The sequence below is a fragment of the Mobula hypostoma genome, chromosome X2 (assembly GCF_963921235.1).
Source record: "Mobula hypostoma chromosome X2, sMobHyp1.1, whole genome shotgun sequence".
Lineage (NCBI taxonomy): Eukaryota > Metazoa > Chordata > Chondrichthyes > Myliobatiformes > Myliobatidae > Mobula > Mobula hypostoma.
In genome coordinates this window covers 43,779,511-43,923,689 of record NC_086129.1, presented here as the reverse complement: position 1 = coordinate 43,923,689, position 144,179 = coordinate 43,779,511, and the positions used below count along the sequence as shown (strand labels likewise).

Genomic DNA, 144,179 nt, shown 5'->3' with positions numbered 1-144,179 from the left:
TTAGTGGATCGCACAACAGTGCAGGTGGCCCAGGTTCAATTCCCGCCACTGGCTGTAAGGAGTTTGTATGTTCTCCCTGTACCGTGCAGTTTCCTCCAGGTGCTTTGGTTTCCTCTCACAGTCCAAACACCTACTAGGTCATTCTAAATTGTCTGCTGTTTAGGCTAGGGTTAAATTGGGGGATGGCTGGGCGGTGTGTCTTGAAAGTCTAGAAGGGCCTATTCTGCGCAGTATCGCGATAACACAGCCCATCATCTGCTATTGTGCACATTAAATCCCATATCCCAACAGTGACTAGAATTCCAAAATATTGGATATAAAATATATTGGCTCTTCCTATGAGGGATCCTACTTATTCCTTCATCTCCACACAAGCTGGAATGAAGGATTATACATCAAAGTTTAAAGTCCAAAGTACATTTATTATCAATGTATATTATATACAACCTTGAGATTTGTCTCCTTATGAGCTGCCACAAAACAAAGAAACCCGATAGAACCCATTGAAAAAGAAGACCATTAAACACCCAATGTGCAGAGCGATAAAAGGCAAATTATGCAAACAGCAAAAGTAAGCAAGTAACATTCATAACTGAAGTTTACGAAATTGAGTCCACAGCCATGAAGCCAGTCACAGCCGATTCAGGAGCCCGTTAGATGCAGACCACAGTCCCAGTTCAGCGCAGAGGCAAGTAAATGTCATGGAGTAGAGAGCTGAATACTAGCCCATCCCTTGCCTCCAGCCTCAATACCCTGACCTTTTCAATTGGACCTAGTGCTAAAATTAACGGAACCTTGGGTCTTTCCTTGCTCTTGGGCCGAGTCTCTGCCACTTCAATACGCTCCTGGGCCCTGCCGTTTCAATACACTCTTGGGCCCTGGCCCCACATTGGCTTTCTGTCTTCCAGCATCTTCCACACTTGAGGAAGATCATTCTGATCGTGGTCAGTAACGGAGAATGTGCATTGCTGATTTAACTGCACTTAAAACCTAAAACACATGGCTGAATCAATACTCAAACAACAAAGTTCAAAGTAAAACTTATTATCAGATACATACAAACCTGAGATTCTCTTTCTGTGTGCATACTTAGCTGATATTCTTGTATGCCAATTCATCACCACATTTGATACAGCCCACAACAGTGGAGTCATCAGCAATCTTGTACGTGGTGTTGGATGTGTACTTAGCCCCACAGTCATGGGTGTAAAGTGAGTAGAGCAGGGGCTAAGTACACATCCCTGCGGAGCTACTGCGCTGATGGAGATTGTGGGGGAGATGTTTTTGCCAACCCGGACTGACTGGAGTTTACAAGTGAGGAAATTCAGGATCCAATTGCACAAGGGGTTATTGAGGGTCAGGTCTTAGAGTTCATATGTTTACTTCATATTAGTAATCAGAGCTAACATAGTCCACAACCGTTGTCGCCATCTAGCAGGCAAACAGCTGAACCATGAGGCAATTTCCTCTCTCTGATCCAAACACTTGCTCGAGCTGCAGTCAAAGCACTGGATACCATAAGACCATAAGATATAGGAGCAGAAGTAGGCCATTTGGCCCATCAAGTCTGCTCTGCCATTCAATCATAGGCTGATCCAATTCTTCCAGTCATCCCCACTCCCCAGCCTTCTCCCCATACCCTTTGATGCCCTGGCTAATCAAGAAAAAAAAATTTCAGAAAAAAAGCAATGATTTAATTAAAATGTTATATACAGGTCATGGAATATATCTTGACTTTGATGTATATCATCATTTCAAAATCCTGGAGCTCCCTGTTTAGCCATATTATGGGATTATCTTCACTATATGGTCTACACCAGTTCACCAACTGAAGTTCAAAGTTCAAAGTAGATTGATTATCAAAGTACATATATGACCTGAAGATCATTTTCTTGCGGGCATTTACAGCAGCTGTGGTGGGGTGGAGATATGTCACTACCGGAGGAAGTGTAAAGTATTCCTTCCCACCGCGAGCCTGCAGGTCACCCTTAGGTAAGGTGTAGCATCTGCTTAGTCCTACTGATCAGGGTCACGTGAATCCATGGGAGCAGGTGGTGGATGGTCGTATGAGCAGCTGGTGCATATCACAAATCCTGAATATGCGACCACTGACGCCAGGCAGACAATCTCTGAAGAGTATTGATAATAACTGATAATAACGTCTTGTAAAAGCACTGCCCAGAAGAAGGCAAATGTAAGCCACTTCTGTAGAAAAATTTGCCAAGAACAATCATGGCCATAGAAAGAACATGATCTGGGTGACATCATATGACATGGCACATAACGAACAAACAAACAATTCACAGTAGAACAAAGAAATACAATAGAATCAATGAAAAACTACACACAAACAAAGACTGGTAAACAACCAATGTGCAAAAGAAGGCAAACAGTGCAAATAGAGGCTTTGAGAGTTTGTTTATAGGTTGTGGAATCAGTTCAGTGTTGAGATCAGGTGATTCAGGAGTCTAATGGTTGAAGGATAATAACTGTTCCTGAACCTGGTAGTGTAAAATCTAATTACCTTTCCCTCTCCTACCAACACTGTAGTCACAGGGTGATACCTCAATCATCAATAAAAAAATTAAAACAAGTTTAGGAAGTATACCTAATAAGACATCAAATACCTAAAGCTTTCAATGGGATGAAGGACTGGAGTGTACTTAATGAGTTATTGATGATCTAAGCAGATCTTTTAAGTTAAAAACTACTCATTGTTGTTAATGGATGCAAAGGTATAACGTCCTGGTCCCTGTGTGTGACAGGCACTTCAATCCAATTATGTACTTCTGTTTACAGATGTTAATCTAGTTACTTCCAGCAGTTACACAGATTGATGATCCCAAGTGCATAGTGCAAATATTTCTACAACAAGTGATGATTGAACAAAGTTCAAATATCACTGATACATTTTAGCTTTATTAACTTTTATCACTTTCAAAAATCTTTCTGCAAAAATAATATTCCTTGAAGTAGCTCATTTTCTCAGTACATTCTCAGGAACATACCATTTATCTGCTTAACTAAGGAAACATTAAGTAGTCACGGTAATGCTGAACCATAGTTATTGTTTGAATGTACAAAATGCAATGACAAACTTATGCACAACAACTTTGCACAAATAGTGATTAAAAAATAACCCAGTGATCTATTTTGTGCTTTTGTTTAGGGATATACACTTGCCAGAATACAGAAGGGACATTTGTGCTCCTTTTTAAAATAGTCTTTCATGTCTGCTTGAAAGAACAGACTACGCCCCATTGACAAGGCTGTAGTTGCTACTATTAGGTTTTGAAAGAAAAACACAGGAGCTGGGATTAAGCTCGTGTATGTTTAGTTTTACTTTAGTGAGGTGCACACATTTGACGCTGTGGCATAATGACATATGCCATTCACATACCCTTACTCAAAATTAATTAATTAGACAATAAAGAATGCTTAATCAAACAATATATTTACAATATTACTCAAATATTAAATTCACTACACCCCTTCCTGTTTAACTATAAACTCCAAATCAATATAGAATGCATCTCAATGAATATACATTATCCCAACATATCGATGTAGTTATAAAGAAGGCAAGACAGCGGTTATACTTCATTAGGAGTTTGAAGAGATTTGGTATGTCAAGAAATACACTCAAAAACTTCTATAGCTGTACCATGGAAAGCATTCTGACAGGCTGCATCACTGTCTGGTATGGAGGGGCTACTGCACAGAACCGAAAGAAGCTGCAGAAGATTGTAAATTTAGTCTGCTCTATCTTGGGTACTAGCCTACAAAGTACCCAGGACATCTTTAGGGAGCGGTGTCTCAGAAAGGTAGCGTCCATTATTAAGGACCTCCAGCACCCAGGGCATGTCCTTTTCTCACTGTTACCATCAGGTAGGAGATACAGAAGCCTGAAGACACACACTCAGTGATTCAGGAACAGCTTCTTCCCCTCTGCCATCCGACTCCTGAATGGACATTGAATCTTTGGACACTACCTCACTTTTTAAAAAATATACAATATTTCTGTTTTTGCATTTTAAAAAAATCTATTCAATATATGTAATTGGTTTACTTGTTTATTTATTATTATTTATTTTATTTTTTTTTCTCTCTGCTAGATCATGTATTGCATTGAACTGCTGCTGCTAAGTTATCAAATTTCACGTCACATGCCAGTGATAATAAACCTGATTCTGATTCTGATACATATAGTGTGCTGTATAATAGGACTAATACATACATAGATCTCCACAGATTAGTAAGGACTTCTCATCGTTTTTTTCCAGTCCTGATAATATGTCTCGGCCCAAAACGTTGACTCTTTATTCATTTCCATAGATGCTGCCTGACCTGCTGAGTTCCTCCAGCATTTTGTGTGTGTTGCCTTGAACTTCCAGCATCTGCAGATTTTCTCGTATTATCAAATTTTTAAATTATCTCTTTTAGGCCCAAAGATTTAATCACTGTGGAGGATTTCTTACTCTTGTGGGATGATATCTTTCCTGATAAGGGTTGGGGTGGTCACTCTAACTGACAGGAGAAACCTGTGGCTGTGAAACAATCTCAGGTTCAGGGGCCTCCTCCATTGTGATTGTAAAGTTGACTCTGGGACTGCAGGAAGTGGTCCTGACAGCTTTGGACACCTTTCTTCTCTGACAATTGACTCTGAACTCCTCGACTGATCGTTGCGTTGAATCCAGATAACATCAGACACAATCTCCGCTGTGTAGGAGAGTGGTCCAGTTCTGTCCTGAATCTTTCCAAGTACCAGCTTCACCAGGACTGTGTGTCCAGGAGTGAAATCTCCTTGTTTGAGGAGCCTCAGTCTGTCTCAGCTGTTTGTCCTGCATACTCCTTTTGAGATTGGGTTTGAGGAGATCCAGATGTGGCACAAGGGACGACGCAGGAACAGTATACCTGGTGAGTTGTTGGTTGAGGAGTGTGCTGCATTGCAATAGGCAAAGGAAAATTTGCAAGCTTCTAACTCAATGTCAGTGTAGTGTCTCCTGCTGACATTGTTTGCAGTGCATTTTCTAGAACTTGGACAAACCTTTCCACCAAGCCATTTGTAGCTGGGTGGTACGGTGCAGTTGTAATATGTCTTAAGGATAAGGATAAGGATAAGGATGCCCCTCATGTCAGCTACCCCGCAGAGTGTTAAATGGCCAGCTACATCATGGTCGACGCTCAGCTGGAGGGCCGAAGAAGCACTATAAGGATCAGATAAAGAATGTTTTAAGGAAGTGCAAGATCAGACCCGAGGACCTGGAGGATGTTGCTGCTGACCGTACCACTTGGCGACAGCTGTGTAGGGATGGGGTTCGTATTCTGGAGATGGAAAGAACAACCAGAAGACAGCAGAAGAGAGCCAGGAGAAATGCAGCCATGGTTGCCACCACTACCACCACCATTACTACATATACATCATGTCCCACCTGTAACAGAGCTTGTGGGTCCAGGATAGGACTGTATAGTCATCAAAGATCTCACCGTTAAAGGAGTGGACGTCGTCATTGGATTTCGATGGACAACCGAAGAAGAAGAATATGTCTTATTCCATTCATTTTCAGGAATGACTGAAACTGTTCCATAACAAACTGTGGTCCATTGTCACTGACTAAGTGTTCTGGAGCACCAGTCGTTGAGAAGAGGCTTCTTCACACATCAACAGTGTGTGAGGCTCTTGGGAACACTTCTAGCCATGTTGTAGCTATACTCACCACTACAAAGATATTCGTGCCCACAAGTGGTCCAGCAAAATCCTCATGAATCCTCTGCCTGGGCAATGCAGGTCATTCCCAGAGAAGGAGAGCCACTGCTCTTGGCATCTTCTGGACATGTTGGCATCCCAAACAGTGCATGGTGAGCTGCTCCATCTGCTGATCTATCCCAGGCCAGCAGAAAAAGCCAACACTTTAATTTTGACCATGTGTAGTTGACTGACATGTAGCTCCTCCAACACTTTAGCTGTCAGCTCAGATGGTACAACAACTCTTAATCCCCATATAAGGCAACCTCTGTCAAGGGCAAGTTCATCCCGGCGCTGATAAAAATGGGGGAACTGGAATTTTTGCTGCACACTCCAGCCATTTTGGGTTGCCATGTAGACCTGAGACAGTGTGGGGTCTTTTCTGATTTCTTTTTGGACCATCTCTGGCAAGCTTCACTGAACAATGTGGATGGTAATGTGTGAGTACAGTGTTTGATATCAACATTTCCTTTGCCCTTTGGAAAGCCACCTCACTCTGCTTTGTCTATTGCCATTTCTTCCCAAACCTGTTATAGTAATTGACAAAACCCAAAAAGAACTGGATCTGTGACACATTCTTTGGCCTAGGTGCATCTGCCGCTGCTTGAACTTTCTTGGCACACTTGTGAAAATCTTATGCGTCAATGGTGTGACTACAGTAAGTGATGCTTGGTTTAAAGAAATCACATTTGTTGCATCATGCTCTGAGCCCATAATCTTCTAATCTTTTTAACACTGTCTTGAGATTTTGGAGATGTTCCTAGTCATCCTTACCAGGAACAATAATGTCATCTTGGTAACCCTGCGTTCCTGGACAGCCTTGCAGCAGCTGGTTCATAGCTTAGTGCCAGAGTGCAGGTGCAGATGTTACTCCAAAAATAAGCCTATTGTAGCGATAAAGCCCTCTATGGGTGTTTATAGTGAGAAAAACTTTGCATTTTTTTTTCCATCTCCATTGATAGGTAGGTCTTAGTTAAGTCCACTTTGCTGCAGTGTTTCGCTCCAGAAAAGTTTGCAGATATATCCTTTATCCTGGGCAGAGGGTATTGATCTACTTTCGGTACTGGGTGATGGTGACCTTAAAAGCACCACAAATCCTGACAGACCCATTCTTCTTGGCTACTGGGACCATTGACATTGTGCATGGGCTCCACTCAACCCTGAAAAGAATTCTTTCAGCCTCCATGCGATCTAGCTCACTGGCTCCTTTCACAGATGCTATAAGAGCCGGATGGTCTTTGTAAACCTGGGGTGTGGCATTTTCATTTAACACTATTTTACCCTTGCTATGTTTGAGATTTCCAAAGCTATCCTTGAACACTGCTGTGGCATCATCCAGCACCTTTCTTAATTCACTTTCAGTTGACTCTACTACTGAGCATGTGGCTTGTAAATGGTGGATGGATCTCCAATCAAGTTGTGGTTGTCTCAGCCACTCATGGCCCCACAATGCTGGCCCTTGTGTTTTTACTATATACATTCCCAATGTGGTTTGATGGTTGTTGTATTTCACTGTTACGAATGTCATTCCTACAGGAGTGATCATTTCTCCAAAGTTCTCAGTTGGATATCTGCAGGTTTCAGTTCAGTATGATCGAGATGCTGTTCAAACTCATTTTGTGCAATGACCAAAACAGCCAAGCCAGTGTCCAATTCCATTTTAATTAATTTGCTGTTCACTTGCCCCTTGTTCGTTTTCATATTGTAGATCTCATCATTATCAGATCTTTCATGAACAATATGCAGATTGGTGCTCTTTTTGAAACTGCAACTTGACTTTTTATCTTTTTCTCTTCCCTGTGCAGTCCATTTATTTTTGTCTGCCTAGAATTCTCTTTGTATATGTCCTGCTTTGTTACATTTTCTGCAACTTTTGCTTTTAAACCTGTATCGGTCTGGTGTTGTGGAGCCTCTGCCACAATGGCAACTTAGTTTATCGACCAGGCAGGTTTCTCTTTAGATATTGCAATTTTGTTCACGCTCACTTTCATTCCTGACTGCAAATCAATTGTGTCTCCGTCTACTCCTACTGTTTCTATTGATACAGCTATTTCAACCACTCTTTTAAATGTGAGTTGTGCTTCAGTTAGGTTTCTTTTTTGAATGCTTTCTTGCTAGATTCCACAAACTAAATGATCTTTCAGTGCATTATTATGCCCATCATTGAGCTGACAATGCTCAGACAATCTCTTTATTCAGCCACATAAACTGAATTGGTGGCAATTCTTTGGAGGCAGAATATGTATTACCAGCCTTGCCATTCATTACAAAGTTAGTATAGATTAGGTACTGCATTTCAGCCGGTGCCCATCAGCCGTACCGAACTCCTGGCCAATGTTTCTCCCTTAAAAACCGATGATGCTGTTGTTATTTATTGCTGTTTGTTGGCACTGGTTGAAATCCACTTTCCTCTCTGCTGATGTTGCATGCACATCTCAAGAACATGAGGTTAGCCCACTGTTCTACCTCTCTGTATACTCATGACTATATGACTAGGCACAGCTCAAATGCCTTCTATAAATTTGTTGATGTCACCACTGTTGTTAGCAGAATCTGAGATGGTAATGAAGAGGCACATGGGAGTGAGGTAGATCAGCTGGTTGAGTGGTGTCATAACAACAAACGTACTCAAATTCAGCAAGACCAAGGAATTGATTGTGGACTCCAGGAATAGGAAGTTGGAAGAACACAAACCACTCCTTATTGAGGAAATCTTTAGTGGTGGAAAGTGTGAGCAGCTTCATGTACTTGGATCCAACACATTGATGCATTCATGAAGGAGGCACTTCAGTGGCTTTACTTCTGAGGAAATCTGGTAGGTCACCAAGGACAAATTACAATTTTTTCTAGCGGTACGGTGAAGAGCATTTTGACTGGTTGCATTACAGTCTGGTATAGGGTCTCCTGTGTACAGGATTGCAAAAGGCTTTGGGGGGTTGTAGACTCAGCCATCTCCACCACAGCACAACCCTTCCCGCTGTGGACATCTTCAAGAGCTGATGCCTCAAGAAGATGGCATCTATTCCCATAAACCTTTGCAAGTCGGGACATGCTATTTTCTCATTATTACCATCAGGGTGGATGTATAGGAGCCCGATGATATAACTACTCAATCTTTCAGGAACAGCTCCTTCCCTTCTGGCATCAGATCTCTGAACAGTCATGATTCCATGGACACTATCTTGTCATTTCTTATTGCGCTATTTATTTGTGTAATTTATTGTAGTGCTATGGCTCTGCACTGTATTGCTGCCACAAAAAGTAAATTTCACATTCTGTAAGTCACTAATAACAAATTGCTTTCTGAATTTCATTTGGTTGCTGTATGATAATAGCAGCTTTATAAGTGTATCAGTGATTGAACAATGCTTTGGGTGATCTGAATGTCATGCATAATAGGCATTCTTAATAAATACAAAATCCCGGTTCTTTTAGGAATCAGGATGCTCAGGATGAGAGAGAATGACATAGTGATGGAACTGCAAAAATAATGTAATAAATTAGCCTGAATATATGAGCAGCATTACTACTATTGTGCTAAAAGTCACAATAATAACTCAGGCATGATCATATTCCCGTATGTACACTGTAATATCTCAAATGCCAGTTATTCTCTCTTATAAATTAGTATTTGTATGTTCACCAAATTGTTAATTTTATTGAGAATTGTTTCAATATATGTTTAGACTATACTGTGTATCTAGCTTTTCATTCCTCTGTACAGCTTTGTGAATAAAATTTAAGAATATTTGGGAAATTATTTGAATTACAAATTAGTCCAAATCAGGTTGGCTACAGTGGCATTTGATACATCTCTTTCAATTATGAACAAATCAGTACAATGATAAAATTGGTTTGTCTGCTTCAAATGATACGATTTTCACATGCTTTAAAGTAATTAACTGAGTTTGGGTAAAAATAAAATCTCTCTGAATAAAATTGGTCTTGACAGCAATAGAAAATGCCCTCAAAACCATGAAAGCTGCTCATGTTTTTGCAAAATATTTTATTGTGTTATTGATGGATAAGAGCCCATGTTATTTCTGTTTATTTATGGTTTACCATATAATAATTGATCCAGAGGTTGAGTTAAGCAATTGGATTATCACCACCAATTGATATAATAGCCTAAAATTAAAGATTAATTGAAATTAATTGCTCTTTGGTACTAACTTATTCCACAAACTACAGCCTCAGTTTTGAGGACTCTACAACTTATGTTTTCATTGTTATTTGTTTAGTTTTATTTTTTCTCAGCTCAAACTGGTAAAACCTGAAGTCAGGCATTGTGAAGCACACACGCTTCTCAATTAGTAGGAGCTTTTAAACTATTCTAGTGGTGTTTAGTATTGTGGCTTTCTGAACATTTGCTTAACTATTGCTGTATAGGCCTAACTGTTTAATGCCGTTGTGTAGTGACTTTGGGATGACACCAGTTGTAGATATTATTATTGGGACAATATACACCCTGTTCATGTTCCATAGTGCTTCAATTTCTGGCATATTTCTGGTGTTTTTCACTTATTGATTTTTGTATGTTATATGTGTTTGGAATGATTATACCTATTAAGTAAGTTGTTCTTTCTTGTTTATCCTGTAATATTATGGTTAATATGGATCACCCTATCTGTTAGAATGGATTGGTCACAATATAATTTGTGCGACTCTGACTCTAGAACTGAAACAGACTTGTACTTATAGTAAAACATGGTGTCCTTTATGAGTTTGTATTTTAAAGCAAGATTTTGGTGACTGATGTTTGCCACCTGATTGTGCCCATGTAAGTAATCAGATTGAGTTAAACTGCTGCAGGATCCTGTAATGTATTGGATTGTTTCTGGTTTTTCTTGGCATTTTCTGCATTTATCATCTTGAATTTGTTGGTCTTTTATTATGTACTTTGATATCATTTGTGTTAACCACCTGGTCCTGTGTGCTACAAGGAACTAATCTGTTTCTGTGAAGAGGTCTCCATCCCTGAAACAGGCGTTCAATGCTTCCTTGTCAACATCTAGTCTGCCCAGATTGTGGGGATGTCTTCCATGGAGGGTCATACTCCTCCATTGGTTAACTTTTTCTTCTATAGTGATAATTTCTTCAGTTTTCTGTTATGTGTTTTCATTTAAGTTTAGTGGTGCGTACTTCTTGTCAGAATTGCGTATGCTCACGTAGAGTGCTGAATCCTGTTTTTGTTAATGAAAGTATATCCTTAGAAGTTTTATCTGACTGTTGTGTAAATTTTATGTCTGTTATTCTTCGTCCTCCTTCTGCCCTAGGTAGTGTTAATCTGAGCGTTATTTAAAAATTGTCATTTCAGTTCTTATTTTTCTTTGTAAATTCTCGAGATCAAGACCAAGATATTATGCCAAAAGAATATGTTACTATTTAGGAAAGTATTTATTGCATTTGTTATATTTTTACGATTGAGCTTTGTTTAGCAGATCTTCTTAAGCCTTGAAGTAAATTCTGTTGAAAATTTTCCCTTTATTGCAGTATGATCTATTTTCTTTGCTCGTTGATATCCCAAGTACTTGTAGGTTTCATATTCATCCATCAGTTACATTGTATCCTGTTGCTCTGTTTTATATTTCACTAGCTCTATTGTACCTTTCTTTATGTTTTATGTTTGATTATTATCTATTGCTTATTTATTTTTAGACCACAAGACCATAAGATATAGGGGCAGAAGTAGATCATTCGACCCATCGAGACTGATCCGCCATTCAGTCATGGGCTGATCCAATTCTTCCAGTCATCCTCACTCCCCTGCCTTCTCCCCATACCCTTTGATGCCCCGGCTAATCAAGAACCTATCTATATCTGCCTTAAATGCACCCAATTTCTTGGCCTCCACAGCTGCTTGTGGCAAAAAAAATTCCATAGATTTACCACCCTCTAACTAAAATAATTTCTCCGCATCTCATTTTGTATTTGCATAGTTTGTCTGTCTCGTTTGGACCATGATATAGGCACCAGGCCAGATTGAAAAGGTCAGGGTGTTGTGGCCCAAGGTGAGGGATGGGCCAGTTCAGCTCGCTGCTCTACTCTGCGCTGAACTAAAGGTCTGTGGAGAGACTCTCTTTGTGCATTCAGTTCAGAACGCTATTTGCTTGTGTTCATTATTTGCATGACTTGTTTCTTTCCTCTCTGCACATAGGTTTTTGACAGTTTTCTTTTTTAAAAAAAAAATCGGTTCTTTTGGGATTCTTTGTTTTGTGACTGCCTGTAAGGAGACAAGCCTCAAGGCTGTATTATGTATACACACTTTGATAATAAATGTCCTTTGGAACTTTGAATCACCTGTAGATGCACAGTGGAGAGTATCCTGACTGGTTGCATGATGGCCTTGTCTGGAAACACCAATGCCCAGGAATGAAAACGATTACAGAAGGTGGTGGTTACACCCGAGTCCATCATGGGTAAAGCACTCCCCACCATTCAGCACATCTACACGGAGCACTGTCACAAGAAAGGAGCATCCATCATCAGGGACACCCACCGTCCAGACCATGCTCTCTTTCACTGCTGACATTAGGAAGGAGGCACAGGAGCCTTAGGTCCCACACCACCAGGACAGGAGTAATTATTACCCTTCAACAATCAGGCTCCTAAACCAACATGGATAACTTCACTCACTTCAAAACTGAACTGATTCCACAACCTACGGACTCACTTTCAAGAACTCTACACCTCATGTTCTCAGTATTATTTATTTACTTATCATCGTTATTACACAGTTTGTCTTCTTTAGTGCATTGTCAGTTTTTGTGTGTAGATTTTCATTGATTCTATTGTATTTCTTTGTTCTCTTATGAATGCCTGCAAGTAAATGAATCCCAGTAGTATAAGGTGAGATATATATACTTTGATAATGAAGTTACTTTGAACATCAAACTTTCAACTCATGTCTTTAGCTTTGGATAACTAGGGCAGGTTTTGCTGTATGAACCCATTAATATGAGCACTATTGCAACACTAATCCACTGAGCATGAATAGAGAATTTGTGCCTGTGTATGTGTGTGTGTGTATGTATATATACATATATACATTTAACTTTATAATGTATTATAAGTAGTGCAAAATCTGCACTACTTGATGCTGGAGAGGCTAGTGCCCATGATGAAGCTGGCTGAGCTTTAAATATATAGAAATGAATCAGTGAACATGACCATGAAACTGTTGGATCATCATGAAAAATCCATATGGTGCCTATAGAGAATGTAAAATGTGGCTCTTATCCACTATAGATTATGAGTGGCTTCTCATATCAAATATAGTTGACACATACCTTCCTTCTGAACAAGTCGCATAGTTATAACTGTGACACAAAATTCAAGACAAAAGCCCGTCAACACCTTCTCAAGGTAAGTTAAATTAAAATTGCAAGCCAGGGATTGGTGAGGGTTGGTTCATCTAGACCAAGTGAATAATGCCTGTGGATTGTAGCAAATCAGGGTTCATACAGAGACCTTGATTAAATTATATAGGGTCTCAATATCCTTTCTGAATTAAAGGTAGTGTCACGATGTACACAGACAATGTCAAAACCCAAGAGCAGAGGAAAGATAACCTCTGATGTAGAGGCAGATGACCAGAGTTTATTCATAAGAATTCCAACAGAACATTGGTGGCTCAGCCAATCAACACCGTAAGACGTAACATTCCCAAAACTAGGACCCCGGAAATAGCACTAATCTGGCGTCTGCTTAAACAATACAGTAACACAGAATCCTGATCCCATCAAAATAAACTTTACAAGTTCAAACAGAAAGCACAAGGAGACTACATTACAAAGAGCAAGTTGTTTGAGAAAAAGCATAAGCAACTCAAAACAATTAATGACTGGAGTTAAAAACACAACTAACCAATTCAGGTGCTCTAAAAATCTTGAAGCCCAATGCTGCCTGTCTCCCTGCAGAAGCCTGAAGATGTCATTAGAAGTAGTCACTTAGAATTTCTTTTATATTGTGTAATTGAGGTTTGGTTCATCAGTCTGATTGGGATGGAGCTTCTGAAGTGAATGGTTTTATTTTTGTTCCATGCTTTCTTGATTCATTTGCTTTTTCAGTTGTTAAATCCAGACATTCTGACCTCTTTTATCGTGTTCTGACAATGGCAGAGTCATTTCAAGTAGAGATGTCCTCAGAGGCATAACTAAAATGTCATCATGTACTTCTGACAAGAGATCTAATCAGAAAAAAGGCTTAAAGAGACAAAGAGGCCAACAGTTAAGAAGTATTTATTAATAACTCTATTTCTCATTGAATTCCCCACTGCTAATTATTTTTTTGCATTATCCAGAAAGCATTAAAATTTTGTATGGAGTATTATTTTAATGGTGGAATGGGGCTAACTCAGGCAGATTTTCGTAAAATGCAACAATCTTTAATCACTGGTTAGATTTATACATACTACTTATGTGCTCCAATAATTATTCACACTGCTAAATATAAACTGTTTTGCCGTATTCTGTGACTAATACCAAGCCTGCTAATTTTTTGTGTTAGGTAAGTTAATGCGTGTTCATGTGATTATAGAGGCACAGAACATCCCCCTTGAAGCCACCCGCTCACCTTCAATGCATGCCCTCTGGTATTAGATATTTCAACCCCGGGACACAGATATTCCCTGTCTACTCTGACTATGGCTCTCATAACCTTATGAACCTCTATCAGATCACCCCGTGGTTTCTGCCATTGCAGAGAAAACAACTGAAGTTTATCCAACCCCTCTAAACCAGGCAGCATCCTGGTAAACCTCTTCTGCATCCTCTCCAAAGTCTCAATACCCTTCTTGTAATGGGGTGACCAGAACTGTACACAATGCTCCAGATGTGGCCAAATGAGAGTTTTATAAAGTTGCAACATAACCCCTTGACTTTTAAACTCATTGCCTTGACTAATAAGAGCAAGCATTCCATAAGCCTTCTTGACTGCCTTATCAACCTGTGTAGCCACTTTCAAGGAGCTATGAACTTGATCCCAAGATCTCTCTGCTCAGCAACACTATTAAGGATGTTGCCCTACAGGGTACTGCCTCCTTACGCTTGCCCTGCCAAGGTGCAATACCCCACATTTATCTGGGTTAAGCAAAGGATAAAAGCACACCCAAGGGAAGTTTTGATGTCTTTCCTGTTTGGTGCCCAATTTCATTAATTGAACATGTTTAACAAAGTGAGGGACAAACTCAACTCAAGGGAATTTTGTAATTATTTTCTGTATATAAGGGTTTAATAGCAGGGGCATATTAAAACAATGTAGTTGGGAAGATGAATGGAATTTGAGGAGCATGTTTGTGAAATTCACAAGGTATTAAAGACAAATACCTGCATTCTCCAAAACAAATGAAGAGTGCTTCAGTATGTGCAGAGTGCAACTGATCTATATTGTGCTGTATTCTTTGCCAGTCTTTGACGCTATCCACAGCTCCATCAATCTTGTTATCATTCACAAACTTGCTAACCACCCGTCTACATTATCATCCAAGTCATTCATATACATCACAAACAGCAGAGGTCCCAGCACTGATCCCTGAGGAACTCCACTAATTACAGACCTCCAGCTTGAATAAGTCCCTTCAACCACTACCCTCTATTTCTGAAGTTCTGAATCCAAATAGCCAATTTGCCATAGATCCCGTGAATCTTAATCTTCTGGATTAGACTCCCGTGAGTGAAATACCTTACTAAAATCCATGTAGACAACATCAACTGCTCTACCCTCATCAATCTCTCTCATCACCTTGTCAAAAAACTCAGTCAAGTTGGTAAGACACAACTTGCCCCTCACAAAGCCATGTTGATTCTCCTTAATTAGGCCAGAGGTTTCCAAATGCTTATAAATGCTATCTGTAAGAATTTTCTCCAGCAATTTCCCTACAATTGACATGAAACTCCCCAGTCTATAGTTCCCAGGATTTTCCCTCGTTCCCCTCTTAAATAGAGGAGCAACATTAGCCACTCGTCAGTCCTCCGGGACCTCCCCTGTGGCTAGGGAGGACACAAAGATAGTGCCAGGTTAACTGCTATGCACGCGCCTATTTGTCTGATGTAAAGGAGACTAACTTTATAATTCATCCCATTTTAAGAGCTAGTTATTAAACAACTGCTCCAGCAGCCTTATCCACAGAAAAAAATGATATCTAAACAACAAGGATGAAGAGAAATCTTGAACCTTTTCCACTCCGTGATATAGTCATTTAGATTTATTAAATAATTTGAGTATGTTCAGACAAAATGTTTTTGTAACTAATTCAAAATGAACATTATACTCTTTTAACATCTTTCATGTCTAATTTCTGTGTTTTAAATCATCTATCATAGTATAATTTGTAAAAATATTAACCACAGTTGTTACAACAAGCCTAGTTTTATTTGCAGTTTTATTACTTGGATCTCTTGCATTTAGAGAACAGATCATCCATATTATAAAGTGCAGCATGTCTTTCTTTCCAGTGCTTCTGTCTGTAATAACAACCTGGGCCTTAATAATGCTTCTACTTTGCTGGTGACTTATTGTTCTTCCACGCTTCTCTGTCACTGAGAGGCACTCAACACCTCTCTCAAATGGGGCAAAAAATAATCCACAAGAGGAGCTCAGTGCATCAAGCAAACTCTGTTGGAGGAAAGGAATTGTCAATGTTCCAGGTCGAGATTTATTTATTCAGAGGTACAGCATGGAACAGGCCTTTCCAGCCCACCAAGCCATGTTGCCCAGCAACCCACCAGTTTAACAACACACACAAAATTACTGGAGGAACTCAGCAGGTCAGGCAGCATCTATGGAAATGAATGAACAGTCGGGCCGAGTCCCTTCTTCAGGACTGGAAAGGAAGGGGGGAAGATGCTTGAATAAAAAGGTGGGTGGGGGGGAGGAAAGAGGCTAGCTAGAAGGTGATAGGTGATAGCAGAGGAAGAGTTGGGGAGCATTACTGCGGAAGGCTTGGAACATGGACTGTTCTACATAGCCAATGAAGACGCAGGCATAGCTGAGGCCCATGCAGGTGCCCATGGCAACCCCTTGAGTCAGGAGAAAGTGTGAGGAGCTGAAGGAGAAATAGTTGAGGGTGAGGACCAGTTCTGGAAGATGGAGGAGGGTAACTTGTTGGTTCTTTTATTGAGGAAAATATGGAGAGCTTCAAAGGTTCAGTGGGGCAGGAACAGGCAGAGACAATGGACCTACCTGGACAGTCAGGTTTGTGGATCTTGGGTCGGAGGTAGGAGTGAGCAGTGCGGGGTAAGGGAACGATGGCAGTGTTTGGGATTTCTTCAGATTTGATGAAATCAGTGCTGATGTTGGAGCTAGGTGGAGTGGGCTCCTCTTCGAGGCATAGGTATGAGAATGTGCCTGAGAGATGCCGCCTGGCCTCAGTAAGGTAGAGGTCAGTCTTCCCACAGCAACAGCACCTCCTTTGTCTGTGGGTTTGATGGTAAGGTTGGGATTGATGCAGAGAAATTAGAGGGCACTGCATTCAGAGGGGGTGAGGTTCAAGGAGGAGGGAAGAGTGCTTAAATTGAGCCAGTTTATGTCTCACCAGCAATTAGAGATGAAAAGATTCAGGGCAGGCAGAGAATCAGTGCAGGGTGTCCAAGGAGAGGAGGAGGGTCATCGGTACGGGATGGGGAATTCTTGCCAAGGAAATGGGCTCAAAGATGGAGGCAATGATAAAAGAGCTCGACATCGTAGCAGGCAGAGAACTCACTGAGGTGTGAGTGAAAGGGGACAAAGGTAAGAAGGCCTTTGCTGAGGACAGGACCTTCCACCTCAGAGAGGAGAAGGTTCGTGGGAATGGTTAAGACATGGCAGGGATTAGAGCTGGGATCGGAGGGAGGAGGAGTGCTGGTGGCACCAGAGGAGAGCGGAGGGTTGGGGTGTTCAGGGAAGGTGGGGTGGGAGGAAGACGGAGGCTCTGAGGACCCTAGAGTTGACGGTGGATCCTGAGAGATACAGGGTTGGAGAGTGGTGGTGGGGGAAGGGGATCCTGCGGGGCCCAGAGGCAGCGAGAAAAGTCTCGGCCTGAAGGTGCTGCCGGCCAAAGTCCAGGCTGGATCTGGAGCTAGAAGCTGCACAACTTTCAGTCTGAAGGTGCCTGGAGTCATAGGAACCAGTGGAACCTGCTTTCTGGTTCTGCTCGGGGTTGTTGGAAACGTGCTTGGCGACAGTTGTATCACCAGTTTGGCAGTGTCCAGGGCTATTAGAACTGGGCTTGGTGTTGGTGAGATCCATAGTCTGGGGGCATGGGATTGAATTGAGGTCCAAGTGGGAAGCAGCAGTATGGGGGTTTCCAGGGCCATTGGAACCAGAGTTGGAGATGGCAGGAGTCACCAATTTAACCCTAGCATAATCACAGAACAGTTTACAATGACTAATTAACCTACTAACTGGTACCTATTTGGACTGTGGGAGGAAACTGGAGCACCTGGAGGAAACCCAAGCAGTCACGGGGAGAACGTACAAACTTTCCTACAGAGGATGCCAGAATTGAGCTCCGAATTCCAACATCCTGAGCTGTAATAGTGTTGCACTAACCGCTACGCTATCGTCAGATCCCACAGTCCTGATGCGGGGTTTTGACCTGAAGCTCTGACAGTTCCTTTCCTCTCACAAATAAGACAATAAGATTTGCCTTTGCAGATGAGCTTCAAAAATGCTGCTTGACCAGTTGAGTTCCTCTGCCAGATTCATGGAGGTTCATGATAAAATGGTTCTCCGTTCAAGGCATTTTAAACAAAGGTCAAAGCTTGTTTTCATGCAGCAAACAACTCAATATAAATTAATGGGTGTAACTTTCTTGGTCAGCAGACTTGAGTGCCTCTGATCTGGCCCTCAGCAGATTGAGGATCTCATGGTTCATCCAGGGCTTCTGACTGGGGAAGACTCTGAATGGTTTTGTGGGGACACGCTCATCTACAACTGTAAAGTCCGTGACAAGTCCGTGACAAGCATGATGTATACAGAGGTTATAATGACCACCAAGTTCAATATACTCCAGAATAAAGCAATCTGCTTGAATGGCTATCTGACTTACAACGTAAATATTCACTTTCCACCACTCTGCCATTATTGATTAACTGGACTCTGACAATTTACACTCATTCCTCAATCACACTTTACTTACGTATGCACAAGGAGAACACACTGTTCCGAAGTTTGAACAAAGAAATGCATTTTTAATGCAGAATTGAATCAGAGTTACAGATAATGACCATCTCGGAATCTGAGTATTTGCAAAATCAATTGTCACTTACAATACAGGTGTTAAAAGTCAATAGAAACTGCAAGCTAGCAACCGATGATACATACTTTGAAGTTGGTAAAGTAACTCTCCCCTAGCTGGTGTGTGCCTTGCATCCTTTGATTACATCCTTATCTTGTCTCTGTAAACCCGGTATAGAAACATCAATGCCCTTGAATGGAAAATCCTACAAAAAGTAATGGATACAGCCCAGTACATCATGGGTAAAATCCTTCCCTACGCCTACACAGAGTGCTGTTGCAGGAAAGTAACATCCATCATCAAGGACCCCCACCACTCAGAACATGCTCCTTCTCACTGGTACCATCAAGAGGAAATTACGGGGGTCTTGCGACTCACATCACCAGGTTCAGGAAAAGTTACTACTCCTCAACCATCAGGCTTCTGAACCAAAGGGGTTAATCTCACTCAGCTTCACTTGCCCCATCATTAAAATGTTCCCACAGCCTATGGGCTCACTTTCAAGTTCTCTTCATCTCTTATTCTCATTATTCATTTATTTATTTTTCTTTTGTATTTGCAGTTTGGTGTCTTTTACACATTGGTTGTTTTTCTGCCCTGTTGAGTGCAGTCTCTTATTGATTCTGTTATGGTTCTTGGACTTACTGAGTATGCCTACAAAAAAACAAATCTCAGGGTTGTATATGGTGACATATGTACTTGGATAATAAATTTACTTTGAGTCTTGTACTTTGAACTTTGAAATGGCTCCACTCTCCTGCTGTGCAAAGGGAAGCTATGATCTTCAAGGTCCTTTCTTGCCTGAGCTGACTGCACATTATCCTTGCCTGGACATTGTCCTAAACTTCACCTTGCTGCAACTTTTATAACTGTAGCTGCAATGTGTACCATTCACAAAATGAACTGTAATAACTTCCCAACTTTTCAGCAACACCTCCCAGACCTGTAACAACTACCACCTGCAACAACATAGGAATACCATTACTCACAAGCTCCTCTCCAGATCACACACCATCCTGGCCTGGAAACATGTTGCCGCTGGCTGTAAATAGTGGAATCACTGCACCTTCACCTTCACCAGCAATATTGGGGAGTGCTATCATCTCTTCAAATGTAGTTAAGAATGCCAGCATTGCGCACATCTCACAAATGATTGAAAGCAAAATAATGCTTGCATAAATCTCTGATATCATCAGATAATTATGACTGTAAGGCATTGTTTAAGAAATGCTCTAAAAGTAAACCAGGAAATTATAGGCTGGTGAGCCTGACATCAGTACGGAAAAACTATTGGAAGGTCTTGTGATGGAGAGAATACACAGTATGTATTTGGATAGACAGTGTGGCTTTGTGCATGGTAGGTCATGTTTAACTAATCTTATGGAGCTTTTTGAGGAAGTTACCAGGAAAGTTGATGAAGGCAAGACAGTGGATGTTGTCTACATGGACTTTAAGGTATTTGACAAGGTCCCGCATGGGAGGTTGGTCAGGAGGGTTGAGTTGCTTGACATTCAAGATGAAGTTGTAAACTGGATTAGACATTGGCTTAGCGGGAGAAGCCAGAGAGTGGTAGTAGATGGTTGCCTCTCTGACTGGAGGCCTGTGACTAGTGGAGTGTCACAGGGATCGGTGCTGGGTCCATTGTTGTTTGTCATCTGTATCAATTATCTGGATGATCATGTGGTTAACTGGATCAGCAAATGTGCAAATGACACCAAGATTGTGGGGTGCAGTGGACAGCAAGTAAGGCAGTGAACTTGCAGTGGGATCTGGACCAGCTGGAAAAATGGCAGATGGAATTTAACACAGGCAAGTGCAAGGTGTTGAACTTCAGTAGGACCAATCAGGCTAGGTCTCACACAATGAATGGTAAGGCTAAGGAGTCATGTTGAACAAAGGGATCTGAGAATACAAGTCCATAAATCATTTAAAGTGGTGTCACAGCTAGATAGGGTCATAAAGTTTTTGACGCATTGGCCTTCATAAATCAAAAGTACTGAGTACAGGAGATGTGATGTTATGTTGAAGTTATATAAGACATTAGTGAGGCCTGATTTGGAGTATTGTGTGAAGTTTTGGTCACCTACCTACAGGCAAGATATAAACAAGGTTGAAAGAGTACAGAGAAAATTTACAAGTATGTTGCTGGGTCCGGAGGACCTGAGTTATAAGGAAAGATAGAATAGGTTAGGACTTTGTTCCTTGAAGAGTAGAAGATTGAGGGGAGATTTGATATAGGTATACAAAATTGAGGGCTATAGATAGAATAAATGCGAGCAGGCTTTTTCCACTGAGGTTGGGTGGGACTACGACCAGAGGTCATGGGTTAAGGTGAAAAGTTTAAGGGGAATATGAGGGGAAACTTCTTCATACAGAGGGTTGTGAGAGCGTGGAACGAGCTGGCAGCATAAGTGGTGTATCTGAGCACAATTTCAATGTTTAAGAGAAGTTTGGATAGGTACATGTATGGTAAGGATAAGGTCCGGATGGAGGTCGATAGGACTAGGCAGTTTAAAAGGTTCAACATGAACTAGATGGGCTGAAGGGCCTGTTTTTGTGCTGTACTTTCTATGACTCTATGGGTCATTTTAAATTATACTTGATTAGGCTGGGGTTAAATAGGTGGGTTGCTGGCTGGTGCAACTCATCGGGCCGAGGGGTCTGTTCTACATTGTGTCTCTAAGTATAAATAAATAAATATTGATGGTGAGTCAAGCTTTTACTGACCATTTCGAAATGCCTTTACAGATAGAAATATTGCTCAGTTACATATCAACCACACCATGATGCCATAGTAGATTTTCTTTCCTGAAGAATATCAGACAACCAGTAGAATTTTTATGAAGATCCCTTAGTTTTATGCCTACCGCTGTGGTTATTGTCATTTTTTTGACTGTTATCATTTATTTAATTACTTGAACCTAAATCTCTAAACTCATGTGCTGGGATCAAATCCAGTAATGTTATACTATCAAAAACAATCCTTTCCATTCTACAAATCATAACACATTTACTATATCAATAAACTAAAACAAATCTATTTTTTTCATGTTTAAGGATTCACAGAAAGTCCATTTCTCGAGGCTATACCCCACATTATAGTGGCAACTATATTGTGCATTATGCAGTATACACAAGATTCCTCAATGTTATTATAGCCAGGGAGGGATAGTGAGGATATGTTCCCACTACCTATTAAATGCTGCCAATGGCATGCGTCTCAAATAGTCTCTGACAACCTAGACCAGCTCCTAGCCTTCGCATGTGGCTTAGCTGCTAAGCCCAGTGGAACTAACTCTACTGACAGGAGAAGGGGCAAAGGCAGGTTAGTCGTTCCTTAAAATGAGGCTCTCTGGACAGATGGGGCTCCTCAGCCATGGTTGGCAGCTCATCTAGGAGAAGGAAAACTCTCATCTCAAACTTCCACTGACACGGCTATACCCAGTCATGTGGAAGGCTTTGGGAGTAAAGCCTGGGCGGAAAAATCCAGAGCTGGAGTCCCTAAGGCAGATCAACACTGACTGGCAACTCTTGTGACACAGCTGGTGCCAAACTGTATTGGTCTCTGCCATTCATCAGCTGCATGGAGAGGGGGAACCTGCTACACGGACAATATTCTACTCTCCATATCATACTGTCCTGGCTTGTGTATCGCATATACTTTATACTTTATTGTTGCCAAACAGTTGATACTAGAATGTACAATCATCACAGCGATATTTGATTCTGCTCTTCGTGCTCCCTGGAGTACAAATCGATAGTAAATATTAAAAATTTAAATTATAAATCATAAATAGAAAATAGAAAAGGGAAAGTAAGGTAGTGCAAAAAAACTGAGAGGCAGGTCCAGATATCTGGAGGGTGCGGCCCAGATCCAGGTCAGGATCCGTTCAGCAGTCTTATCACAGTTGGAAAGAAGCTGTTCCCAAATCTGGCTGGGATGCAATATCCATGGTCGACCAATGAAGGCCTCCAATGGTACACACAACAAATCTGCCAGGCATTAACGCATCATCAATGTATCTTGTTGAAGTGATCGTCAGAAATTGACACAGTAAACTACTGTCCATGGAGGAGGTGAATTTCTGTTCCATCTGAGGGAGGTGTGTTGTAATTATATTAATGCTGCTTGAAGTCGAAGGACAACAAGCAGCAAAACAAACCAGAGCAGCCAATACTCTGAAGGTTTTGAACCTACACATGAAATTGGATTTTAAACATTTAAGGATTGAATAAATCTAATACACGAGTCAATTCATTGCATGCATTTTAGTTGTGTATTTTCAAACTAAGTTGTCCTTCAAGTAAATAAAATAAATTTTCTGTTGCCATGCCATACCTACATCATAGAGTCCTACATCATATTTCCAATAATTTGCTGTGATTCGTTTTACCAAACTTTTTTTTTCTTTGGCATTGTACAAGGTACCAGCTGTCAAACCCTGGGAGGATCTGCCATACGAAAGATCCTCCAAGGAACGTTCTGGATTGTGTCACCACAGCAACAGGACTTCAGACAATCTACAAATCCAGGAACAAAGTACACCACTGGATAATATCTTGCAGCCTAAATCTGGTCACACACCATGGATAGATTGAAGAAATAGCTGATTCTGGACTAGTAATGGGAGATATTTTTTCAATACCTTTATCATTTAAATCTCTACAGGTCTGAGGAACAACCAATCACTGGCTAGGCACCTTCCTACTATTCTATAATCCACAATATTTAGCTGGAAAGTGGTTAATCTGTGGAATTCTTTGCCACAGGCAGCCGTGGAGGTCAAGTCTTTATGTATGTTTAAGGCAGGAGTTGATATATTCTTGATTATTAGTCAGGACATGAAAGGATATAGGGAGAAGGCAGGAGATTGGTGCTGAGAGGAAAACTGCACCAGCCATGATGAAAAGTTGAAGCAACACACATCAAAGTTGCTGGTGAACGCAGCAGGCCAGGCAGCATCTCTAGGAAGAGGTACAGTCGACGTTTCAGGCCGAGACCCTTCGTCAGGACTAACTGAAGGAAGAGTTAGTAAGAGATTTGAAAGTGGGAGGGGGAGGGGGAGATCCAAAATGATAGGAGAAGACAGGAGGTGGAGGGATGGAGCCAAGAGCTAGACAGGTGATTGGCAAAAGGGATACGAGAGGATCATGGGACAGGAGGTCCGGGAAGAAAGACAAGGTGCGGGGGGGGGAGAACCTAGAGGATGGGCAAGGGGTATAGTCAGAGGGACAGAGGGAGAAGAAGGAGAGTGAGAGAAAGAATGTGTGCATAAAAATGAGTAACAGATGGGGTACGAGGGGGAGGTGGGGCATTAGCAGAAGTTAGAGAAGTCGATGTTCATGCCATCGGGTTGGAGGCTACCCAGACGGAATATAAGGTGTTGTTCCTCCAACCTGAGTGTGACGGAATATAAGGTGTTATATTCAGGTTGGAGGAACAACACCTTATATTCCGTCTGGGTAGCCTCCAACTCGATGGCATGAACATCGACTTCTCTAACTTCTGCTAATGCCCCACCTCCCCCTCGTACCCCATCCGTAATTTATTTTTATACACATATTCTTTCTCTCACTCTCCTTTTTCTCCCTCTGTCCCTCTGAATATACCCCTTGCCCATCCTCTGGGTTCCCTCCGTCCCTTGTCTTTCTCCCTGGGCCTCCTGTCCCATGATCCTCTTGTATCCCTTTTGCCAATCACCTGTCCAGCTCTTGGCTCCATCCCTCCCCCTCCTGTCTTCTCCTACCATTTCAGATCTCCCCCTTCCCCCTCCCACTTTCAAATCTCTTACTAACTCTTCTTTCAGTTAGTCCTGATGAAGGGTCTCGGCCTGAAACGTCGACTGTACCTCTTCCTAGAGATGCTGCCTGGCCTGCTGCGTTCACCAGCAACTTTGATGTGAGTTGCTTGAATTTCCAGCATCTGCAGAATTCCTGTTGTTTGCGTATGAAAAGTTAGAGCAGACTCGAATGGCCATATGGTCTAATTCTGCTCCTATATCTTATGGTCTTGTAGTCTTGTGTTCTATGCCATGGTATTACCTGGTATGGGGTTGGTCCCTGTATTAGTTCTCCCCTGATGAGAGGGTTCATCTCTATGTGACATATAATAATTTCAATAGCTTGGCAATCGCCTCGGTGTTCAGCTCAGTAAATCTACAAACAAAAACCTGCCTTCTCTGTGTAGATGCACAATTTTCAATTAATTCCTTCACTTTGTAGCTACAGAGAAAAGGAGCTAATATGAATGGCAATCAGCTTCAGGGCAATTTATCAAATTAATCCAAAGGAGAGGGACATATTCATACAGCATATTTTTATGACATAGCAAATATATTAACATATAATAATATCTTGATTAGATTTTTACCAAACAGTTAAACAATTTAAATACATCTCTAACCAAGTCATTGGGATTTGTGGGAAAATGTTATCCTTCCTATTTATACCTATGAAATGTTTGCCATTCATGAAGCTTGGCTAACTAGCTCTGTTTTCATTCTTTTTGCTGCTTCATGATAATGTTTCTGTTTTAGTCAGCTTTTATCTGAACTTGTGATTCAGCAGTTCTTGCAGGGTTATCATTCACAGGCCATCTTAATTTTCTTTGATGAATTGTGAAAAGATATCTTCTTGAACTTTAGTCTATGAAGTGAATGTTATTCTACAATACTGTTAAGGAGTTATCCTATGAAAGATAAAGTAATGGCAATATATTTTTGAGTTAGGATGGTGTTCTTGCTCACCATCTGTCATTCAATATGTTTGAGTTTGTGTGTGTGTGTGGGAGATGTCAAAGGAGCCTTGGCAAATTAATCACGGCATCTTGTAAATGGTGCAAATTTAGTCACAGTGGCAAATTAAAAATCTAGGCAGGGGTTTCCAACCTATTTTATGCCATGAACCAATACCATTAAACAAGGGGTCTGTGGACCTCAGTTTGTGAACACCTGATTTAGGTAGGGTGATAGAGGGACCACAGATCAATCACGCACATTTGGCTGAAATGGTGATGGGATTTTGGAGTGCTGGAGATGCCAAAACATTCCATCATACTCTGGATGAGGTTTGGAGATGGTGGAAAGTACTGGTTTATTGAGATGTGCTCACAATGACATAATAAAATATTTTTCTATATATTCATTGCAATGCATGTAATGATTGGATGTGATCCATTGTCATTTTCTAATGCTGGTCTCATCTATTGGGGAGATGGACATTAATTTCAATATTGCTCAGATTGAGGAAATCAGCACCTTTTAGTCATCAGGTGCAACTGGAGACTTAGAAAAATCAGCGAGAACTATGGGGACAAGTAAAAGTGAATTGCAAGGATTTGGTAGCTGATTCTAGGTCTATTGTTGGCACTTCTCTAAATAATGTGTCCTAGTAGCTAAAGGTCTGCAAATGAACTGTTTCATCAGGATCACAGCCATGTGAAACTCTTATCACATAGGTGATCTTGATGACTGGGCCCTTAATTTTAAAGTCATAATACAAGCATTGAAATATTTTAAAGCTGAGGTGAGTGAAAGAATGTCAGATTATGGGTGGTGCCAGTGATGTATCTCCATCACCTGGGATGATTTACAAGAAATAAAGACAAAAATTCTTGCAACCGATGCAGATTTCATTAATGCCCTTTTACTCAATCAGAAAACATCATTGCCCTTTTCTGGAACTGCGTCAAGCATTTAGAAAGTGCCACACACCATCAAAAATGTCTAAAGTACATTATATCTTACAGTGCAGTGAAATGATGTAGCTTACATAGAGTATAATTCTAGGGATATGAGTCAGAATATCAGTGAATCTCTTGGTACTAATGTTCTTCCAAAATTGCTCAACCTTCGGTATCAGTATTTTCATTTATCTCTATGAATATTCTTTCCTCATCCCCTATCCTTTAGCATCTCCTCCGCAATGAATCTTTTTCAGGTATGATGTTTGCTACTGATTCATCAACGTTTCTTACCCAAGAATTTTTAACATTAGCTGTCATCATGTGAACTTCACCTTGAGAAGTTGGTGGGGAGTCACCTTCTTGAATCACTGTAGCTAATGTGGTTAAGTTATTTGAATTACACATTGAGTGTCCGCAAGCTATCTGATTTTAGAGAGCATCATGGCCTTCTCCCCTAGCTTTCCAGAAAGAAATCTCACATCAGGAACCAGAATTACATTTTCCTTGCTAGAATGAGGACATCAAAGAAAAAGGATTGATCAACTACCAACATCAAACTATTGCTTTGCATAACATTCCAGTTTTTCAATATCCCATAGGTGTGAAAAGGGGTAGGGTGAGACAAACACATTTTACCTAATGTAGCTGGAATTTGATCTCAGCATCATTTGACCTTGCCCAATATGGTCTGCGCATCTTAAGAAGAGCCTTGTGATTTTCCTATCTTTAGTATGCCTATTCTACATTAGGTATAAGCAAATACTGACTAGTCTTACAACCTTTGCGATTGATCTAAGGCAACTAATACTACAGAAGATTCCCTTTGGCATCCTGGTGCACTGTAGTGTTGGATCACCATATCTTGTTGTCATGCTATTGAACAGTTTCTTGTTGTTCCAAGCTTGTATTCAGAAGTAGGTGAGTAGAAGATGTCCTTCAACTTTGTCCTTTACTAATGAGAATCCATTTGCTTTTTAGTTACCATTACATAATTCCACTGACTCACCTAATACAGAGTTCAAAGACCACTGACCAACTTTGCATGGTCATGGGGTAATAATTACATGTAAATTTTGGCCATGCAATTGGACTTTTCACATTACAATGTTGACTATCGATGTTGAAAGGTCAGATCACATCACGCACAAAACCCCATCTCGTCCTTGATGAATAAGTTCCTCTTTCATCCTTTGTCCATTCATTTCTTAATCCATAACGACACACAAGACAGATTCGGTTTATGTGTAAAGAAGTGTGTCCACAGTGTGTCATTGACAAGCAAAAGCATCATTGTACACTTTCAAGGTAGAGCTTATAAAAAGGGAGTGTGATACATTATATCCTTTGGGTAAGTTCTTTAGCAGTGGAGGATTTTGATGAAAGCTTTTCTGAACTCTATATTGAAAGTGGTATAAATAATTGGGTTCACAGCACTGTTGACGTAACCCAGCCAGGTGAAGGCACTGTACAAGGCTTGAGGGATGTTGCATTTTTTACAGTGCTTGTTAAGAATATGGGTAATGAAGAATGGCAGCCAACATATAATGAAGACCCCTAGAAACAAGAAAAGCAGAGATTAATATCCAGCATTCGAAGTACACCTGAAATCTGATAAGGAAGTTGGTTGGATTCCTACCTTTTCCTGCCCACCTTCCCTTCTGCCTCTCTGAAAACTCTTCAAAGTGAGTGGGAAGTGGAATGATTGGGAAGATTTTAAAATCCAACCAAAGCCAACTAAAAAAGCCATAATGCAAACACGCGGAAATCTGCAGATGCTGGAAATTCAAGCAACACACACAAAATGCTGGTAGAATGCAGCAGGCCAGGCAGCATCCATAGGAAGAAGCACAGTCGACATTTCGGGCCGAGACCCTTCGTCAGGACTCCATCACCAACCTTATCAGCTCTGGGGATCTCCCATCCACTGAGTCTCGACGAAGGGTCTTGGCCCGAAATGTCGACTGTGCTTCTTCCTATATGCCTGCTGCATTCCACCAGCATTTTGTGTAAAAAAAAAAGCTATAAGATGGGAAAAGATGAAATATGAGGGCAAACTAGCCAATAATATAAAGCAGGATACCAAAAGTTTTTTTTTTCCAGTTATATAAAGAGTAAAAGGGAAGTGAGAGTTGATATTGGACCACTGGAAAATGGTGCTGATGAGATAGCAATGGGGGGAAAAGAAATGTTGAAGGGTGTGAGGAAAGAGAAGTGAGTGCAGTTACTATTACAAAGGAAAAAGTGCTCAAAAAGCTGAAAAACATAAAGGGTACATAAGTCATCCGGACCAGATGAACTGCACCCGGGGGGGGGGGGGGGTCTGAAAAAGGTAGCGAGAGATTGTAGCAGCATTCCACTATCTCTATCTGCGAATTAAATTTGCTGACGACCTTACATTGATTGGCCTAATCTCAAATAATGATGAGGCAGCCTACAGAGAAGAAGTCACCACCCTGACACAATAGTGTCAAGAAAACAACCTCTCCCGCAATGTCGCAAAAACAAAGGGCTACAGGAGGAATGGAGACAGGCTAACTCCTATTGACATCAATAGATCTGGAGTTGAGAGGGTGAACAGCTTTAAGTTCATTGGCATACACATCAGCGAGGGTCTCATGGGGTCTGTACATACTGGGTGTGTGGTGAAAAAAGCACAACAGCACTTCTTTCACCTCAGATGGTTGAAGAAATTTGGCATGAGTCCCCCAATCCTAAGGACTTTCTACAGGGGCACAATTGAGAGCATCCTGACTGGCTGCACCACTGCCTGGTATGGGAAGTGTACTTCCCTCAGTTGCAGGACTCTGCAGAGAGTGGTGTGGACAGCCCAGCGCATCTGTAGTTGTGAACTTCCTGCTGTTCAGGACATTTACAGAGACAGGTGCATAAAAAGGGCCCGAAAGATCATTGGGGACCTGAGTCACCCCAACCACAAACTGTTCCAGCTGCTACCATCCGGGAAATGGTACAGCCGCATTAAAACCAGGACCAACAGGCTCCAGGACAGCTTCTTTCATCAGGCCATCAGACTGATTAATTCATGCTGATACAATTGTATTTCTATGTTATATTGACTGTCCTGTCCTGTTGTACATACTATTTATTACAAATTACTATAAATTGCACATTGCACATTTAGACAGAGACATAACATAAAGATTTTTAGTCCTTATGTATGTGAAGGATGTAAGAAATAAAGTCAATTCAATTCAATTAGAGATGATCTTTCAAAAATCATTGGACTCTGGCATGGTTCCAGAGGACTGGAAAATTGCAAATGTCACTCCACTCTTTAAGAAAGGAGGAAGGCAGCAGAAAGGAAATTATAGACCAGCTAGCCTGACCTCCATGGTTGGGAAGATGTTGGAGTTAATTGTTAAGGATGAGCTTGTGGAGTACCTGGAGACACAGGACAAGATAGGACAAAAAACAGCATGGTTTCTTTAAGGGAAAGTCTTCCCTGACGAGCCTGTTGGAATTCTTTGAGGATATTACACGTAGGATAGGTAAAGGGGATGTAGTGGATGTTGTATATTTGGACTTTCAGAAGGCTTTTGACAAGGTGTCACACATGAGGCTGCTAACTAAGTTAAGAGCCCATGGTATTTTTAGGAAAGTTACTGGCATGGTTAGAGCATCAGCTGATTGGTAGGAGGTAGTGAGTGGGAATAAAAAGATTCTTTTCTGGTTGGCTGCCGGTGACTAGTAGTATTCAGCAGGGGTTGGTGTTGGGACCACTTCTATTTATGCTGTATATCAATGATTTAGATGATGGAATAGATTGCTTTGTTGCCAAGTCTGCAGATGATACGAAGAGTGGTAGTGTTGAGGAAACAGGCAGGCTGCAAAAGAACTTAGACAGATTAGGAGAATGGGCAGGAGAGTGGCAAAAGAAAAACAATGTTGGAAAATGCATAGTCATACACTTTGGTAGTTGAAATAAATATTCAGACTATTTTCTAAAAGGAGAGAAAATCCAAACATCTGAGATGCAAAGGGACTTTGGAATCCTTGTGCAGAACAACCTAAAGGTTAACTTGCAGGTAAAGTCAGTGGTGAGGAAGACAAATGCAATGTTAGCGTTCATTTCAAGAGGTCTAGAATACAAGAGCAGGGATGTGATGCTGAGGCTTTATAAGGCACTGGTGAGGCCTCACCTTGAGTATTGTGAACAGGTTTGGGCTCCTCATCTAAGAAAAGATATGCTGGCATTAGAGTGGGTTCAGAGGAGGTTCACAAAGAATGATTCCTGGAATGAAAGGGTTATCATACAAGGAATGTTTGATAACTCTGGGTCTGTACTCACTGGAATTCAAAAGGATGAGGAGGGATCTCATTGAAACCTTTCGAATGTTGAAAGGATGAGACGGAGTAGATGTGAAAAGGATGTTTCCCATGGTGGGGGAGTCTAGGTCAAGAGGGCACAGCCTCGGGATAGCAGGGCGTCCATTTAAAACTGAGATGCAGAGAAATTTCTTTAGCCAGAAGGTAGTGAATTTGTGGAACTTATTACCACAGGCAACTGTAGAGGTGAAGTTGTTGGGTATATTTACAGCAGAGCTTGGTAGGTTCTTGATTGGACATGGCATCAAAGGTTACATGGAGAAGGCTGGGGAGTGGGGCTGAGGAGGTGAAAAGAGGATCAGCCATGATTGACTGGCCTAATTCTGCTCCTATGTCTTATGGTCTTATCAAGTAAGTCAAAGTCAGCATGGTTTCTGTAAAGGAAAACCTTGCCTGACAAATGTGATGGAGTTCTTCAAGGAAGTAATAAGCAGGTTGACAAAGGAGTGGTTGTCATTTATGTGGATTTTAAGAAAGCACTTGGTAAGGTGCCACATATGAATGTGCTTAACAAGATAAAATCCTATGGCTTCACAGGAAAGATACTGACATTGATAGAAGAATGGCTGACAGGCAGAATGCAATGAGTGGGAATAAAAGGGGCATTTTCTGGTTCGCTGCCAGTGACTAGTGGCGTTCCTCAGGTCAGTATTGGGACCACTTCTTTTCAGTTTGTCAGTGATTTGGATGATGGAATTGATGACCTTGTGGCAAAGTTTGTGGATGATACAAAGATAGGTGGAGGGGTAGGTAGTGCTGAGGAAGCAATGCGATTGCAGCAGGACTTAGACAAAATGGAAGAATGGGGAAAAAGTGGCGGATGGAATACAGTGTTGGGAAATGTACGATAATGCATTTTGGTAGAAGGAACAATAGTGCAGACTATTATCTAAATGGGGAGAAGGTTCAAACATCAGAGGTGCAGAGGGACTTAGGAGTCCTCCTGCAAGACTCCCAGAAGGTTAATTTACAGGTTGAGTCTGTGGTAAAGAAAGCAAATGCAATGTTGGCATTTATTTCAAAAGAATAGAATATAAAAGCAAGGAGATAATGCTGAGGCTTTATAAGACACTGGTCAGGCCGCACTTGGAGTATTGACAATGGTTTTGGATCCTATGTCTCAGAAAGGATGTATTGTCATTGGAGAGAGTCCAGAGGTGGTTCATGAGGATGTTCCCGGGAATGAGGAGTATTTGGCAGCTTTGGGCCTGTACTCATTGGAATTTAGAAGAACGTGGGGGAATCTCATTGAAACCTACCAAATGTTGAAAGGACTAGATAGCGTAAATGTGAAGAGGATGTTTCCTGTGGTGGGGGTATTCAGAACCAAAGAGCACAGCCTCAGAATTGAAGGGTGACCTTTTAGAACAGAGGTAAAGAAGAATTTTTTTTAGACAGAGAGTAGTGACTCTGCCACAGACTGCGGTGGAGGCCAAGTCCGTCGGTATATTTAAGGCAGAAGTTGATAGTTTCCTGATTGGTCAGGTCACCAAAGGATATGGTGAGAAGGCAGGTGTATGGGGTTGAGTGGGATCCGGGATCAGCCATGATGAAACAGCAGAGCAGGCTTGATGGGCTGAATGACCTAATTCTGCTCCTATGTCTTATGGTTTTAAAACTCTGCCTACTCTAATGTTACATACACCATATCCCTTTCACCCATCAGTCCTGAGTCATTGCATAACATCTTTCAAGTTTCTTCTGAATCTGAGGTGAGGCAATATGTCCAAATTGAAATATACTGTCAAGGCTGAAGTCTGCATCCTAGAGGTGCAATGCTTAACCTTCACAACAGTGATGGGTAGGACCTGGAGTGGGGATCTAGTGGTGATGGTCAGACAGAACACCAGGTATAAACAGAAGTGATTCTACAGATGCTGGAAATCCAGAGTACTTATCTCCCTTGCTGGATGAACTCAGAAGGTCAGGCATCACCTATGGAGAGGAATAAATAGCTGATGTTTTGTGCCAAGATCCTTCATCAGGACTGGAAAGGAAGGGGAAGGAGGAAGGGTATCAGAGGGAGGTGATAAGCAGATGAGGAGAAGAGAGAGGGTTAAGAGAAATTACTGGAAGTTTGAGAAATCAATGTTCATTCTATCAGGTGGAGGCTACTCACACAGAATACAATGTGTTCCTTCTCCAACCTAAGAGTGACCTTACTGTGACCTCATTTTGGGCTCTTAATGAGTTTGGAACTCCTAGCCACACAGCTTCAAGATCAATGACAACAAAAGTGTGATATGGTACTGAGACATCCAAGGCCAGCGAGTACCAGTCAACCTGTTCACTAATACAAGCCTTATCTGAGGTGTTAAGGCATTAGTTAAGGGGCATCTGCCTTAGCTTGACTTTAGCAAGGGTATTGATCTTGAACTGGTATTTAGCTTGGTGATTCCTCTCACACTCCCCACCCTATCTGCTGATACTGCTCGAGCCCTCTATAGCATTTAGCCACTCCCCCCCGGATCTCAATCTCTGCCTTTTGCTTGCCATGTCTTCCCCCACCCAAACCCTTGATCATACCTTTGACCTCAGTCCCTTTTCCACAGCTATCCTTTTCTTTTAATCTTCAGATTAGATTAGCTTTATTTGTCAAACATATATCGAAATATACAGTGAAATGCATCATTTTGCGTCAAGAATGTGCTGGGGACAGTCCACAAGTGTTTTACGCTTCCAGTGCCAACATAGCATGCCCACAACTTACTAACCCTAACTCGTAGATCTTTGGAATGTGAGACGAAAGCAGAGCACCAGGAGAAAATCCACGCAGTCACAAGGAAAATGAACCAACTCCTTATAGACGGCGGCAGGAATTGAACCTTGATCCTACAGCTGGCACTGTGAAGCATTACACTAACTGCTATGCTACATGCCTTCATGGTCTAGGCCAAATCCTTCTTATGCCATCTCATGATGAATCCTCAGAGGAATGGCCTTTGTGTGTGATGGTGCTTAATATGCTTATTCTGTCATGCAGGGTTCCTTGGGCCTTGGATGTGATAGAATATTACTTCTGGAGGCTTCTTGCACAAAGCTGATAAGACCATCCCCACCACACCCCTCCTTCCAAACCCCATGACCTGCCATCCAGTTCGACACTGATCTAAGCACTACAACACTTCTAGGCAACTGTTGATAGAAATTCCTCAAGAAACATTAATAGTGTTGATACAGAAATATTAATCTATACAAACAAAGCACTCACCAAATAAGCAGGAAGAATATCAGAGGTTAGTCTAAAAAACTTTAATGACAATGGGGTGGGAAGGACAGTTTGTGCCAAATATTTCTTTTTATGCCATTATGTCTTTTAATTTCTTAGCAAATACAAGATACTTATGTGACTTGGTTTGAACTTTAAGGGTGGTAACCCCTTATTTTAGATTTCTCACCTCACTTTCCAATTTCATTGCAAATTCTCTTCTTTCTTTACCAATCAATCTCCAGAAAAAAAAAGACATCCTCCACCAATAGCAAGGGAATCATCAAAGATTAGAGTTGAAACATATGCTGGATCAGTTTTAGTAGGCCCATGTTATCACTTGAGGGAAAATTCTTCAGCCATACATAAACATGATCCCTTTTTGCTTCAGTCCTAGGATCTTGTTAATTAGCAAGTTTATTTACAAATAAGCTAGTTGCAATAGTAACTAGTCAATAAAGATCCCTCATAGTAACTAGTCAATAAAGATCCCTCAACTTCAACTTTCCACAAGAAAATGCAAGTCCCCATGACTCCCTTGCAGAGGTTAATTTTATCCCTTTCTTGTAATGGTCAAGATTGCAATGCTTCCCTTTGAGGTCTCCAATGAGGACCAAGTTTTAGGAAGCTTCCATATATTCTATCAGCAATTAGTTGAAACTTTCCAACCTCATTTCTTGTCAGATTCAATCAATAATGAGGAACAGGTGACTGTGACCATAAGATATAGGAGCAGAATTAGGCCATTTGGCCCATCATGTCTATCCACCATTCCATCATGGCCGATTTATTATCTTTCTCAACCCCATTCTCCAGCCTTCTCCCTGTAACCTCTGATGCTCTTATTAAACAGCAACCTACAGTGTCAACCTCCACTTTGAATATACCCAATGACTTGTCCTCTACAGCTGTCTGTGGCAATGAATTACACAGATTCACACCTTCTGGCTAAATAAATTCCTCTTCATCTCTGTTCTAAATGGATGCCCATCTATTCTGAGGCTGCGCGCTCTGGACCTAAACTTTCCCAGTACAGGAAACATTCTCTTCGCATCCACTCTATCTAGATCTTTCAATATCTAATAGGTTTTCAATGAAATTCCCCCCTCCTCCTTCCACACTCCAGTGAGTATAGGCCCAGAGCTATCAAACACTCTACTTACATTAACCCTTTCATTCCTGGGATGATTCTCATGAACCTTCTCTGGGCCCTCTCCAATGCTAGCCCAATCTTTCTTAGATAAAGAGCCAAAAAAATCCAAGTGTGGTCTGACCAATGCCTTATAAAGCCTTCATATTACATAGAAACATAGAAAATAGGTGCAGGAGTAGGCCATTCGGCCCTTCGAGCCTGCACTGCCATTCAGTATGATCATGGCTGATCATCCAACTCAGAACCCTGTACCTGCCTTCCCTCCATACCCCCTGATCCCTTTAGCCACAAGGGCCATATCTAACTCCCTCTTAAATATAGCCAATGAACTGGCCTCAACTGTTTCCTGTAGCAGAGAATTCCACAGATTCACCACTCTCTATGTGAAGAAGTTTTTCCTAATCTCGGTCCTAAAAGGCTTCCCCTTTATCCTCAAACCGTGACCCCTCGTTCTGGACTTCCTCAACATCGGGAACAATCTTCCTGCATCTAGTATGTCCAATCCCTTTAGGATTTTATACGTTTCAATCAGATCCCCCCTCAATCTTCTAAATTCCAATGAGTACAAGCCCAGTTCATCCAGTCTTTCTTCATATGAAAGTCCTGCATCCTTGCTTTTATATTCCAATCTTCTCAAAATGAAAGCTAACATTGCATTTGTTTTCCTTACCACCGACTCAACCTGCAAGTTAAATTTGAAGGAATCCAGCACTTGTAGTCCCAAGTCCCTATTCACTTCTGATTTTTGAATGTTCTCCCCTTTATTTCTTAAGTGCATGACCATAGACTTCCCCACACTATATTCCATCTGTTACTTCTTTACACATTCACCCTAATGACAGGATGTTGATTACTCTCCGCATTGTGCCTCCACAACCAACATATGCTTCCTAGGGTTATTAGATTCCTTCTTCCCATGGTTAGCCATTCCAATTCAAAGATATTTGATTTGCAACTAGCTAGAATCAGAAATGAGAAAATGAACAAAGTCAAGGCAGTACTAACCGAGGACAATGGCCAGCATCTGAGTGGCCTTTTTCTCCTTTTGCTGGGAAAGCTTCCGCTTGCTTATGCTCTTGAGCGATGTTCTTGTTTTACCATTTGGCATTGACTGGATCTCAAAAGCTTTGGCCGCTTTGCTTATATTTTTGGTGTGCCCATTCTTCTCCCCTTTCACGGGGCTGCCCACAGGGGTTGCTAGGCTAGAACTAGCACCCTGGTTGGAGGGAGTAGGCACAGCCAGCTGGCGGTTGGCGGCTGCCGTTTTGAGCTTGGGCTTCTCTAGTGGTGGGCTGGCAGAAGACATCATCTCCATCTCCAAGTCATCTTGGTGGTTGACAGCCTCCTGCACCAAGATCAAATGTCCCAAAACAAAACGAAATAAATACCCAAAGTGCATGCCAGGCCAGTGTAAACCAATAACTATTGAAATGGGCCCTGTAAGGGTACGAGTAATTTTGTCACCAGTTCCAGGAATATTACGACAGGAAGAGGCCATTCAGCCCCAGAGTTTGTTCTGTCATTAAATCCAATACCTCAGCTTTATTAACTGCTCTAGAATATCCCTTGATAACTTTGTCTATCGATTGACTACTTTCTGGTGGAACCAATTGTTTCAATGACCACAGCTAATAAGAAGAATATTCTGGATATACTTTGTTGAAGGTATCACATTTGATCTCCTTAAATGTCCAAGTTCCAATTTTAAGATTATATTCCGTTGTTCTTGATCTCACCATTAAAGCATGTTGTTTAACCAGTCCATCAAATCATTTTAGCATTTATAATTCCACAATTAAGTCTCCAATTAAGTCTATACAAACTTAGTTTGTGCGCTCTGTTCTGACTATTTAACCATTAAATTGTTTAGAGCATTGGTTCCAATTTGATCAACCTGCCTTGTGCCTCCACAACTAACATATACTTCCTAGGGTTATTAGCATCATCTCTCACTGGTTGTCCAGAAGCCTTCTGTGAAAGTGTTGCCCTACACTTCTGTTTGTCTTGGAGGAGAAAGGGAAAGCAGAGTGCTAAGACATGTCTTTCCTCTATTCATTTTCTAGTTTCCCCAATATAGCACGTCATGTTCCTAAACTGTTCTGATAAAAGATGAACATGAAACATTAAATTGGTTTCTGCCTTACTAAGTGTTTCCAGTATTTTCCATTTTTAATTCATATTTCCAGCAATTTTCTTCTTTTGTTTTCAATTGAAATGTTATATTTGAGTCGTTCTCAAATAAGTAAATCTGTTTAACTTTCAATTCCACCAGCATCTTTAGAGTTGCTGTCCTCTTAAAGGAAATCAAATTTATTCTACTTAGCAAAATGGTCAGCACAAAATCCTCACGTTCCAGAGTATGGCAGATAGAGCATAGAACAGCACAGCACAGCACTTCGCAGGCCCTTTGTTGTCCCAACCCTTTAATCCACTCCAAGATCAACCTAACCTTTCCCTCCCACATAGTCCTCAATGTTTCTTTCATCTATGTGCGTATCTAAGAGACTCTTAAATGTCCCTAATGTATCTGCCTGTAACAACACCCTGGACAGCGTGTTCCACACACTTGCCACTCTCGGTTTTTAAAAATATTCCTCTGACTTTCCCTCTATACTTTCTATACGTAAAGTTACGTCCCCCTGTATTAGTCATTTCAGCCTCGGGGAAAAATGTCTCTGACTGTCCACTTGATCTATGCTTCTTGTTATCTTGTACACCACTATATAGTCATCTCTCATCCTTCTCTCTCCAAAGAGGAAAGCCCTAGCTAGTTCATCCTATCTTCATAAGACATTCTTTTTATTCCAGATATCATCCTGGTAAATCTCCTCTGCATCTTCTCTAAAGCTATACTTCCTATAATGAGGTTACCAGAACAGAACACAATATCCCAAGTGAGGTCTAACCAGAGTTTTATAGAGCTGCAACATTAGCTCATGACTCTTGAACAAATTCCTCACCTGATGAAGGCCAATACACAATATGCCTTCTTAACCACCGTATCAACTAATGCTGCAACTTTTAGGGATCTATGGATGTGAAGCCCAATTTCCCTCTGTTCACCCACAATTTCTCAGGGAGGGACAGGATAGGATGAATTTGCTTCTCCTTAGAGAAGAGAGGGTGGAGAAAAGATTATGAGGACTTTTGCTGAGCTAACATTTTTCCATTGACATTAACCAGAAAATATGTTAAAATAGTTTTAGAGATGCTAGCAGTGAGAGAGAGACTTTTTTTTAATCCAACATACTATTTTGATCTGATTACATGGCTAAAGGACAGCAGAAGTTGATCCAACATTCTATTGTAAAGGGAATTGGATTTCCCATTAAAATGGCAAATTTTGCAGGGCCTCAAGCAAGAAGCAAGGTGGTAGGACTAAATAGATGGGTTCTTCTGAGGCACCACAGAACAATGGGAAAAAGGGACTCCAAAAGCATCTGATTCTATGCACATGTTTAACGAGGGAATCAACTGTGATATCAATGAGATGATCTGACAAGGCAACAGCACAATAGAAATAGGAAATTTTCCCAAAGTAAGTTCGTTTGACAGGAAGGAGAATACTGGTTCAGACCATGTTTACCTCAGATTAACTCTTAGCCACAGTGGAGCAGGAATGCTAAAATGAGCAGATAGTCCCAGGAGTTGGTCTCTAGTTCCCAATATCGCAACACAATTAGCAATATAGTTTCCAACTGTTAACTGCTCAGGCAGCTTGGCATAACTATACTAAGTCAATAAGATGATCATATTATAGATACTCACCACTTTCTTTTTATTGGTGGGGAAGCTCCCATTTGATTTCACAATCACGGTACACAGCTTCACATCTTCTGGGTGGGTACATTTATCCTAAGTGCAAAAATGAAATGTTTATTCCACTTGGAAAGCCTCCCCATTTTGAATAATTTTCCAAATTGCCCATTATTTGAGCTGTAAGCCGAGTGGAGGTAATAATGTATTAAAATAGAAAATTCTTGCCCAAGAGATAGGAAGTTATATATATTTATTATTTTGGACTATAAGCCATCAAAATGAGTTATTTAGAGCATAACTTGGTTGTAGCAACGGAGCAGAAGTTATTTTTGTGAAAATGTCTTAAAAATAGAATTAAAGTGAATCTCCAGATGATGCATTTTTATAAACTGTGGTTGTGGGAAGAATCCTGCCTGAGATATCTGAGGAAATCTCTCCTCTTCCAATTATTCAACAGGATTGATTTATTTGCAAATATATAATTGGAATATGAAGATGTCCTCTGTCTAAAATATGTTATCTCCAGCAGTGCAGCACTTCTTCAACATATTGTGTACAATTACATGGAGCAATGGTGCAGTTGGTGGATATGGAACCCCACAGCTCCATTGACTGGCTTTAATCTTGATCTGCATTGCTATCCATGTGGAGTTTGCATGTTCTCCCTGTGATCAGGTGGACTTCCTCTGGGTGCTTTGATTTCCTCCTACATCCCAAAAATGCATGGGATGGTCAAAGGACATGTATGAAGGGAGTTGAGAAAGCAGCAAGAATAAATTAGGTTAGGGAATGATGAGTGTAAAAACGGTGGTTGATGGTCAGCATTGATCTTGTGGGTTGAAGGGTCTGCTTCCTATAATTCTATAAGGCTCATACCTCCAAGCGGACCATAACTTTGTCATAAGGTTTGGAGGCTTGTGTGCCTCAATGACCTGGAGAACTATGTTGGCTGGAGTCAGGGACCTTGTGCTTTGATTCTTGGTAGGGTCACCCATGCCACACAATTCAAAGGGTAGAGGCCAGATTAGGAGTGGTCCACTGGTTCTCCAGGCTCGGAGGTTCAGCTAACGACCCTGACTGGTCAAAAAACAATTGTTATAGAAACAGCAATTAAGAATCTTTCTATACAGTGTGACGGGGTCCTGAAATACCCCTGTGAACTGTGTTTTTGAAAAGAGAGAGAGAGGTGCCCAACACAAACACCTTGTTAAAAAGAGAGAGTTATTTAACTCCGACTTCTTGTTTTTAAGAGAGAGAGAGAGAGAGACGAAGACTGCTCACAGTTTGTTTATACTTTCTCCAAGGACATTGCCTGCTTGTACATTCTTACACAGACAGAGAAGGGAGGAGTTATTTGAGAGACAGTTGGCACTCAGTACGGTGAGATAAACAGAAGGTCAGATGATAGACCTAAGACACATGATTTTGGACACTGAGTGAGCTTTGTTGTGCCCACCGAAAATGTGGGTTTTGGAGGATCGATCAGTGGCTCTTGCAGTGTGAACAGGGTGTGACCAGTGGGGAGTTGTTTGTGTGTCCAACCCTCGCCTGGATTGATAGCTCCACCACAGAAGAACGGTCCTCTTTTGTTGTGGTCACAGACAGTGACTTCTAAAGGATTTCGGAGGACAACGGGAAGATCGATGGTGTCAGCTCACCTGAAGACTCAAATCTCTCCCTCTCTCTCTCTCTCTCTCCATCACTACTCAACTCAATACCACGAAGTGAACTGAACTTTACTCATCATCGTAAGACTGTATCTGTTTACCCCTCGACTTGAAGAAGCTTGATTTTCATATATTTCCACACTTACTGATATACTTATTTATAATCATTGTTAACCTGTCTGATTTATCTGCATTTATTTTACTGTATTGCGTAGTTACTAATAAATATTGTTAGTTAATAGCAATACCGGACTCCAAAGTGTTTTCATTTCTGCTGGATCTTTAACCCGTCACGGGGTACGTGACAACAGACAGAGATGGGGAACCTTCATTGCTGCTCTAAACCCCAGTGGCATAACAGGCAGTAAATTTAAGTCTCCATTACAAGACTTGAAATCGAAACTGTCACACTTGTACCTCATATGCAAAAAAGAATTGTATAAATGTGCAAAGGATGCCTTGCTTCCAACAGCTTACCTTCAACGGTGCCTGGATCTCTGACTCAAACCGACTGCTTCTCTTGGTGTTCACTCGCTTCCTCCGTTTCCGTAGCACTATGTAAATCTGCACATACACCAGCAGTGTGACGATGAAGGGAATGAAGAATGAGAAAATGGACGAGTAGACCACAAATTCAGGGTGGTGGATAAGGCAGGTGGCATCATTCATGGTGTCTGAAATTTAGACAGGTTTCAAGGATTATTCCACATTCACTGTCTCAATCTAGACCAATCAGATATAGTTCATAATGTGGAATCTAATGGGATTCTTAACTTAAGAAGAACATCTTTTCGCGGCTGGGCGTTCCATTGGCCTTGAAAAATAAATAATCTTTTTCTCTTTATTTTCCTGAGTTGGCCTGTTTTCAAAGTTTATGTATTTTCATTTAACTCATCCATAAGTTAGGTACCATCTATTCCTCCTTGCCCATCTCTTTATTTGTTATAGTAGTCATATGCTCTTTATATACGTCACTGCTGTGATGTCGGAAGGTCATCACTGAATTGTACAGAGCAAGCTCCCATAAAATAATTATTAGTGAACAAGTAATTGATTTTGTTTTTCTTGAGGGGTGAATATTGACCAGGGCACCAGGCCCGTTCTTCCTGGAAACAAAAACATGTCTTATGAGGATAGGTTGAGCAAGCTTGGGCTTTTCTCAGCAGAGAAAAGGAGGATGAAAAGTGACTTGATAGATCGTAAGACATATGTAAGAGCAGAATTAAGCTATTCAGCCCATCGTGTCTGTTCAACCGTTCCATTATGGCTAATTTATTATGCCTCTCGCCGCCATTCACCGGCCTACTCTGTCACCTTTGACACCTTTACTAATCAAGAATCTATCAATTTCTGCTTTAAATATACTAAATGACTTGGCCTCCACAGCTGTCTGTGATAATGAATTCCATTGATTCACTACCCTCTGGCTAAAGAAATTTCTTCTCATCTCTGTACTGTGCTATAATGCTCTAGGCTCTATGTTTTATGATCTAAAACCAATTCACCTTTGCGGTAATGCACCATTGAGCTGGATGCCAACCGCCGTAAAACAAGACACAGACACAAACACAATTCACCTTCCACGTTCACCTAAGAGGACACTCATGAACATTTATATCAACTCAGGTTTAAGATGTGGACAAACATACAATATTTGTGACAGAGTAATTGCTCAGATACCTATTCCAGGCTAAATTTACATTAAGGTCTGTCCGGTGGGACACTTGATCCTATAAATGACACTGAGGCCCAAATGCAACCATTGAGCCACAACTTACGCAGAGTGCTGATTGGAAATAGCTTCATACTACTATGTAGCATGGTTAATTGATGCATCTTATGTCACTGGACTGGACCTCAGTGTCTATTCATAAAAGAAACAGCATAGAGGGAGGTTAGTGGAACTGTGCCAGCCCTGGAAGAGCTACTTAAGCGGATGCCACTCGTCTGCATCGAAGTCTGACTCACAGCTTTACAGTTTAAGACCACAAAACAATAAGATATAGGAGCAGAATTAGGCTGTTCATCCCTTTGAGTTTGCTCCACGATTCCATCATGGCAGATTTATTATCCTTCTCAAACCCATTTTTGTGCCATTTCCCCAAAATCTTTATTTAATGCCCTGATTAATCAAGAACATATCAATCTCCACCTTAAGTGCACCCAATGACCTGGCCTGCCCATCTATCAGTGGCAATGAATTCAACAGATTCACCACCCTCTGGGTAAAGAATTTTTTTGTCATCTCTGTTCTAAATGGATGTCCTTCTATTCTGAGGCTGTGCCTTCTGGTCCTAAACTACACCCCCCCCCCCCACTATAGGAAACATCCACTCTATCTAGGCTTTTCAGTATTGGATAGGTTTCAATGACATCCCTCATCATTCTTCTAAACTCCAGCAAGTACAGGCCCAGGGCCATTGAATGTTTCTCATATGTTAACCCTTTCATTCCTTAGATCATTCTCATGAACCTCCTCTGGATCTTCTCCAGTGCCAGCACAGCCTTTCTTAGATAAGGGACCAAATTTGCTCTCAATACTCCTAGTGCAGTCTGACCAATGCCTTATAAAGCCTTAACATTACATTCTTGCTTTTGTATTCTAAACCTCTTGAAATGAATGCTAACATTGCATTTGCCTTCCTTACTACCAATTCAATATGCAAGTTATCCTGTGCAAGGACTCCCAAGTCCCTTGGCACCTCTGATTTTTGAATTACTGTCCCATTTAGAAAATAGTCCATGGCTTTATTCCTTCTACCAAAGTGAATGATCATACACTTCAACTGCCACTTCTTTTTGCATATTCTCCCAACCTAAATCCTTCTGCAGACACCCTGCTTCCTCAACACTACCCACACCTTCTCCTATCTTCATATCATTCGCAAACTTGGCCACAAAGCCATCAATTCCTTCATCCAAATCATGTACTGTGAAAAGAAGCAGTCCCAACACCGACTGCTGCAGCACACCGCTAGTCACTGGCAGCCAACCAGAATAGGCCCTCTTTATTCCCGCTCTCTGCCTCCTGCCAGTCAGCCAATCTTTTATTCATGCTAGTATCTTTTCTGTAATACTATGGGCTCTTATCTTGTTCTGCAGTCACATGTGTGGCACCTTGTCAAAGGCTTTCTGAAAATCCAAGTAAACAGCATCTACTGATTCTCCTTTGTCTATCCTGCCTGTTTTTTCCTCAAAGAATCCCAACAGATATGTCAGGCAAATTACCCCTTAAGGAAACCATGCTGACATTGGCCTATTTTGTCATGTGCCTCCAAGTACCCCAAAACCTCATCCTTAATAAGAGACTCCAACATCTTTCCAACCACTAAGATCAGGCTAAATGGTATATAATTCCCTTCATTTTACCTTCCTCCCTCTCATCTTAAAGAACGGAGTGACATTTGCAATTTTCCAGTCCTCTGGAACCATTCCAGAATCTAGTGATTCTTGAAAGATCATTACCAATGCCTCCATAATCTCTTCAGCCACCTCTTTCAGAAGCCTGGAGTGTACACCATCTGGTCTAGACGACTTATTTACCTTCAGTCTTTTCAGCTTCCCATCACCTTCTCCTTAGTAATAGCAATGACGCTCACTTCTGCTCTCTGGCACTCTGCTAGTCTCTCCCACAGTGAAGACTGATGCAAGATACTTATTAAGTTCCTCCGCCATTTCCTTGTCCCCCGTTACTACCTCTCCAGCATCATTTTCCAGCAGTCGGATATATATCCTTGTCTCTCTTTTACCTTTTATACATAGTATCTGAAAAAACTTTTGGTATCCTCTTTTGTATTATTGGCTAGATTACTTTTAAACTTCATTGTTTCTCTCTTTATGGCTCATTTAGTTGCCTTCTGTTGGCTTTTAAAATCTTTCCACTAATGTTTGCTATATCATATGCCCTCTTTTTTGCTTTTATGCTGTCTTTCATTTCCCTTGTCAGCCATAGTTGCCTCATCTTCCCTTTAGGATACTTCTTCATCTTTGGGATGTATCTTTCCTGCGCCTTCTGAATTGCCCCTGGAAACTCTAGCCATTGCTGTCTTACTTTCATTCCTGTTCATGTCCCCTTTCAATCAACTTTAGCTAGTTCCTCTCTCAATTCTTTGTAATTCCCTTTACTCCACTGTAATACTGATGCAACCAATTTTACTGTTTCCTTCTCAAAATGCAGGGTGAACTCTATCATATTATGATCACTGTCTCCTAAGAGTTCCTTGGTCTTGAGCTCGTTAAACAAATCTGGGTCATTGCATAACACCCAATCCAGAATTGCTGCTCCCCTCGTGGGTTCAAACACAAGCTGCTCTAAAAAGCCATCTTGTAGGCATTTTACAAATTCCCTCTCTTTGGATCCAGCACCCACCTGATTTTCCCAATTTACCTGCATATTGAAATCCCCAATGACTATTGCAGCATTGCCCTTTTTAACATGCCTTTTCTATCTCTCATTTTAATTTGTCGCCCAGATCCCAGCTACTGTTTGGAGGCCTGTATATAACTGCCATCAGGGTCTTTTTACCCTTAACTTGACCCACAAGGGTTCTATATCTTCTGACCCTATGTCACCTCTTTCCAAGGATCCAATTTCATTTTTTTACCAACAAAGCCACCCCACCCTCTCTGCCTATCTGTCTGTTCTTTTGATACAATGTGTACCCTTGGATATTAAGCTCCCAACTATGATCTTCTATCAGCCATGACTCAGCAATACACCCATCATACCTGTCTATATCTAACTGCACAACATTATTGACCTTATTCTATATACTGTGTGCATTCAAATATAACACATTCAGTCCTGTAATTTAGCACCCTTTTCAAATCTAGCCCCTGTTATACTGATCCCATTGACTACAATTTTGACTTATCATCTGCCTGTCCTTCCTCAGTCTCATTACACACTACATTTAGTTGTATACCAACTGCCCCATCCTCAGCCCTATCACTATGGCTCCCATCCCCCTGTCAAACTAGTTTAAATTCTCCCCAACAGTTCTAACAAACCTGTCCACAAGGATATTGGTCCCTCTCAGGGTCAGGTGTAACCCATCCCTTTTGTACAGGTCATAGCTTTCCCAGAAGAGATCCCAATGATACAGAAAACTGAAACCTTCCCCCTTGCACTAATTCTTCAGTCAGGCGTTCATCTGCCAGATTATCCTATTCTTACCTTCACTGGCACAGGCGGCAATCCAGAGATTCCAACCTGGAGGTCCTGCTTTTCAGCTTTCTACCTAACTCCCTATATTCTCTCTTCAGGACCTCCTCTCTTTTCCTACCTCTGCCATTGATACCATTGCTTTCAGCTGTCTACTCTCCTCCTTTAGAATGGTGTGGAGCCGATCTGAGACTTCCCTGACCCTGGCACCTGGGAGGCAACATACTATCCGGGTGTCTCTATCACCTGGATAGTAGTGTTGAGGACATGGCAAAGGATATGAATCAGACAATGGAGATCATAATGGTGATCCTGTACTTGGAACTGTACTGGGTATTAGAGATTTATGGGACCAACTATTCATCATGAATGGAGCAAGTGAAAACTTCGGAATAAATACTGATTTATTGGGACCATATGTCTTTCTCTACTGATTTTTAAAACAAAACTTCATCTACCATTTACTATATTGCCTATCTGCCACAACTTTTGTCCAGTTTTGGTCGCCTCACTATTGGAAGGATGTGGAAGCATTGGAAAGGGTACAGAGGAGATTTACCAGGATGCTGCCTGGTTTAGAGAGTATGCATTATGATCAGAGATTAAGGGAGCTAGGGCTTTACTCTTTGGAGAGAAGGAGGATGAGAGGAGACATGATAGACGTGTACAAGATATTAAGAGGAATAGATAGAGTGGATAGCCAGCACCTCTTCCCCAGGGCACCACTGCTCAATACAAGAGGACATGGCTTTAAGGTAAGGGGTGGGAAGTTCAAGGGGGATATTAGAGGAAGGTTTTTTACTCAGAGAGTGGTTGGTGCGTGGAATGCACTGCCTGAGTCAGTGGTGGAGGCAGATACACTCGTGAAGTTTAATAGACTACTAGACAGGTATATGGAGGAATTTAAGGTGGGGGGTTATATGGGAGGCAGGGTTTGAGGGTCGGCACAACATTGTGGGCCAAAGGGCCTGTACTGTGCTGTACTATTCTATGTTCTATGTAAAATTGGAAAATTTGATATTTGATATTGTCTCTGGTATGCTGTGACATGCCCAGTTGGAAGATGAGGAGTTTATCCTAAAGCTTACATTAGGCCTCTGAATGGGAGTGCGTTGGAGAATTAAAAAGGCAGACAACAGGAAGCTCAAGGTCATCCTTGAACGCAGGTGCCCTGCAACATGGACAGATCAGTTTCTCCAATATAGTGGATATTATTCCATATTGTGAATGCCAAATGCAAAGCCTAATTAATGGGGTACCTATAAACATCTGGGTTTCCCTGCAGAAGTAAATACCAGTCAATTTCATGGGAAAACATAAGATTGGTACTCATGATAGAGCCTAACGTAGGGGAAGGCAGGTTTCAATAGCAGAAGTAGGTTGAATGCAGCTGCCTGATAAAATAACAACATCCAATAAGTAGGGGCCATTAAGAGTGAGGTAGTAAGAGTCCCAGTAAGGGTAAGACACAAACATGGTAAGTTTATGGAATTTTGGTCAATAAAGGGTATGAATGTTTGTCTCATCATCTTGTACATTTCTAATAAGTCACCTCACATCCTCCTTCACTCCAAAGAGAAGAGCCCTAGTTCGTTCAACCTTTCCACTTAAGACATGCTCTCTAATCCATGCAGCATCCTAGTAAATCTCCTCTGAAATTGAAAAGTTAAAATATGTTCCTCCTGTACTGTGAAACTCTTCTGCTTGCCTTGCAAGCAAAGTGGAAGAAAATCAGCACTGTGGTGCTGCAAGTAACATCTCAACTCCAGCAACTGGTTCATACCCAACTTCTGTTCCAATGTGGAATTTGCACACCCATGGGTTTCTTCCTGTTGGTCTGCTTTCCTCCCACACCCTAAAGACATCCTGGTTAGTCATTTAATTGACTGCATTTGCAATTGTTTTTCATATAAACAGAAAAGTAGAACTGGCAGCCTGTCATTGTGATTCCTAACATGAGGAAATCTGCAGATGCTGGAAATTCAAGCAACACACATCAAAGTTGCTGGTGAACACAGCAGGCCAGGCAGCATCTCTAGAAAGAGGTACAGTCGACGTTTTGGGCCGAGACTCTTCGTCAGGACTCCTATCTAGTTTTCTCGGCAAGCAATCAGAGATCCAGGCAAGTGAGAGAGAGTAGGTTCCAGGAAAATAAACATGGAATGAGGTTTGTGCTGTTGCTCTGAGAACTGGTATAGACTCAATGGGTTAGATGGATTCTTCCACCTAGTAAGAAAATCTGAGTTACAAAAGGGCCATTTTACATCACAAAAAGGCTGCTATTTCACCGACCCTGAGAATAATGGCCCATGAGATTTGCTTTCAGTGGTCAATGCCTCCTGAAATTTTTATCTGAATTGCTGATGTTCACTACTCTCAGGGACTTGTAAGTTAACCAGAGATGTGGCCAGACCCACAGGCAGCATGCAAGCAGCAGGGATGAAACCAGCAGTCAAAATATTGAACTTGAACTTAATACATTTAATTACACAGCCCCTTTTAAATTTGCCCATAGGACTCCAGAGGCAACCTGTCCTGGAGTTGGAAGCTTATCTGTGGGAGGGTGGGAAAGGGGCTTATTTTACTGTTGTTATAATTGCCTGTGTTCTGCTGAACGTTGCTATGTGGGGGTGGAATGTGTGGCGCCACTTGCAACCTGCCCCCAGCACATCCTTAGGTTGTGTTTGTTAGCACAAACATCACATTTCACATGTACACGTGATAAATAAATGAACGAAAAAATAGATCAAGACAGGGAACTGTGACTTGGAAGTGTCTGTCCAGCACCTATTGACCTGAGATTGATTTAGTACTCCTCCATCTTAACGTAGTGATTCCAGAATTAAAGTTATGTGAGAACTTGCACCTCCCCAGTTCCTGTGGGAGTTATTTAAATACTACACGGCTACAATGTGTATGTATTGTATCAATTGCATTATATTATGGATATCTTTTGTAGAATATAACCTCAGATCTTCATCTCCTGACACATACCAAGCTCATCCTTGTATCTGGAAGATTCAGGTACCATGAAGCTCTATTGCTCAAGGGTATAAAACAGACAAGCTATGCAATGCTTTGGAAAGTGTTCGAACTCAATTGTTCGGTTCGGAATTAGAAAGACGACTAATTTCAGCGTTCCCCAAGGCAAAAGTGTGACTCAAAGTATGCCTGACTTTATGCATATTTCATTAGATGTTGCCCCTTTGTGGAACATGTTCGCCTTCCTGACCCTAATTATCATGCCAGTTGAAATGTTAGCTTCAATGTGTGAAGAGCATGATTGGAGCTGGGAGAAAAATTGCTGAGTAGCAGACTTTTATTAATTAGGAATGAAAACAGAAAATACTGGAAACTCTAAGCAGGTCAGGAAGCATCTGAAGCAGGAGAAATGGAGTTAACATTTCAGGGAAAAGAAAGGAAAAACATTTCAGATGTTAGCAGAGAAGGTGAGGGGACAGATGGGTAAAGCAAGGGAAATATCTCTGGTGGGATGAGACCAAATAAATTAAAGTTTGGAAGAATTTGGAATTTGTATTAAATTAATACAAAAATAATATAAATTGTGTATAATAATAACATTTAGAAGCATATTATGCTGCTTTGAATTGTGTTATATGTTGCTAATAGCATGGCAGAGGGACATATCCAGCAGGTCTGATTATGCTAAAGGAGAGAGGAAAAAATGAACTAAAGTCATAGATGATTGGAAGCAAGTTACCTAAAATTGCAGACGACACAAAGGTTGGTGGTGTTGTGGATAGTGTAGAGGATTGTCGAAGATTGCAAAGAGACACTGATAGGATGCAGAAGTGGGCTGAGAAGTGGCAGATGGAGTTCAACCCAGAGAAGTGTGAGGTGGTACACTTTGGAAGGACAAACTCCAAGGCAGAGTACAAAGTAACTGGCAGGATACTTGGTAGTGTGGAGGAGCAGAGGGATCTAGGGGTACATGTCCACAGATCCCTGAAAGTTGCCTCACAGGTAGATAGGGTAGTTAAGAAAGCTTATGAGATGTTAACTTCCATAAGTCGAGGGATAGAGTTTAAGAGTCGCGGGGTAATGATGCAGCTCTATAAAACTCTGGTTAGGCCACACTTGGAGTACTGTGTCCAGTTTTGGTCGCCTCACTATAGGAAGGATGTGGAAGCATTGGAAAGGGTACAGAGGAGATTTACCAGGGTGCTGCCTGGTTTAGAGAGTATGCATTATGATCAGAGATTAAGGGAGCTAGGGCTTTACTCTTTGGAGAGAAGGAGGATGAGAGGAGACATGATAGACGTGTACAAGATATTAAGAGGAATAGATAGAGTGGATAGCCAGTGCCTCTTCCGCAGGGCACCACTGCTCAATACAAGAGGACATGGCTTTAAGGTAAGGGGTGGGAAGTTCAAGGGGGATATTAGAGGAAGGTTTTTTACTCAGAGAGTGGTTGGTGCGTGGAATGCACTGCCTGAGTCAGTGGTGGAGGCAGATACACTAGTGAAGTTTAAGGGACTACTAGACAGGTATATGGAGGAATTTAAGGTGGGGGGTTATATGGGAGGCAGGGTTTGAGGGTCGGCACAACATTGTGGGCGGAAGGGCCTGTGCTTTGCTGTACTATTCTGTGTTCTATGTTCTTGGGATATGGACATCGTTCCAAGGTTGATCCTTAATACTCTTCATTACTCACTCTTGGTAAAACAATAGTTGGTAAGATAAACATTTTTTGATGCTGGCAAATTTTAAAACAAATATTATTTCTTGAAGATGAACATCTAATTGTTATCATGGTAGGATTAAATAATGTTTCATAAAAATAAACAAAAGAGACCGCTGGTGCTGATATCTGGAAGCAAAAATCAAACTGCTGGAGGAACTCAATGGGTCAGGCAGTATTTGTAGAGGTAAAGGGTTAGTTAATGATTTGGTTGAGAAAATAAGGGCAACTTATGTATCATCTAAAAGTCCCTCTGATTTTTTCCAGGGTACATGGTTGACATTCATACGGTCACATCAAATTGCATAGCATAATTCCAAACACTGAACGTTCACCTTAAATTGTTACTATCACCATATGAGAAGAAGAAAATATGCATATTATAGCTACCTGTCTCATTCAGTCCAACTAGTAGTGGACAGGATATGGCAAAGGACAAAACCCAGACAATGGAGATCATAATGGTGACCCTTCGCTTGGAGCTATACCGGGTATTATAGAGCATCGGCATGGCAACAGCAGTGTATCTGAAATATAAGACAGGATGTGGAAAAGAAAATGACAAGAGGCAGTAAAGCTTTCCATCCAACTTTGAACTCTATTTTGCTTTGCAGTTTATAATGCTTAAATATTTGTTTGTATAAAATTTGCATTCCAATTGTACGCCAGTTATTGAAGACAAGCAAAAGAAAAACATAAAACTGTTATACGTTGGATATGTAAAATAAAAACAGTAAATTATAAGGATTCTCAGCAGAAACTGGACAGTTTTTGATAAAGGGACACTGACCTGAAAAAGTGATTCTATTTCTTTCTCCGCAGTTGCTGCCTGATCTGCTGAGTATTTCAATCACTTTCTGCTTTTTATTTGTACTGTATATCAATTGGAATAAATTTTCCTTCTCGCTCTTTCAACCATCAGAACAGGTCACCTACCTGTTTTGGAAGTGGTCAGATTTTATCAGAACGGAGAAAGGGTCTGCTTGAGATCATGGCTGAAAGGCTTTCTAGTCAGTTTGGCTTTGAAACCTTTAATATTCTTGGCTGCCTTGAATTTCTCTTATTCACATCCAAGCACAAGCTTTCTGCAGAAGAGTGGTCTAGATTTGCTTTGTATGAAGTAGTACTTCCTGAAATCACCCTGGACACCAAGCTTCTGGTCTAATGTTTGAGTTATCTAACATATCAATACTTCTAATTATCTTAAACACCTTCTTTTGATCTATGGAATTGCATATTCCTGCCACATTCCAAAGATGCACAAGTTAGGCTTAGTAAGTTGTGGTTGTGCTACGTTGGTGCTTGGAGCATGACGACACTTGTGGGCTGCCTCCAGCACAATTGTTGGACTGTGTTGGTCATTGATGCAAACAACACATATAACTGTATTTTTCAATGTTTTGATGTACATGTGACAAATAAAGCTAAACTAACCTTTATCTTTAAGGGACGCCAGTTAATCTCCCAAGTTAGACTCCCGTACTGTTATGCTAACGCAGGAATTTGTGGTAACACATGCAGTTTGCCCCCAACATATCCTTAGGTTGGTGTTAATTGTTAACACTTCAATGTACATGGGATAAATAAATGAATCTGAATCAAATTTTTCCTATTACACTTAACAGCTATGTAATTTCACTTGATCTATGAGATTCCACCATGGACCAGTTCTGCCACATTCCTGCTGTGGTGATGGAAGGGAGCTTTGCCCTATTGACTGTTATAAAGATGCATGTACCAGTCACTAATGATCCCACAGAATGAGAAATTGTATGAGTCTCATAAAGCATTGGTTGAAGTCACTGCTTGTTGAGGTTTCTAAAGTTAAGCATAAACATAGATAGAACTTCTCTAATACAAATGTTCTCCTGATGCAGATTGTGATCATCCTTTCAACTCTCCGGTTTCTGTAACTCTTCATGTTTTGAAATGTGTGGCTGGTGACGGTGTCCGGTTTGGTCCGCTAGCCATTCACTCTGTTTATGTCTATTAGGGAAGCATGTGATCATTGAAGAGAACTAAATGCTCAAAACAAAACACCTGAATATCATTAAAAATAGGTAAAATGAGAAAGGTGATTCTGGACTTTAGGACAGGGCAGATTGACCACTTCTCACTGCACATAAACGGCTCCTGCATAGAGAGAGTTTGGAGCACCAAGTTTTTAGGAATGCACGTAAATGGTGGCCCCTGAACACCACCATGTTAGTCAAGAAAGCAAGGCATCTTCTCCATTTCCTGAGGAGATTGAAGTATATGGGGCTCCCCCTCCCCCTCATTCTAATCAATTTTTTTAGGAGCACCACTGAGTGCATCCTGACCAGCTACATCACTGTCTGGTATGGGAATTGCAAGGTATCTGACCGCAAGACCCAACAAAAGGCTGTTGAGAGGATCATCAGGGTCTCTCTTCCACCCATTATTGATACTTATCAGGAGCGCTAATTATGCAGGGCCCTTAGCATTGTCAATGATCACTCCCAACCATCCCAGAATCTCTTTGCCCGCCCCCCCCCCCACCTTACTATCAGGCAGGAGGTAACATTAGGGCAAGGGCTAACAACAGGAATTCTGCAGATGCTGGAAATTCAAGCAACATACACCAAAGTTGCTGGTGAATGCAGCAGGCCAGGCAGCATCTATAGGAAGAGGTACAGTCAACGTTTCAGGCCGAGACCCTTCGTCAGAACTAACTGAAGGAAGAGTTAGTAAGAGATTTGAAAGTGGGAGTGGGAGTGGGAGTGGGAGGGGGAGGGGGAGATCCAAAATGATAGGAGAAGACAGGAGGGGGAGGGATGGAGCCAAGAGCTGGACAGGTGATTGGCAAAGGGGATATGAGAGGATCATGGGACAGGAGGTCCGGGAAGAAAGACAAGGGCGGGGGGAACCCAGAGGATGGGCAAGGGGTATAGTCAGAGGGACAGAGGGAGGAAAAGGAGAGTGAGAGAAAGAATGTGTGTATAAAAATAAATAACAGATGGGGTACAAGGGGGAGGTGGGGCATTAGCGGAAGTTAGAGCAAGGGCTGTTAGAATTGGAAATAGCTTCTTCCCCTGGGCCTTGAAACTACTGAACTCCCAGCTACCACCCAGGTCTCATCACTTATGAAGTGCCAGTAGTGTTATACTGTTTAACTTGTATCGTAAATTCATCTTGTGTTTAGTGTCAATCATCTGGAATATATTTTATTATTTGTTAATTTATTTATGGTAATATTACTTTGTGTTGTGTCTGAGTTATATGTACTGTTTTGTGCACCTTAGTCAGAAGGAATGTTGTTTTCACTTGGCAGTTGAATGACAATGAACTTGAATTTAAACTTAATGAAGCTCATTACATTCACCATTTGTACAGTTTAAGAATTCTTAAAACTTGGAGATTAATGAAGGATTAATTTGGAGGTTAAAAATTACATAGCTGTTAAATCTAATAGATTAAATGAGAGACACTAGCTGCTGTCTTCACTTTTAAAGATAAAGATTAGACTAGCTTTATTTGCTACATGGAAAAATCAAAACATACAATGATTGATGTAACCCTAACATGGTTCTTCCTCAAAGTTTTAATGCAGCTGAAAACTTACAACCAAGTTTCCTTTCATTGCAAAAAAAAAGCTCCAATTTATTTTGGGTATATTTTCATCAGTCAGCTCAGGGTTATCAGCAGAATGACATTATTTTGGTCTAATTCCCTCTCTTTTAGAAGAATTCACACAATTGAGTGTAAACCATCAGTATCCTTGGTTGCATGTAGTAAGTTTGGCATATAGTAGCTTACGTTTGGTGGATTCTGCTTCTGAAATTCATTTCGCTAAAGGTAATAGAACAGAATTTTGAAGTGAAATTCAATGTGTAAATGTTGCTCTATTTCCTGTTCATATCTGACCAAAGGAAAAGTATTTCGCCTCCATCCCATACGACCATTTGTCAAATACACATAGAAACTTTATAAAGCACTGGTGAGGCCTCACTTGGAGTAATGGGAGAAATTTTGGGCCCCTTATCCAAGAAAGGATGTGCTGACAATGGAGAAGGTTCAAGGGAGGTTCATGAAAATGATTCTGGGATTGTCATATGGGGAACGTTTGATGGTTCTGGGCCCCTATTCACTGGAATTCAGAAGAATGAGGGGTGACTTTATCGAATGGCAAAAAGGCCTCAATAGAGTGGATGTGGAGAGGATGTTTCCTATGGTGGGGGAGTCTGAGATCAGAGGACACAGCCTCAGACTAGAGGGATATCCTTTTACAATGGAGATGAGGAGGAATTTTTTTAGTCAGAGGATGGTGAACCTGTGGAATTCATTGCCACAGGCAGCTGTGGAGGACAAGTCATTGGGTATATTTAAGGCAGCCATCGATAGATTCTTGATTAGTCAGGGTATGAAGGGATATGGGGTTGAGAAGGAAAATGGATCAGCCATGATGAAATGGCAGAGCAGACTCGATGGGACAAATGGCCTAATTCTGCTCCTATGAAAACATTGAAACATATAGTGAAATGCATTGTTTGTGTCAACGATCAGCACAGTCTGTGGATGTGCTGGGGGCAGCCTGCAAGTGTCACCATGCTTCTGGCACTGGCATAGCATGCTCACCACTTACTAAGTCTAACCCGAGCCTCTTTGCAATGTGAGAGGAAACCCATGTAGTCACAGGGAGAACGTGCAAACTCCTTGCAGACAGAGGCAGGTAATGAGCCCTGATTTACAGGCGGCACTATAAAGCATTACACTAATTGCTATGCTACCATGTCGCCCTTAGTGAATCCAGTTTGACTCCAATACACTTTACCAATAAGTCCCTTTAAAAGTGACACATCAAACCACAGCAATTCATCAACCACTATTAGTGGTTGAAGAATATCAACTGCTCATGATCAACTAAGCATAGGCAATAAATATAGGTCGTGCCATTAATACCGAGATCTTGAGGATTGACTAAAAGGATACGATCCCAGGTACCATGGCACTGTCACACAGTTACAACTGCAGCTGTAGACTTTTACCACTAGATGGGCCTGATACATTGCTGGAAGCTTCAGCTGTCAATCTGTGCATCTGCAACCATAGAGATACATGGTAAATACATACGTTACCTGTCAATGCTGATGGCACAAAGGTTAAGGATACTCGCTGTGCACATCATGACATCAAGCGTCACGAAGATGTTACAGTGGATCCTGCTGAATCTCCATTCTCCTACCACCTTGGTAAATAGAGAGCTCAGTGTGAATGTAACAGTCACTACATTACAAGTTAAAAATAATTTAAATAGCAGTCCAGTTGAGGTGCAGTTTATGTTTTCATATAAGTGAATACAATACCCATTTCAGTCTCATTAATGCACTTCAGAAACCCCATGATGCAAATGGTGGTCTTTGTTTTTCCCATGCTACTGAGGATCATTTTGGAAAAAGCAGAGGAACTTCTCCAGAACACCACAATAAGTGGAGGATAGTCGCATATAAATTATGTGCATCCAAATTATATTGTTTGATTGACAGGGAAATCAACCAATTATCTTCACTCTGGCGGGCAATGTTACTGAATGGAAATACCCCTTGCCTTTCAAAAGGCACCATGGGATTTTTCAGCTGCTTGAACTAGAATGCATTCATCTTAGGTTTAGGCCCCGCAAGATTATATTGGAGCATAGTTTTTGAGATCAAGCGAAAGGAGGGGGTTTTGAGCTCACAACCTTCTGTCCCAGCAGTGTGAGTGTTGTCACTAAGATGTGGCTGACAGCCTGAGTCACAGCTACCAATTGCTGATTCTCAACACTGATGTGACAAAATTGAGCAAAGGTGTCAATAAATTGTGAGCTGAAAAAACCTCTGCAATTATCTCAAAACCTCTCTACAAAAAGGCCTTTGTTTCTTAGTGCCTATAAAATGTATTCACCCCCCCCCAGAAATTTTTATGTTATATTGTTTTACAACATTGAATCTCAATGGATTTAATTTGTTTTTTTCTGATGCTGAACAACTGAAATTTTTTCTGATCTGTTTTCACTTTGACACAAAAGAGTCTTTTTCTGTTGATCGGTGTCAAAAAAAGCCAAATTAAATCCACTGTGATTCAGTGTTGTAAAACAATAAAACATGAGCACTTCCGAGGGGTTGAAGACTTTTTATAGGCACTGTATATAGTGCCTTTGATGAGAAGGTCTCAGTGAACTTCACAGCCAGTGAAGCAAGGCATGATCCTGATGTAATAGTTTCAGCAACCGGTTTAAATTCAGTTAGGTCTCACCAGCAATAATAAAATAGCAATCACATTATTCTTTTTTTTAGTGAAGTTGGTGGAAGGAAAAAGATTGGCCAGTTCAACTGAAATAACCTGTTTTGCTATTACATAACCTTTATGCAAAGTTTTACCATAGGGTCCCTTCTCTAACTACCACAGCAGAAGGAGACTGGATTTAATGCCTGATCTAAATGACAGCACTTCTAACAGAATGCCGCTCCCACAAGAGTATTTTGGAGAAAAAGCATAGATTCTGGGATCAAGGGTCTGGACGGGGTTTTGAACTTACAACCTTCTGTCCCAGTGATGGGAGTGCTGCCACTAAGACGTGGCTGACAGCCTGAGTTACAGCTACCATTTGCTGATTCTCAGCACTGACATGACACTATTGAGCAAAGGTGTTAATAAACTCAAAGCTAAAAAACTGTACAAGACAGAATACCCCTTCCTCAGCTGAAACATTTTAGTGATAGCTATGGGGTGACAAATTGTGTTTGAACGTTGTCTTTTCAGCTGAAAGATTTAATGATTGTCAAGAGGTCTTGCATGAAGCCTGATGCATTCATCATTCTTTCATGTTTTATGCCATTTAGGTTTCTGTTTGTCATTGAAAGCAGGTTATGGTTGAGGCCCTGGTACACCTGGCTGAAGATTAATCACCCTGGAGATCATTTTCACTTTATATAACGGTTAGACAGGCAATAATAGATTAGTTGCCTATTATAGAACATAGAACATAGAACATAGAACAGTGCAGCACAGTACAGGGCCTCTGGCCCATGATCTTGTACTTCTAACCTACTCTAAGATCAATCTAACCCTTCCCTCCTATATAGCCCTCAATTTTTCTTTCCTTATTTTACATTCTTCCAGATCTCTATTTTGACTTAACTTGCTTATTCAACTCCAGCTGAAGACCTAGTCAGTCCAAGAACAGTTCTTTTTGATGAATGGCTTCATCCAGCCTTTTTTAAAAAATTAATTCAGAATTAGAGTTAAATTTACAATGTCACGCTCCCATTTTCAAACGTCACGTACCCAACCCCACGAAATCCAGCTGGGAACATGAGCTCTAGATATTTCCTGCAAGTTCTGTTCCTGCTGATATGTTGATGCTCCGATCACAAATTTCTATCATTTTAAATGAAGTGGTGTGTCATTCAATTATTCTTTGAACATTATTGAGGCTGTATGATCAAGTTGTATAACTGCTTTATCTATGAATCCAAGAGATTCTGCAGATGCCGGAAATCCAGAGGAACACACACAAAATGCTGGGTGGCCTCAGCAATCCAGTCAGCAGCTATGGCAGTCGTTCCCAGCCTGGGTTCCATGGACCCTTTGCTTAATGGTATTGGTCAATGGCATAAAAAAGATTGAGAACCCCTGATCTATGGAGAGGAATGTATAGCTAAGTAGCGAAACATTTTGGCATGAACATTGAATTCTCCAACTTCTGGTAATTCCCTCCTCCTCCCTTCCCCCATCCCAGTTTCACTCTGCCCCCTCCTCCAGCTGCCTATCACCTCCCTCATGGTTCTGCCTCCTTCTACTACCCATTGTGTTTCCCCTATTCCTTCTTCACCTTTCCTGCCTATCCCCTCCCTGCTTCCCCTCCCCCATCCCTTGATCTTTCCCCTTACTGGTTTTCCACCTGGAACCTACCAGCCTTCTCCTTCCCACCCTCCCCCCACCTTCTTTATAGGGCCCCTGCCCCCTCCCTCTACAGTCCTGACGAAGGGTCTCGGCCCGAAACGTTGACTGTCCGTTTCCACGGATGCTGCCCGACCTGCTGAGTTCCTCCAGCGTGTTGTGCGTGTTGGAATGTACAGCTGATGTTTCGGGCCAAGACCCATCATCAGGATGATGAAGGGCTTTGATGAAGGGTCTCGGCTTGAAACATTGACTGTTTATTCCTCTCCATTGATACTGCCTGACCTGCTGAGTTCCTCCAGCATTTTGCATTAATTAGTCAATGGTAACTTTGAAATTGTGAGATGTTATGGGCTCAGAATAGCTGCATCAGAGGTTTGATGCACCTTGAGGTGTTTCGGTTATACAATAAGGTATTGTATACACTCACTGGCCACTTTATTAGATACCTCCTCTAAGGTTTTCTGCTGCTGTAGTCCATCCACTTCAAGGTTTGATATGCTGCACATTCAGAGATGCTCTTCTGCACACCACTGTTGTAACATCTGGTCATTTGAGTTACTGACGCCTTCCTGTCAGCTTGAACCAGTCTGACCATTCTCCTCTGACCTCTCTCATTAACAAGGCCTTTTCACCCACAGAACTGCTGCATTTTTGCCCAGAGAACTGCCGCTCACTGGATTTTTTTTTTGTTTTTTGCATCATTCTTTGTAAACTCTCTAGATAATGCTGTGTGTGAAAATCCTAGGAGATCTGCAGTTTCTGAGATACTCAAACCACCCCATCTGGCACCAACAATCATTCCATAGTCTAAGTCATTTAGATCACATTTCTTCCCAATTCTGATGCTTGGTCTGAACAACAACTGAACCTCTTGACCATGCCTGCAGGCTTTTATGCATGGAGTTACTGTGGCATGATTGTCAGATATTTGCAATAATGAATAGGTGTACCAGTGTACCTAATAAAGTGGCCACAGAGTGCAAATGCCAATAATCTGTTCTGTCTAATGCTTCTTGCAGCTGCTCCCATGATGTCAATATGAAAGAGGCTCGGGATGCCCACTGTGACCTTGAGTTTTGACTTGCTCCAGAGTTGGAGCTGAACTAATGATCCTTAGGAGTACATACTACAAGTTGGATGGATCCCTCAGTAATAATCACAGTTTGGGAAGATACAATACAGAAAGCACACAGAAGTTATATTTCTTTTCAGTATGTACTAAGATGTTCGCAATGCAAAATAAGCACTATAGTACCTGTCTACTGAACTTTGCAGAGCATAATTAATTATTTTGGGGTGACTATGTTTCACCTATTTTCAAAGATAAATATCCCTTACTTTGATGACAATTAAATCTGGAGATAAAGGGAAATACTGATTTGGATAAATGATGATGCATGAAAGGTTTTTGTTTTTTGATTAAGCATTGGAATACCTGATGTTATATTAGTTGAATTTAAGTGAACAATTTTCACAACAATTTTGATGGTTACAATAGGAAAAGCCAGCCTGTGCTGCTTTGAAGCTATTCTGCATCCTGTTGTCAGTCTGCAAGGGCAAAATTAATTCTGTCTAATTGGATGATTTATGTTGATTGTATTGCAGGATTTACAGTCCTGATAGCTCCTCTAAATAAATGGGTCTGTATATTTGTGTACCATTTTACTCTTAAATGTCTTATGAACATAGGTTGAGTGAGCTAGGGCTTTTCTCATTGGAACAAAGGAGAATGAGAGATGACTTGATAGAAATGCACAAGATGATAAGAGGCATAGATCGGATGGACAACCAGAGAACTTTGCCCAGGGGTGGAAATAGCTAAAGTAAGGGGGCATAATGTGAGGCCTCGATAGAGTGCATGTGGAGAGGATATTTCCTATGGTGGGGGAGTCTAAGACCAGAGGACTCAGCTTTAGAATAGGGGGACGTCCATTTAGGACGGAGGTGAGGAGGAATTTCTTTAGCCAGAGAGTGGTGAATCTGTGGAATTCATTGCCACAGGTGGCTGTAGAGGCCAAGTTATTGGGTATATTTAAGGCAGAGGTTGATAGATTCTTGATTAGTCAGGGCATCAAGGGGGGGGAAGGCAGGAGATTGGGGATGAGAGGGAAAGTGGATCAGCCGTGATGAAATGGTGGAGTAGACTCGATGGGCCAAATAGCCTAATTCTGCTCCTATATCTTATGGTCTTACGGTCTTATAAATTTAAAGTGTTGGGAGGAAATATAGGGGGGGGGGGTATGTCAGAAGCAGGTATTTTACATAGAGAGTGGTGGGTGCATGGGATGCCCTGCCAGGGCTGGTGGTAGAGGTAGGTACATTAGGGACATTTAAGAGGCTCTTAGACAGTGCTTGGATGAAAATAAAGTAGAGGGCTATGTGCAAGGGAAGGATTAGATTGGTCTTAGAGAAGGTTAAAAGGTCCACACAACTTCATGGCCAAAGGGCCTGTACTGTGCTGTATTGTTCTATGTTCTAATGCCGAACTCCTTCTCAATGACATAATTCTGTCACATTTGAAGGTTTGTAGCTCTTTGTCAATGACTGAATTTCCGTATATGCTGTAAATTGAGATTTGACAGGACATGAATGATTCAATACAATAGCATTTAGAACCACAGAACCATTGAGAGAAGCAGCATGGAAATAGACCCTTCAACATCGACTGTTGCCTATCAGACCTGGTTTTATAATTCCAATGCCATCCAATGGCATTTGGCCTATAACCTTCAAATCTTTTCCTGTCCATGTGACTGTTTAAGAATTGTGCTGTACTTTCCTGAGCTGAGCTATGATTTTGCTTCCCTCTTCCATTTAGATAACTACATGGCTTCATCGACACCTTGGCCTCACCCGGTCATAAATATTTCCTTTGTGCCCACCCTTCCTGCAGCTTAAAAATAACTTGTCTTTGTTTTCCGGTTCACATTAATGGTCTTTGGCCTAAGTATTAATAGAATTTTTCTGACCTGCCTAGTGTTTCCATCATCTTACTTCAAATCTGTGGATTTTTAAAAATTGATTTTGAAAATCAGCTTTGCCCTCTATTACCTTTCTCCCTCAAGCTTTCTTTTAAACGTGTTATGTTCTAAACTTTTCTCTAAGGCCCATAATATCTTCTGTTTATTGAGTCTAATTTTGGACTCAGCTGCAAAAGGGGCCCAGCTTTCATACTGCCATTCCATCTCATAATATTAAATTTCTGTTAGATCACTCCTTGGTCTTCCTTGCTCTGTGCAAGAGTGTCAATCTATTTAGTCTTTCCAGATAATGATTATTTCTCAGCTCTGTCATCAGGCTTTCGTACTTGTCCCAAACTCTTACTGCCTTCCTGCAAACCACACATTGCATAATTAATGATCAAGATATTCAAAACTAAAATATGGTGGAAATCTGAAATAAAAGTTAACATTCATTGTTAAATTCATTAGGATTTCACATTTCCAGTATTGAGCTTTATTCATTTATACTTATTGAGATACGGTGCAGCCCTTCGACCCATGCCGTCCAGCATTCCCCTGATTTAATCCTAGCCTAATCACAGGACAATTGACAATGACCAATTAACCTACTAACTGGTACATCTTTGGACTGTGGGAGGACACCCACGTCTTCCACAGGATGGACATACAAACTCCTTGCAGATGACATTGGAATTGAACTCCGATGCCCTGAGCTGTAATATCATCATGCTTACCGCTATGCTATTGGCCATTTCAGTTTTCATGTTCTTGCTCTAGACCAGGGGTTCCCAACCTTTTTTGTGTCATGGACCAATGCCATTAAGCAAGGGGTCCATGGACTGTAGGTTGGGAACTCCTGCTCCAGATACACCTTACATTATTCCAAACACGAGGAAATCTGCAGATGCTGGAAATCCAAAGCAACACACAAAAAGTGCTGGAGGAACTCAGCAGGTCAGGCAACATCTATGGAAATGAATAAACAGTTGACGCTTTGGGCCAAGACTCTTCATCAGGACTGGAAAGGAAAAGCAAAAGTTAGTATAAGAAGGTGGGGGGAGGGGAGGAAGAAGTACAAGGTGGTAGGTTGATAGGTAAAACCAGGATGGGGGGAGGTGTTCAACTAAAGAGCTGGGATGTCAATTGGTGAAAGAGATAAAGGGCTGGAGAAGGGGGAACCTGATAGGAGAGACGGAAGACCATGGAAGGGGGGGAGGAGCACTGGGGGAGGCCACGGACAGGGAAAGAGATAAGGTGAGAGAGGGAAATAGGAATGTGGAATGATGAAAGGGGAGGGGGGAATTACTGGAAGTTCGAGAAACGGATGTTCAATGCCATCAGGTTAGAGGCCACCCAGATGGAATAGAAGGTGTTCATTATTCACATTACATTAATCACTTACCTATACCAGCCTCTTTCAGCTGCTTCTCCTGCCATGTCATTCATTCTCTCCTGCCTTCCAATCAATCAGAATTCTCTTCTTCTCTCTGTTCCTTATTCTCAGCTCAGGAGAATGTGTTTTTTTTAAACTCAGAATCATTAATTCTGTTTCTCTTTCCGCAAATGCTGCCTGACCAACTATTCACTGCTTCTTCAATCTGCACTCGGATAATCTTCCACGGTATTATTCCGATCACACTCAATAGCTTTCTGACCCTTTCCTTAGGGAGTTTTGTCCAAATGTAAAATGCAATAGGATTAACTAATTCAACAGACATTAAGGATTGAGCCTAGAATCTCTGGCCTTTAAAGCTCATTACCATGGTCTCTTCCTTGTCTTACAGGGTATGATTATACCTAGTTTGGTCATAGCATGTAGGAGCCTTCAGACCTGGTTACCACATTTCAGCAGGCATGTGATAGCATGAGAGAAAATACAGAGAAGCATTGGATTCTGCAATATTACTCTTTAGAAGTGAAGAAGGGCAATTTTGTCAGTTGCTTTAAGTTTTTCAGTACTCTAGGGGTTAATGCTTGCACAGAAGCCGCATCGGGTACATTCTGTCCTGGTGACACACTCAAAGAAATATCTAAGCAGAAAGAATGACTAAACAAAATGTCAAAGTAAAAGCAGAAAAAGTAATACACGAGTAAGGTCTAGAATTGGTGAATTTTATGCCCCAACTATTAATTGGGTGATTAATTTGATTACAGATGATGAGAAGATGGAGCACGATGATTTGTTAAAAGCCAGGTAACCTTGTCTGAATCTCCTTTTTAGTGAAACACAGATGAAACCATTAGTGGTTGATTAGACTGTCAGATGTAAATCTGCTTTAAATTTTCCCAAGGGAGAACACGGGAGGGTCTATCGCTCATTCAGGAGACAGTAAGATAACGGCTTACATCCTGCTGGGAGAAGTGTGAAGCGAGTGTAAATTTGAACCTATTCCTTTTGTCATTTGTCTTTGTTCCTTCTAGGATCTGAGTAATAATTCAGAATGCAAATATGCTAACACGTTTTCTTCTCTTGGACTTTCACAGCCTTGTCAACTGAGAAGGAAGTGGCCTGTTTTCTTTGAAGATGCATCTCAGTTTTGAAGTAATTTAAAACTACAGCACAAACATGGAGAAAAATAAATTGAATGGCTGAAATCATTTGAAAAGGAAAGAAGCCATTTTGCTTCCAACTGGTGGGTTTAATTGAAACCTGTTAAACCCACTCAGAGTATTCAGTGGATGGGCTAATAAATATTTGTGTTGTGAATGGAATGCAGAGAGCTCACCTTAAAGAGATACCATCATTCTGAAATGGACAGAAAGGGGGAATCTTTGATCATTTGATAACATTTAACCCAGTGGCAGTGAGGAGCTGTGCACAGAACAGTACAGTACATTCCCTTATCTGAGTGTGTAACTGAATTGTAGAATCCCGTGCTGGCAGTTGATGGGAACGTGGGGATAGCATATAAAAGTAGCACAAATTATGTGCTGGGACAGAGGAGCTGTGTAGGACATATAGGGTAAGAAAAGCTGGATCAAGAGGACATGAAACTAGCAAGGATCATTATCTGAAAATGCCAGTGAGTCTTGAAGGATTTAAGATCAAGAGGTAGAACATCAAGGGTAGTCAGTAATGGGTCTTGCCAGTGAAACCCATATCCCAGAAAATGTATCCATAAAATTGATTGAAAAGTGAGACACTGTTCTTTGTGTCTTGAACCACACACATTGAGGCTCACCACATTCTTCCCTCTCCAACATCAACTGCACATAGACAAGCTCATCGAAGACCAAGCTAACGATCCCCAGCCAACACAGCATTACTTCTAGATCTATAAACTGACATCTTTGCCAAGTCTAGGAACAGAGTGTTGGGAATTTTCAACATAATAGTTAATTCTAGAGGGCTTAATTTTGAGACGATTGAAGGAAAATTATCATGGGGGGAAGTCAGAGATATATATCTTTTTAAAACACAGAGTGGTGATTGCATGGAATGCCTTGCTAGGATTGGTGGTAGAGGCAAATATAGAGATAGAGGGACATTTAAAAGACTCTTAGATAGGTACATACAGTAGATGATAGAAAAATTGAGTGCTATGCGGGAGAGAAGGGTTAGAATTGTCTCAGGGCGTCTTATAATGTTGGCGAAACACCATGGATTGAAGGGAATGTACTGTACTGTTCTATGCACAGCTCGATGTTCTACAAATCATCTCCTCACTGCCACTGAACTGAATTGAATTGATTTGAATGCTTATGTGAGTTGCTGTTCCTGGACTACAGTTCAGCATTGAACACCATAGTTCTATCCAGGCGCGACAAGAAGCACAGAGGCCTCGGCCTTGACCCTGCCTTGTGCAGCTGGATCCTGGGTGTTCTGTCAGATCGCCGGCAGGTGGTAAGAGTGGGCACCCACACCTCCACCCCTCTGACTCTCAATACAGGGCTGTGTACTGAGTCCCCTCCTTTACACCCTGTATATCCATGACTGTGTTGCCACCCACAGCTGTAATCTGCAAATTAAATTTGCTGACGACATTGATTGGCCTTATCTCAAACAATAATGAGGTGGACTACAGGGAAGAAATCATCTCTCTGACACAATGGTGTCAAGAAAACAACCTCTCTCTCAATGTTGCAAAACAAAGGAGCTGGTTGTGGATTACAGGAGGAATGAAGGCGGGCTAACCCCTACTGACATGAATGGATCTGGGGTTGAGATGGTGAACAGCTTCAAGTTCCTGGGCATCCACACCATGGAGGACCTCACGTGGTCTGTATACACTAGCTGTGTGTACAACAGCGCCTCTTTCACCTCAGAAGATTGAGGAAGTTTGGTATAGGCCCCCATATCCCAAGCACTTTCTACAGGGTCACAATTGAGAGCATCCTGACTGGCTGCATCGCTGCCTGGTATGGGAACAGTACCTCCTTTAATCGCAGGACTCTGCAGAGAGTGGTGCGGACAGCCCAGTGCATCTGTAGATGTGAACTTTCCATGATTCAGAACATTTACGAGGACTGGTGTGTAAAAAGGGTCTGTAGGATCATTGGGGACCTGAATCACTCCAACCGCAATCTACTCCAGCTGCTACCATCCCGGAAACGGTACTGCAGCATAAAAGCCAGGACTAACAGGCTCTGGGACAGCTTCTTCCACCAGGCCATCAGACTGATGAACTCACACTGATTTGAGTGTACTCTATGTTACATTGACTGTTCTATTTATTATAAATTACTATGATTGCACATTGCACATTTAGACGGAGACGTAACATAAAGATTTTTACTCCTCAGGTATGTGAAGGATGTAAGAAATAAAGTCAATTCAATTCAATTCACTAGGGTCAATTTACTGTAGCCATTTAGCCAAATACCCCACACATATTTGTAAAGTGGGTGGAACCAGATCCACCAGGAGAAAGTCCATGCAGTCACTGGCAGAAAGTGTGAACTCCACATAATCAGCACGGGTGGTTGGCATTCAACCTGGCTCTCTGAAGCACTGAGGCAGCAACTCGACTGCTGTCCAACACACCATCCCTTTTGTTGTTTCCTCCCTCCCCCTTTCTCTGCTTAGATCTTGTTTCGTCTCTAATTTTCCCGAATTTGATAAACAGCTATCAATCCAAGACATTACCTTTGTTTCTCTCTCACTTATGATGTCACCTTCCATGATCTTTTCTTTCTCCTGAAGGGTTAGATTGACCTTAGAATAGGTTAAAAGGTCAGTACAACATTGTGGGCCGAAGAGCCTGTACTGTGCTGTAAAGTTCGATGTTATGGAGGGTCTGATAGGCACATGAGCTGACACTTAATTTTATGTTTTAGTTTGGTTCCACATTATTAATGAAATAAAGTGGTATGTACAATTGAAAAGCACTCGTGTTGTTGTTTTGGGTCCCAATCATTCTCATTCCATTTCATTCAATGTAATGAAAATTACAAAAGCTCCATGTTGAACAGAAGATCTTCCCAGATCTGAAATTTATGTTGCTAGCTATTACTGCCTTTTACTTGGATCACCCCAATGAAAAAAACACACTTCAAGAAGAAATTCTTCTAATATTCAAAATCCTGCCTTCTCTAGTCTCTCTCTCTCTCTCTCTCTCTCTCTCTCTCTCTCTCTTCTTGTCTCTGAATGTCCTCTTCTACAATATTTGTCATTGAAAAACTGGTTCATGAAACAGGAGTTAGAAGTTTATAAACTGACTGACGGCAGACACTAGCCGGACATGCCAGCAGCCTCCATGGTATAAAGTACAGTGATCAGTATCCTCAATAAATTAGATTAACTGATGTAATATGTCTGTTTGCTTGACGACATGACAATAAATCATAGAACCTAGTCATCAAACTAATGGGTTGATTCAGTTTGTGGTAGGCATTAGTAAGCTTTTTTTTAAAACCTAGTTTTTTGATATGCTTAATATCAAGAGATGCATCAGTTTAAATCATACTCTTTATGTCAGATCTTAAGATTTTGTCAACAGAATAATCTCCCAGTGCTCTGGGTTAATCGTGTGGAGAATGCAAATGGACATCCCACCATGAGAACTTCAGTGGAAGAATAAAGGGAAAGAATGAATGAACTTCTACTATCCAGGGCAAATCTCTATTCCCCACAAGCACAACTTCTCAATTTTTCTATTTGTTTAATTTGAGCTTTAGTTAGGTTTTAAAATTATCATCCTTGTTTTCAAAGCCTTCTATGGGCTTAGCTCTTCCTGTGCCTATCACTGTCCCTAGCTCTAACAAGTACTGAAATCCTTCAATTCTGGATTTGTTTACATCTCTATTTTCCATTTTCTATTTATAAATGTTCCTGCCTTGGGATTCACTTCCTTTTTTGACAGTCCTTCCAGTCCACCTCTGAATACGTTTCTGGCCACCATCTCTGTGAGTTCTTCAAAGTCCAAGTTTTGTTCAATAATGTCCTTATGAAATAACTGGAGTATTTCACCTTCCAAAAAATAGTGTACAAATCTTGTTATTGTTGTTAAAAGCTTTATAGCAACCTTCAGCAAAAAACTTCCTTCTTACCTATGTAAAGTGCCATCATCACTTAGCACAGAGGGAAACATTGTAAATTGTCCCACGGTTAGGTTAGGGTTGATTGGGTTTATCGGTGATTGCTGGGGCGTTGTGGCTCGAAGGGCTTGAAGGGCTGGAAGGGCTTACTGCATGCTGTTTCTCTAAATAAATACATTTGCCTCGAATGCTTCAGCTAACTCACAGAAAGTTCTTTGGTACTGAGCTATTTGCTTCATTTGTGGTTTTCTTGGCGGTAACCTTGAAAATTTTTCAGTCAATAGCAAATGTTTACTCTTGCGAATCCACTTTCACTACAGAGCAGTTAAGATTCCAACAACTCTCTGCTGACATTGTTACAATGAACAATTTGCTGTAGTCCCTGGCTGACTTTCAGCAACTTTGTAAATTAGAATGTAATGTCATTCTTAAGAGTTTCATTACACCAAACAGCACTGTGTATTGAAAATTTATTCTCTAGACTAAACCTTGATCACTAACAAGAATGTCCTTTCTTTCTAACTGTGTACTTTTTAAATGTTACCAGAGAGATCATATCCTAAGGTGGTTATTAAATTGAAAAAGAAGTTGTCATTGTATCTCATCTGTGAGGTTTAGATGCGACTACTGTGGAAACGAGAGATACTGAACTAAATTCTTAATAAATTTATGAAACATAGAATATTGAACAGTACAGGCCCATTTGGCCCACAATGTTGTGCTGAGCTTTTAACCTAAAATGAATCCAACACTCCCCTCCTGCATATCCTTACATTTTTTCTTTCATCAGTCCTATCTAAGAGTCTCTTAAATATTCCTAATGTATCTGCATTGCGCACCATTCCTGGCAGTGCGTTCCACACACCAATCACTCTCTGTGTAAAAAAACATACTTCTAACGTCTTCCTATACTTTCCTCCAATCTTTAAGATTATAGCCTCTCATATTAGCCATTTCTACCCTGGGTAAAAAGGTGCTAATTCTCCATTCTCCCATCTATCAATGCCTTTTATCATCTTATGCACCTTTATTAAGTCAATTTCCATTCTCCTTCACTCTAAGGAAAAATATCCTAGCTCACACAACCATTCCTCATAAGCCATGGTCTCTAGTCCAGGCAGCGCCCTGGTAAATCTTCTCTGCATTTTCTCTAAAGCTTCCAATCTTTCCTATAATGATGTAACCAGAACTGAGCACAATATTCTAAGTGTGGTCTATTCAAGGTTTTATAGAGCTGCAAGTTTCTCCATCTAATTGTCTGCTTTTATGGTCAGTTCAAGTGTTAGCACCTAAGGAAACAAAGTTATCTTTATAGATCTTGTTTTTGATCAAGAACTTGTAGCTTTCTTCACATCAGAAAGTGGACAATATGCTGAAGTGCAGGCCATTTAGCCCAACTAGTTTTGTGCTGGTTTTTATTTGCTTGTTCCACCTCTCTTCATCTCATCTAGTCAATGTAACCCTTAAATTTCTTTCTTCATCTTTGAAAACATTCTTCTAAAACTGAACACCTAAAGTTCACATGGGAGGTGAAGGAAATCAGAATTCACAAAGATAATGGAGGTTTAGGGAAAGAGAATGCACATTTTGAATTTAAGAGTGTTTTTTGCTGGGGGTTGCTTAGTTCTGAAAGGGTGATGATGAAATAAATGCCCATTAAGAAATAACTCAATAAGGAAATAATTGTATACTTGGATAGGAGGGGTTTTAAAGGTTGCAGTAAAAATGCAATGCAGTTGTGTTTGGGTACAACTTCCAAATGACATTGTTAGGTACAATCAAACTCATGACCATTTTCTGCATGTTTTATTTTATAAAGAGGATAATCCACTTGGAAAATTAATCAGTCTATCATTGCTTGAGGAAGTTAAGAAATGTTCCATTTATTTTAAAGTATTTCAATGGTCCTTCAGAACCAGAAGGTTTTGGTAATGTTAGCATGAATTCCTCTTTGAAGTACTGGCAGAGAGTTTCTAGAAATGATTTTATATCAATTGGCATTATTTAAAGCAAGAAATAGAGGACTGTCTTTCAAAAGATTATCTTCAAGAGCTGGACTCTATTTGAACTACACTTCAGCTGTCTTCTGGGAGTGCAATATGGAAAATGGCTATATTGCTGAAGGATCCAAGTTAAAAAATCACAACACACTTCTGATTGGTGCTTTGGAGATTAGTGATTCAGGTTTGCATGAAAACTAGGTCGTATCTTTTGCTATGGTAGATCAATAACTATGGTACAGTAGAATTCACTGTCCCTAATGCCCAAGTAATACTGAGTGAAATATAAATAAAACAAGGGAAAAGCTTCTCTTGAATAATCATCAAAACTGTCATGTATAATTTGAGGTTGTGAACACATACATGCATTTGCATTTTAATGTTGAAATAGATTGTATCATGACATTATGTGGTCTCCTTCCTTCACAGGTTAGCTAGCATTGTCTCTCAACAGCTTTTGTCCGTTATTAAGAACGCTCTGTCCTTATGACTTGAGGTGTTGTGACCTGTGGGGTTAAAAATTGTGCAATTGACTTAAACGAGGGAAATCAGTGTTCTTGACCTAGTGTTTTATCTCTGTACAGATTTCGGATTGATCCTTCAATATCCTGTGAGCAAGTCTCCAGATCAGAATTCCACCATAACTGAGTTTCCCACATAGCTCCATACCAAAACCAACATCTTAGTTTTTTACAATCAGTGGTGATGGGTAGGTAGTACACACAATGTCTGCTAGTAGTTATTATGTGCTATCCACTGTTCCCTCTAAGCTGCGTGGGTGTTATTAGCCCTGTGGGCCTCGGCGGCTTGCCATAGAGTATTCGGTTTCTAGGTTTCTCGAGCACCTCTATTTACTAATTGTTGTCTTAACAAGAGTCATTAAGCATTTGTGCTTTGTGTTTAATCTTGTCAAGTTAACTGTGACTGGCATGGGTTTTCTGCATCCTATGATTACTGAATTCGGACTCTTGACTAGCTCTGATGGTGGAGTCCTTGTTTTTGCAGAGAATTATTTACCTTGCTTGACCGTGCCTCTAATGCTCTGTTGGTACCTCTACGTCTAACCTCTTGTTTCCATCTCTTCATGGGGAGTCTGGCATTCCTCTGCTCCTTGGCTGAGCCATTGCCATCGCTTACCGTGAAAGAGCCTGCTGTTCCTTCGCACCTGGGCCCAGTTGTGCCAGCGATCTCTGTGACAGAAGGACTCTGCCACAACAATGGACCCACCAGAAGTACAACAGAGGCTTGGACAGCAGTCAGCTGGAGGCAAGGATGCTCTCTTTACTCAGTTCAAGTTCCAAGTGTTCCCGAAGTCTACGTTCTGAGTGTTCCTGAGTCTCCGTTCCGGGTGTACGTTATGAACTTCTCCAGTCTATGTTCAAGATTTTTTTCTAGGGTTCTCTGGGTTGACAAGGCTTGTAAGTTCTTCCAAATTCTGCAATGCCTCTGAGTTATTTTCAATGTTTTCAAGCTATGTGCGTAGTTTCTGAGCTATATGAGCAATGCTTCCTTGCTACATGCGCAATGTTTCCAAGCTGTATGCACAAAGTTTCCAAGCAATGCGCAAAATTTTTGAGTTATGCGTGCAAAGTGTCCGAGCTATATGCCCAAAGTTTCCGAGCATTATGCGCAATGTTTCAGTTATATACGCAATACTTCTGAGCTATATGCACCAAGTTTCCGAGTTATATGTGCAAAGTCTCTGAGCTATATGCGCAAAGTTTCTGAGCCATATGCACAATGTTTCAAAGCTATATGCACAAAGTTTCCATGCTATATGCGCTAAATTTCTGAATTATAAGCACAATGTTTCTGAACTACATGCGTAAAGTTTCCAAGCTATATGCAAAATGTTTTTGAGCTATATGCCCAATGTTTCCAAGCTATATGCGCAATGTTTCAGAGTTATATCCGCAATGTTTCTGCGCAATATGCGCAGTGCTTCCATGCTATGGAGGCAAAGTTTCTGTGCTATATGCATCAAGTTTCCAAGCTATATGCGCAAATGTTTTCGGGTGATATGTGTAAATGTTTTTGAATGATGTGAGCAAATGGTTCCGAGTCATATGTGCAAAATTTCTGAGTTCTATGCGCAAAGTTTTTGCGCTATATGCACAATATTTCTGAACTATATGCACAAGATTTCCGAGCTATATGCACAATGTATCTGATCTATATGTGCAAAGTTTCTGAACTATATGCACAAGATTTCCGAGCTATATGCACAAGATTTCCGAGCTATATGCGCAATGTCTCTGAACTATATGCACAAAGTTTCCGAGCTATATGCACAAAGTTTCTGAGTTATATGCGCAAGGTTGCTGAGTTATGTGCAAATGTTTTCAAGTGACGTGCGCAAATATTTCCGAACTATACGTGCAAACTTTTCCGAGCTACGTGCCAATGTTTCCAAGCTATATGCGCAAAGTTTCTGAGTGATATGCGCAAAGTTTCTGAGCTATATGCACAAAGTTTCCGAGTTATATGCACAAAGTTTCCGAGTTATATGCACAAAGTTTCTGAGTTATGTGCAAATGATTTCGAGAGATAAGCACAAGTGTTTCCAAGCTATATGAGCAAATATTTCTGAGCTACATGCCAATGATTCGAAGCTATATGTGCAAAGTTTCTGAGCTATATGCACAAAGTTTCCGAGTTATATGCACAACATTTCTAAGCTATATGTGCAAAGTACCCGAGTTATATGCACAAAATTTCCGAGCTATACGCGGAAAGTTTCCGAGTTATATGTGCAAATGTTTTTGAGTGATATATGCAAAAGTTTCTGAGTAATGTACAGGATGTATCTGAGCTACATGCGCAAAGTTTCTGAGTTATATGCGCAAATTTTCCAAACTATATGTGCAAAGTTTCTGAACTATATGCTCAAAGTTTCTGAATTTTATGCGCAGTTTCTGAGTTATATCTGCAGATGTTTTTGAGTGGTATGTGCAGTGATTCTGAGCTACATGCGCAAAGTCTCCGAGCTATATGCACAACGTTCCCAAGCTATATGTGCAGTGCTTCTGAGCTATATGCAATGCAGTATTTCCAAGTTATATGCGCAATGCTCTCAAGTTATACTTGCAAATATTTCTGAGTTATATGCACAAATGCTCCCGAGTTATATGTTCTGTTTCAAATTTTCCAGTCTATCTGAAGAGCATCAGGTCTATTCCAGGTTTTCCAGCCCTGTCTTGAATTCCTCAGGGCTCCTTGGGCTATCAGGTGCCAGCCTTAGGGAGGGAGGTACTGTTATGAGCCCTGTGGGCCTCTGTAGCGAGCCGTAGAGCATTGGGCTACTAAGTTTCTCAAGCACCTGTGTTTAGTAATTGTTGTCTGAACTAGGGTCGTTAAGCCCTGATGCTTTCTGTTTAATCTTGTCAAGTTAATTGTGACTGGCACGGGTTTTCTGCATCCTATGATTGCTGAATTTGGACTCTTGACTAGTTCTGATGGTGGAGTCCTTGTTGTTGTGAAGAATGATTTATCCTGCAGTGTTGCTCGGTCATGCCTCCGAAGCTGTATTGGCATCTGTATGTATAACCATCTCTACATGGGGAGTCTGCTGTCCCTCCACACCTGGGTCCAGTCCTGCCAGCGACCTCCATGACAGTGAGTGCGTGGTTGCACAGTAACTGAAATGCTTGCATGCACAAAGCCTTTGCTGCCATGCAGCTGGAATTTTCTTTTCTATAATGTTAATATAATTTTGAAATTATGCTATTATAATTTTGAAATCTATGTTAATATAATTAGTGTCATAGAGTCATGGAGAAGTACAACACAGAAACAGTCCCTTTGGCCCATCTAGTCCATGCTGAAACCATTTAAACTGCCTACTCCCATCGACCTGCACTGGAGTCATAGCCTTCCATACCCCTACTATCCATGTACCCATCCAAGCTTCTCTTAAATGTTGAAATTGAGTCTGCATGGACCACTTCTGCTGGCAGCTCATTCTACACTCTCAGGAGCCTCTGAGTGAAGATGTTTTCCCTCATGTTTCCCTTAAACTTCTCACCTTTCACCCTTAAGCCATGACCACTAGTTGCAGCCCCACAACCTCAGTGGAAAAGCCTGCTTGTATTTACCCTATCTATACCCCTCATAATTTTATATACCTCCATCAAATCTCCTCTCAGTATTCTACATTCTAAGGAATAAAGTCCTAAACTATTCAATCTTTCCTTATAACTCAGGTCCTCCAGACCCGGCAACAACCTTGTAAATTTTCTCTGTACTCTTTCAGCCTTGTTTACATCAGGAAATTTTTACGCAGCCTGAAAACTGTGGTACTTTAAAAGATGTTTTTTGTCATACACACATCCAACTGCACACAATACTCCAAATCAGGCTTCACCAACATCTTATACAACTTCAACATAACATATCTATCCAAATACTTACATACCTGGTCTCTTAGAATACTTTCCAATAACTTTCCCACAACTGATGTCAGACTCACCGGCCTATAATTTCCTGTTTTCTGAAATTGTGAAATATCCTGTAACTAATTATGTGTTAGTGAATATAATCCATAAATTTTCTAAATAATAAATGTACCAAAATCTTTACTTTGAAACATTTTAGAGCTTCAACATATTTACATTATCAGTATTTCACATTACAACACTGTTACAACTTGTAACAACAAACACAGAATGGATGTCAGTAGCTCATTGTTAATAAACCACCGACAATGCTGAATGCCGACACCGTCTAGTCAAAACATTTTACTTTTGCCATTGTGCCTGTCAGTTGTTTTGACTGCCTGACGTCATCTATCTGAGCTGTGGTCTGTATTTGTTGGATGTGTGTATGACAAAAAACATCTTTTAGAGTGCCGCACAGTTTTCAGGCTGCGTAAAAATTTCCTGCTCAGAGCAATGGTTGGTTCATGTAGCTGTAAAAAAAATTAGAGGTAATGTTGCTTATGACCCAATGAACCTATCCATTTGTTGCAACTTCATTGAAGAACTTTATCTCCTGCACTCCTGTTTAAACAAGGTTTTGTTTAAGGTAGAAAATGTGCACCTTACCTCCAGGTAAACTACCCATGGCATTACCAAGGTGGCTACAAGAAGGTCTGCCACTGCTAAGCTGACAATGAGATAGTTGGTAGTAGTCTGTAGGGCTTTCTCTCTGGATACAGCAATGCATACCAGCACATTGCCAAATACAATCACAAAGATGAGAAGAGTCAGGAGCATGGCATAGTAGTTATACTGGTACTTCCTCTCTGTCTTTGTGCCTTTGATTGTTTCTGTCCAGTTTCCATCATAAGTCTCATTGAACATAACCACGTCAAAGGGATCCATGGGTGATGAGTAGGTCCACCCTGTTGCCTGTAATGGAGATGGGAGAGTCAGTCAGTGTAACCTGGACAATGAATACAAGACAATCAACTAAAGGTGGAGCAATGTGATAGAGAGAAACCTTCAGAACTGTTACATTGCTGTTTGAGAGGAGCTGGTCCATTTTCGGAGTATAGTGTGTGGCGAGCTGAAAAATAATATGTTTCAAGAACAATGAATTGATTTTCTTGTTTCTCTTTCTCTCTTCCTCCAACCAAACAAGAATGATAAATGCACATTGGAAACAAGAGAAAATTTGCAGATGCTGGAAATCCAAGCAACACACACACAAAATGCTGGGGGAACTCAGCAGGCCAGGAAGTACAGTCGACGTTTCAGGCCAAGACCCAATGGTATTTTTTTCTATAGATGCTGCCTGTCCTGCTGAGCTCCTCCAGCATTTTGTGTGTGTTAAGTGCACAGTGGAGCTGTTATTGGTATCTGTGGTGAATAACAATTGCATACAGTGGTACAGATACCTTGCTTACATCAGTGTGCCCATACAGTCTTGAGGCATTAATAGTATTGACCAGTTCTATAGCATTATGGAAATATTGGGGTAATGAGGAAGTCAAAGCAATTAGTAAGATTTAGTATAAAATAAATTAATGGCATTGAAAATATGTTTTTGTCTGTTTGGAATGAAGGAGAATGAGAGAGGTGATTTGATAGAGGTGTATAAGATGTTGCCAGGGGTGGTGGTTGAGGCAAATACATTACGGACATTTACAAGACTCTTAGATAGGCAGATATATGAAAGAAAAGTAGAGGGCTATGTGAGAAGAAAGAGTTAGATTGATCTCGGAGTTGTTAAAAGGTTGACGTAACGTTGTGAGCTGAAGGGCCTGCACTGTGCTGTAATGTTCTAAGTTCTATAAATCAGCAAGACTGCATGATATTCTATAGTAATATTCTGAAGTAGATAACAATGGTGCCAGTGGATGAACTGGTTGTCATCTGTCTAATTCAAAAATTCTAGACTGTTTCCTACAGGTTGGAATGCATCAGATACAAATCCACTGTTCAAAAATGGAACAAGAGAGGAATAGGGGACTATAAGGTAGTTAGCCAGACATCAGCAGAGTGGATAATGCCAACATCAATTATTACTTGTCACTGGGAACCACAAAAAAAATAATAAAGTTGGGATGAATCAGCTTAGATTTATGAAAGGAAAATAACATTTGACTAATCTATTAGTTTATCCGGAGGTTGTAGCTTGCACTTTTAAGGATAATATTTACTTTTAAGTTACTTTTGTTTGCTGCCCGCTGTATGTCACCCTGTCTCATCTGCACTATGTTGGGAACCTTGTGTGTGTGTTACTTGTTTACTTTTTAATTGTTTGAAGGATTTGTTCTTTTTCGCGCTTTAGGTGTTCTTATGGTCTTTATTGTGTCGGTTTTTATCCCCACTAATTCTATTGAGTTTCTTTGTTTTGCGGTTGCCTGCAAGAAGGTGGATCTCAAGGATGTATATGGTGTACGTACTTTGATAATAAATGTACTTTGAACTTTGAATATGGTATATTTGGACTTTTAGAAGGCTTTTGGTCAAGATGCCAAACAAGACATTATTAAACGAAGTTAGACTGGACAGTGGACTATCATCGTGTGGATACAGATGGGTCAATGGAGAGAGAGTAGGAATAAATGCACCATCTGTTCACAATCTATATCAATGAGTTGGATGATGGGATCAAGTGTATTACAAACGCAAGAGATTCTGCAGATGCTGGAAATTCAGAGTAACACACACAGACTGCTGGAGGAACTCAGCAGGTCAGGCAGCATCTAAGGAGAGGAATAAACATTCAACATGTTGGGGCGAGACCCTTCATCAGGACTGGAAATGGAGGGGATTGAAACCAAGTGCATTATACTCAAGTTTTCAGATGGTACGCCTTGCAGTCTGAACTGGACAGAGAAGATTCAGGGGAATATAGACCAGTTAAATGAGTGGGCCAGGGATGGTAGATAGAAAATAATTCAGAGAAATATCAGGTTAGCTGCTGATAGAATGGAAAGATAGATTTTATTTTGTAAATGATGACAAGTTGAAAGGTGTTTGTATCTGGAAGAAGCTGAATGTCTTTGTGTATCTTAAGGTTATTATAAATGGTATACATACTTTGATAGTAAATTTACTTTGAACTTTGAATCACTGTTCCACGACCAATCAGGAAAGCATGTGGTATGTTGGTCATTATTGCAAGAGGATTTGAGTACAAGAATACACATGTCCTGCTTCAGCTACTAAGATTCTGCTATATGTCTGGAATATTTTGTACTGCTCTAGGCTCTCTTTGTTGTTGTTCCTCTCTGCACCTTGTGGCACATCGGGCGGCAACCTTTGCCGTCTCCTTAGCATTGGTCTGATTCTTATGAGGCTGAGTTGTTAGCTCAACGCTCAACCCAGCACGGATGGAAAGCGTGCAAGGAGCCGGCTGGTTCCAAACCCAGGACCACTTGCCTCGAAGTCCAGTGCAGACGCAACCACACCACCAGCTGGCACTCTGGACTTCCTACCTAACAAAATATGCACTTGTAATAGAGGGAGTACAGAATAGGTTCACTGGATTGATCCCTGGGAAAGTAAGATCTTTGACTGGAAGGAAGATTAAGGAGGCTAGATCTGTACTCTCGCAACTTGAAGAGATGGTCTTATTGAAACGTATGTAATTCCTATGGGACCTGACATGGTACTTGCAGTTTACTGAGGCTGGGTGCTGAACCAGTGGTCCTGATTGCAAAGTAAGCAATTGGTCATTCAGGACTGAATTGAGAAGAATTTTTTTTTCACCCTGAAGCGACTTTGAAATTCTACACCGTGAAAGTGATAGAAACACTACAGCATAGAAGCAGGCTCTTTGGCCCATCTAGTCCATGCTGAACTGTTAATCTTCCTAATCCCATTCACCTGCACGATAGCCCTCCATATCCCTCCATCCATGTAACTATCCAAACTTCTTTTCAATGTTGAAACCAACCCCGCAGCCACCACTTACACTGCCAGGTCGTTCCACACTCTCACCACCCTTCTGAGTGAGATGTTCTCCCACAGGTTACCCTTAAATATTTCACCTTTCATCCTTAACCCACGACCGCTAGTTCTAGTCTCGCCCAAGCTCTGTGGAAAAAGCCTGCTTGTATTTACCCCTTATAATTTTGTATAGTTATATCAAATCTCCCCATTCTCCTACACTCCAGGGAATAAAGTCTGAACCTGTTCAACCTTTTCCTGTAAATCAGGTCCTCAACAGCCTTGTAAACTTTCTCTGCACTCTTTCAGTCTTATTGATATGACAGTGAATTGATAGACTTTTAGATATTAAGAAAGAAGAGATGTGAGGTTAGTGCTGGAAAGTGACTCGAAGGTAAAAGAACAACCAATTTATTGAATGGTAGCACAGGTACGAAGTGCTGAATAGTCTATTCCGCATTTTATTCCTTACACTTTTATATCCCTATCTGGAAGAATAGAGCCATCAAGCCTGGCTTGCCATTGTTAAGAATATGGTTTACCAGGGTATGAATACAGATGAGAGAGAAGCAAGTATCGAATTCACTGAACTCATTCACAGGTGGGCACATCTATCAGAAACTGCTGCGTTTTTCCAGAGAAAAAAATATCCAACTTCCATCTGTCGAGTTTGGTTCGGTATGCACTGTATATTCATCCTGCCATATGTCGAAAGATTGGAGCGACTGGGCTTGTATACTCTGGAATTTTGAAGGCTGAGAGGGGATCTGATTGAAATATATAAGATTATTAGGGGATTGGACACGCGGGAGGCAGGAAGCATGTTCCCGCTAATGGGTGAGTCCAGAACCAGAGGCCATAGTTTAAGAATTAGGGGTAGGCCATTTAGAACAGAGTTGAGGAAAAACTTTTTCACCCAGAGAGTGGTGGATATATGGAATGCTCTGCCCCAGAAGGCTGTGGAGGCCAAGTCTCTGGATGCTTTCAAGAAAGAGCTGGATAGAGCTCTTAAAGATAGCGGAATCAAAGGTTATGGGGATAAGGCAGGAATTGGATACTGATTGTCGATGATCAGCCATGATCACAGTGAATGGTGGTGCTGGCTCGAAGGGCCGAATGGCCTGCTCCTGCGCCTATTGTCTATTGTCTATTATCTATAGTCTGTTGTTTATTTCCCTCATTTCTTAAACATGAGAGTTTCAGCAGATGCTTGAAATCAAAGCAACACACAGTAATAAACACGAGCTTCTACTGATGCTGGAAATCCAGAACAACACTTAGAAAATGCACAGTCTGGCTAATGTCACCAAATTAGACATTCTGGCTGATATTTCTCTTTGTCGGATCCAAGGCTAAATCTAGCATTCTATCTGCTGCTGGTTTCAGCTTCTTGCTCTGGGGAAGAGACAATTATTCTTTATTGACTTTGAAGTGAACTTAGACACTTCTGCGTTTTCCGTTTGCGTTAGACTGCTCTGGATTGCTTGATCCTGTTATTCTATACTTTATTCATAGGGAGGGCAAGGGGCACTGTTGGGATATCTCCGAAAGGCAGACCTTAATTGATGGAGTTGACATTCATTCTGAGTTGTTTCATTGTACTAAAATACTGAAATTAAGGTAATTAATGCAAAGTGATGCATTCATTAAACAGTAATAGGAATGACATAGAATATTGTGAGCTTCAGAGACTTATGAGCCCCATTCTGAATAATTACTTAGAGGTTTCAAAACATATGAGGCTTTGGCTGTGGAAAAGCAATGCAATCTGTACAATCCTTCCAGCTGGACTCTACTTTCTTCAAACAGCCTAGTTAGCAAGCACAAACCAAGCTGATATTGAATAGGAATTATCAAAAAGTGATTACAGTTCATATATTAGAAAATAAAATAATTTCAATAAGATATACATGTATTGAGAGGAAACATTTCTCTTTCAGTTGCCATACACCACAAGAAAATTGCAACAGTGATTACAGACTCAAGAAAGTATTATATCTTCAGAGGAGATTTTCCTCTGCCAAGCTGCTATGTGAGTCCAGATGTCACAAGGAGAAGACATTTGCCAGTGTTCTGTCATTGCCCCTTGTTGTTTTGCTTTCTTTATTAATTATTAGTTAGGAACACAGAGCCACAGACTCTGAGACATTGTGTCAATTTCTTGAGTTGATGAAATTGCTCTCCATTGGCACTTGCAACAGTTCATTTAAGACCTTAAGGGAAAAGAATATGAAGACGTCACAATGTGAGAAGTCATATTTGTCTCCTTAGAAGCAGCTCTGCTGTAAGGCGGCACCAGTGGCCAATGGGCACCGATAAGTCCTTTGGAAAATCCTTTGTAACAAATCAGGATTTAGGACATGGGGGCCATTTCTTTTCATTGGTTGAACCTGTAGTGTGTTTTTAATCAAAGATATTCTCCGCCATAGCTTAGCACATATTATGAATAGAGAGATTCCAATGATGTAAGAACTACAACTTAGTTTAGAGTTGCCTCTAGCTCAATGGTATCTCCTTTGCGTCGAGTATCTGTTTCAAAATTTTGTGGCTTCTAGTGCTTTGGGATGTCATGTAAAGTACAGTATGAACCCATGGAATTACTGAACTGGGACTTTGTATCTGTTCTTGATGATCTATCTGGATCTCAGTTCATATGACACACAATACTGAGCAAACTGGACAACTGTTATAATAGTAGAACTTAATTCAATGAGAAAGTTGATTGACTGGTTGTCCAGGTCAGCAAATTCAGCATATGGTGTTTTTGATTTTGCAGTCTTTAAGTTTAATGAGCCGAAAATTGGAAATGCTGCCTTCTGGCATGTTCACACGTGTGCATGAGTTTACAAAGTCAACACACCACAGAGCCAAACTTTGCACTGGGAACTGAAGCTCCAAACATTTAAGCAATGACTCCTTGCGCATACAATTTGAGTTTTAAGCTACCGTTCAAATGTTCTTATTTCCAGTCAGAAAGAAATAACCATTTTCTCCATTCAAAGACTTGAACAAAGAAGGTGTGTTTAAAGTACATTATCTAAGTTTTCTTTGTCTTACCTTATTTAATGTGGTTAAATTTGTGCATTGTACTTTAATTTCTCACAATAACCAAAGTCTCATAGTATGGACAATCACATAGAAGGCCAGTTCAAGACTAGAATGTTTAGACATAAGAAATACAGCAGGAGCCCCGACATTCAGTAAGATCACTGTTGATGAAACCAATACCCCACAATTTCTCCCTAATATCCTAAGACCTATTCATCTTTGCATTGAGTATACTTGATGGCTGAGCCACCAAAACCCTCTGGTAAAGCTTAAAGCAATTTTACCATTTTTAAGTTATTGATTGAATGCTATGATAATTGAAATAAAAAAATAAAATCCAAGAACCCAGGTAAATTTTCAGAAAGTAAATAATATCATTAAGCCTCCGCCATCTCACATGCGCCAGGTAAAGTGAGTAATGGTGATATTGAGTCATGATTATAGAAAGATACAGCTTAGAAACACATCCTTTGGGCCCTTGCTGTGCACCCACCATCAATCATCCATTCACACTCCTCCTACATTCATCTTATTTTTTATTGTCATCAGCTCCCCGCAGCTTCTATCACCCACTTACACATTCACCTAGACAACTTACAGTTGCCAATCAACCAACCAATTTGCGCATCTTTGGGATGTGGGAGTAAACTAGAGAGGATGTGAAAACTCCGCTCAATCATCATCTGAGGTCAGGATTGGATGTGAATATCTAGCATTGCGGAGCAACGTCTGCTAGGTGTGTTATGGTGCTGTCCTCTGACATTAAGGTTAAAAACACATTTTGTTCACTGATATACTTGCAAGATTCAAAGTTGTTTAATGTTATTTCCAGTTCAGAAATGTAATGGAGAACAAAATATTTGTTACTCTGAATCCAATGCAGCACAAATAACACAATCAGATAAAGAGCACAGTAATAATAAAACTGCTTCCTTAAGGTTGTTATAGTCAGGGGTTTAATGGGAACAAGCCCCCACTACCTATTAAATGCTCCCAGTGGCATGTGACTCAAATAGCTTCTGATAACCAAGTCCAACCCCTGGCTTTCACGTGTGGCTTAGCTATTAAGCACGGCAGAACAATTTCTACTGACAAGAGAAGGGGCATAGGTGGGCTATTGGCACCTTAAAACCAGTCGCTTCGGGCAGATGGGGCTCATCAGCCGTGGTTGGCAGCTCATCTGGGAAAGGAAAACTCTGATCTCAAACCCACTATACCCACTCATGGGGAAGGCTTTGGAAGTAAACCCTGAGGGAAAACTTGGGAGCTGGAGCTGGAGCTGGAGTCCCTAAGTCAATCCTACATTGAGTTCATCACCGACTGGCAACTCCTGTGACATTACTGGTGCCAAACTATATCTGTCTCTGCTATTCCTTTGGATTCATCAGTTGCATGGAGAAGGGGAGCCTGCTGCATGGGCAACAGCTTGCTCTCTCTCTATCTTTTTGTTTCGAGGAGGAGAAGATGGCGACGCGACACAGCTCGCAGCAGCCACTCCCAGGGAGATGTCTGTTATTTGTCAAGTAGGGTGCCGTGCACAATCCTGATTTGATGGAGACAGACATGAGAGCACAGAGGAACATCTGGTGAAACTTCTGAAATGCCTGCTTCGCTGTCGCTGCTACTGTGTGATCCAGAATCTCCGGAGGGGAAGGCCCCAAGTCCTCAGCTTTGCTTGTTGCTCGGTGACCGGGGCGAGGTCGAAGTGCTCAGCGGAGGATGGTGCTCAGTGCTCGGTGTCAGAGGGCTGGTCCGAGGCTCGAAGGTTTTGGACAGACTCAGAGTCGGTTGCGGTCAGGTGCTTCCAATGCATCGGCAAGTTGTCGGCGCTTGGAGGTTCATGGCAGGGAGAGTTTCTCCCTTCTGCCGTCTGCATGAGATGATGGGGCTATCAGGACTTGAGACTTTCTTCACCGAGCCCATGGTCTGCTCTTTATCAAATTACGGTATTGCTTTGCACTGTTGTAACTATATGTTACAATTATGCGGTTTTGTCAGTTTTAGCCTTGGTTTGTCCTGTGTTTCTGTGATATCTTTCTGGAGGAACATTGTATCATTTTTTAATGCATGCATTTCTATACGACAATAAACGAGGACTGAGTGTCCTCATAATCTAATCTAATCTAATAATCTAATACAGTCCTGGTTTGTGTATCGTGTAGTCAGCATGGTCAACCTTGACCAGTGGAGCACCTCCATTATAAAACACAATAAATATACAGTAGTGCTAGAAAGTTTGTGAACCCTGTAGATTTTTCTCTATTTCTGCATAAATATAACCTAAAAGGTGATCAGATCTTCTCATAAGTCCTAAAACTAGATAAAGTCCTAAATCTAGATTAAATAAATAACACAAAAAGATTATACTTGTTCATTTATTTATTGAGAAAAATTACCTCTGGCTGTCCATTCGATCTGTGCCTCTGATAATCTTATACATCTCAATCAAGTCATGATGGTATTGTGTTTGTATCTTTCCTCATCATGGGAGGTGACTCATTTTCCCTTTGAAGCCTAGTTCAGTGGTACAGGCAGATACATTCAGGACATTTTAGAGACTCTTAGATAGGCACATGTGTTATGTATCCCTAGGGGTCATATTTTTTATGGACTATACCTTTAAAAAGAGAGAGAGGTGTCCAACACAGACACCTTGTTATTGAGAGAGAGAGAGAGGCAAAGACTGCTTGGAGATGGTGTTATCGTTTCTCTGCAGCATGTTTACACTTTGCAAGGACACTGGCAGCTTCTAAGTTCTTACAGAGAGAGAAGGGAGGAGCTACTTGATGGACAGCTGGAGTTCAGCATGGTGAGATAAATAGAAGGTCAGATGATAGGCTCATGGACACATGGTTTTGGACACTGGATGAGATTGGTGTGCCCACAGAAGGGTGGGTTTTAGGAAGATCGATCAGGAGAATCGATCAGTGGCTCTCGCAGTGTGGAAAAGGTGTGACTGGTGGGGAGTTATCTATGTGTCCAACCCTCGCCTGGGGTTGATAACTTTACCACAGAAGATGGTCTCCTTTTTTTGTGGTCATGTTCGGTGACTTTAAAGGAAGAGAAGAGAGGAGAGGAAGGTTCGAAACTGAAGAAACCTGGTGACAAAGAGGTCACTGTTTGGACTCTCTCCTCTGTAGCCCGTAAGGGTGAATTTGAGTCCATTCGAATACGAAGGTGTGACTGTCACATAGTTCATCCACAGGAGTGGGTTCTCTGGTGAGGGGAGTACCTTTGTGAATACCACTTGTGTGTTACCCTTGTCTGGGTGTGGTAGCTCACTGAAGAAAGTCACCCCTGTGGCAAATCACTGTTGGAGTTATTTCATACGTTGTGGAACTGGATAAGTGGCTATCACAGTTGTGTGTTTGGAGTACCCTTGTGTGGAAACTACCTGTGAGTGATAATCCTTGCCTGGGTTGGTAGTTTTACCACTTGAAGAAGGACCCCTTTGTGATAATCCCTACGTGGATTCTGTTGGAGTATCCTGTGGCTACCACTTTGGGATGACCTGTAGCTGAATTCGGGTGTGGTACCACTTGTGTTGAAGGGATATTCGTTGACGATCACTGTTGGTGATATTTCATGTGTGGAGTGGAACAACTTCAGAGATAAAACCTACCACTATTGTTATTTTGTATTGCTGTTGTGGAGTCTGTGGGATATCGACGTAATTGCCTTCTCTCGACATTTACCCTGGATTACAAATATCTCTCTCTCTCCATCACTACTCGACTCAATACCACGAACTGAACTGAACTTTACCCATCACCGTAAGACTGTATCTATTTACCCCCTAGGCTTGAAGAAGCTTGGTTTCTATATTTCCACACACACACACACACATATATATATATATATATATAGTCTCTGCTAATCTGTTTAATAAATCTGAATTTATATGACTGTATTGCATAGTTACTATTAAATAGTATTAGTGAATAGCAATACTAGACTCCAAAGTGTTTTCTATTTCTGCTGGTTCTTTAACCCGTCACGGGGTACGTGACACATGGATGATAGAAAAATGGAGAGCTATGTGAGAGGGAAGGGTTAGATTGATCTCACAGTAGGTGAAAAGTTCAGTGCAATATCATAGGCTGAAGAGCCTGCACTCAGCTGTAACGTTCTAAGTTCTAAAATTGCACACTATTCCAGGTGCCGTGAGGGAAATATAAATTAAATTAGGAGACAATATCATGTGATCAACCCCATGAAACAAAATGATGGCATTGCAAGATTCACGAGGAACTGCACGCTTCACATTGAGGCTGGTAAGAAATGACTGCTGTGAATTCACATATCAAGGATGTTTCATTTAACAGCTTTAAAGGGAATTCCATAGATATCTCTTCTGTAAAACATGCCCTGCATTCCCAAGTCCTTTCATCCCTCATGAGAATCACAAACGTGTTTAACAGCACTTTAAAATTTGGCATACAAACTGCAGATTCTAACATGGGAAATTATTTTTGCTCGATCGTACTTTTATGCAAGCAGTTATTGAAGCCAAAAGGGAAGACACTTGTAACACCCTGGGAGAGGTTTCACTGCTAATGTAATGGTTTTTTACACACTTTAGATGGTTTTATTGTACAGATCCTCAACCTATTCAGTGTCCCAGTTTAAGAGATCAAGGTACAAATGTAGGAATTAAATAAAAATAAATGATTAAAACCTAAATGGTGTCTTTGAACCCATTTTGCTTTTCCCACAATTAAAATGAATTAGCAAGATAGTGTGAAATTACAATTGAAGGCTAGATCAATGTGATCAACCATTGAATTAATTTTTAAAACTGATCAATGAAGGCAACATTATCCATACAATATTCTCCCTCCCTCCATGCCCTGCTTGGTATTGGTGAATTTATACAAATCTTTACCTTACTTCAGGTGATAATATAGCCAACTGCAATTACATCTAATTAGCTACTCATAGTCAAAAATGACGTTGTTTTAGTAGAGACAAATTGTCTTTGCTTATTTTATGAAGCTAGAGCATAAAAAAGATTAAGATAAAGGTAAAAAAAGCTTTATTTTTCACATGTACATTGATACATCGAAACACAGAGTGAAATTTGTTGTTTTGTGTCAACAACCAACACAGTCTAAGGATGTGCTGGGGGCAGCCTGCACGTGTCGCCACACTTCCAGCGCCAACGTAGAATGGCTACAATTCACTAACCGTAACCTGTATGCCTTTGAAACATGGAAGGAAACCGCAGCACCTGGAGGAAACCCACATGGTCAAGGGAATGACATACAAACTCCTTACAGAGAGCAGCGGTAATCGAACCCCAATCGGAGATCGCTGGCATTGTATAGAGATTGCACTATCTGCTACACAACCTATCCACCCAATTGTCAGGTTATAACTATTTTAGGATCATAGTACACAATTCTGGAAGCTTTGCAGGCATTTACAGCTGCAAGTTGCCCTTGTGGCATTATTTATCATGTCAGGGAAATCTTGCCGTTTCACACCTTCAGAATAGGAATCTTTTAACAAAACCATTCAATCTTCAGCAGCAAGATTTAAATACCCCTTGGGGTATGTCCCAGCTTGGTGTGGGAAACTCAGCTTAGATAAGTCCGCTTTAAATTAATTACTGACTTAAGTTCCTTCAGACTCTACACGTCACACATCTCCAGCTCACTTGTTTGAACCCCAAAAAATAACCACTTCAAACTTGGAGGTAAACATACAGCCCAAATCACCTACCATCTCTTCAAATCAATGATCGAAGACCAAACACTATCTTGAGCTTTGATTCATCATACCGTATTTTTGCCCAGGATCTAATCCATGCTTGAATCGTAAACTAGATTTCTCATCCTTTATCCTCTTAACTCAACTCTGCTAGTAGAGTTCTCTGATAATTTCCTTTGCACTCACTGATTCATGGGAGGCCAGTTCACCCAAGTTGTCCATGACGACCAAGATGCCCATTTAAACGAATCCCATTTGTTTGTGTTTGGCCCATCGCTCTCTAAATCGTCAACCCATGTACCTATCCAAGTGCATTTTAAGCAATATTATTGTATCTGTCTCAAACACTTCCTCTGGCAGCTTGTTTCATATGCATGTCTGTGTGAAGAGGTTGCCCTAGTTAGTAACACCTCACACATTGAATACTACTGAATTTTAAGGCACCAGACCTCTGATTAAAACATGGTCGATAATGAAGGATTGGCAAGTCACCGTGATCAATGAATTTCTATGTTGGTGTCTATGATCCTCCTAGGTAATCTCCAAGCCTAATCAAAATCGTGAGGATTAAGGAATGAACAAAAAGAAATGTGCAACATTTCTCTGTCCTCTTTAGCAAAAACTAATGATCTTAATCCGATGCTATGGTCATAATAAGTAATGAGCACTGATAGCGATAATTCTGTCACAAGAAACTTTGATTTGTTTGAACATTAACTAACCAGCAAAGAGCAACAACCTCATTAATAAAATTTACCAAATTATTCAGCATTTGTTGTGGTTTGATCACATTCTTTCTCCCAGATTGCTTTATGATTTATCAACTGGCTGTTGTTTTCAATGAAGGAATTACTCAATATCAGATGTGGTGCCAAGCACCTTAAGAAGATGTTAATCGTGCTGCGTTTGATTTTAATTCTAATTGAGAATCCAAGGTGAAGGGTTATATATGTTCTATACTGAACAACTCCAGTCAATTAATAACCCTGACCTTATCTCTACCCATGATCTCTCCCCAGGACTTGATCAGACAACACTATCTCTAAGCCAGGTTTCTTTCTTGTGATTCCTTCATCCAGGTTTGCTCGTGATTTCCCTTGTAAAAGTGTAATATTGATTTATTTAGAGATACAGCACAGTAACAGGCCCTTAGCCCACGGGCATGTGCTGCTTAATTATATCCATTTGACCGATTAACCTACCGACAGGAAGCCCACACGGTCACAGGGAGAACGTACAAACTCCTTACAGACAGTGGCAGGAATTGAAGCCTGGTTGCTGGGCACTGTAATGCATTACGCTAACTGTTACGCTACTGTACCGCCTCCAATGTGTGAATGAAAAATATAAAAGAACCAGTCAGTGACAACTTCACTAGGAGTGAAGGACTGAAGATAGCCATGCTCAAGAAGCAATATTGACATGATGCTAATTGGTAAGTTTGAGAATTTAGTTGATTAAATGTTGGAGTGTGGAGATAGCTCGACATAATATTCCTGTTTAAAAAAAAACAATGACTTGCACTTATATTGTGCTTTTTAATGCAAAATACCACATAGGAAACATTGCAAGACAAAGGTTAGAGTGACCCAACCAAGGAGAGGAAGGGCAGATGAACAGAGCACATCTTAAAAGTAGAACAAGTTCTGAAGGAAACAAAATAAAATGACAGGGGAATTCTGAGGCACACATCAGTTTAGCAAATTACATGTTTTCCCCTCAATACCGCATGAGTAGGAGATGTCGGAGAGAGAGAATAGGGGAAAAGTAAAGAACCTCACAATGGATGTGGGCTGAGGGTTTGGAGCTCGACACTCGAGCCAGAGATTCAGCGATGTTTTTGAAACACATCCATTAGTGCAAACTACTTCAGATGCCACTACATTGTGCCATTTGCCAGAATATTTTTCATGTTCTATTTTCAAAATCTTGACTATGTTTATTACTGTATTGTATATTAATACTGCAATTTTTATAAGTACCTCCAGGCTCAATTCCTCACGGATATCCACCAGATGCTGTCATCTGAGACTAATGATATAGTTTCCTCATGAACACATCCAGCCTTTTAATTAGCACAGACTGAAATTTGTATGTGAAGGTTAACCATCCTGTTATTTGGTTTTGCACAACTTAGCCACAATAGCTTTTACCAAAACCTTGATATAATAGCAATTAAAGGATATATGACCATCTTCCATTATAGTTATCTACTACTGTCCAGTTATTATGAAACTTTGGCAATTTATTCTATTGGAGACTAGGTGTTTTTTTAGAACATGCTTCCAAAAGGAATATGTAATTTTTCAAGTCATGCACTTCAAACTGCGTATTTCAGTCCTTGCTCATGCCAGTCACATTATCGGGGAACAACGTTTGTTTATGGTGGACCTTGTCTCACCAAAGATAAGAAGCAAAGTTAAGTATATTTGGGACTGACAGACTCAGAAACTGATTAGTTGGTTGGACTTAAGAACAGCTGGAGTAAATATCTTGTTCCTCCCTCCCCATCATCGTCAACGCGGGTGCTGTGAGCTGAGCCATTGCTGTACACTCTGCTCACACACGACTGCACGACCATTCAGCAGAGCAAGCACACCGTCAAATTCAGTGATGACACGACGTTGTTCATCACCAACAACCATGAGACGGCCTACAGAGAGGAGGTGGAGGAGCTTGAGGCCTGATGCCAGGAGAATAACCTTTTCCTTAATATCAACAAGACAAATGAGATGGTTATGTTAGGAGAACTCTCACCACTCACTTCCTTTTTACATCAGTGGCACAGCAGTGGAAACTGTGAGCAGTTCCAAACTCCTGGGAGTGCACATCATACACAAACTCCTCATGGTCCCAGACACTTCCTTCACAGTTAGGAAAGCTCACCAATGTGTCTCCTTTCTGAGGAGGCTGTAGAGAGCTGGACCTTGCACATAAATACTCACGTCTTTCTACAGATGAGCAGTCGAGAGTATCCTAACAATCTGCATCACTGATTGGTTTGGAAACTACACTATGGCGGACAGGAAGGCTCGACAGCAGGTGGCCAAAGCTGCCCGACGCATCACCAGCACTAGCCCACCCAGCATCAAAGACATATATACAGAAAGGTGCTGGAAAAGGGCTAATAACATCATGAAGGATCGCACTCACCCTGCTCAGGGACTGTTTCCATCGGGGAGGAGGCTACGCAGCATCCACACCAGGACTACCACCACTCAGGAACAGTTACATTCCATAAGCAGTAAGGCTGATCAACACCTCCAACCATTAACCACCCCCCTCTTCACCACTACTTCAGTATTTCTTGTCAGTCACCTTATGTACAGACACTCCTGTACCTATTGTCATTTTATGGACATACAATTAATCTATGTATTTAAGCTATCTTATGTATTTAGATTTATTGTGTTTTTTATTATTGGGGTGTATGGGGCATCCAGAGAGTGGTAGCACCTCTAGTGAAAGGACTTGTGTCCGTTCTGGGGCAGCTCATTCACCTTTGGTCCCCAGCAGACACCTCAGCTCTCACTTGCGTCTCCAAGTAGCTCTTTGCATGCGACAGCGGCCACTCCCCGTTACACTGCTTCAACAGGCAGGCTAAACCAGGTGAGGGTAGCCGGTGGCCTCATAGGGACATGCCTATCCCAGCACATGAAGACAGCTCCGGTGGAATGGGCGAATGAGATCCAATGGCCAGGAAGGTGGCTCTGCAACACTCCGCGGAGAGCGAAGGGCATGACCAGGCAAACAAGAAAAATCCCAGTTTCTGATGCTTGTTCGTACCACTGGACTCCACTTTAAAAACTCTCCTGCCCAGGTTTCCTGTCATCGTCGGACATGATGGACAACCACTGTTTTTTTTAATTGTTTTTGTTTTGTTTATATTATTGTGTTTTATTGTGCTGCATGTGATCCAGAGTAAGAATTATTTCATTCTCCTTTACACGTGCATAGGAAATAGCATAAAACTACCTTGAATCTGATTTTGGCAGTTGCATTTTCTATTCATTTGCAGTATGTGGGTGTAGCGAGCAAGGCCAGCGTTTATAATCTGCCCCTAATTGCCAATTGAAGGGCAGGGTGATCTATCTTCTTGAATATTGCAGAATGTCTGATGAAGATTATTGGTAGAAAGTTCCAGCATTTTGACGCAGCTGTAATGAAGTGGGAGGTTTCATATAGAATTCTCATCTTGTTACATGTACTAATATCAGGATTCACCAGCAGCTGGCTTCTTCAACCAATGACAATGCACTCATCTTGGCAGAAGCAAGCACAAATCCCACAGTGCACTGCCCCATAGACAAACTGTCAGTTACATTCAAAAGACCCGGTGCTGCAGATCCGCCGAGAAGTAAAGTGTGCGGAGAAAGTTAAACCACAGGTGCAAACAGAAATCATTGAGAAAGCATTGGGATGCACAAAAACAGTGAATTCAAATATTGGCTAACTGTACTTTCAACAGCAGTGCCAGCAAAAAGGCTATTTTCATGTTGGCACAAAGGCTCGATTGAAATCCATGAAGTGTAACATTCAATTTGAAAAACTAGTTCTTTCAGATTCTGATTCTGGCACAAGTGAGCTTCCCAATGTACAGGGAAAGTACATTTCAAGGCAAGGATAAAACAAAAAATGCTGAAATAGATATGATCACCATCTACTCCAAGATAAGTGAGTGGTTCATGAGGTCGTTTATTTGTGGATATTCTTCTAATGGATGCAAAACCGTAAAGGTTTATTAGACCAAATAGCAGGGCTAATATATGAGAAAAATATTTGATTGTTAAGGCTTATATTCCATGGAATTTAAAGCAATGAGAGGATTGTCATTAAAAACTCATGATATTCTAATAGGTCTTATTTATAGGGAGAATGACTCCAATGGGAGAATGAGTCCGGAACAAAGGGTCACAGCCTCAAGGTATGAGGTATGCCACTTAGAATCAAGGTCAGGAGAAAAAGTTTCCTTCAAATCAAAATGAAGCTGTGGAATTGCCTCACGTGGAGAACCAAGCCATTAACTATGCACAGGAAGGTCACAGATATATGTCTTAATGGTAACAGGTTCAAGAAATATGGGGTGAAGGTAGAAACAGGGTACTGAATTATATGATCAGTCATGATTATATAGAATATGTTTCTAAATCTGTATGTTTACTATACAGTATAGAGATCTGTTTTATTAATTTCTTTATGTGCAATATGTTGGTAAAAGCAGTTCTTTACTATTAATAACTCTACATTTTGTATTCTCCTAATAATCTTTATGTTCACTCTTTGTGAAGCCTGTAGTATTGAACTCTGGTGTTCGATACAGTGATGTATGTTCTTTCAATGTTGATTCCTGTCATTGCGTTCAATAGACCATTGGATACACTGTAAATCTTTCTGTAAGTCTATTTAAGGATCTATTTCTGTGAATGGTTTGATTTAGCTGAAGATACTATAAATCAATTCGTGGATTCTGTATTCATCTCACCGTAGCAAATGGGTTGCAAAGTCATTAACCAATTGCATCATGTTTCCTCAACTTTTTAATGTATCATTCTTGTAATCAGAAAATCATGTATTATTTTATTTGTTTGTTTATATACTATGAATGTTGTCAGCAAAGCCACGAAGTATTGTCCATCCCAAATTATTCTTGAACTGAACAGACAATTTACCACTTTGGTGGTTGTGGGGTACACGTGGGCTAGACCAAGTAATGATGATGGATCTCCTTCACTGAAGAATATCAACAAACTCTCTGACAATCCAGAAGTTTCTTGGTTGTTCTTACTGAAACTACTAATTCTTATAGTGCTAGGTTTATCTAATTGCTTGCATTTAATCCCGTAACTACCATGGTGGGCTCCAAATGTTTCTCTGATTCAATAGTCTAGAATTGCTAGTCCAGTAAATTTAGATATCAACGGTGCTGTGGGAAGGATGCAAAGATGCAGTAAGGCAAAACAATATAATTTTGATTTCGAAGAAGGGCTTTATTTTCTGATCAATTATAAAATCATTTGATAAGTTACCACAAATTGATATTTATAAATTCATGGGCTGCGCAGATTAAGTTTAATAGAGAAAGAATATTTTCTATATTGGGGTACCATGGTACCCTAGTGGTTAGTGTGACGCTATTACAGCTCAGGGCATTGGAGTTCAGATTTCAATTCTGGCTCTATCCGTAAGGAGTTTGTACGTCCTCCCTGTGACCACGTGGGGTTTCTCCATTTACTAGGTTAATTGGTTATTGTAACGTGTCCTGTGATTAAGCTAGTGTTAAATAGCTTGTTTAAGGTTGCTGGGCGATGAGGCTCGTTGGGATGGAAGAGCTTGTTCTGCATTGTATCTCTAAGTAAATAAATAAATACTTGTATTAATATTTACCTGCCATCTTTGTATGTTACCTCCCAGCTCTCTTTTACATTGAACGTTATTCTGTTTTTGCAGGTTGTATTTTCCTATCCATGCCAGACGTTCATAGTAACCAGTACTTATACAAAGATTTATACAATACTGCCTTGCCTAATGAAACATATATTGGAAATTCTTAAGTGTGCCTCCAGAAGTTATGGCTTCTCAATGAGAGTGTAAAACTACCTCTATGATTGACACCTTGTGTAATGGTATTCCTTAAAACTGATTAAAGTGAAAACCTGGTACACCCTTCTGAGTTTGACTCAAACTCGCTATCACAGCCATATATCCTTTCTTGGAACGTGCCTCCGTCGCCAACTTACTCCAGTTGGCTTTAGGATTCGTTTCCAAGCCTCTCAATTTGGACCTTCTGAGGATCCCAGGTACTCACATTTTATTGACTCTGCCTCTCGCCGCTTCTCCCGTCAAGCTCTGAAGGCGACGCTCTCCGCCATGAGGAGGTACTTGGTGTCCCTATCCCAGACCCTTCCACACCTTCGGGACACTTTCTTCGCCGTCTGTAATGGTCCTACCCGTTATTTCATCCTCCGTCGGATTCACGCCTGCAAACGCCGTTTTTTTGACTTTGTCATGTTAGGCAAAGATCGCAAGATCCTACATCTACGGACTGCAGAGCCTGCCGGCCCCGACGCTAGCAGGCATGAACTTTCAATTGCGGCTCCTGCCATTGATCTCGGCGGCTCCAACACCTCAGGACATATTCAAAACCCGGACTCCAGCAACAACCATGGACACCTTCACAGCGATTGCACAACCACCAACTGCGACTCCAGCCTTGAACTCCAGGCCGGGTCTTTATGTGCTGCTGTTGTGACTCCCATCTCCCCTTCCCCCACCACCACTCCGCAGCCCCGTCTTCCTCAGATCCCACCGTCAGCTCCTGGGCCCTCAGAGGCTCCATCGTCCTCTCACCCCAACCCTCCCCTCTCCACTGACACCACCAGCCTCCCCCCTCCCCCCTCTGATCCCAGCTCTCATCCGTGCTGGGTCTTTACCATCCCCTCTGACCTTCAACTGTCGGAGGCAGAACGCTCTGTCCTCAGTAAGGGCCTCACCTTTGTCCCCCTTCGCCCACACCTCAGCGAGTTCAGCGTTCGCCATGACGCGGAACTCTTCTTCCGTCAGCTTCGTCTCTGAGCCTACTTCTTCGGCAAGGACTCTTCCACCCCCACCAATGACCCCTTCTCCCGTCTTCAACCCTCCTCCTCTTCATGGACACCCTGCTCTGGTCTTCTGCCTGCTCTGGATCTCTTTATTGCTAACTGCCGACGGGACATCAGCAGTCTCGACTTCACCGCACCTTGTCCCCATTCCAACCTCACTCCTTCGGAACGCTCTGCTCTCCACTCCCTCCGCACTAATCCTAACCTTACTATTAAACCCGCCGATAAGTGGGGTGCTGTTGTAGTCTGGCGTACTGACCTCTACCTTGCCGAGGCACAGCGACAACTCGCGGATACCTCCTCTTATTTACCCCTCGATCGTGACCCCACTAAGGAGCACCAGGCCATTGTCTCCCACACCATCACCGACTTTATCCGCTCAGGGGATCTCCCACCCACTGCTACCAACCTTATAGTTCCCACACCCCGCACTTCCCGTTTCTACCTCCTACCCAAGATCCACAAACCTGCCTGTCCTGGCCGACCTATTGTCTCAGCTTGCTCCTGCCCCACCGAACTCGTTTCTGCATACCTCGACACTGTTTTATCACCCCTTGTTCAATCCCTTCCAACCGATGTTCGTGACACTTCTCACGCTCTTAAACTTTTCGATGATTTTAAGTTCCCTGGCCCCCACCGCTTTATTTTCACCATGGATGTCCAGTCCTTATATACTTCCATCCCCCATCAGGAAGGTCTCAAAGCTCTACGCTTCTTTTTGGATTCCAGACCTAATCAGTTCCCCTCTACCACCACTCTGCTCCGTCTAGCGGAATTAGTCCTTACTCTTAATAATTTCTCCTTTTGCTCCTCCCACTTCCTCCAAACTAAAGGTGTAGCTATGGGCACCCGTATGGGTCCTAGCTATGCCTGTCTTTTTGTTGGGTTTGTGGAACAATCTATGTTCCGTACCTATTCTGGTATCTGTCCCCCAGTTTTCCTTCGCTACATCGACGACTGCATTGGCGCTGCTTCCTGCATGCATGCAGAACTCGTTGACTTTATTAACTTTGCCTCCAACTTTCACCCTGCCCTCAAGTTTACCTGGTCCATTTCCGACACTTCCCTCCCCTTTCTAGATCTTTCTGTCTCTGTCTCTGGAGACAGCTTATCCACTGATGTCTACTATAAGCCTACTGACTCTCACAGCTATCTGGACTATTCCTCTTCTCACCCTGTCTCTTGCAAAAACGCCATCCCCTTCTCGCAATTCCTCCGTCTCCGCCGCATCTGCTCTCAGGATGAGGCTTTTCATTCTAGGACGAGGGAGATGTCTTCATTTTTTAAAGAAAGGGGCTTCCCTTCCTCCACTATCAACTCTGCTCTTAAACGCATCTCCCCCATTTCACGTACATCTGCTCTCACTCCATCCTCCCACCACCCCACTAGGAATAGGGTTCCCTTGGTCCTCACCTACCACCCCACCAACCTCCGGGTCCAACATATTATCCTCCGTAACTTCCGCCACCTCCAACGGGATCCCACCACTAAGCACATCTTTCCCTCCCCCCCCTCTGCATTCCGCAGGGATCGCTCCCTACACAACTCCCTTGTCCATTCGTCCCCCCCATCCCTCCCCACTGATCTCCCTCCTGGCACTTATCCGTGTAAGCGGAACAAGTGCTACACATGCCCTTACACTTCCTCCCTTACCACCATTCAGGGCCCCAAACAGTCCTTCCAGGTGAGGCATCACTTCACCTGTGAGTCGACTGGGGTGATATACTGCGTCCGGTGCTCCCGATGTGGCCTTTTATATATTGGTGAGACCCGACGCAGACTGGGAGACCGCTTTGCTGAACATCTACGCTCTGTCCGCCAGAGAAAGCAGGATCTCCCAGTGGCCACACATTTTAATTCCACATCCCATTCCCATTCTGACATGTCTATCCACGGCCTCCTCTACTGTAAAGATGAAGCCACACTCAGGTTGGAGGAACAACACCTTATATTCCGTCTGGGTAGCCTCCAACCTGATGGCATGAACATTGACTTCTCTAACTTCCGCTAAGGCCCCACCTCCCCCTCGTACCCCATCTGTTACTCATTTTTATGCACACATTCTTTCTCTCACTCTCCTTTTTCTCTCTCTGTCCCTCTGAATATACCTCTTGCCCATCCTCTGGGTCACCCCCCCCCGTCTTTCTTCCTGGACCTCCTGTCCCATGATCCTCTCGTATCCCCTTTTGCCTATCACCTGTCCAGCTCTCGGCTCTATCCCTCCCCTCCTGTCTTCTCCTATCATTTTGCATCTCCCCCTCCCCCTCCAGCTTTCAAATCCCTTACTCACTCTTCCTTCAGTTAGTCCTGACGAAGGGTCTCGGCCTGAAACATCGACTGCACCTCTTCCTATAGATGCTGCTTGGCCTGCTGCGTTCACCAGCAACTTTGATGTATGTTGCTTGAATTTCCAGCATCTGCAGAATTCCTGTTGTTTACACTCTTCTGTGCTTTGGTTTCTCTAAACTTTGCTATTATTTACTGAGTTATTTTACATTAAAATACAGCCCACATGGACTGCAAACCTACTCATTTTGTCCAGAACAAGAACAGGAGCTCTCCCTACCAAGTACCAATTTTCCAACGTCCATTAACAGAATTCTGTGTTGTATCCAGAATCACACCATTCACCTTCTACTGAGCTCACTGGCTCCCAGTCCACCAATTAAAATACCTTTGCCATTTAAATCTCTACATGGTTTTAATATGTCCTAAGTCTGTAATATTTAGCAGATACTGGCCCTTTGAGAGCATACTAACATGCAATAATACCAATAAAAACATAGAAGGAGGCTGTTAAGTCCATTGAATTTCTGCCAGCTTCCAGCAAGGCAATTTCATCAGCCCCATTCCTCCTCATTTTATTTCCCTGTAGCCGTACAGCTCACACATGCCCCTGCATTTGATCAGTAGCACATCAGAAACTTAGCAAAACATCTTCCGAAAGTGGGAGGAATATTAGACCACTCAGATGGATCACACTATCCCAGGGAGAAAATGCAAACTTCAGGAAGACACCATTGATTGCACTCGATTCCCTGGACCTGCAAACTTCTTACCCCGATACTGCCTTCACTTCCCTAGACTACTAATTGCAGCAATTTCTTCCTTAAACTCATGGGTTCTCTTTAGTTAAACTTCTTCAACCAGGATTTGTTTGCCTGTCCTAACACCATTTTATCTGACTTGGTGTCAATTAGCTGTTTGATTCTTGAAACATCGTAGACCACTTTTTTTCAGTCATAGTCATACTTTATTGATCCCGGGGGAAATTGGTTTTTGTTACAGTTGCTCCATAAATAAATAGTAATAAAACCATAAATAATTAAATAGTAATATGTAAACTATGCCAGGAAATAAGTCCAGGACCAGCCTATTGGCTCAGGGTGTCTGACCCTCCAAGGGAGGAGTTGTAAAGTTTGATGGCCACAGGCAGGAATGACTTCCTATGACGCTCTGTGTTGCATCTCTGTGTCTTCTTACAAGCACTCAAAAATTATTGGTGAATTATATTCCTAACATATGCTTATGATTTTAAGGAATTTAAAAAAAACTTACGGTGCTGGAAGTCCAAAACCATATCAAAAAATGTTGGAAATACTGAGCATGTCAGGCAGCATCTGTGGAGAGGAATCCTTTGTCAGATCTAAAGAGTACTTCTGCCATTTAAAGAAAAACATTTATGAATTGCAGGGCTTATTTTCCTTATTATCCTGAGTCCTGATGAAGGGTCTTGGCCCAAAACATCAACAGTTTATTCCTCTCCATAGATGCTGCCTGTCCTACTGAGTTCCACCAACATTTTGTGTGAGTTGTTCAAGATTTCCTACATCTGCAGACTCTCGTGTGTGTGTGTGTGTGCGTGCACATGTGTTATTTTTCTTGCTTCTTTTCTGCAGCTTTGTGTCACTTGTAAGCTTTTGAATGTATTCCAACAGGTGAACCAATTACTCAAGTGCGGCATATGAGGCTATGATAGGTACAGTTTATAGGTTCCTCCTTTCTGACTGAAGGGACTTCAGGACTTGGAGCTTCATAGTGTGATGCCTGTACCAATAACTGAACTCATCCTTCTCTGAAACTTGGCACTAATTGCACCAATAATAAAGAGAGACGATGAATTACTGTTGAAGGAATTGATATACCTGGTGTGGGAGAGCAGAACGAGCTTGGGTTGGTATTGAGGGAGTATTATCTGCAGACAGTATATAATAGGCAAAACGAAATTCAGTTTTCCATTACTGTGGATTCCTTTGAGACCCTGTTCCGTTGCATTGAGCCTGTGCCACAACACAAAGCTCTCAGTGCTCTAACTGAACTGAATTAATTTACTGCAATCAAAATCCCTTTGCAATTGTTGGCTGCATTTACACAGACAAAACTCAATCTCCAGCTTTAAGTGTCACTTCGTGATTTATTTCGTTTCTCTGCTCCTGTTTTTCAGCTTGACGCTCTTTTTCGAAATGACGTTTGGTCTTTCATCTGGGCTTTCTATCTGTAGAAAAATATAAGAAGCAGTTCTTCCTAACAGCTTAATTCACCTATCCCACCCACCGTGCTCATGGACTGGTTGTCCCACTCCCATCAGGGAGGAGGTTATGCAGCATCCACGCCAGGACCACGGACTCAAACACAGTCACTTTCCCCAAGCAGTAAGGCTGATCAACATCTCCCATCCACTAACTCCACCACTACCTTATTATTTCCTATCAGTTGTTTTATGGGCATACTATTAATCTATGTATATAAGCTAGCTTATATATTTATATTTACTGTGTTTTATTATTATTGTATGCTTTATCTTTTGTGGTTGTTTTGTGCAGCGTGAGATCTGGAGTAACAGTTATTTCACTCTCCTTACACTTGTGTATAGGAAATGGCATTAAACAATCTTGAACCTTTAGATTGAATCTTGAAAGAATTCAGATGCCAGGACTAATCTGGGGCCACGTTGGAATCCATACTTCATCCCTTTGAGGGGAATTTTAATCATTTTAAATGAGGGATTTTATTTCCAGCTTGTTGCATAACAATAGTTCTGAAACTTCGTGAAATTTCCATGGAATTTAATGCACATTAAAGTCTCTCAGACTTTAATGACAGCTCAGCATCACCCTAGGCACCGTTTAAGCCTTTATTGGTGTAATTTCCAAAACAATGCTCACGCAACAAAAAACAGCAAAGAGTTATTTAATGCTCTGGTAATTTGCTACTACATTGATGTTTTCTCTTGACAGGGAAGTAAAGAATGGCAGATAACTAAATGATACACTCGAAAAAATGCCTTAGAGGGAAAGGCAAGTTTGTACGCGTTGGTCTTTTGCTTCATGGTTCAAATATATATGATTATGACTCATTTTTATATTAATGCTGATAGCTGTACAAATTGGCCACATGTAAAGTTCACCTTGGTATTGAAATTAAAAGAATTGCATTATATTCAATTGCAGAGAAGCCAATATCATAATAATTGAGGAAAGGTTGAGCGAGCGAGAACTTTTCTCTTTGGAGAGAAGAAGGCTGAGAGATTACTTGATAGACATGTACAAGATGATACGAGGCATAGACAGAGTAGACAGGCAAAGCCTCCCAAGCTGCAAATGGCTATTACAAGGGGCCATAGTTTTAAGATGTTCAGAGGAAAGTATAGGGGTGGGATATCAGAGGTAGGTTTTTTTTTACACAGAGAATGATGAATGTGTGGAATGTTTTGCCAAGGGTGGTGATAGAGACAGATACATTGGGAATAATTAAGAGACTCTCAGACACATATAAACTCTTAGACCAATTAGGCACATAGAAAAAAGGAGGGCTATGTGGGAGGAAAGGGTGACATTGATCTTGGAGTAGGTTGAAAGGTCGGCACAACATTGTGGGCTGAAGGGCCTGTACTGTGCTGTACTTTTTAGATCTGCACATGCAGGCTCCTCCCAGACTCCAACCAGCTAACAGGATTCACCTGCCACTCGTTCACAATGCATCACCTGCAGCCTATTTAAACCCAGCTGTCATCTACAGTCCTTGTTCACCCATCAAACCAGCCAGCCTCAATCAGTTGCTCTGAGCCTTCAGACCTTGTTCTGTTAAGTACCTGTTCTCTGCTGTTTTGTGGTCCCCTTGTGGCTTGCTATTTTGCAGTTTATTAGTAAAGTGATTGCTTGCAACTAAGTCATCTCCACTGCTTTGTGTTTGGGTCAAGCCTCCTCTACATTTCCTGACAATATTGGTCTATGTTGTATGGATTAAAAAGGAATTCAAGATAGGGTGCCATGGTGGTATAGCAGTTAATGCATAACTATTACAGATCAGGGCATTGGAGTTTGGAGTTCAACTTTTATGTCCTTCCTGTATGTACATGAGTTCCCCTTGGATGCTCTTGTTTCCTCCCAGAGTCTAAGACATTCTCATGTCTGCTGCTGTTAACTGGTCATTGTGAATCGTCCTGTGATTAGGCTAGGATTAAATCAGTGGATTGCTGGGTAGTGTGGCTCACAGAGCTGGAAAGGCCTATTCCGCACTGTATCTCAATAACAAAGATAAATAAAAGATTCAAGATTATAAATATCATTTCCAATACACAGCTGTAAAGGAGAATGAAATAACTGTTAAACCAGATCTGATGCAGCACAAAAGTACAATAAGGTACACAATAATAATGATCATACAACACAATAAATATAAATACTTAAGATAACATATACATTGATTGTTCTGTCCATAAAGTGATGCTAGACACAGGAGTGTCTGTACATAAAGTGAGCCTGACAGAAAATGATAAAGTAGTGGTGGTTGGGGGTGTGGAGGGGTGGGTTAATGGGTGGAGGTATTGATCAGCTTGTGGAAAGTAATTGATTTTTGGGTCTGGTAGTCCTGGCATGGATGCTACGTAGCCTCATCTCTGATGGGAGAGGGACAAACAGTCCATGAGCAGGGTGGGTGGGATCCTTTATGATGTTACTGGCCTTTATCTGGCACCTTTCTGTATATATGTCCTTGATGGCAGGTAGGCTGTGCCAGTGGTGTGTTGGGCAGTTTTGACTACCCATTGTGGAGCCTTCCTGTCCGCTGCAGTGCAGTTTCTGTACCATGCAGTGATGCAGCTTGTTAGAATGGCTCTCTATTGCACATCTGCAGAATGATGTGAGTGTAGGTGTGCATAGTCCAGCTCTCTTCATCCTCCTCAGAAAGGAGGCATTGGTGAGCTTTCTTGATTGTGTAGAATGTTCTGGGATGCTGAGGGGTTGTGCGAGATGTCCGCTCCCAGGAGTTTGAAGTTTGAGAGAATATCAAATGTAAAAACTGCCACAAGTTGAAGGTTGGCCTCTGTGCACAACATGCACAAGATGCTGGAGGAACTCAACAAGTCAGGCAGCATCTATAGAGGGAAATAAACAGTCGACACTTCGGGCCAAGAATGGGCTCGATGCAAAGCATTCTCCTCCATAGATGCTGCCTGGCCTGCCGAGTTCCTCCAGCATTTTGTGTGGGTTGCTCACTATTTCCGCATCTGTAGAATCTCTCATGCCTCTGTATGTACAACTGTTTCTAGACTTAATTTCTCTTTAAGCTTGCTGATTCATTGCAGGTTGTAGTTCTGAAGCTATAGGCTGTGTACGAAGCCTCAGCAAGATGGCCAGTCTTCGAAATGCGGCAAAAAGGAAAGCCTACATTCATATTATAGCCATCACTTCATGGTCAATGGAGTCATTTTGAACAAGGATGTCAAAATTAAAGTCAAAGTAAAATTTGTCAACATGTAGAGTTTAGACAATAACATTTATTGCCAATATACAACAATATCCTAGTTTGATATTCATTTCCTTACAGGCACTTCGAGAAAAATAAAAGAAATACAATAGAATTTATGAAAATCTATACATAAACAAAGATTGACAGACAACCAATGTACAAAAGAAGATAAATGGTTCAAATAAAATAATTCTGAGAACATGACTTATAAAGAGTCCTTGAAAGTGAGTTTGTAGGATCTGTTCAGGGTTGTAATGCGTGAAGTTATCCACACTGGTTCGAGAGTCTGATGGCTGTAGGGTAATAACAGTTCCTGAATATGGTGGTGTGGGACCTAAGGCTCCTGTACCTGCTGCCCAGTGGTAGCAGTGAGAAGAGAGCACAGCCTGGATGGTGGGGATCTGTGATGATGGATGCTGCTTTCTTGTGGCAGTGATCCTTGTAAATGTGCTCAATGGATGTGCAAAGGAATTTAAATTTAACTGCTTTTGGGAAACGATTTCAAAACAAGTAAATTGCCCAAGAAATTGGGTTCTGAAGTGTCTTTGCTTGATACATTTTCAGTGTTACATGGAGTGGATAGCGTGGCAGATCATTCCTGGCTGTATTCACTACCAGATGTGAGATTGGACTGGCCACTTCTGCATGACGCCTTCCTGGAGTTATACACACATCAAGCTACACAATAATTCGCATAACATATGTTTCTGCCTTTACAAATATAAACTGGAACAGAAAACTCCATACTGAACGTGTGGAAGAATATCGATAGAACTAAGGACAGGTCTTAGACACAATAGGTACTACAGAGGCTAGAAATCTAGACCCACACACACAAAATGTTGGAGGAATTCAGCAGGTCAGGCAGCATCTACGGAGGGCTCTTTCCAGACTCTTCTAATTTGAGACAATGACAAGTCTCTTGCCCCACCCCTGGTACGTGGCTTGTTGACATGGTACTGTATATCCCTTTGAGTGAAGGTCAGGGTTGCCTTTCTCTCTTCATCTCCCCTATGCCAGCTAAGCTCTGTGTAACTCCATGGAGAACGTACCTCAAGGGCTCCCACCCTTCCCTGGTTCCTGTGGAATATTGGGAGGGTGCAGTCTCAGAATTTCCTTATGTATATTTATGTGTGTATGTGCTCTTAATGTTCTTAGATATTGTTGAATACTCCTATGTCATTGTTGACTCCACTATTTTTGAAGGGTAATCACTCTTCTAATGGAGAATAACTAGAAGCTTATTTGTACACAGCAAGATCCCACAAACAGAACTATTATAATAACCAGATAACTTTTTTTTGGCAATTTTGAATGGGAGATAAGTTTTGGCTAAGACATTGGGAAGAATTCTGCTACTTTTTGCCTCCACTTGAAAAGTCATAGAGCTGTACATACAACAGGCCCTGCAGCCCAACTCATCCATGCAGGTCAATTTACCACACCCCTGGTTCAGCTGTGAGAGAAGGGTAACCATCATTGCTTCATTGATCATAAACACAAGAGATTCTGCAGATGTTGGAAACCCAGAGTGACACGTACAAAATGCTGGAGGAACTCAGCAGGTCAGGCAGCATCTATGGAGGGGAATAAAGAGCCAATGTTTTAGGCTGAGACCCTTCATCAAGCCACACAGTTGCTTCATTCATGTTGTTATTTAACATCAATCCATTGAGTAATGGGGGAATAAATAGCTTGTTATTTTGGACTCGCCCTAATCTGTGAAATAACGACCCGAAGAAAACTCCCTTCAATTGAAAAACTGCCTGATTATCGTAAATAGGATCTGTAGAAGAAATCTGAAAGCTTAAAAGCCAAGGTAGGAGCATTGAAATTAAGCTGTATAATGTATTTCTACATTTTATTGTCCAGAACAAAATACAAAAGAAGATGAAGGCAATTCTGCTCACTCAGCTAACAGGTTCCTAGAACCAGCTTCTTTAACAAATTCTGAGAACTAATCTTTGAAATTGGCTCCCTGCAACCACAATTTATGATTGTTAATTAAACAAGCTGAACTAAAATAACAATTGATTTGAAAATTATTATGTTGGAAGTCCTTGGTCATTGCAAACTAATAAAAGAGCAGCATTAAAATGGTAACACTGCTTTTCCAAGCCTTGTTAGAGGCATTTAATTTTCAAGAGCTGCAGTATTTTGACTGCATGGAAGATATAAAGGTAAGAAAATAAGATGTAAAGTAAATAAATAAAGTATTAATTAGTAAATATGTTATAAAGGTGAGAGAAACAGTTTCATTGCTTGAGTGGCTAAGAATTAAATGCATGGTGCCTGGCCAGATCAGAAAACCAGACTACACCTTATTAAATTGTATATTCACTGATAAAAGGGTATGTTTTATAATGAAGATGTTATGTATATAATGGTATTTTAGCAAATGTTTCTTATTTGAGATTTGTGCACGTCTACAAAATTCACTATCTGTTATGCTTGTTGTTTGTGGATCCATGTGTATGTTTTCCCCTGCATTAAAACCCTCAACCAAATCCCATATTGTGATTCTCAGTTAAATGCTTGGAGCCAGCTGCTTTAGGTCAAACATAATGCCCATTAACCTTTTAGGAATAACATGCTCTTAAAAGGACCTTTGCTCTAGGTACAGAGTATCTGAAGGAGGTTCTATCAGGAAAAAAAAAAAGCTGAGATTTTTTAGGCAAACCTTTCAAGCATTTTGTGGATAGCAAGGTTACAAGATGTACAGTCTTCAGGCCATGCTAATATTATTTTGAGACTATATGCTGGATCGTAGTACAGTATATGTGCTGTGTGTGACCATGTGAACTGTATTTTGTACACTGGCCCCAGGGGAAACCTGGTTTGTTTAGCCGTGTACATCTGTATGGTTGAGTGACAATGAACTTGAACATAAGATTTTGATTTTAGCTAGCTATTAGGTCCCTAGACCCGAGCCAGTGGAAATTTTTCTTGGCCTCATCAGCACATACCGCTCAGTGGAAGGGTCAACTTGGCCATTGGCCATGCCTCATCCAATAGAAAGAGAGTGCTGGGCCCGGCTCATTGGTTGTCAGGCTGGCCACCTGTTTGATCTTTGGTGCAGCACCTCCCAGACGCAGTGAGCTGGGTTTAAATCTGACCTCACATGCTGCCTGTGTGAAGTTTGCAAGTGCTCCCTCTGTCTGCATGAGCTTATCCCAGGCACTCCTTTTCCTCCCATAACACACAAAAAAACAAGGTTGCTAGGTACGTCAACTGTACCTCTTCCTAGGGATGCTGCCTGGCCTGCTACGTTCACCAGCAACTTTGATGTGTGTTGCTTGAAATTCCAGCATCTGCAGATTTCCTCGTGTTTAGGTTGCTAGGTTAATTGACTATGACTGCTGTATGCTGTCCCTGGAATGAAGTTAAGGGGAGGGATTTGCTGGAGGTAAAATGATTGGAATTTGGGGGAATTAAAAGAATTATTATAGGATTAATGTAAAAATAACTACTTGATGGTCAATGTGAATTCAATGTACTGATGGTTTGGTGACTTGTCACTTGGAAATAACAGATGAAGCTTTTTCACAAAGCCATCTCAATTCAATGCACATACCAAGAAGTTGACAAAAGACATAACATTACAAGTGCTTTATAAGAGCACAGACTTTTAAACTTGTGACTCAGGATGAGAATATAGAAGTCTTAACAGCCAAGCTGTATTATTTCAAAGTGGCTCTCATATCTTCATGTATCTTCCTGAAGCTTCTCATTATAAGAGTACCCATAGTTTAAAGTGTACAACAAACCTCTTATAAAAAAAATATACAGTTGTTTGTTTGCAAATACAAGCACACATGGTACTGTATGTACACAGTTAAGAAAATATAAAGGTGAGCAAACATTCATGTGTACCTTGTAGATCATAGAACAGTATAGCACAATACAGGTCCTTTGGCTCATGATGCTGTGCCAAACTTTTAACTGACTTGGTGATAAATCTAACCCTTCCCTCCGACACAGCCCTCCATTTTTCTACCATCCATGTGCCTATCTAAGAGTTTCTTCAATGCCCCTAAGTGTATATGCCCTACCACCACCCCTGGCAGGGCATTTCACACACTCCCCACTCTGTGTGGGTGAAAAAGAAAACCTTCTACTTTCCTGCATTCACTTTAAAATTGTGCCCCTGGTATTAGCCATTTCCACCTTGAAAAAGCCTCTGCCTCTCTACGATCTATGCCTCTTATCTTGTGCACCTCGCTCAAGTTCCTGCTCATCCTCCTTCTCTCCAAAGAGAAAAGTGTTCTTCTCTTTCTAAATGCTAGATTTGACTTTTCTAATGCATTCCAGGTGAGGGTTCCTTGCTGTACTTATTGAACAATCTAACCATGGGGTATTCAAAATCAAACTGCTCATTGTCCATCTTGCGCCAGGACTCATTTCACCTTCTGTTAGCAGAGCTACGTTCTCTCCTGGTTAAACAATCTTTTGTGGTCTCAATCCTTTCTCTTTCCGTAACCTTCTCTACTTCTACTCTCCAATACAATTGCATTTGTTTAGTTCTCATCTGCACTACTACTTGCTAAAACCTTAAGCTCCAGAATTCTCCGTAAGACAAAGAAAATAGAATTAAGTCATTCAGCTCATTGAGTCTGCTCCACCATTCCGTCATGGCTGATTTATTGTCCCTCCCAACCCCATTCTCCCCATAACCTTTGACAACCCTACTAATCAAGAATCTATCAACCTCTGCATTAAATGTACTCAATGACTTGACCTCAACAATTGAATGAACTCCACATATTCACCTATGAATCGATAGAATGCTCTGCCACAGACTGTGGTGGAAGCCAAATCCATGGGTATATTTAAGGCAGAAGTTGATAGTTTTCAGATTGGTCAGGGCATCAAAGGATATAGTGAGAAGGCAGGTGTATGGGGTTGAGTACATTTGGGGATCAGCCATGATGAAATGATGGAGCAGGTTCGATGGGCTGAATGGCCTAATTCTGCTCCTATGTCTTATGGTCTAAAACTCCTCATCTCTGTCCTTAAGGGACGTTCTTCTATTCTGCGGCTGTTGTGAAAATGTACTTGTAGTAACAAAACGGCAATTTTGTCTGTAACAAAATGGAACCTGTATTGTACCAGAGTACTTTGCTAATAGTGTTTGTGCAACATTATGCCAATGGGCCCTGAGTATATGACAAACTGCCGAAAGACAAGCGGATTCAGTTGTTGGAAGATTGCCAGCTACACTGGATAAGCAGCTGAACAGAATGCATCCTGTCTTTGAACAGACGTGGGTAGCCAGCACTCTTGTATAAAGGAGTGACTATGCTGTCTGTTTTTTCAAACCTGTCACTGGCTCTTGTGCAGTGCTAGTCTTCCCTTGCTGCAAGTAAAATAAGTGCGCTTATGATTGATCCACTCTGAGTTAATTGTTTGTTATAAGACACAGTGAAAAGGTGCTCAACACTGTGCTCTCAGGTCCTAGACTCCCAACTACAGGAAATATCCTCTCCACTTCTCCTTCATTTTCCTCCTTTTGGATGCTGCTTAAATATGTCCCTTTGGCAAGTTTTGGATGTTTGCCTAATACTTCCTTTTTTAACTCAGTGTCAGTTTTTTTTTAGTGTTCCTGTAAACATTGGGACATTCTTGTAACTTTCACAATTTATTAATAGAAGTTATTGCTGTGGATAAATGATGCATGGTAGTTTTCATTTGAAAATACAACTCTCAAATCGGTCTCCTTTTGTTTTTGAAGATGGACTGTTGAAGAGGAATTTCACAAAGCATCAGAGCATCAAAATCTTTAGCAACAAACAACCTGCCTAAGGAACTCGGCAGGTGAGCAGTATCTGTAAAGGGAAATAAATTGTCAAATTTCAGGTTGAGACCCTGCATAAGGAATGGAACATAGAAATCTACAGCACATTACAGGCCCTTCAACCTACAAAGTTGTGCTGACCACGTAACCTACTCTAGAAACTGCCTAGAATTCCCCTAGTGCATAGCCCTCTACTTTTCTAGGCCCCATGTACCTATCTAAGAGGCCCTATTGTATCCGCTTCCACCACCGCTGCCAGCAGTGCATTCCACGCACCCACCACTCTCTGTGTTGGAAAAACTTGCCCCTGACATCCCCTTGGTACCTATTTCCAACCACCTTAAAACTATGCCCCCTCGTGTTAGCCATTTCAGCCCTGGGGAAAAGCCTCTGGCTATCCACACGATCAATGCCTCATCATCTTATACACTTCTATCAGGTCACCTCTCATCCTCTGTCGCTCCAAGGAGAAAAGGCCAAGTTCACTCAACCTATTCTCGTAAGGTACACCCTCCATTCCAGGCAACATCCTTGTTAATCTCCTCTGCACCCTTTCTATGGTTTCCACATCCTTCCTGTAGTGAGGTGACCAGAACTGAGCACATTACTCCAAGCGGGGTCTGACCAGGGTCCTATAAAGCTGTAACATTACCTCATGGCTCTTGAACTCAATCACACGATTGATGAAGGCCAATGCACCATATGCCCTCTTAACCACAGAGTCAACTTGCGCAGCAGCTTTGAGTGTCCTATTGACATGGACCCCAAGATCCCTCTGATCCTCCATGCTGCCAAGAGTCTGACCATTAATATTATATTCTGTCTTCATATTTTGATCTATCAAAATGAACCACTTCACTCTTATCTGGGTTGAAGTCCATCTGCCACTTCTCAGCTCAGTTCTGCATCCTATCAATGTCCTGCTGTAACCTCTGACAACCCTACAGACTATCCACAACACCCCCAACCTTTGTGTCATCAGAAAATTTACTAACCCACCTTTTTACTACTTCATCCAGGTCATTTATAAAAATCACAAAGAGTAGGGGTCCCAGAACAGATCCCTGCGGAACACCACTGGTCACCGACCTCCATGCAGAATACAAACCATCTACATTCACCCTTAGCCTTCTGTTGGCAAGCCAATTCTGGATCCACAAAGCAAGGTCTCCTTTGATCCCATTCCTTACTTTCTGAAGGAGCCTTGCATTGGGAACCTTATCAAGTGCTTTACTGAAATCCATATACATTACATTCACTGCTCTACTTTCATCAATGTGTTTAGTCACATCCTCAAAAAATCTGATCAGGCTCATAAGGCATGACTTGCCCTTGACAAAGCCATGCTGACTATCCCTAATCAGATTCTGTCTCTCCAAATGCTCATAAATCCTGCCTCTCAGGATCTTCTCCAACAACTGTTTTGCTCCAATATTTGAAACAACGGGTTTTAGATGTGGTTACCTCAAGTGCCGGGTTTTAGATGTTTCAGAAAGGACAGGGAGGGAGGCAAAAGAGGTGGGGGCGTGGCACTGTTGATCAGAGATAGTGTCACGGCTGTAGAAAAGGTGGACATCATGGAGGGATTGTCTATGGAGTCTCTGTGGGTGGAGGTTAGGAACAGGAAGGGGGTCAATAACTTTACTGGCTGTTTTTTATCGGCTGCCCAATAGTAACAGGGATATCAAGGAGCAGATAGGGAAACAGATCCAAGAAAGGTGTAATAATAAGAGTTGTCGTGATGGGAGATTTTAATTTCCCAAATATTGATTGGCATCTCCCCAGAGCAAGGGGTTTAGATGGGGTGGAGTTTGTTAGGCGTGTTCAGGAAAGTTTCTTGACATAATATGTGGATAAGCCTACAAGAGGAGAGACTGTACTTGATTTGGTATTGGGAAATGAACCTGGTCAGGTGTCAGATCTCCCAGTGGGAGAGCATTTTGGAGATAGTGATCACAATTCTATCTCCTTTACAATAGTATTGGAGAGAGATAGGAACAGACGTTAAAAAAGCATTTAAATGGATTAAGGGGAATTATGAGGCTATCAGGCAGGAACTTGGAAGCTTAAATTGGGAACAGATGTTCTCAGGGAAAGTACGAAAAAAATGTGGCAAATGTTCAGGGGAAGTTTGTGTGGAGTGCTGCATGGGTATGTTCCAATGAGACAGGGAAGTTATGGTAGGGTACAGAAACTGTGGTGTACAAAGGCTGTAGTGAATCTAGTCAAGAAGAAGAGAAAAGCTTACAAAAGGTTCAGAGAGCTAGGTACAGGTTGACCTTCACTAATCCGGCACCATTGGGACCTGAGGAGTGCTGGATTAGTGAAAATGCCCAATTACAGAAGGATCACATTAAGCATAATCAGTGCAGGATTATCGAAGGAACTGGATTACAGGTAGTCGGATTAGTGAAGGTTGACTGTAATGTCAGAAATCTAGAGGATTATAAGGTTAGCAGGAAGGAGTTTAGGAAGGAAATTAGGAGAGCCAGAAGGGGCCATGAGAAGGCCTTGGCAGGCAGGATTAAGGAAAACCCCAAGGCATTCTACAAGTATGTGAAGAGCAAGAGGATAAGACGTGAGAGATTAGGACCTATCAAGTGTGACAGTGGGAAAGTGTGTATGGAACCGAAGGGAATTGCAGAGGTACTTAATGAATACTTTGCTTCAGTATTCACTATGGAAAAGGATCTTGGTGATTGTAGTGATGACTTGCAGCAGACTGAAAAGCTTGAGCATGTAGATATTAAGAAAGAGGATGTGCTGGAGCTTTTGGAAAGCATCAAGTTGGATAAGTCACCGGGACCAGATGAGATGCACCCCAGGCTACTATGGGAGGTGAGGGAGGAGATTGCTGAGCCTCTGGTGATGATCTTTGAATCATTATTGGGGACTGGAAAGGTTCCGGAGGATTGGAGGGTTGCAGATGTTGTTCCCTTATTCAAGAAAGGGAGTAAAGATAGCCCAGGAAATTATAGACCAGTGAGTTTTACTTCAGTGGTTGGTAAGTTGATGGAGAAGATACTGACAGGCAGGATTTATGAACATTTAGAGAGCTATAATATGATTAGGAATAGTCAGCATGGCTTTGTCAAGGGAAGGTTGTGCCTTTCGAGCCTGAGTGAATTTTTTGAGGATGTGACTAAACACATTGATGAAGGTAGAGCAGTAGATGTAGTGTATATGGATTTCAGCAAGGTATTTGATAAGGTACCCCATGCAAGGCTTATTGAGAAAGTAAGGAAGCATGGGACCCAAGGGGACATTGCTTTGTGGACCCAGAACTGGCTTGCCTACAGAAGGCAAAGAGTGGTTGTAGACAGGTCATATTCTGCATGGAGGTCGGTAACCAGTGGTGTGCCTCAGGGATCTGTTCTGAGATCCCTCTCTTTGTGATTTTTATAAATGACCTGGATGAGGAAGTGAACGGATGGGTTAGTAAATTTGCTGATGACACAAAGGTTGGGGGTGTTGTGGATAGTGTGGAGGGCTGTCAGAGGTTACAACGGGACATTGATAGGTTGCAAAACTGGGCTGAGAAATGGCAGATGGAGTTCAACCCAGGTAAGTGAGGTGTTTCATTTTGGTAGGTCAAATATGATGGCAGAATATAGCATCAATGGTAAGACTCTTGGCAGAGTGGAGGATCAGAGGGATCTTGGGGTCCAAGTCCATCGGATACTCAAAGCTGCTACGCAGGTTGACTCTCTGGTTAAGAAGGCATACAGTGCATTGGCCTTCATCAATCGTGGAATTGAGTTTAAGAGCTGAGAGGTAATGTTACAGCTATATAGGACCCTGGTCAGACCCCACTTGGAGTACTGTGCTCAATTCTGGTCGCCTCACTATAGGAAGGATGTGGAAACCATAGAAAGGGTGCAGAGGAGACTTACAAGGATGTTGCCTGGATTGGGGAGCATACCATATGAGAATAGGTTGAGTGAACTCGGCCTTTTCTCCTTGGAGCGACAGACGATGAGAGGTGATCTGATAGAGATAGAGATCTGATAAGATGATGAGAGGCATTGATCGCGTGGATAGTCAGAGGCTTTTCCTCAGGGCTGAAATGGCTTGCATGAGAGGGCATAGTTTTGAGGTGCTTGGAAGTAGGTACAGAAAAGATGTCAGGGGTAAGTTTTTTTTTTACACAGAGAGTGGTGAATGCGTGGGCTTCCAGACCGTTTGGGCTGACCGGAAGTGCACTGAGAGCGGTAAGCGTAAAGGAGTTGGGGGCTTACTGTTCTGGTTAACAATGAATGGCGCAATCCTGGTCATATTACGATTGAGGAACGTATTTGTAGCCCAGATATTGAACTTTTTGCTGTTGGACTCCGGCCATATTCCACCGTGATACAACACTGGGCGTCATGGGAGGTTGTTCCTGCCTGTGGCCATCGAACTTTGCAGCTCCTCCCGTGGAGGGTCAGACACCCTGAGCTAATAGGCTGGTCCTGGACTTATTTCCATCTGGCATAGTTTGCATATTGTTGTTTGATTGTTTGTGGTTTTTGTATTTCTATATTTATGCTCTATTCTTGGTTGGTGCAGCTGTAACGAAACTCAGTTTCCCTCGGGATCGATAAAGTATGTCTGTGTCTATGAATGGGCTGCCAGTGGTGGCGGTGGAGGTGGATACAATAGGGTCTTTTAAGAGACTCCTGGATGGGTACATGGAGCTTAGAAAAATAGAGGGCTATGGGTAAAGCCTAGGTAGTTCTAAGGTAGGGACATGTTCAGCACAGCTTTGTGGGCTGAAGGGGCTGTATTTTGCTATATGTTTTCTATGTTTCTAACTTGCCCGCCACTGAAGTCAGACTCACTGGTCTATAATTTCCTGGGTTATCTCTACTCCCATTCTTGAACAAGGGGAAAACATTTGCAACCCTCCAATCCTCCGGAACCTCTCCCGTCCCAATTGATGACATAAAGATCATCATAAGAGGCCCAGCAATCTCCTCCCTCGCTCCCCACAGTAGCCAGGGGTATATCTCATCCGGTCCTGGTAAATGATCTAACTTAATGCTTTTCAAAAGCTCCAGCACATCCTCTTAATGTCTGTATGCTCAAGCATTTCAGTCCACTGTAAGTTATTCCTACAATTGCCAAGTTCCTTTACCCTGGTGAATACTGAAGCAAAGTATTCATTAAGTACCTCCACTATCTCCTTCGACTCCATGCACATGTTTCCACTATCACACCTGATTGGTCCTATTCTCACATGGCTCATCCTCTTGCTCTTCACATATTTATAGAATGCAATGGGGTTTTCCTTAATCTTGTTCACCAAGGCCTCCTCATGGCCCCTTCTGGCTCTCCTTATTCCATTCTTAAGCTCCTTCCTAGCAACCTTTAATTTTCTAGAGCTCTAACAGTACCTAGTTTCATGAACCTTTTGTAAGCTTTTTTTTCTTCTTAACTAGATTTTCTACATCTTTTGTACCCCATGGTTCTTTAACCCTACCATCTTTTGCCTGCTTCAATGCAGAACTCCATGCAAATGTTCCCTGAACATTTCCCACATTTCTGCCATGCATTTCCCTGAGAACATCTGCTCCCAATTTATGCTTCCAAGTTCCTGCTTAATAGTATCATATTTCCCCCTACCCCAGTTAAACGTTTTCCCAAATTGTCTGCTCCCATCTCCCTCCTATGGTGAAGGAGATAAAGTTGTGGTCACTACCTCCAAAATGCTCTCCCATCAAGACATCTGACACCTGACCAGGTTCATTTCCCAAAACTAGATGAAGTACAGCCTCTGCTCTGGTTGGCTTTTCTACATATTGTGTCAGGAAACCTTCCTGAACACACCTAACAAACTCCACCCCATCTAAACCCCTTGCTCTGGGGAGATGTCCATCAATATTAGGGAAGCTAAAATCTCCCATCACGACAACCCAATTATTATTGCACCAATCCAGAATCTGCCTCCCCATCTGCTCCTCAATATCCCTGTTACTATTGGGGAGGGGGTCTATAAAAAACACCCAATAGAGTTATTGCCCCTTTTTTGTTTCTGACTTCCACCCACACTGACTCAGTAGACCATCGCTCCATGACTTCCTCCTTTTCTGCAGCCGTGACACTATGCCTAATTAGCAATGACATGCCCCTACCTCTTTTGCCTCCCTCTCTGTTCTTTTTGAAATATCTAAAGCCCGGCACACTCAGCAGCTATTCCTGCTCCTGAGACATCCAAGCCTCTGCAATAGCCACAAGGTCATAGTTCCACGTATTGATCCATGGTCTAAGTTCATCCGCCTTGTTTATAATACTCCTTCAGAGTTCCTCTGACAGATTTTCTGTTACTCCACATTCCAGCATCTGCAGTCTCTTGTGTCTCCATCAATATTTTTGGCTGAGCTTAGATACTTTGTTTTAAGAACTACTTGTCCTGGACCAAAGTACTCACATCTTCCTCCTGGTTCCAAGGGATAGATAATATAACATAAATATCACAAATAATATTGTTCATTGAAATTGGATAATATAATATTAGCATGAATAATCTAGCTTTAAAACTGGAATGGTTCAAGCAACTGCTGTAGTTTTGAACATCTGTTACTTCACCACCTGCTTCCTGACTAAAACCATGAGATTGCCTTAGGAAATCAAGTCCAAAGTAGTGCCCAATACGAATGTTATGTTTCTTGAAAACTAATTCTAGGGTCTATTGTATTCAACGGGAAACATTGAAGTGAAGGCCTTTTGAAATTTCTAGTGAATTGAGCATTTTTAATATTTCTTCCATAAAGCATTGTGTTTCATACATATTTAAAATCCCTGTGCCTCAATGATGAACTTTAACTTCATAATAATGTCAACAGCTGCATTATTAACTTAATCCAAACCAAATATCCTGATGATCTTTGTTGAATGAGAACGAAAATTTGCACTGTGAACTTGCTCATCCTTGTTAATGGACAATTTCAGAATATCTCTGAGCACTTACAATAAATTAAGACTTTTTTTTATTTAAGTAAGTTGGGGTACAGCAATGTCCAAGTAAGATGCAGACACATAAAGTGCTGGAGGAACTCAACGGGTCAGGCAGCATCTATGGAGAGGAATAAAGAGTTGACGTTTCGGGCAGAGACCGTTCATTAGGACAGCTGAGTACTTCCAGCTGGAGACTTCAACTGTTTATTCCCCTCCACAGATGCTGCCTGATTTGCTGAGCTCCTCCAGCATTTTGTGTATGTTACTCTAGATTTCTAGCAACTACAGAATCTCCTGTGTTTACTAAATAAGATAAAGGTCACCAATTCCAAAAGTTGGATCTGGAATTATGGAAGCGTATTGAAATATGCACCACTATCAATTTGTACTTTGACATAGGTGACTGGGGATGAGTTTGTACAGTGAATGGAATTAACAGATGAATATTGTTCAATACAGAAGTGACGTGTTCTCTTTCAGTTACAGTACAGTGGAATATTTCAGTGCCCAGGGAAAGGCATCATTAGGCTGATGAAAGATCAGTGACCTAAAACATCAACTGTTTGCGTCTCACTGCAGATGTTGTCTGACCTGCTGGGTATTTCCAGAATTTTCTACTTTGATTTTAGGCAGATGGCACCCTGTATAATAGAGCATTCAGCTTGCATTTTGTTCAATCCATTTCTCGGCTGTTGAAGTATGTCCAGCATTGCTGTTTTAGTTCAAATATGAAACTGGCAATGCGTAGGAGCCTGGTTTTTATCCAAACTCAGGAATCATTGCGTTACAGGAGTTTGGGATCTGATGTTGAAGTTATATAAGACGTTGGTGAGATCAAATTTGGAGTATTGTTTGCTTTTCTGGCCACCTACCATAAGATTGAAAGAGTGCAGAGGAAATTTACAAGGACGTTTCCAGCACTTGAGGACCTGAGTTATAGGGAAAGTTTGAATGGGTTATGATTATTCGCTGGAGCGTAGGAGAGTAAGGGGGGATTTGATAGAGGTATACAAAATTATGTGGGGTATAGACAGGGTAAATGCAAGCAGGCTTTTTCCTTGAGGTTGGGTAAGACTAGGACTAAAGGTCATGGGTTAAGGGTAAAAGGTGAAATGTTTAAAGGGAACCGGAGGGGAAACTTCTTCACTCTGAGGGTGGTGTGAGTGTGGAACGAACTGTCAGCTGAAGTGGTGGATGCAGGTTCAACTGCAGCACTTAAGAAAAATTTGGATATGTACATGAATGGGAGGGTATGGATGGCTATTGTCCAGGTATAGGTTGATGGTGCTAGGCAGAATAACAGTTTGGCATGGACTAGATGGGCTGAAAAGCCTGTTTATGTTCTGTAACGGTATACGACCCAAAATTAGGATTTTGTAGTTTCCCGTCAGAAATCTGTGAGCTGACATCTATTGACAAAGATTATGTAACTCTATGAAATAACACACTTTATTCCAGTGACATTAGTGTGTTCTGTCAGAATAAAACCTGTCTCGTTTGATTATTGTGTTTTCTAGCTAAACTCCTGTTCTGGTTGGCTGTTTATTGGCAGTACTCGTAAAGACCAGATCAGTTTCAAGCCCACATTTCACATCCACTTTCTCTTTCTAATATATGACAAAACGACACTCTTACTCTAGCATATAATTTACACCGAAAAAAAACTGACTGAGCTTTTCATGGTGACACCAGACAAAAACTTTATTCATTTGAGGAAGTTGTGTACAAACTCTTGATTGATGATATCACTTGGCTTCAACATTCTCATCTAAAAAGCCAACATTACTAATGCCAGCAAGTTTGAAGCTTGTGAAGTGAAAGCACAGCTGGGAGGAGGCCATTCAGCCCCTTAACAATGCTGTGATTATCCATTAAATCATGCTGTTCTGTATTTATCCACTGTTTTCTCCTCATTCCTCACAGTCTTGCCTAACAAACAGAAATCTATCAAACATTGATTCGATTCTTGCCTTTCAAAGAGAGAATTTCTGTATTTTTGTTACTCTTGTATTTTCTCTTAACAACTCGAGTTTAAGTTTAAATGTGAAAAACAGAAAAGATTAGTTTTATTGATCACATGTGCATCGTTTGCATCAACAACCAACACAGTCCGAGGATGTGCTGGGGCAGCCCGCAAATGTCGCTATGCTTCTCAGATCACTTTTCTGTAATGTTAATTCCAGCGTACAAACCGGTGATCAAGTGGATAAAACCAGTTCGAAAGGTGGTGAAAATCTGTCCTGAGGGTGCAATCTCTGCACTGCAGGACTGCTTTGATAATATGAACTGGAGAATGTTCAGGAAGGCTGCTACCTATGGCAACCACGTTAATATCAAAGAACATGTGGATTCTGTGACCAGCTACATAGAGAAGTGAAATGAGGATGTTACCATCACAAAACACATCTGGGTGAGGGCAAATCAGAAGCCATGGCTTACTGCAGAGGTCCGTGCACGGCTGAAGGATCGTGTTGCTGCCTTAAAATCGGGGGATGCAACAGATCCCAGGGAAGCAAGAACTGTGCTTTTCTGCTCCATCAGGAAGTCGAAACTGGAGCATCCTCAGAGAATTTACAGCCACTTCTGTGATACCAGAGGCACGAGGCGCAGGTGGCAGGGAATTCAGAAGATTACAGACTATAAGTCTACCCTGTGCATCAGTGACCAGGATGCTTCACTTCCAACAGGCTGAACATATTTTACACCCTGTTTGATGCACAGAAAGAAATGCTGGTGAAGAAAGCACTCCACCTCCCAGAGGAGCAGACACTCTTTCTGGTTGAAGCTGAGGCGAGGAGGGCCCTGGCCAGAGTCAACCCATGCAAAGCTGTGGGGCCCGATAATGTACCAAGTCGGATTCTGAAAGACTGCACAAATCAGCTGACGGATATATTCAACATCTCTCTGGAACAATCCGGTTTTCAAGATGGCGACCATCATTCCAGTGCCAAAGAAGGCAACAGTAATTACACAAAGAAGGGGGGAAAAAAGCCAAAAAATGGAAGGCCCATCAAAATTCGGTTTGTAGCTTCACAACCTGGGCCTCTGCACCTCCTTCTGCAACTGGATCCTTGACTTCCACATCAGGAGACCACAGTCATCCATCTTTAAGCATGAAGGCATTTAACATTAAGGACCCCCAGCACCCAGGATGTGCCCTCTTCTCATTACTATCATCAGAGAGGAATTATAGGAGCCTGAAGATGCATGCTCAATATTTTAGGAACAGTTTTTCCCCTCCGCTATCAGATTTTGAATGAAAAATGAACCAACTAATGAATAATATCTCACATTTTTGCTCTCTGCATTACTTATTTAATTTTTATATATATTGATGTACTTTATAGTATTTTCATGCTGCTGCAAAACAACAGTGTTCATGACGCATGTTCTTAAACGCATCTCCCCCATTTAACGTACATCTGCTCTCACTCCATCCTCCCGCCACCCCACTAGGAATAGGGTTCCCCTGCTCCTCACCTACCACCCCACTAGCCTCCGGGTCCAACATATTATTCTCCGTAACTTCCGCCACCTCCAACGGGATCCCACCACTAAGCACATCTTTCCCTCCCCCCCCCCTGCATTCCACAGGGATTGCTCCCTACGCAACTCCCTTGTCCATTCGTCCCCCCCATCCCTCCCCACTGATCTCCCTCCTGGCACTTATCCGTGTAAGCGGAACAAGTGCTACACATGCCCTTACACTTCCTCCCTTACCACCATTCAGGGCCCCAAACAGTCCTTCCAGGTGAGGCAACACTTCACCTGTGAGTCGGCTGGGGTGATATACTGTGTCCGGTGCTCCCGATGTGGCCTTTTATATATTGGCGAGACCCGACGCAGACTGGGAGACCGCTTTGCTGAACATCTACGCTCTGTCCGCCAGAGAAAGCAGGATCTCCCAGTGGCCACACATTTTAATTCCACATCCCATTCCCATTCTGACATGTCTATCCACGGCCTCCTCTACTGTAAAGATGAAGCCACACTCAGGTTGGAGGAACAACACCTTATATTCCGTCTGGGTAGCCTCCAACCTGATGGCATGAACATCGACTTCTCTAACTTCCGCTAAGGCCCCACCTCCTCCTCGTACCCCATCTGTTACTTATTTTTATGCACACATTCTTTCTCTCACTCTCCTTTTTCTCTCTCTGTCCCTCTGAATATACCTCTTGCCGATCCTCTGGGTTCCCCCCCCCGCCCCTTGTCTTTCTTCCCGGACCTCCTGTCCCATGATCCTCTCATATCCCTTTTGCCTATCACTTGTCCAGCTCTTGGCTCTATCCCTCCCCCTCCTGTCTTCTCCTATCATTTTGGATCTCCCCCTCCCGCTCCAACTTTCAAATCCCTTACTCACTCTTCCTTCAGTTAGTCCTGATGAAGGGTCTCGGCCTGAAACGTCGACTGTACCTCTTCCTACAGATGCTGCCTGGCCTGCTGCGTTCACCAGCAACTTTGATGTGTGTTGCTTGAATTTCCAGCATCCGCAGAATTCCTGTTGTTTTGGAAATGACGTATGGCAGTGATAATAAACTTGAATGTAATTCTAATTCTTTTTGTTTCATATCCAGTTCTCAATCTCAGTCTATACATCTTGCATCCAACTCACCACTATTCACTTGACCTTTGTGCAAAGTACTTCTCAAAGTGTTGGCCTAATTTGGAAATAGAAAATTCTACCTTCCTAGCCCCAAGTCAACTCATTGCTGGTTTATTTGGTCACTGAAGTGTCAGCAAGCTGCCATTCTTAGTAAATTCAATTTTCTGATTGATTTCTTTTCCCAGTTGGAATCACACTTGTATTACTCAATGTCATTGCGTTGAAATAATCCTGCAATATGTGTACATCCCACAAGAGGATAGCATTGGAGGAGTGGATTGGGATTGTAGTACTGAGAATGTTACAGAAATCAGAAGTGGGTTGACAGAGGAGGAATCTGAAATCTAAAATATGGTTAAAAGTTGAATTAAAATAGATGGCTAAGAAATCTTGCAGATGGGCAATAAAATTGGAGGGGAGCTATTTCTTCTGATCGTCCAAGAACAATTTGAAAGTACATCAGCAGACCATTTAGCACTCCCATTTCTCTTTTCCAAAACATTCCAAGGTACACCTGATGGGATTTTGAAGTGTGTATGTGTGTTTATAGAGGCAGGATTTATTGAGAGGAATAAAGATCCAATGTTTTGGGTCAAGACCCTTCACCAGGACTCTGGCAAAAACAGTAGCTCTTTATTCCCCTCAAAGGATGCTGCCTGACTTGCTGAGTTCCTCCAGCATTTTCTGTGTGTTACTCTGGATTTCCTGCATCTGAAGAATCTCTTGTATTAAGGAGTTAACCACATTCTTTACTGATCCTTGATAGTAAATCCTGGAATAACTTTAGGTGAAGTGATTCTGTGCCGGTGATGTAGTGGTATCAAGTGGTCCCGGGTTCTAATCTGGCCAGCTCTGTGTACACTTTACACACATGCTGGATTGAGCGTCAAACTAGCAACTTGGCCTCATAAAACAGACAAGCACTAAAGAAATAGCAAGGTTGCTGCCTGATGCGCCAAACAAGAAGTGGGGAGGAACTCTGGGTTTCCAGCATCTGTCAAATTTCTTGTGCTTGAAATATTCAGTGGGTTTGTTAAGCATGATAATTCTTTCATAAATCTATGCTGACTTAGTTGATATTTTCTATATATCTTCTTATTACATCCTTTATAATGGACTCTAGCTGAAGTTAAATAGAAGAGTATGGCACAGTACAGGTCTTGCACCCCACGGTATTACACTGAGCCTTTAACATTCTCCAAAATCAACATAACCCTTTCCTCCAACATAGCCTTCCAATTTCATGTTACTCTGTGGTTCGCTAAAGTTTTGTCCAATTCCTGGTGTTTGGGGAGGGGTTGGTTTACGTTCCCACTGTCCATGTTCAGGAACCCTTCCATAATCTTGAAAATTTTAGAAGATAATAACCAAAAGCATCCACTCCATTCGGGGCTTCTTGTATCGTACTCCGGGATTTATTAGCTTTCAGTCCTAATACTTCCTCCAGCAGTTTTTTTTTTAACTCTAATACTGGTTTCTTTTAATTCCTCCTTTTCAATGTAGTCTCAGGTCCTTAACAATTCATATCCGGCAAATTTCCACAGATGTACCACGGAGAGCATTCTAACTGGTTGCATCAGCGGTATGGAGGGGCCACTGAGCGGGATCAGAAAAACTCAGTCAGCTCCATCATGAGCACTAGCCTTCCCAGACTGAGGACATCTTCAAAGGGCGATGTCTCAAAAAAGCAGCATTCATTATTAAGGATCCCATCACTCAAGATATGCCCTCTCCTTGTTATTACAATCAGAGGATGTACAGGAGCCTGTAAGCACACACTCAATGTTTTAGGAACAGCTTCTTCCCCTCCGCCATCGGATTTCTGAATGGACAATGAGCCAACCCATGAACACCACCTCATTATTTTTGATCTCGTTTTGCACTCCTTAGTTAATTTAACTTTTTAAAATATATTTCTTATTGTAATTTATATTTTTACTTTATTACACTGTACTGATGCCAGAACCAATCTTATGATGGATGTCAGTGATAAACCTGATTCTGATTTACTGATGATCAGACTTGTTGGATCACAGAATAGTTCAGTTCATCACATCTTGCCCTCAATACGTTTTCAATTCAAATACCTTTGACTAACAAATGTTAAATTCAGTTTATGAACATCACCACATACCATACAATGCCACTTGTGTTCAAACCAAGTTGACTGAGGAAAAAGAATTTTATTTGGACTTGCCAGCTCTATAGGGTTAAGGTACAAATCTCTCTGCAGGCACAGTCAGGGAGGAATGATGGTTTGTAGACTGATAGTTACAGGAAAGGGAAAGAAATGGCTCATTTTCACAAAAGGCTATCACTTGCTTTCCCCCAACATACAAATCCAATCTACCAACTCAGCCCAACCTACAACAGATCATTTCAGATATATTTCAAGTTCCAGTTCAAATTTATTGTCTTTCAACCATGTGCATGTATACAGCTAAATGAAACAAGATGCCAAACACAGTATCACATACAATCATTAATGGATCAAAAAATGTTCTGCAGATGTACAAGTTAACATAGTGCAAAAAGACATATAGTTAAATATACAACTGGTGCTGTCATAAGTAATGTGTACTGAGCGGATGCAGGGTGTTCAAAAGTTTCATAACCTTGGGGAGAAGCTGTTACCAGCCTTACAGACCTTGTTCATATTCTGAGGTACCTTTTGTTTGATGGTAGGAGGTATATATTTATTATATATACTGGGGGGGGGGAGGGGGAAGCGAAGCAAACAAAGGAACGGGAAGCAAAGCAAACAAAGGAACAGGAAGCTGAGCTTTGTAATCCAGACTGATCTGCCTGATTCTCCTGTCCAAGAGTTAATAAATAATAATATAAGCTCCATTCACTTTTGTACAAGCTTAAACTAAAATGGTCTTTTCTTTCAATTGAACTACAATTTTCTGTCTCTCAGACTCCATTAAATTGCTTCAGAAATTGCATCCTCTGCTCTCGTGTTTTATTTTCCTGCGGTTTTCTTTCTGAATTGTAACTAAAGGAGGCAGACAATGAGTAATGGAAGATGACTGCATTGGTATTAAATAGCTAAAAGCTAATGATGATGATGATAATAATGAACTGTAGCTGTGATTTATAGGCATTTTTTACTCCAAGCAAGAAAACCCAAGAAGTCCCTCTCCAGAAATCTAGGTTGACGCACCTGTGCAGAACTTGAGGACTTCAGTTACTGCATTGGGGCCTTTGGGGTATGGTCTTTCAGATGAGATATTAAACTATCTATCCTCACAGATAAATGTAAAAGATGCCACAGTGGTTAGCATAACACTTTACAATACCAGCGATCCAGATTCAATTCCGTCGCTGCCTGCAAGGAGTCTGTATGTTCTTCCCATGACCGCCTGGATTTTCTCCCACGGCCCAAAGACGTACCAGTTGGTAGGTTAATTGGTCATTGTAAATTGTCCCGTGATTAGGCTAGGATTAAATCGGTGGTTCGCTGGGCCTTGTAGTTCGAAGGACCTGAAGGGCCTGTTCCTTGCTGTATCTCAATAATAAATAAATGCTGGTTGAATGAGCTGTCAAAGTGAAATTTGTAATAATGCTCTGAAGCATCTGACCGCTATGCTTGACATCATAGGGAATGCTGTAGTGGTTGCCTGTGGGAGAGGATCCATCAGATAGAAAGCAGCCTTAGAAAAAAATTACCATTACAATGACATAAAATTATTTTCACATATCTTCCTTAAAAATAGATAAGTTGTTCTTGCAAACACGAGGAATTCTGCAGATGCTGGAAATTCAAGCAACACACATCAAAGTTGCTGGTGAACGCAGCAGGCCAGGCAGCATCTCTAGGAAGAGGTACAGTCGACGTTTCAGGCCGCGACCCTTCGTCAGGACTAACTGAAAGAAGAGCTAGTAAGAGATTACTACTAGTAAGAAATCTCTTACTAGCTCTTCCTTCAGTTAGTCCTGATGAAGGGTCGCGGCCTGAAACGTCGACTGTACCTCTTCCTAGAGATGCTGCCTGGCCTGCTGCGTTCACCAGCAACTTTAAATTGTTTCTTGGACAGATGAATTATTCATCTGGATTACAAAGCCTGGCAAGCATTTTTTTTTCCATTATTTCCACTGCTTGATGTGTACTGAACACAATGCATTTCACAGATGCTGGGAACTCTGTTACTTCATGTATGTCTGGATACCTAGAGGTAGGACTATGAATTGGCAAAAGGCTCAGGATGGTTTCTGCCTGGTGGGGATGGGGCATTTCCATCTTCCTTCACCCTACCCGAGCCAGAATAATTCAGGGCTGGGTCGAGCTGAGCAGAGCTGTGAGCAGTGAGCAGTGAGCAGACGTACTCTCTCACTAAGTCAATGAAACTGGCTGGTGGTTTCTCTTCCATCGCAACTGTGTCTGTGAGCCTCGTCCACACACAGTTTTTGTTAATTTTTGACTTATGAACAGCTTGGGTTGGAAACAGTTCTCAGGAACGGAACCCCGTTATAACCTGTAAATGAGCTGGCTTGAATGAGGGAATGGATTGAAGGAACCAAATTGCCTACCCTGCTTCCACAGGAAATCAATCAAACTGAATTACAGAGTCAAAGGCAACACTGGCACCAGCCTACCTACCATCAAGGACATGTATATGGAAAGGTGCTGGAAAAAGAATAGTAATGTCATGAAGGATCCCACCAATCCTGCTCATGGACTGTTTGTCCACTCTGATCAGGGAGGAGTCTACGTAGTATCTATACCAGGAACACCAGACTCGAAGAGAGTTATTTTCCTCAGCAGTGAAACTGATCAACACCTGCATCCACTAACCCAGCCCTCCACAACCCCAGTCATCACTACTTTACCGTTTCCTGTCAGTCACCTAATGTACAGACACTGTTGTATGTACCTAGCGTCATTTTAAGTACATAAATCAATATATATACTCTATCTTTTGTAGTTATATTTATTGTGTTTTTTATTATTATTGTGTTCTTTATCGTTTTTGTTTTTTGTGCTGCATCACATCTGGAGCAACAATTATTTTGATTTCTGTTACATTTGTGTACTGTAAATGATATTAAACAATCTTGAATTTATAAAGATGGAGGTTACTTTTCACATTGTCTCCATGCCAGGTAAGAGGATAGTTATTTGTTCTTGTTCTGCTAAGTTCTGGAATGCAGCCAGCAAACTGAGATTTTGCATTGGGATTTGAGCTAAAAATAAGATACTCCCACTGGATCTTTTCCCAGGTACTTCAGAAGTCTCCTTGTAAAATTATAGTAATAGACATAAATTAAGTCTATAATCACCATGACAGGTGATTATCGGCACTAAGTCGGGAGTTGTTACATTATCTCAGCTTGAAATACAAAATATATATTTTATTACAGGTAATTCCTTTAAGGAAAGATATCAGTCTGTTGTCACATAAGTGGGTGCTAAAGATTAGTGATGGTATGAAAAAAAAATAGCTTCTTCAATTGAAGTCTCATTCTAATTTTTTATGAACAATTTAATTTCTCTCGTATGGTGAAGTTATTATTGAACATAAATGACTCTCCTGTGGTACTGCCTGTTGATGATAAAGAAATTGTTGATTAATTTAAACTAAATTTATAGTAAAGGCTATTTCAGATATAAGAGCTTTATACATACATGATTTTCACATTCTTAATTGCAGGTTTCTGACTACATTTAAGGATAATTGTACATGATTACTTTGATCAGAAATCTCAAACAGGGAGAAGTGCAGACAATTTAGTTAGATCGCAGCACATACAAAATGCTGGTGAAACTCGGCAGGCTAGGCAAGAATGTTAAGGCCAATAGGAAATAGTAAATTGGATCCAAAATTGTCTTTGTGTAGAAAGCAAAGGGTGAGGATTGCTGGATATTTTCTTTGTGAAGGAAGGTTGCTACCAGTGGGCTTCCTATGTTTAGTGCTTTAATAATACATATTATTTATGTATTACATATATGATTTTATCACATGTAACACATATGATGTAGAGAAACTCATGGGGTATGATTTAAAAAAAATGTTTGCAGGTGTGAGGTTGACTGTGATGAAGTAAACTTTCTCTGCAGACAAAGAAGAGGCAGATGGAATAATTAGTAAAATGTGAGATAACGCACGAGGGAACTGCAATAAGGAAATGGAATACATAATAAACAAGAAGCCGCTGGCGGTGGGGAGGAATAAAGGAACTTAGTGTAGGTCTACAGATCCTTAAAAGTTAGGAAGACAGGTTAATAATGCGGTTAAAATAATGTATGGACTACTTACAAAACAAAAATAAAAGACTGGAGATGCTGGGAATCAGCTACAAAAGTAGAAATGCTGGAAATATTCAACTAATTAGGCAGTATCTGTGGAGATTGAAACAGAGTTAATGCTTGAGGTGGGTGACCTTCCATTGGACCGTTCTAATGCTCTTTATGGGTCAATTTGGATGCGGAGGCTTTAAATTAGACATGAAGGGTCATCACTCACACCTCAATATTTCCCCTTGGTTTGAGCCTGGAGCTGACTTCTGACTATATTTTATTACAATGGAAAGTAGTGCATCGCATCATACATATAGAGGAGAAGAAAGTGAGTTTTAAACATTCAATTATAGGAAAGTTCTAGAGAGATATAAGCTAAACATAGGCAAATGGGACTAGCTCAGGTGGGCAACTTTTTCAGCGTGGACAAGATGGGCCGAATGGCATGTTTTCATGCTGTATAACTTTATGACTCTGTCACCTACACTTAGCAGAACAAATGTTGCTGAATCATAAAATCCATTTCCAGAATCATTCCTGACAAATGCCGCACTGAAGCCACACAACACAGTAATGGTTTTCAGTAGAATTCCTTTGGACACACATCCTTTTGGATCTCAAATTTTTCACATTAAGAATCAATTTAAATGTTATGCTATATTAGCCATTAAAGCTCTTAGAACATCAAAAGACTTTTAAAAGCATTTAAATATGTTTTGAAAGTTGTTAACTGAACTTCTAAAATAAAAATATAATACTGACCAAAGTTTGGATTTTGTCAGGACATCCAACCAAATCTCCACTGGAAATTCAACCAGGAGACCTTTTAGGGGGGAAAAAAAAGTGTTTACTTGGCAATTCACTGACCTGAAGTAAGTCCTTGCAGGGAGGAAATGTACATGGGAATATGAATCAGTTTTAGCAGCTAATTGAGGAGCTGGTCCTGTCAAGAGTTCAACACTGAGATGCAGCTGTGGTTCTTTCAGCCTGGGAATGCAGTGCTCACATCAGGCAGGATTCAGCATGTGGTGAGAGTAATTCAGAAAAATGTGATTGAAATAACTTCCTAATGTTGTATCAAGAGAAATTTGTTGCAAAACAAAATAAAATATATCAAAAAGTTTGCCTTTTATTTGTTGATAATTTTGTAGGATGTCAAAAATGTCACCCTTAAAACACAAGGGGGCGCAGATAGCACACCTGATCGTATAGGTTGAGACAATGTTTACAACCTGTTATAATTAAGAAAAGCTCCTTGAACTTGGAGTTAAATCAAAGGAGTCTGTCTTTTACACATTGGTTGTTTGACAGTCTTTGTGTATAGTTTTTCATAGATTCTATTGTATTTCTTTGTTTTACTGTGAATGTCCACAAGAAAATGAATCTTGGAGTAGTATATGGTGACATATATGTACTTTGATAATAAATTTACTGTGAACTTTGAACTTTGCAGATTTAGTGTCCTCAGCTTGGTAAGAAATTGATTAACTACAATTAATAACTGAGTGAGTATTGCTAATGCAAAGCATGAAGGCATGCACCACAAAATAATTAGGTGCTTTTTGTTTATCTGACTTCCCCACGTGATGTGTTCCTTTATCTTTATAAAGTATAATATATCACCTCACCAACTGATCCATGAAGTGACTGATCAACATCTTTTTCTGCTTTAGCAGCAAGTCTGTCACAGTTTCTTGAGTTCCTATTCTTCTGTTTTTACTCCTCCCTATCTATAGCCTTTTCAGCACTACCATCTGATACGATCATTGTTCTTTCCCAAATCTTATGGCAGGTCTAAAATCCATCAATCGCTCTTCCATTATTGATCCTTTTCATGCGGGCCAAGCATTTTGAAACTCCCTTTCTCAACCTCTTCTTCATTGATCATCAAAAAGGATTTACTGGACTCGAATCCATCATAAATCAATAAGCACAGGATGGGTAGCTAATGAATGGATAGGCTGGCCTCACAATCAATCGGTATTAATGACTGCCATTATGCAAGCGTTTATGTAAAATAGCCAATTTACAGATTTCCAAATTGAACTTTACAAACAACTATTCAGTTTCTATTAATAATTAAAAGAGTAAAACATTATTTTAAAGAGTGAATGTGATGTAATTGAAATCATTATTAGTTAATTAATAATTGTTAATTATTAGATTATTAGTAATGGAAATAAAAATAAATCCAAACCTTTCACAGTCCCTAGTTGGGATCAGGGCACTTTGTTTTTATTTTGTACAGGGATGCAACATGGTAACAGGCCCTACCAGCCCACAAGCCCACGCTGTCCAATTACCCTCATATGACCAATTAACCCACTTACCTGTACATCTGTGGAATGTGGGAGGAAACCAGAGCACCCAAAGGAAACTCACAGGGAGGACATGCAAACTCCTTACAGACAATGGTGGAAATTGCATCCAGTTTGCTGGTGCTAATAGTGTTATACTAACTGCAACACTACTGAGCCCTCTCCCCAAGTATCTGCGTAAACTTCAAGACAAGCAGGAAAATAAACTTCGAATTTTGTGGTGGCCCAGAAAAATCTTCTGGTGTCAGAAATGACTCTAAAGTGAAGAGTAGTGAACGGATCAGCAGCACTGTGTCTTGCGGGTTGCTCAGCCATTTAGGTCGTACAGATAACACATGAAGTGGCAATAATCTGAATGTGGATGGGGTGTCCTCAGCATTCAGTGTGCAAGAGAAGGTGTGGAAGCAAGCCACAGTTTCTGTTACTGTCTTCATCAAACTGGCTGTGAAATGAAGGGAAATCTTTATCCAGAGGGTGGTGACTCTATGGAATTCATTGCCATAGGCTGCTGTCGAGGCCAAGTCATCGGGTATATTTAAAGCGGAGGTTACTAGGTTCTTAATTAACATATAGAACATAGAATAGTACAGCACAGTACAGGCCCTTTGGCCCACAATGTTGTGCCGACCCTCAAACCCTGCCGCCCATATAAGCCCCCACCTTAGATTCCTCCATCTACCTGTCTAGTAGTCTCTTAAACTTCACTAGTGTATCTGCCTCCACCACTGACTCAGGCAGTGCATTCCACGCACCAACCACTCTCTGAGTAAAAAACCTTCCTCTAATATCCCCCTTGAACTTCCCACCCCTTACCTTAAAGCCATGTCCTCTTGTATTGAGCAGTGGTGCCCTGGGGAAGAGGCGCTGGCTATCCACTCTATCTATTCCTCTTATTACCTTGTACACCTCTATCATGTCTCCTCTCATCCTCCTTCTCTCCAAAGAGTAAAGCCCTAGCTCCCTTAATCTCTGATCGTAATGCATATTCTCTAAACCAGGCAGCATCCTCGTAAATCTCCTCTGTACCCTTTCCAATGCTTCCACATCCTTCCTATAGTGAGGCGACCAGAACTGGACACAGTACTCCAATTGTGGCCTAACCAGAGTTTTATAGAGCTGCATCAAAGGTTACAGGGAATTAGTAAGAGTATCAACAGTTACAGGGAAATGGAATGGGGTTTAGAGGGAAAATAAATAGGTCTTGATTGAATGGTGGAGCAGACTTGATGAGCTTTATGGCCGAGTTCTGCTCTTTGTCTTATGGTCTTACGGTTAAGTCTTGCTACTTTTCCTGGGATGGAATAGTTTCCACCAGTCGCTGCAGGGTATTGTATATTAAGAGGGGAAAATGAGAAAGGCATAAGAAGCCAACAGGGTCACAGTAGAAGTTTAACCCCAGGATGTAAAGAAATGATTGGGGTTTCAACAGAATGGATTCCACAACTTGAGTTAATGTGGAGCTCAAAGTTGGTCACTGCATTATGCACTGTAATGGTAACATAAAATAAAACTTTCTAAAAAAAAAAACAAAAATCACACATTCAGGGTTCCATGCTGGTGCCCAATATTCCCCATGCATCTTTCCCTTCACCTCTTCACTGTGGATGAATCTTCTATTGTGCTGTCAAATGTGTAACTGTTTATTAGACATATTATATTTATATTAGATATTAAATATTTGGACAGCAAAAAAATCTCATCCTGTAATGTACACTGGACAAGCAGTCTAATAGTTCTGAAGCAGTGTAGGAGACAGGAGAGATGACACTTTGAACTTTATTGAAGGTCGTAATACAGATGATAACTAAGAAGAGATGCAGAAAGGGGACTTCAAAAATCCTGAAATGCCCTTGGATGAGATGTTAAACTAAATCCATTTTCCTCCTCAAATGGACATACACTGAAAATCGTGCAAAAGATTGTTTATCAGCGAATACTAACAGGATAACCTAGCAAATACTGGCTCCTCATCTAACCAGGTTACCTTGTCATTGCTCTTGGTGGAATGCTATCCTTTAGTTCATGTTTGAAAAAGTAAAGCCCCACCTCATGCACCTTCCCTCATAAAATGTGTGACTGTTAGTACTGTAGCTGATATACCATCTACGTAAGTTAGACCTCGAAACAAATTCAACACAGATATCTTAGATAAAAAGGTTGAAATAACTTGTCAAGCAACACAAAATAAATTGGACTTTTTAAAGAGAATTTTTAAATCTAATACTTGTTTGCTCCATTTACTTGTTATTCTTGTGGACTGGGTCATGTGTCCATTTGCCATAAATTCCATGTAGTTTGATATCCGGTTCTGTTGGAATCTAATGATTCATGCTTTTCTTCTAAAACTTCCCAACACAAATTAATTTTGGATGCATATGATTCTCAAAGCAAAAACAAACCTACTCCTGCACCTATTTTCTATGTTTCTACGTTTCTATGGGAAAACCACATCCTGTTCTGATCCCCAAGGAAGTTCAAATCTCCTAACACAGGATTCCACTCTAGACTCCGCAATCTTAAAATACTGTTCTGAGTACTCTGCAGGGAATCTAAATATTTCCTACATGAATCACTAAGATGATGTAAAATGCTACATTTAATGTCAGTAACATTGCTCAAACTTCAATGACCTTGGAAGCTGTGTAAGTTGCTTAATTACTTGCCTGTCTATCTGACCCATTAAGTTTATGAGTATCAACTCAGGGTCTCTTTAACTAAACAATTGACCCACATAGATGGCAATACATCTGTTCAATTACTGATTTTGCAAAATGCTCACACTTTTAAGCTTGAAGATCAAACACGTAAAGTCAGGGCCTCAGTGTTCCTTTAACTATATATGGAACAAAGCTAAGGAGGAGGAAATATAATGCGTTCAATATGGTGTAAATGGCTCTCTACCCCACAGCCAAGCAACACAGCTTCATTAGAGTACGTAAATAGGTAGGTAGATGGTGGTATACAGCTTCATAATCAGATGTGAACTATATATCCTGTGTATATTTCATGAGTGCACAGTAATATATTTTTAATATTTTGGTTAATAAAGACTCTATAATCTGTTTTGGCTGATGAACTGTGCCTTGGATTGTTAATTATCATAACACATTCACGAAGCTGTAGAACGTAACAACAGACACCAACAGTCAAGCAACACACACATAAAAGTTGCTGGTGAACGCAGCAGGCCAGGCAGCATCTCTAGGAAGAGGTACTGTCGACGTTTCGGGCCGAGACCCTTTGTCAGGACCAACTGGAAGAAGAGTTAGTAAGAGATTTGAAAGTGGGAGGGGGAGGGGGAGATCCAAAATGATAGGAGAAGACAGGAGGGGGAGGGATGGAGCCAAGAGCTGGAAAGTTGATCGGCAAAAGGGATGTGAGGCTGGAGAAGGGAGAGGCTCATGGAACGGGAGGCCTAGGGAGAAAGAAAGGTGGGGAGGGGAAGCCCAGAGGATGGGCAAGAAGTTATAGTAAGAGGGAGAAAAAAGAGAGAGAGAGAGAGAGAGAGAGAAAATAATAATAATAATAAATAACTAAGGACTTATCTAACTTCCGTTAATGCCCCATCCCTTGTTTATTTATTTATTTCTCTCTTTTTATCTCCCTCTGTCCCTCTCACCTATGGTATAAGTATCATAAAAAATTAGTTCTCTGCAACAGCAGCACAGTACATTACAAACATGATAAAATAAGTTGACATAATCTAAAATTAACATAATTTATACACAACTTGCATGAAAAATAGACGTAACTACATTAGTGCAAGTTGTAGTGTACGTTCAGGCTGTGAGAAAACAGCAAAGCAGCATAGAGAAAACAGTGTCAGGACAGAATATCTTACAAACAAAATGCTGGAAGAAATCAGTGGGTCAAGCAACATCTGTGGAAGGAAAAGTCAAATCCCTGCAACAAACCATGGAACGTTGAAACAATTTGAGCAACATGTTTGCTACGTTCTTCAAGCAGGTTGTTTATTGCTTCATAGTCCAGCGTCTGCAGACTCTTGTGCCTCCATCTTTCATTGCAGGCTGTGTATGGACTATGGACTGTCGGAAGACAGCCCCTGTACTCGAGCGATCTCGCTCTGTCTCTCACTCTCTCATGAGAGTGCCTATCCGAGACACCAAAGTGCAGGGATAGACTGGAGTTTCTGGTGAACTCTAGATCAAAGGTCTTTTTGGGGGTTTTTGCTGTTGCTTGTATGGTGGGGGGGGGTGGTGTGGGAGGTTGGTGTTTCTGCTTGAGCAAGTGGGGGGAGGGGGTGGGGGCTTTGGGGTTCTGATATTACCATCATTCATTCATTGGCGTTTCTTCTTTCATGGACATCTCTGCAAAGAGCAAGCATTTCAGATTGTATACTGTATACATTCTCTGATACTAAATTGAATCATTGCGTTGTCCTTTTGGTCAATAAACCATTCAGTCTAGAAGTTTCCTCTCACATGGAAGATATTGACAAGTCTGGCATTTAATTCTGATAGGAAATCAGGAATGAACAGCATAGTTTAGCGCTGGAACAGTGGGTTAGCCAGATCTATAAAATAGGTATATTACCTTCTCTGAGGGACATTACAGAACCAGTTAGGTTTCTAGAGCAATCTGTTGTTAATTTTTCATGGTTATTTCTCTCCAGATTTACCAAAATTACTGAAACATAGCTTCCTAATTTACGTAGGGTAGGGGAGGGAGGGGAGGGAACATCGACTCAGACCATGAGAGGCCAGCGTTGGGCATTTTCATGCCTTACAAGGCGCAGATTGGAAGTCTGTGTGGGGCGCCACTCCTCACACAGACACTAGAGCAATGTGTGGTTAAGTGCCTTGCTCAAGGACACAAACACGCTACCACAGCTGAGGCTCGAACTAGCCACCTTGAGATCACTGGATGAACGCCTTAACCACTTGGCCACGTGCCCAACATACGTGTTGTTGTGTTACATAGGGCAGGATTTGAAATCAAGACCTGTAAAGTTGCAAAAATATAATCATTTGCACACTTAAGAGTTTGGTGAGATGCAATGACTAAATTATTGCATATGTAACCTAGAAGCCTGAACTAACAATCCAGAGACCCAAGTTTGAATCCCATCGTGCAGCTGTGCCATTTAAATTCAGTAAATATGCCATTTGGGAGAAAAACATCAACAGCTACTCACTACTCTTAGTAATGATGACCGTAAAAACAATCAACGTGTCACTGGACCCCTTGCAGTTCGTGTACCATCCCAACCGTTCAACAAACGACGCCATTGCTATCACCCTCCACCTGCCCCTAACCCACCTGGACAAAAAAAGACACATACGTTCGAATGCTCTTTACAGACTTCAGTTCAGCATTCAACACAATCATTCCTCAGAAACTGATTGGAAAGCTGAGCCTACTGGGCCTGAACACCTCCCTCTGCAACTGGATCCTAGACTTCCTGACTGGGAGACCTCAGTCAGTCCGGATTGGAAGCAGCATCTCCAACACCATCACATTGAGCGCGGGGGCCCCCCAGGGCTGTGTGCTCAGTCCACTGCTGTTCACTCTGCTGACCCACGACTGTGCTACAACACACAGCTCGAACCACATCATCAAGTTCGCCGATGACACGACCATGGTGGGTCTCATCAACAAGAACGATGAGTCAGCGTACAGAGAGGAGGTGCAGCAGCTAACGGACTGGTGCAGAGCCAACAATCTGTCTCTGAATGTAAACAAAACAAAAGAGCTGGTTGTTGACTTCAGGAGGACACAGAACGACCACTCTCCACTGAACATCGACGACTCTTCCGTAGAGATCGTTAAGAGCACCAAATTTCTTGGTGTTCACCTGGTGGAGAATCTCACCTGGTCCCTCAACACCAGCTCCAAAGCAAAGAAAGCCCAGCAGTGTCTTTACTTTCTGCAAAGGATGAGAAAAGTCCATCTCCCACCCACCATCCTCACCACATTCTACAGAGGACGTATCGAGAGCATCCTGAGCAGCTGCATCACTGCCTGGTTCGGAAATTGCACCATCTCAGATCGCAAGACCCTGCAACGGATAGTGAGGTCAGCTGAGAAGATCATCAGGGTCTCTCTTCCCGCCATTACAGACATTTACACCACACGCTGCATCCACAAAGCAAACATCATTATGAAGAATCCCACGCACCCCTCATACAAACTCTTCTCCCTCCTGCCATCTGGCAAAAGGCACCAAAGTATTCGGGCTCTCACGACCAGACTGTGTAACAGTTTCTTCCCCCAAGTCATCAGACTCCTCAATACCCAGAGCCTGGACTGACACCAACCTGCTGCCCTCTACTGTGCCTATTGTCTTGTTTATTATTCATTGTAATGCCTGCACTGTTTTGTGTAGTTTATGCAGTCCTGGGTAGGTCTGTAGTCTAGTGTAGTTTTGTGTTGTTTTACATAATTCAGTGTGTAGTTTTTGTATCGTTCATGTAGCACCATGGTCCTGAAAAATGTTGTCTTGTTTTTATTGTGTACTGTACCAGCAGTTATGGTCGAAATGAGAATAAAATGTGACTTGACTTGACTTGTAAAAAAACATGTTGAATTAATTACAGTTCTCTATGGAAGGACATCTGTCATCTTTGTTTTGTCTGACCTGTAAGTGATTCCAGACCCACCCCATGTGGTTGTCTCTATGAAACAGCCCAAGAGGCCACTACAGTGTATCAAAGGGAAATGGCAGTGGTAGTATATGCAAGTCTTGTTGATGTTCTCAGATTCCCCAAAAAAGAATAAATGAAATGTATTTACAGTATCGTGCTGTGTACAAGATGCTGCCTTTGCTTGCATGTGTAACTGAGCTTTAATGTAATTCATTATGTGTGAAGTATTCTTAGATTCAGAGGTGTCATAAAGGCAAGTTAATTGTTTAAACAGAAAATTTCCCAGGGAATCACTAGACCATCTTTGTGTTATAAATGTTCATAAAAAGCTAACAAGCCAATCTGTCATTATTAGCCCTCAAATATGCATGGTTATTATTATTGCTTGTCCAAATAAAGCAGTTGATCATGTTGTTATGATCATGTGATAAGTTACCATGCTTGTTATTGGGTTTTAAAGCATTAACTATGGTGTATGGGGCACATACTTCCTTCTGTTGCATTGTGAAATGACAGGAGAAGACATTTCAACAGATTAAATTCTGAAGTACTCAACTCTTGATTAAAATGCTCCAGCTTCCAGCCCTGGGGTAACTTCAGATGGCTGAGCCTCATCTGTTCGGTGTTTGATTACTCGATACAATACCACGTGGTGGCAGGACTTGCATCTTGGGAAGGAAGGGCAACAGGAGAGCAGACAAATGCAGCCTCTCTAGATGGTTAAAGGAAAGTGCTGTCCCTAATTTACCATTTTCACTACAGACTGGGTTATCTGTGTCTTGAGGGGAATTATCTTAAGGGCCAATGTGGAGACAGGAAGGAACTCAATTTAACAACAATCTTAATATTTCATGCTTATAATATTTATTGAAGACCTTTTTCTGTTTACTGAAGATCATTTCACAATAAAATACAGAAAATTACTACAACTTAATGTTTTCACCCCATGGAAACAAAATTAAGGAAAAAACTTAGTTCTAAAAATATGAAGGATTGATATGTATCAAAAGATCTGAAATGAATCCAACAGATTCGTCTTTGTAATACTGTTCTCATTTAATCATAGATAAAACTAACTTTCAATGCCATGATTAAGTTGTCTACATTTGGAAGGCATCAAAATCTCCATGAATATGTCACTCATATACTGCATCTTATGTTTATCCCTGAGGCTAAATGAGAAATTCAGGTCTAATATCATTTGTCTAGCAGCTCAGTTTCAGTCTCAGAACCATATATATGTAAGGGGAGTCATCATCTGAAGGCAGAGGCAGAATACCATAATATAGAGCAGAAATATCATTATAACATATATAACCACATCCCTAAATTATTGGGTATACTTAAAACCTATTAGAGCATAAAAATAAATATGACATCTCCCTTGGTAATTATAGTAGATGAAATGAGGAATAAGCAATACATCACAAACAAGAGAAAATCTGCAGAAGCTGGAAATTCAAAGCAACACACACAAAATGCTGCAAGAACTCAGCAGGCCGGGTAACATCTATGGGAAAGTGTTGATGGTCAACATTTTGGGCCGAGACCTTTCATCAGGACTAGAGAGAAAGAGAAGCCAGAAAGAGAGCAAGAAGTTGGGGGAGGGGAGGAATAAGTACAAGGTGGTAGGTGATAGGTGAAACTGGGAGAGGGGGAGGAGATGAAATAAAGAGTTGGGAAGTTGATTGGTGAATGAGATAATGGGCTGGAGAAGGGAGAATCTGATAGGAAAGGACAGAAGATCATGGAAGAAAGGGAAGGGAAATGAGCCCCAGAGGGAGGTGATGGGCAGGTAAGGAGATAAGGTGAGAGGGAAACAGGAACTGGAAATGGTGAAGGAGAGGAGGGGGTGGCAATTACTGGAAGTTAGAGAGATCAGTTCATGCCATCAGATTGGAGGCTACCCAGATGGATTATGAAGTGTTGAATTAGAGGAGACCATGAACAGACATGATGGAATAGGAATGGAACGTAGAATTGAAATGACTGGCCACTGGGAGATCCCACTTCTAGCAGACAGAGCATAGGTGCTCAGTGAAGCAGTCTGCCAATTTACATCAGGTCTTATAAGCAGGAAGCCATACCTGGAGCACCAGATACAGTAGCTGACCCCAATAGACTCACAGGTGAAGGGCCACATCACCTGGAAGGACTATTTGGGGCCCTGAATATTAGTGAGGGAAGAAGTCTAGGGCATTCTCACTTTCTTTACTCCTGAATATAGACTTTTCCCTTAACATTTTAATTGAAGAATTAAAAGCCAATCCAAATTGGTCCATTGTTCTATTGTTATTGATCTTTCTTTTAATTGAAAGCAGATATATTACTGGGGACTGTGGGGGAGAAGTTGAACACAACTGTGGAATGTCATTATGCATCCATAATTATAAAGTGAGAAAAGCGAATAACAGTGGATCCACATTTCATGTGATTGAGCCTACAAAGGCACGTTCCACAACCCTATAACAAAGAGTAAAACATCCTTTTTTTTACCAATTTCATATTTCAAAACAGCTTCTGAAGAATTTAGACAACCTTGCTTACTTTCTCTTGAAGCTGGAACTCAGTCTTAGTCACCAAAACAGAAACTCTCTACCAATGATATTCTCATCTGGTTGCAATGAAATAAACTCTTAGTTACCATTGTAGGAGTAGGTGTGGCTGAAATCTGACTGTTTTTGTCAGGAAATGGAGAAGAGGCTTGACCCAAAAGCAGAGCAGCAGAGACAATTCAGTGGTGAATGACAACTTTAATAATAGACCACAAAATAAAAAGCCACAAGGGGCCATAAAACAAGAGAGAACAGGAACTGAACACAACAAGCAACAAGGTAAACTTTAGGTAGAGAGAGTGAAAGCTAGAAGCAATTGTTGAGCCTGGCTGATTAATGAGAGAACAAGGACTGTGGATGAGAACTGGGTTTAAGTAGGTTGCAGGTGATGTGTCTGGAGTAAGCGGCAAGTGAATCCTGTTAGCTGGGTGCAGACTGGGAGGTATCAGTGGGTGCAGGCCTTACAGTATTGAAGGTTTTCAAGCTGCATGTCACTTGAAGAACGTACTAAATCCAACTATTATCATTCATTGAACACAATATATTGATGCAAATAACACATCCTACAAATGACCAACTATTCAAAATAGTTAATATTTAAATAAATATATAACACAAAGATAACTGAATTGTGCACAGACGTTGGAACAGTATAGCATAAAGTATTAACTTGCAATGTTTTTGTTTAAATATTTAATATTAAGGCATTCTCCAACAAATATTCTATGAATTAAGATGTTAATTTCACTAATTCTAACATTGTCTGCATTATCTTGAAAACTGTGTGCATGGGAATATCTTTGTTCCTTTTGCACCACTGTTATTTTACTTAAACGAGCATATATTTCATATCAAAATGCCTGGAGAAGGTTTGTTATTGGGTCAAGACTACCCTATAATACCAGTCAGTTCTCCGTGTACCTACCAGCACTGGACACCCATCCCTCAGAGAGAAAAACTCGCTTGCCATTGCTAAACTAGGAACATCATGGGGTCTGATCCATGAAACTAGCTTGTATTCTAACGAGTGAATCCAGCTCCTTAATGAATGCTGACTCTCCCGCGAGTACTATTGCATGCAGGCTATAACCTGTAGCGTATTCAACCTTCCAGGATAAAGACCTTTCATCTTAAAAGCGCAAATGCCGAATCTGGTAGATAAAGACCTAGAGTAATTATCCATACACCCTTTAGCTATAAATATCTGAAGCAAAAAAACAATCTCAATATATAATGATCCAGTGGCTGAAATGAAAGTGACAGACAAATCTCTCAGAGTGAAAAATCGCTATAAAGACATGGTAACACACAAAAAAATCTGCGTTACTCTGGATTTCCAGCACCTGCCGAATACCTTGCGTCTGTGCATAAGCACATTCAATATCCAGAATTGCAGAGATACTGTAATGAGTATTTATGTTATCATATGAGGAGTTTGTTTATGTGACTTACATCACAGCCCACTATAGTCTACATCCACTGCTCATTGTTTTTCACTTACTCAAACCATCTAAGTACATACGTGTTAACTGAAAATAGAAAATGTGAGCACATTTCTCTTTGTGTGAGAAAGAGTGGTGGGTGTTACTTAGTGAATTTGCTACAATGTATCCGTAACTATTCAAGTATGAAAGAGAATGCTATCAGCCCAAAATCGGACGTTTGAGCGTACAATATAAGCCTGTAGCTTTAAAAGTCCGCTTTCATATTATTCCGCTTATGTGTATCTTTTTGTGCGTGACCAGCAGCATTAAACACATTGAGTGATATGAACATGCAAACAATTTCTTACTTTTTAAAGACAGAATTAAAAATAAGTCTCTGTACTCTGGTACAGAATGAAACTTAAAACAGGAAAGTAAAAGTAACTAACTTTTACTTACTAAGGACGACAGGATTATTTCCCCTATGAGAAAACTTCACTGACGCCACTCGGTATTTTACAGTACTTATTTTTTTCCCTTTGCATTTACAAGCAAAATGAAACGTTAATCCGTAATGCTGGCTGGATTACAGGGAAGTTCAATAACGAGAGGTTGGACAAACTTGAGTTTTTATCGCAGAAGCGGTGGAGGCTGAGGGGGGAGATCTATGAGGTTTATAAGATTATGAGGAGCATAGATAGACAGTATCTTTTTTCCCCAGGGTTGAAATGCCTAGTACCAGAGCGCATGCATTTAAGGTGAGAGGGGTTAAGTTTCTTCCACGGTGGTAGCAGAGACAAATATATTAGGGACTTTTAAGAGACGTTTAGTTAGGCACCTGAACGTGAGGGAAATGGGAGGATACAGACATTGTGTAGGCAGAGGGGATTAATTTAGTTGGCCATTTTATTACTAATTCATTTAGTTCAACACAACATTGTGGGCCGAAGATCCTGTTCCAATGTTGTACTGTCCCATGTTCTATGGTAAACCGTCCACGTCTCAGGGAACGATCATCAAAGCCATCCGATCCTGACAGCCGCAGCCCGAACGAAACTGTATTCACACTGCTTTTAATTCCCAACTGATATCGAGCACCACGTTTCACACTGTGATTTAACCAGATCCTCCCGAAAGTGCCTCGGAGGCACTAAATCGTTTCAAATGTCCTTTATATGTAAGGACCATTCTTTTAAAAGTTATACCACGGGAATTACGTTCAGGATTTCCTATTAGACTCGACTTTGACACAACCTTAATTTGAAGGCAAATAAAAGTGAACAAATTAAATACACTCAATTTCTTTTCACTTTCCTGAAAGAAAACCCCATGCGCACATTCGAATCCATACATTTTGTATTGGTATCTTACCTTACCTAGCCATAGAATGTCCAATCCTCTACCGTGCTGGGTAAATCCAACCACAAATTTCAGCTAAATAAAAGAAGGGAAGGTAGGAAGGGCCAACCAACAAAACAAAAGTCCTGATTTGTGTCAATAATTGTGTGGATTGGAGAGAGTGAGACACTTTGCCATGGTTGGGTTACGTGGCAGCACACGGTAGCGCTGGCGGAGACTCCGTTCGACCTTCGCTGGGAATTTGTAGGAGTGGAGTAGATCAGCACCAACACTGTCGGACAGCTCCGAGTGTCTGGCGTCCGTGCGCAGGTGGGGCTGCCGTCATACGCATCAGCGCATCCAGGGAGGGAGGTTTCGAGCGAGTGTCGGCAAACCGCCACGAACGCGAAGAGATGCAGTTAACCCCAAACACTGTTGTCATTATCTCTGCAAAAGAAAACTCTGCCAATGTATTGGGAATATGAATTGCTGCATAGTCCCTGTTGTCAAGTGCGCTCTCTGCGCAAGCGAACCAATGCATCTCACAGATTCACGTCCTCTTAGCCAGCATTAGTACTTTACACTTAGTTCCTAATGAGTCCCGATGGCTCGACACAGACTAAACATATAACACTTTGACTAAATATTGGTGGTTATTGGAGATAATGCTCTTCTCTGACACATTTCCACTGTAAATACTGATCTTAAAAAAATACGTAACTCCATTAGAACAAATAATTCTGCTGAACAGAATTCTCTTTATTCCTGCGTTCAATCCTCAAAGTAGTTTAAACAATAAATAACGATACAATTATTGAGGGAGTTGGTTTACCCTTAAGGGATAGCGAATTAGCCAGGGACATTCGCGATTTTACCAGATTATTCAGATGACATCCTCTCCTGCACTGTTTTGTGCACCGTTCATTCCATTAAAAAATTCAATTGCAGCGGGAAAAGAAACAGCTAGTGCTTCAGACAGATGCTGTCCGACCTGCTGAGTGTTTTCAGCAATTTGCTACTGAAACATTCTTTCAAAATGTTTAATATCATACATAAAATGCTGCAGAAACTCAGCAGGTCAAATAGCATCCATGGAAATGAATAAACAGTCGACGTCTCGGGCCGGAACGTCAACTGTTTATTCTTCTTCATGGACGCTGCCTGACCTGCTGGGTTCCTCCAGTATTTTGTGCACGTTTCTCTGGATTTCCAGCACCTGCAGAATCCCTTGTGTTTAATATCATGTTTATTCTGAACTATTTTATTTTAAAGGAATTTCACTGAAGTCCCCTTTTATGATTAGCCTGAACAGATGATTCATTTTAGGAAGTAAATGTGATAATCAAGATTTTTTTTTAGCCACACACGTAAGACTTGTAAGAATGATTCACAATGAATTAAGACTGAAATCTTTGCTTTGCAATTTAGGCTCAAGGAACACTTAGGATTAAGAACATATGAGAGACACATTGAGAGATGCCGTGCTGGCCATTATTCGCTTAGAGTAATTACTGGTGCGCTTAATTTGCAAAGTTTAATTTTACCATCTTTCTTCTCCTTTGTGTTTATGACAAATGCTACTTCCCACCTAAGCAACAAAAGAAGCCTTGTCTGAGCTTTAGGCAGCTAAAAAAGAAATAGGAAAGGCTGTCCATATTAAAGCTTTCACTTATGGGTATTTAGGTATACAGGAAGAATTGCACTGTGAAGGTTACATTTTATATTTTTAAAAATCTTCCTTTGTACATTTTGGTTCTCCAAGCTGGTGGAGATCCAATGTACTTACTAAGCGCAGTGGCACTTTGGAGTGCATCTGACCACAAGGCCTTACAAAGGATGGCAAGACTGCTGAGAAGATCATCGAGGTCTCTCTTCCACCCATTAGAGATATTTACCTGGAGCGCTGTGTATACAGGGCCCCTAGCATTGTCAGCGATCCTGTCCATCTGCCTAACAATCTCTTTGACCCTCCTCCCCACACTGCAGCATTAGGACATGAACTGTTAGGATGGGAAACAGTTTCTTTCCCAGGCCGTGAGACTACTGAACTCCCAGCCACCACCCAGGTCTCATCAGGTACAAAGCGCTAGTAGCATGATATGATTTACTGTTTAACTTGTGACGTGAATACACCTTATGCTAAATGTCAATCTTCTGGAATATATTTTATTATTTGTTAACTTACTTGTAATAATATTACTTTGTGTTGTGTGTGGGTTATGTGTGCTGTGATGAGCACCTTGGTCCAGAGGAATGTTGCTTTGTTTGATGGTATACATGTATAATGTGGAACGACAATAAACTTGAACTTGAATTTCCAATTCTGATGTGAGATTAGCTCCTTTTCTCTCACTACATATATTGCCTGGCCAAGAGTGTGCCCAAATGTTACCATCCCAACAATGTATCAGAAGAATCAGAATCCCTTTTATCCACAGTTCAAATCTCAGTGTGGAGTGTGGTCAGAATTAACTGAACTAATTCAGATAAGTTGGAGGGGAGATTGATGTGGACAGAAATCTTTCCATCTCAGGGTGGGACTAAGAGTAGAACAGCTAATTGGATGAATCGCTTTCTGTAGAATATTTTCTCAGCACAATAATCCGCCATGGAGCTGATCTGAGCAAAAGCTGGAGAACCACAGCAAGCCAGATGAAACTAAGAGGACATGTTCCTCTTGTCAGTTCCTACCACCCTAAGATCCACTGTATCCAGGGCATCATTTTCTGCAACTTACACCATCTTCAGAAGGATCCTACTATAAATACATCTTTACCTCCCTGCCCTGACTCCCTACTTTCTGCAGGGATCACACTCTCTGTGATTCCCTTGTTCATGCGTCCCTCCCCACTGATCTCCCTCCTGGAATGCTACACTTGCCCATTGACCTCCTGCCTTACCTCCATTCAGAGCCCCATATAGTCCTTACAGGTGACACAACACTTCAGGTTTTGGGGTCATCTACTGTATCCAGTGCCCCTGATGCAACCTCCTCTACACCAGTGAGAATAGACGTAAATTGCTGGACCACCTTATTGAGCACCTTCACTCCATCTGCAACAAGCAGGATTTCCTGGTATCAGCCATGTTAATTCCCAACCCTATTCCCATTTAAGATGTTGCTCTATGACCCCCTCTACTGTCATGATCAGACCAGTCTCAGGTTGGAGAAAAAACACCTCATATCTCATCTGTGTAGTCTCCAACCTGATGGCATAAACATCAGTTTCTCTAACTTCTGGTAAATTTTCCCCACCCCCTTCCCTCTTCTCCCCTCTTACCTCTTCTCCTCATCCTCCTATCAACTCCCTCCACCTTCCCATTCTCCAATGATCTACTCTCCACTCCTATCAGATCCCTTCACACTCCATACCCCTCTCTCACCCACCAGGCTTCATCTATCACCTTCTAGCTTGCACTCCTTCCCCTCCCTCACCTTCTTAGTCTGCCTTGTTCAGTCCTGATGAAGGCTCTCGGCCCAAAAAGCCTGAAAGGAATTCCTCCAGAATTTTGCGTGTGTAACTATTACAATCTATTAAAGTGAAATGTAGGTGATTACCTCCTGTAAGATGGAGGCTCACTGTAGAGGCAATCTTATTCATCCATTTGCAATGAATATTATTGTTCAGCGCTGCTTTACTTTGTGTTTAAACATTGCAGTTATTTCAGTTATTGAATATTGCTAGCTAATGAAGATCAGAGGTTTGTATTGAGGGGTATCTTTTTACCTATTCATATGAATGAAAGAAGAAAAGTGAACTGATATGTAAAGTTGAATGTTGTATTCATAATTTTTTATGATATGGTGTAGACAGCCATTCTGTTCACTGAATCTATGTTGGCTCTCAGATTAATCCCATCAATTCAATTTCTCCATTTGTTTGCAAGAAAACCTATTCACTCACATATGCCCGTTAACACTCACTTGATT

The 144,179-nt window shown here is 41.3% G+C and overlaps 1 protein-coding gene across 3 annotated transcripts; it reads right to left on the bottom strand.

The window, feature by feature from the left end:
• Positions 1-26,605: 26,605 nt before the first annotated feature.
• LOC134341004 (D(2) dopamine receptor A-like) lies at positions 26,606-140,496 on the bottom strand. 3 transcript variants are annotated; one of them, XM_063038690.1, is made up of 8 exons: positions 140,282-140,496; positions 75,028-75,333; positions 55,740-55,849; positions 51,034-51,170; positions 41,255-41,451; positions 39,122-39,206; positions 36,357-36,710; positions 26,606-28,200 (listed from the first exon to the last, which is right to left on the bottom strand). In XM_063038690.1, exons 2-8 carry the CDS (start codon positions 75,304-75,306, stop codon positions 28,004-28,006), a joined length of 1,359 nt encoding a protein of 452 aa, XP_062894760.1. In that variant the 5' UTR covers positions 75,307-75,333; positions 140,282-140,496; the 3' UTR covers positions 26,606-28,003. The 3 variants fall into 3 exon arrangements, with proteins under 3 accessions (XP_062894760.1, XP_062894762.1, XP_062894761.1); XM_063038692.1 differs by having other exon boundaries at positions 140,287-140,496; XM_063038691.1 differs by lacking the exon at positions 140,282-140,496 and adding an exon at positions 126,771-126,778.
• Between the last annotated feature and the right edge of the window lie 3,683 nt (positions 140,497-144,179).

Coding starts and splice junctions, on each gene's coding strand:
- LOC134341004 (XM_063038690.1), bottom strand. CDS start 75,306: ATGGATCCCTTTGACGTGGTTATGTTCAATGAGACTTATGATGGAAAC. Junction 39,207..41,254: donor AGATCCAGGCACCGTTGAAG/GTAAGCTGTTGG, acceptor TTTTGCACTTAG/GATAAATGTACCCACCCAGA. Junction 28,201..36,356: donor GATGCTGGCCATTGTCCTCG/GTTAGTACTGCC, acceptor TCTTGTTTCTAG/GGGTCTTCATTATATGTTGG.